This window comes from Pleurodeles waltl, chromosome 10 (assembly GCF_031143425.1).
Source record: "Pleurodeles waltl isolate 20211129_DDA chromosome 10, aPleWal1.hap1.20221129, whole genome shotgun sequence".
Lineage (NCBI taxonomy): Eukaryota > Metazoa > Chordata > Amphibia > Caudata > Salamandridae > Pleurodeles > Pleurodeles waltl.
The window spans coordinates 806,800,260-806,944,438 of NC_090449.1; positions in this window are offsets into that span (position 1 = coordinate 806,800,260).

Sequence of the window (144,179 nt, forward strand, 5' to 3'; positions counted from 1 at the left end):
AAAGATTGTCGCACCAGGCACAAAAAACACTAAAGCCAGCCCTGGTGGCTCCACTGACCAATCTGTTGAACAATATGTGCCCAATAAGGGAAAAGTATTCAGAGATAGACACTGGCCACTTTTCTTTAAATTTGTGAGATCAATCCAAAGTTACTGCACATAAATCCTCACTTTTCCTGTGGACTAAGAAACTGAACCATAAATATAGTGCCTCTATCTCCAAATCTGTTGCTTGTTTGTAGTACTTTATATAGCTCCTATACCACTAGCTGGACATTGCAGAGTGAGTGTGCAATATACAGTACATAAAAGATAAGTAAACAAATACAGAATTGAAATAAACTAATGATTAGGAAAGGAGCTGCAGATTGTTCTACTATCAATTTGTGCAGAGCTGGAGCTCTCGTGCATGTAATACGCAAAACGTTATAATAAAGTTGATTATCCCAGTGGAAAAACAATGTAACAAGAAACGTGACAATATAGGGTCAGATGTGTAAAGGTTTTTACCAGTCACAAAACCAGTAATTCACTAAATCAGAAGGTTTGCATCTGTTAAAAACCTTTTTCGAATGTACTAAACCCATTTAGTGATTTGGAAATGTTTTTCCAAATCGCTAAATGGATTTACAAATTATTACCAATTTCCAGTTTGTAAGGGGCATGTTTGTGTCATTGCTTTCAAACTGCAAATTGGTAACTTGTTGTTAATAGTTTGTGAATGCAATCTGTTTCCAACCATTTACCAGTTACGGACTTCCAAGTTGGAATGGTAACTGATTTGCAATTTGGATCCCTTTGAGATACATGGTGCAAGCTTCAGGGGTAGTAGACCACTGCCTGCTCTCAATTAAGTCTTTCAAATTGTAAATTGTGTATTTTAAAAAGCCCTGTTTCCTGTAAGAGACTTAGCTGCTTTAAATTTTGAAATACTTTTACACTGATGGTGGCCTACTGCCTATTGGAGGTCATCATTCCTGTGAAAGTAGCAAATCGGAGGGATTTGTGATTTCCAGCCTACCTAATGGATATTAATTATGTAGGTAGTTCTGTGACCCCCTCCAATTCATTATTTTGTCAACTGGACGATTGGTACATAAGTCGGGTTGCAAAATAAATTTCGCGTCGCAAAAGTTGGTGCTCAATTTGCGACCGCTTTTTGCAACCTGTACAATAGTATATCTGCCCCTTAGTTCTCAATAGATTATGCTGAATTTGCACTAAACCAGAATGATGTAGTTATTCTTGTTTAGTGCCATATGCTGAGGGAATATTAATGCATTGTGGCCAGGATATTTTTCTACCCTGTTAAACCACAAATGTACACAGAAAATACCAATTCCCCTGCTGTGGCAATCATTACATGCACTTGCTCATTGAATTCCTCTGGGAAACTACTTACATTGTAAAACAGAAGTGGTAAAATGCTGAGGCTAATCTGGCAGATGGTGGGAAATGATACAGTCCACTGAGAAATAGGGGACGGTGAAGGGAGACATTCCAGGCCAACATGGTGCCATATGCCTCAAGTGCGTGCTAAACATGTGATTAAATGGAGACAGTGGCATTAGCATCAATTCCAACTGAAGTACAGCTGTTCCAAGAAGTGTGACTTGTGCATGTTAACCTTTCGAGGCCTATCAGGTAAATTATCTAATAGAAATTGACATGCTATTTAAAGAAAATTTCAAAAGTGCTGCTTTTCGAAGTGATTAAAAGAATATACTTAATCGACGATGTAGAGTTTCATCTTGGACTAGAGCGCTTTGATAAAAAAAAATTGACACATTGCGTTTAACTTACAAATGTAGAGGACACCTCCAGTTTGCCTCACTTGAACAAAAATAATTAAATACTGACTGCAGCTCCAAGGTCCCCATTACAAGCTCAGGGCCCAATTCTAATCCATATGCAAATAGATGTTTGCATTGGGATCAGAATTAGGAGATGCGTGATAATTTTCACAATGCTGCACTCTTTCCCTGATAGATTCTAGCAAGTTAAATCTGCAGAATGTTGTTTTCAGGCTGTGGGGCGCGGATGGGAGAGGTGGAAAAAAAGGAGAACATGCGCAGTTTGGTTTGTTTAAACGGATCCTGCACGTTGTGCCTCATTTTCACGTTGAAAACACAGAATAGAAGGTCTTTACCACACATAGCAATTAGTTTTTCCTTGGGTAGTAGTATTAAATGGGCTTGGTACACACCAAAGTCAGTTTCACAGAACTTGTAATCATGATCAAAGTGGGTATATTTAGATCCCAGTAATATCTCACATATTCCGTAAAGGTATTTACTGATTGTGGTAAATTCCAAACTCAATTGCACATAACTTATAATGAGAGCCTAAATAGGTAAATTTAAATTTGGGTAGTAGTGTACAAATGGGAAATACATTTGTTTGTATGCTACTGAGACCATTACTTACCGGTAATGGCATTACTCCTAGTCCTACTTCCTCACCTTCCTTTAAAGACCAATGAGGCTCCTTGCCTCCCCTAGATCCCTCCCTTCCGCTTTAAAAAGTCCCCCCACCCCAACACCTCCTGTACAGAAACAAGCCCAAAACGGCAACTCAGTTGTCCCATACTGGGAGGGCGGGAGGGAACGGAAAGGAAGGCGATGGAGTAGGACTAGGAGTAATGCCATTACTGGTAAGTAATGGACTTATTACCTCCCGTCCCTCCCTCGCCTTCCTTTAAAGACCAATGAGATGTAGCAAGAGAAAAAACGGAAACAGACACTGAGTTCCAACATAAAACAAATTTAATCACAACAAATCAGGACACCAAAAAGGAACACCCCTATTACATCATAGAGGACAATACACGGTGACGCAACACCAACTCCAAACACCCCAATTCTGCAATTCTGTAATGACGAACAAAGGTGGAGGGAGAGGCCCAAGTAGCCACCCTACAAATTTCCACCACAGATGCGCCCTGCAATTCAGTCACCGTAGGAGCCATGCCCTGAGTAGAACACCCCTGAATGCCTGGAGGAGGCACAGCCCCCTTCAAAGAATAGGCCAGCAAAACCATAGAGCAGACCCAGCAACTCAAAGAAGCAGTGGACGGTTTCTCCGCCTTCCGGGCAGGCCCAAAATTAACAAACACTGAATCATCCTTCCGGAAAGGAGCAACCACCTTCAGGTGTTTCAACAAGGCCCGACGCACATCCAAGGAATGCAACTGGACCTCCTCATCCGAGGAAGGGTCATTACAAAAAGCAGGGAGAGTAACCTCCTGACGAGCATGAAAAACCAAATTCACCTTTGGAACAAAAGAGGGAACAGGCACAAGAACAATCCGATCCGGTACATCCTTGCAGAAAGGAACAATGCAGGTCAATGCCCCAACTCCCCCAAAAGCCGGGCCAAAGTGATAGCAACCAAAAAAAAGTCTTCAACGTCAGATGACACAAATCACAAGTCCCCAGAGGTTGAAAAGGAGGGCCAGACAAGACCTCCAACACCAATTAAAGATTCCAGGCAGGAAATGAATGCATCGGACGATGAAACAAGTTCAAAAGACCCTGAAAAATTGTAGGCATCAAATGTCCTTCATCAGACAGAATACGCCAGGGACCCCTAAAAGTCTGAATACTCGCAGAGTAGCAACAGACAAACCCAAGTGAGCCCCATCTTGCAAAAACTGCATCACCACAAACAGAGAGGCCACCGTAGGATCCACCTGGTGATGTAAACACAAAGCAGAGAATACCTTCTACTGAGGATCATAAGAAAGCAACGTGGAACTACCTCTGGAGGCAAGTAAAGTCGTAGTCAAAGGATCAGGAACCCCCAACCCCATCAATCCCAGCCGTTCAACTTCCAAGCCGTCAAGTGCAACCTCTTCAACGACCCCTGGGAGAGGCAAGGAAATGTTGGAGGAGAGGGATGGAGAGGAAGTGTCCACTCCTGACCGCAGGCCATCAACCGAAGCAACGGAAACCAATTCGCCCGTGGCCAATGAGGAGCGAACAAGATAACCCTTGCCCCCAGCGGACGCCCTCTCACCAGAAAGGCATGGATCAACTGAAAGGGGGGAAATGCATAAAGAAGCCCCCATAGCCAAGGACACGACATCCCATCCACCGCCAAAACCAGAGGGCACCGAAACCAGAAGGAGAAGCGCATCACCTTCGCATTCTTTAGGGAGGCAAACAAATCCAGCACAGGACGACCTCACAACCATACCAGATGACAGAACAGAGACAATCGGAGGGAAAAAACATGGGAGGAAGGAATGACCCTGCTCAACTGATCTGCCCGAACATTGACCACCCCTTGAATGTATGTGGCCTGAAGAGACACAACTCAGCCCTGAGCCCAAAGAAAATGTCCCTCACAATCCGAAACAGAGACCGAAACCTGGTCCCGCCCTACCTGTTGATGTAAGACTTGGTGACCAAGTTGTCTGTCCAGAGAAGCCCAGCCTTTCCCTGAAGGAGCACCTGAAAATGCACCAGAGTAAGAAGAACCGCCTTCCATTCCCTCCAATTCGAAGACCTGACTGACTCCAGGAGAGACCAAAACCCCTGCACCTGCTCTGACCCCAGCCACGTGCCCCATCCAGAGAGACTGGCATCGGTCGTCAACATAGCAGGCACCGCAGGGGCTAAAGGCACCCCCAACTGAAGATGAGGAGGCACCAGCCACCAACCCAAATCCCTGCAAATGAACCCTGACACAGGAATCCTCACCTGAAGATAGCAGGGAGCCGGAGACCAACGGGAGAGAAACAATTTGCCCAGGCAAAGAAGATGGAACCATGCCCAATGCACCAGAAAAATCACTGAAGACAAATGACCCTGCAGACGCAACCACTGAAGAGCCCTGGGAGCCCTCTGTGACAAGACCGCAATCACCTGTGCAGGGAGGCTCAGTAGCCGTCTCTCTGGCACAGTCACCAACCCCTGTAGAGTCAGAAACTGGGCCCGATGAACACCAGTTACTGGGAAGGAACCAAATCTCACTTCCCCCAATTTACCAAAAACCCATGACCCTGTAGGACCATCAAAACCCTTGACACATGAACACCCAACTGTTTTCTTCTGGGAGCCTGAATCAAAACATCCTCCTAATACGGATGGCCAAACACTCCCTCGGTATGGAGAAGAGCCACCAGGGGAGTCAGCACCTTGGTGAAAATGCTGGGCGAGGACTTGAGGTCAAATGGAAGAACACATAACTGAAAATGTTCCTGGCCTATTGCAAAGCGGAGGAACCTCTGAGAGGACAGGGCGACAGGGGCATACAGGTAAGCATCCTGTAGATCCAGAAACCCCAGAAAATCCCCTGGACTAATCAGAGGAAAAATCGTCTGAATGGACAACATCCGGAAATGCATAGTCTTGATCCAGGAATTCACCCACTATAGATTCAGGACTGGACGAAAAAACCCCAAGGAACAAGAGGGAATAAGTACCTAGTCCCCGTTCCCCTACAGGAACCCGGGAGATGGCCCCTTTCAACAGTAAGTCTCGGACACCCTCCAGCAAAGTCACCCTCCTGGTACCGGCCACAGGCAAGGGAGTTGGACAAACCCCCATATCTGGAGGAACCAGGTCCAAGTCGATGGCGTAGCGTTATCCAGCTCCCAGTGATCGGTGACATCCCCCTGCCAAACGGGAAGAAAGTGTCTCAGTTGACCCCCAGCCGGCCAACCTCCAGTCCCACAGTGATTGTCAGGAACCTTTCTTGAGGCCACCCTTAACAGAAGGATCAGGCTTCTTAGGAGAAAACCAGGGCTGAAAATGACGTTTCCCGGAAGAAACAAAGTTGGAATCAAATTTGGGAGAAGATCGAGAATGCTTCTGCCAACCTTTACCAGACAAGGAACCACCTTTATACAGCAAGGCATGCTTCCTCTCTTTAAAAGCGTTGAAAATCATGGAAGGCAATTGATCCCAAAACAATGTCTGACCTTCAAAAGGAAGCCGCAGGAGAGCAGCTTTCTCCCCCGGATCAGCCTTCCACAGCCGCAACCAGAGAGACCTTCGGGCCCCAGTCAAGGCCCCAGATGCCAGAGCCGAAGTGCGGACCACATCAGAAGACATGTCAGCCAGTAACCTGGCCTGATGCTCTATAACCACCAGCGGTTCTGAACATTCAGAGCCCTCTTGCACAGCCACCACAAGTTTTGTCAAATTCCTAAACCAAAGATTGTGCAGTATACGCAGAGAAAATCCCAGCTCTAAGAGCTAAATTTTCAGCAGAAAAGGCCCTCTTCAGACCCGAATCCACTTTCCTGTCTGTGGCCTCCGCAGGAACACAGTCCTCCGGATTGACCGCAGTTTTGCCAATCGAAGTAGCCAAAATGGAATCCAGATTAACGGAAGGAGGCAACACCTACTCCCCCTCCAGCAAGTACAACTTCCGAAAGAAACAAGGAACCTGGGCCTTGTCCACCTTCCACTCACGGAAAGACAAATCCTTAACCGGACCCTGGAAAGGCATGGCAAATCAAGAAGGAGTAACATGCTGTGGAAACAAGTGGGAGTCAGCCCCAGGCGGGCGAAAAACAGGAAACTCCAAATTGTCAGGAACATGAGCCAGAACATCCCGCATCTCCTCCCTGGAGACATACTTCCCACCAGAAGACGTAGAAGGAACGTCATCATCCGAGGAAGAGGACCCCTCTGCCACCACCAAGGGCCGAGAGGCAGACGGACGTCCAGGGTCCAGGGTGGGGCACCCCTGAAGAGCCTTGGACACAGCCACCTCATCATGTCCTGACCCTCCTCCCTTGACATGAGAGGGGCAGGAATCCCCAGCGTAACCTGGCGTCCACAAGGCGGCTAAACAGGAACCACAACAGACTATCCCTCCGAGAAGGAAAAAGAAACAATCCGGCGTCTTTTGCCACGTCCGTGCACCGACATGACCAAATAACAAATGCCAATGCCAAACAGCAGCCAGCTAAATAGGGGAGAGAAACCCCCCTCCATCAGCAAATAAAAAACGCTGCACTAATCAACGAAATTGAAATAAAAACGTGGGCTGAAACAACCCGCCCTACCTTAATCAGAGAAGAGGACTCAACCATGAAACTTGCCTAGCAACGTGAGGCGAGGATCCGGAAATGCAGCCCCTGCCACCAGAGAGCCGACTGACTCCGGTAGCTGACCCAGAAACAGCCTTCAACAAGGCTGCCCAGCACTCCCCCAGGAAGACGATCCAGCTGGGATCCCACCGCGAGGAGCATCGCACCCGACGAGAGTCAACACAATGCCCCTCCAGGCCCTGCTATGGAGGAGAAAGAGAAGGTAAGTCTAGTGGGTTAGACAAAAAAGAACAGGAGGTGTTGGGGTGGGAAGACTTTTTAAAGGGGAAGGGTGGGGTCTAGGGGAGGCAAGGAGCCTCACTGGTCTTTAAAGGAAGACGAGGGAGGGACGGGAGGTAATGCCAATTAACAGCTCAGCACAAATTAAACTCACTCATGATTCTGCACTTGATTTTACCACCAGGTTTTAGTGGGTGGTAAAAGAGAATGCAAAAATACTGAAATGATGCATTGCAAAATGGGTAAACATACAGGGTGCATGCACTAGACACTGTTTTCTCTTTTAATGGGGTACAAATTACACCTTATCTGTGGTACAAATGTAATTTACACTGTGGTGCATTTGCACTATGTTTTTACACCCCTAGTTCTAAGTGAGTCCCTTATATAGTCACCTAATGTACATCCAAAACCGAATGCAAGAAATCCTGAGAACAAAATACCTTTGCAGCAGGTATCCTCTGAATTTGTGCACCCAATTTGCACATCGGTGCAAAAAAAACCTCAGCATACTACATTTAAACATTGAACCAATTTTATCACTAGGATCTGAATTGTACAGCAAGAATAGAATGGAATGAAAAGTAAAATATGCACTAAAGGCCATGTATAATATACAGTGTTGAATAAATGTTGTGTGCTTTCCAGCAGGTTTTATCAGAGCAATTTGAGGCGCAAGTGCATCGTGGCTGGGATAAAGTACTGAAGGAAAACTTTGGATTCATCAGTAGACTCTATAAGACTGAACAACTCCGTGGGAAATCATCACAGCAAATGTCAATGGGCTAGCACACAATCAAAACACAGCAGTGAGCTCAAAAATCACCACTAGGTCTAGTTATAGTTAGGTCTGCTTTCCATGGAGGGAACATTTTTATGGTTTGCTAATAACTGGCCCGATGGATGAATCTTCAATAAACATTCCAAAAAATCCTCAGCTCCTTCCTGGAAAGTTTCAGAGTGATCTGTCAAGCAAGGACTGAAGAAAAAACAGGAGTCCCAAAAATCGACATGCATTTTCCATAGACTTCCTTAAGACTGGTTTTAGAGAAAACTGCTATCGGAATTACACCAAATTCATCAGGAAGCTAGATTCTGGTCTGCAGATTGTGTTTTCTGTGATTTCTTGGAAATCTTTTCAGTAGTTTTAGAAAAATTAAGGGTGAAAATAATTGTATATTTTGACAGTTGGGCTCACAAAAGTCCTGCAAGCCTCCTGTGAGACGCAAAAACAAGAATGTAGCCTTGTGATTGGTCAAGGGGCACATTTTTCCTGTGAACCTTCAAACAGTTGCCGGAGTGAGATGTTTCTGTGAACCTTGTGAGAGCGAGCACTCGGTTTGGCTGGCTATTGGAATCTTAGACATGAAATGGCCAAAATAACTGTTTACTGTGAATAATTGGTGGTGCTTTGAAAATGAAGTAAAAAAATATATATAAGGGGGAAGCAGGAAGGCATGCTGCCTCCCTAGATCTACAGAATAGGTGTCTACGGAATAACTACTTTGAAGGTAATAAATGTTAAATAATGTTTACTATATCATGGGACTCTCATGGGATGGTGAATAGTACCAATGAGGAGATGAGTTCTCAATGCACTCTATGAGTAGGAATGAATATTGGGGTCCTTGTTTTTGAGAAGAAGTGGATAAGAGATAAGTACTATGATGAGTACCTGGTTAATTCTTATTTTTTTTAAATGATACGATCCTGTGAGACTTTCGCGCGGTCATGAAAAGTAGAAAGAATTAGGTGCTAATTGAATACTGTTGGAAAATGGGTTATTGGTAGGGCAGGTAGGTACCTACACCTAGCAACAAGCCACTAACCTCCACATAGGTACAGTTAGGTCTCAGTAAATTAATCCCAGCTCTACCCTTGGTAGCTTGGCATCGAGCGTCAAGGCTTAACTTAGGAGACAAAGTGTAAAGCATTCAAATATCACAAAAGAGTAATTAAATAAAACACAGGAAACAGTTTAAAAATCCAAAACCAATTTATAAAAATAGCTTATATTTTTATCTTTAAAATGACACAAAAACGATTAAAATCGGTTCAGGGGAACCGGAGATATGAATTTTTAAAGAATTATTACTTTTCTAGCGCTTAGAAACAAAAAGCGCCAATCGGGTCATCTGGTTGCACCTCGACCGGGGCAAAGTCAAACTTTCAGGCCGACCGCGATGGACCCCTGCTCGGCTACAGGTCGCGGGAGGCCTCGGTTAAAAAGTTACCTTCTGACTTAGTCTTTATTTCGAAGTTTTTCTTCACCGGGACGTACCTGCCAGTTGAATCCGACCTCCTGGAGCCCTTGTCCGGATACGCGATGTGGGTTTCCTCGGTGGAGACTTTTACCTTCGGACTTAGTCGTTTTTTCGAGATGAAAATCCTTCGACCGGGGTAAATCTGGATCTTGATCCGACGTCCATGGAGCCCTTCTCGGATACGATGGCTGGGAGGTCCCGGTCAACTTTTTACGTTCGGACTTAGTCTCTTTTTTGGATGTTTTTCTTTACCGAGACGAACCACGAAGTCAGGCCGGGTCGCGGTTGAGGCAAGCCGGCTAGAATTTCCGCGGCGGGTCGGTCCCTCTCTGGAGCTTTTTTCCAAAAATTCTCAAATCTTTTCCAAACTTCTGGGGCTTCACCCAGATGTTCTTTTAAGGTTCTTTTGGGGTCCACAGCTCACCCCAAGGGTCCAGAAGTTCTGTGATGGTCCTTGGGGGGTGCGGACTTCAACTCCCAGAATGCACCTGGCGCAAACTCCTTTTTGGCCACTGGACAGTGGTCAGCTGGTCACTTTCTTCAGGAGTTGGTGCAGGGGACTCTGGTTTAGCAATTTTTCACCTGTAGCAAACAGGGAGTCCCTCCTTGAACCAGTTGAAGCCAGGCAAAGTCCTTCTTGTGGTGAAGCCCAAGTGTGCAGCTGGTGCAGTCCTTCTGAGTGCAGGGTCCAGGTGCAGGCCAGGGGTCCAGCAGGGCAGTCCTTCTTCTTCTTTAGTTCCTTTCTTGTTGAATTCTGGAGGGGATCTGAGGCGTGGGTGTAGGTCTGCCAGTTTTATCCTGGCTCCTGGGTGAAAAGCAGGGGGGCCCTGGTTCTCCAATCAGGGACAGGGTCGTCCCCCTGTGATGACCACTTACTGGGAAGTGTGGCAAAAATCCATCCCAGAAGGCAACAGTCTCTAAAAATCCAACATGGATGAATCTGATTTTTGGAGGTTACATCTGGCTGAGCCCACCCACTGGTGTGGCTAAAAATCATAAACACACCCCTCTCCTGCCCTCTCCTAATCTAATCAAGGGGGCACCTAATTGTCTGGGGTTGCAGGATGTGGGGGTGTTGCTGGGTGCTGCAAATGTCCTTCTCTGCCTTTGAAGACCAGTTTGGCAGCCCTCCCCCTTCCTGCCTCACCATCTGCTGAGGGGAGATTCTCTCCCCCAAGCACATTCCTTTGTGTGAAGTCTGGCCACTTCACACCTCATCAAGGCAGCCTGGCAGAAGCTGCTGCAGGCTGGCCAATCAGAGCACAGCAGCAAAAACAATGTAGAGCTGAATTTGGCAACTTTTTAGGTAAAGTCTAAACTTTTTACCTGGACAAGTTATATTAAATCCAACAACTGGAAGTTGTGGGATTTATTACAACAATCAATTTGATACCAAATTCTTGGTATGTAATATTTAAGGAGACTTTAAAATTTAAAATAAAGTCTGCCCATTCTAGCCTATGAAGGCCATTTACTTCAATGAGGGAAAAACAAATTTGGCTGTTTTTACCTCACCAGGGCTTATAAATCTATTTTTATAAAGTCCCTGCTTATAGTTACATGGCACCCAGCCCTAGGGGCACATAGGGCACACCTTAGGGGTGACTTATATGTAAAAATAAGGTAGTTTAAGACTTTGGAAGTACCTTTAATTCCAAAGTCGAATTTGCATATAACTTTAATTTAAAAGCAGCCAGCAAGGCAGGCTTGCTTTTAAAATGACACTGGGCACCTCAGCAATGCACCTAGGTGTGCACCACCTATGCTGTGGTCCCTAAACCTACATGCCCTACCATATACTAGGGACTTATAGGTAGGTTAACTTAGCCAATTATAATTAGCCTAATTTGCATATCCATTTTACACAGAGCACAGACCCTGGGACTGGTTAGCAGTACCCAGGGCACCATCAGAGTCAGGAAAACACCAGCATAAAGTGGAAAATGGGGGCAAAAAGTTATGGGGCCTCTGCAATCAGCCCTAGTTTCTCACACAACTCCCCCCCCCCAGCCCACACGCCCAGGAGACTCAGACCAACCCTGGGAGAGTCTTCCTGGCTTGTTAGGCGAGGAAGACAGTGAAGAAAACTGGCTGTCCCTTTGCAGGGCCTACTCTGCCTTATATCCTCCTGTCAGGGTCACTCCCTCTGGGTAGGGAAGCCATCCCAACAGTAAAAGGACCCAACTCAAACTGAAACTTCCCTCTAGGGGGGTCTTTCTCCTCTCTCTCTGCCAACTTGGGTAGTGAGGTGCCCACCTCCCCTACTCCTAACTTTGCTAGGGCAACACCTAGCTTACCCAAAGAGGTCACCCAACACTTGAGCAACCCCACCATGACCAATAGGGTCAGGGGGCCTACTTTGCTATTGGCCCTGGGGTCTGCCTCCCAGGCCAAGTACAGTGCTGCCAGGAAGGCTAGCACCCAGTAGAGGCTACTGACAGCTGTCAGTACCCAGAACCACACCCTAAGCTCTCCACTGACAGGTGGCTGAGCTGCTTTAGGGGCAATTGTGAGGTCCTGGCACCCCTCTTGCTGTCTAGAGTGGGGGGTTACCACTTCCTGTAGCAGACACCCTCCTTCCACTCTCCCTTCTGTCAGTGCAGGGGCAACACCCTGCATCTGGACAGCTGCCTGACTACTCAGGACTTCCTTGGGGTCAGGGGAGGCCTCACCAGTGCCAACTCTGGGCTCCCCCCCTACGGGGCAGAAGGCCTTTGGCACCATGGAACTCTCTTTAAGAGTGGCCTACCCTTCCTTTTCTTCTTTCCTTTTCTTGGGGACCCCTGTCTTCTAACTGTAGGGACTGACTCCCCAGGACTTTGGGTTGGGGGGGGCGCCCTGGGCGACCACCCCATCTGTGACCAGACTCACCTCTGGGAGGTCATTGCCCAGGATACAATCTAGGGGAAGGTCAGCACTGACTACCACCCTAATCCAGTCAAGGATACCCTCCCTCTCTAGGGGCACTATGGCTACAGGTTTGGAGGTGACCTCCCCTGTGGCTATCCTGACTTTCTTTGTCTTTCCTGGGACATACATGTCTGGGGTCACTAACCGGTCACTCACTATAGTGTGACTGGCACAGGTGTCTCTCAGGCCAGTGGTAGGGATCCCATTCACTTGAATGTGGTGGAAGTGCCTACTCCCACCCTTAGGGATCACCAGCTTACCATCTGGTCCTGTCTCCCAGCACAATGCTAGGAGGACTTCATCATCTGAGGAATCCTCCTCTATGGCTACACTGGACAGCCCAGTGCTAACCACCTTCCTTGGATAGGCTGCATCTCCTCTGAAGTGACCTGTCTGCTGACAGTCAAAGCAAGCCCTACTGTCCAAGAGTTTTTTTAACCCTGGGTCTCCCTGTCTCTGCTTGTCAGAGTGGGAGTGGGATTTACTCTCCTCCTTCTTAGGGTTCTGGGGTACAGAGGGAGTCTCTGTGGTGGGCTTACCACCTCCCTCCTTAGGTTTTTGGGGACCTGTCCCCCCCTTCTTGGAGTCTCCCCCCTGGGACTTGACAACCACCCTGGTTCTCAACCACTCATCAGCTGCCTCCCCTAGCTCTCTAGGGTTGGTCTGCTTAGAGTCCACTAGATGCTGGCGTAACCTTTCTTGGGTACAATTGGTCAAGATGTGCTCTCTCATGATCAGATTGTATAACCCCTCATAAGTATCTACTTTGTTACCAATAATCCAGCCCTCTAGTGCCTTTAGTGAAATGTCCACAAAGTCAACCCAAGACTGGGTACTGACCTTCTGGGTGTCCCTGAACTTCATTATATATTGCTCTGGGGTCAGACCAAACTTCTTGGCTAAGCACCTCTTCATACTAGGGTATGAATCTGCCTCCTCCCCCCTTAAGGTCAGAAGCCTATCCCTCCCTGAGTTGGGGACCAACTCCCACAAAAGGGAACCCCAGTATTGAGGCCTAACCCTTCTCATTTGGAGTGCCCTCTCAAAGGCCCCCAGCCACTTATCTATGTCATCCCCCTCTACATAAGCAGGAACTACCCCCTTGGGTAACCTGGGGCAAACTCCCCCACCCATGGACACCTCAGCTACTTTATCGCTGCTTCCATCTCTTTTCTCTTTGTATGCCCACTTTTTCTTTTCTAGGGCCAGCTTCTCTGCTTCCAAAGCTATGTATGCTAGCTGGGCCTCCAGCTCTCTTTCTCTGATGGATGGGTTCTCTCCTCCTGAAAGGACCCCCTTCCGCCCCTAGTGACTGTATCTACTGAGGACCATTCTTCCTCATCCTCACTTAGGCTCAGATGCCTTCCCTCCCCTGAGTGGTTAGAGCTTGCATCCTCCCTACTTTCTCCCTCCTCTGGAGCTTCTTCTGACTCTACCTCTTGGGCCTCAGCCCATGCTGTCAGGGATGTGATCAGGATTTGCTTCCTGAGATCAGTGGTTGCAGGCAACCCTCTTTCAATACACAACCCCCTAAGCTGGACTACTGTCAGTGTGGGTAGGCTAGCCAGATCAAGCTCCATGGTTCCCTAGTTTTGTGTCAACAAAAACTTTTTGCAAAAATTGGAAACAAGAATTTAGAAAAATTACAAAAATTCAATAATTGAAATTAATCCAAATTAAAAATTAAAAACAATTTTTGCACTAGGACAATTTAAAGGATTTTTAATTTGTTTTACCTAAAACTGTAACGTGATATTGAACACAAGTACAGGATCCCACCGCTGCCACCAATTATGTTGGAAAATGGGTTATTGGTAGGGCAGGTAGGTACCTACACCTAGCAACAAGCCACTAACCTCCACATAGGTACAGTTAGGTCTCAGTAAATTAATCCCAGCTCTACCCTTGGTAGCTTGGCATCGAGCGTCAAGGCTTAACTTAGGAGACAAAGTGTAAAGCATTCAAATATCACAAAACAGTAATTAAATAAAACACAGGAAACAGTTTAAAAATCCAAAACCAATTTATGAAAATAGCTTATATTTTTATCTTTAAAATGACACAAAAACGATTAAAATCGGTTCAGGGGAACCGGAGATATGAATTTTTAAAGTATTATTATTTTCTAGCGATTAGAAACAAAAAGCGCCAATCGGGTCATCTGGTTGCACCAGGACCGGGGCAAGGTCAAACTTTCAGGCCGACCGCGATGGAGCCCTGCTCGGCTACAAGTCGTGGGAGGCCTCGGTTAAAAAGTTACCTTCTGACTTAGTCTCTTTTTTGATGTTTTTCTTCCCCGGGACGAACCTGCCAGTTGAATCCGACCTCCTGGAGCCCTTGTCCGGATACGCGAAGTCGGTTTCCTCGGTGGTGATTTTTACCTTCGGACTTAGTCGTTTTTTCGAGATGAAAATCCTTCGACCGGGGTAAACCTGGATCTTGATCCGACGTCCATGGAGCCCTTCTCGGATACGATGGCTGGGAGGTCCTGGTCAACTTTTTACGTTCGGACTTAGTCTCTTTTTTGGATGTTTTTCTTTACCGGGACGAACCACGAAGTCAGGCCGGGTCGCGGTTGAGGCAAGCCGGCTAGAATTTCCGCGTCGGGTCGGTCACTTTATGGAGCTTTTTTTCAAAAATTCTCCAATCTTTTCCAAACTTCTGGGGCTTCACCCAGATGTTCTTTTAAGGTTCTTTTGGGGTCCACAGCTCACCCCAAGGGTCCAGAAGTTCTGTGATGGTCCTTGGGGGGTGCGGACTTCAACTCCCAGAATGCACCTGGCGCAAACTCCTTTTTGGCCACTGGACAGTGGTCAGCTGGTCGCTTTCTTCAGGAGTTGGTGCAGGGGACTCTGGTTTAGCAATTTTTCACCTGTAGCAAACAGGGAGTCCCTCCTTGAACCAGTTGAAGCCAGGCAAAGTCCTTCTTGTGGTGAAGCCCAAGTGTGCAGCTGGTGCAGTCCTTCTGAGTGCAGGGTCCAGGTGCAGGCCAGGGGTCCAGCAGGGCAGTCCTTCTTCTTCTTTAGTTCCTTTCTTGTTGAATTCTGGAGGGGATCTGAGGCGTGGGTGCAGGTCTGCCAGTTTTATCCTTGCTCCTGGGTGAAAAGCAGGGGGGCCCTGGTTCTCCAATCAGGGACAGGGTCGTCCCCCTGTGATGACCACTTCCTGGGAAGTGTGGCAAAAATCCATCCCAGAAGGCAACAGTCTCTAAAAATCCAACATGGATGAATCTGATTTTTGGAGGTTACATCTGGCTGAGCCCACCCACTGGTGTGGCTAAAAATCATAAACACACCCCTCTCCTGCCCTCTCCTAATCTAATCAAGGGGGCACCTAATTGTCTGGGGTTGCAGGATGTGGGGGTGTTGCTGGGTGCTGCAAATGTCCTTCTCTGCCTTTGAAGACCAGTTTGGCAGCCCTCCCCCTTCCTGCCTCACCATCTGCTGAGGGGAGATTCTCTCCCCCAAGCACATTCCTTTGTGTGAAGTCTGGCCACTTCACACCTCATCAAGGCAGCCTGGCAGAAGCTGCTGCAGGCTGGCCAATCAGAGCACAGCAGCAAAAACAATGCAGAGCTGAATTTGGCAACTTTTTAGGTAAAGTCTAAACTTTTTACCTGGACAAGTTATATTAAATCCAACAACTGGAAGTTGTGGGATTTATTACAACAATCAATTTGATACCAAATTCTTGGTATGTAATATTTAAGGAGACTTTAAAATTTAAAATAAAGTCTGCCCATTCTAGCCTATGAAGGCCATTTACTTCAATGAGGGAAAAACAAATTTGGCTGTTTTGACCTCACCAGGGCTTATAAATCTATTTTTATAAAGTCCCTGCTTATAGTTACATGGCACCCAGCCCTAGGGGCACATAGGGCACACCTTAGGGGTGACTTATATGTAAAAATAAGGTAGTTTAAGACTTTGGAAGTACCTTTAATTCCAAAGTCGAATTTGCATATAACTTTAATTTAAAAGCAGCCAGCAAGGCAGGCTTGCTTTTAAAATGACACTGGGCACCTCAGCAATGCACCTAGGTGTGCACCACCTATGCTGTGGTCCCTAAACCTACATGCCCTACCATATACTAGGGACTTATAGGTAGGTTAACTTAGCCAATTATAATTAGCCTAATTTGCATATCCATTTTACACAGAGCACAGACCCTGGGACTGGTTAGCAGTACCCAGGGCACCATCAGAGTCAGGAAAACACCAGCATAAAGTGGAAAATGGGGGCAAAAAGTTATGGGGCCTCTGCAATCAGCCCTAGTTTCTCACACAACTCCCCCCCCCAGCCCACACGCCCAGGAGACTCAGCCCAACCCTGGGAGAGTCTTCCTGGCTTGTTAGGCGAGGAAGACAGTGAAGAAAACTGGCTGTCCCTTTGCAGGGCCTACTCTGCCTTATATCCTCCTGTCAGGGTCACTCCCTCTGGGTAGGGAAGCCATCCCAACAGTAAAAGGACCCAACTCAAACTGAAACTTCCCTCTAGGGGGGTCTTCCTCCTCTCTCTCTGCCAACTTGGGTAGTGAGGTGCCCACCTCCCCTACTCCTAACTTTGCTAGGGCAACACCTAGCTTACCCAAAGAGGTCACCCAACACTTGAGCAACCCCACCATGACCAATAGGGTCAGGGGGCCTACTTTGCTATTGGCCCTGGGGTCTGCCTCCCAGGCCAAGTACAGTGCTGCCAGGAAGGCTAGCACCCAGTAGAGGCTACTGACAGCTGTCAGTACCCAGAACCACACCCTAAGCTCTCCACTGACAGGTGGCTGAGCTGCTTTAGGGGCAATTGTGAGGTCCTGGCACCCCTCTTGCTGTCTAGAGTGGGGGGTTACCACTTCCTGTAGCAGACACCCTCCTTCCACTCTCCCTTCTGTCAGTGCAGGGGCAACACCCTGCATCTGGACAGCTGCCTGACTACTCAGGACTTCCTTGGGGTCAGGGGAGGCCTCACCAGTGCCAACTCTGGGCTCCCCCCCTACTGGGGCAGAAGGCCTTTGGCACCATGGAACTCTCTTTAAGAGTGGCCTACCCTTCCTTTTCTTCTTTCCTTTTCTTGGGGACCCCTGTCTTCTAACTGTAGGGACTGACTCCCCAGGACTTTGGGTTGGGGGGCGCCCTGGGCGACCACCCCATCTGTGACCAGACTCACCTCTGGGAGGTCATTGCCCAGGATACAATCTAGGGGAAGGTCAGCACTGACTACCACCCTAATCCAGTCAAGGATACCCTCCCTCTCTAGGGGCACTATGGCTACAGGTTTGGAGGTGACCTCCCCTGTGGCTATCCTGACTTTCTTTGTCTTTCCTGGGACATACATGTCTGGGGTCACTAACCGGTCACTAACCGGTCACTCACTATAGTGTGACTGGCACAGGTGTCTCTCAGGCCAGTGGTAGGGATCCCATTCACTTGAATGTGGTGGAAGTGCCTACTCCCACCCTTAGGGATCACCAGCTTACCATCTGGTCCTGTCTCCCAGCACAATGCTAGGAGGACTTCATCATCTGAGGAATCCTCCTCTACGGCTACACTGGACAGCCCAGTGCTAACCACCTTCCTTGGATAGGCTGCATCTCCTCTGAAGTGACCTGTCTGCTGACAGTCAAAGCAAGCCCTACTGTCCAAGAGTTTTTTTAACCCTGGGTCTCCCTGTCTCTGCTTGTCAGAGTGGGAGTGGGATTTACTCTCCTCCTTCTTAGGGTTCTGGGGTACAGAGGGAGTCTCTGTGGTGGGCTTACCACCTCCCTCCTTAGGTTTTTGGGGACCTGTCCCCCCCTTCTTGGAGTCTCCCCCCTGGGACTTGACAACCACCCTGGTTCTCAACCACTCATCAGCTGCCTCCCCTAGCTCTCTAGGGTTGGTCTGCTTAGAGTCCACTAGATGCTGGCGTAACCTTTCTTGGGTACAATTGGTCAAGATGTGCTCTCTCATGATCAGATTGTATAACCCCTCATAAGTATCTACTTTGTTACCAATAATCCAGCCCTCTAGTGCCTTTAGTGAAATGTCCACAAAGTCAACCCAAGACTGGGTACTGACCTTCTGGGTGTCCCTGAACTTCATTATATATTGCTCTGGGGTCAGACCAAACTTCTTGGCTAAGCACCTCTTCATACTAGGGTATGAATCTGCCTCCTCCCCCCTTAAGGTCAGAAGCCTATCCCTCCCTGAGTTGGGGACCAACTCCCACAAAAGGGAACCCCAGTATTGAGGCCTAACCCTTCTCATTTGGAGTGCCCTCTCAAAGGCCCCCAGCCACTTATCTATGTCATCCCCCTCTACATAAGCAGGAACTACCCCCTTGGGTAACCTGGGGCAAACTCCCCCACCCATGGACACCTCAGCTTCTTTATCGCTGCTTCCATCTCTTTTCTCTTTGTATGCCCACTTTTTCTTTTCTAGGGCCAGCTTCTCTGCTTCCAAAGCTATGTATGCTAGCTGGGCCTCCAGCTCTCTTTCTCTGATGGATGGGTTCTCTCCTCCTGAAAGGACCCCCTTCTGCCCCTAGTGACTGTATCTACTGAGGACCATTCTTCCTCATCCTCACTTAGGCTCAGATGCCTTCCCTCCCCTGAGTGGTTCGAGCTTGCATCCTCCCTACTTTCTCCCTCCTCTGGAGCTTCTTCTGACTCTACCTCTTGGGCCTCAGCCCATGCTGTCAGGGATGTGATCAGGATTTGCTTCCTGAGATCAGTGGTTGCAGGCAACCCTCTTTCAATACACAACCCCCTAAGCTGGACTACTGTCAGTGTGGGTAGGCTAGCCAGATCAAGCTCCATGGTTCCCTAGTTTTGTGTCAACAAAAACTTTTTGCAAAAATTGGAAACAAGAATTTAGAAAAATTACAAAAATTCAATAATTGAAATTAATCCAAATTAAAAATTAAAAACAATTTTTGCACTAGGACAATTTAAAGGATTTTTAATTTGTTTTACCTAAAACTGTAACGTGATATTGAACACAAGTACAGGATCCCACCGCTGCCACCAATTATGTTGGAAAATGGGTTATTGGTAGGGCAGGTAGGTACCTACACCTAGCAACAAGCCACTAACCTCCACATAGGTACAGTTAGGTCTCAGTAAATTAATCCCAGCTCTACCCTTGGTAGCTTGGCATCGAGCGTCAAGGCTTAACTTAGGAGACAAAGTGTAAAGCATTCAAATATCACAAAACAGTAATTAAATAAAACACAGGAAACAGTTTAAAAATCCAAAACCAATTTATGAAAATAGCTTATATTTTTATCTTTAAAATGACACACAAACGATTAAAATCGGTTCAGGGGAACCGGAGATATGAATTTTTAAAGTATTATTATTTTCTAGCGATTAGAAACAAAAATCGCCAATCGGGTCATCTGGTTGCACCAGGACCGGGGCAAAGTCAAACTTTCAGGCCGAACGCGATGGAGCCCTGCTCGGCTACAAGTCGTGGGAGGCCTCGGTTAAAAAGTTACCTTCTGACTTAGTCTCTTTTTTGATGTTTTTCTTCCCCGGGAGAACCTGCCAGTTGAATCCGACCTCCTGGAGCCCTTGTCCGGATACGCAAAGTCGGTTTCCTCGGTGGTGATTTTTACCTTCGGACTTAGTCGTTTTTTCGAGATGAAAATCCTTCGACCGGGGTAAACCTGGATCTTGATCCGACGTCCATGGAGCCCTTCTCGGATACGATGGCTGGGAGGTCCTGGTCAACTTTTTACGTTCGGACTTAGTCTCTTTTTTGGATGTTTTTCTTTACCGGGACGAACCACGAAGTCAGGCCGGGTCGCGGTTGAGGCAAGCCGGCTAGAATTTCCGCGTCGGGTCGGTCACTTTATGGAGCTTTTTTTCAAAAATTCTCCAATCTTTTCCAAACTTCTGGGGCTTCACCCAGATGTTCTTTTAAGGTTCTTTTGGGGTCCACAGCTCACCCCAAGGGTCCAGAAGTTCTGTGATGGTCCTTGGGGGGTGCGGACTTCAACTCCCAGAATGCACCTGGCGCAAACTCCTTTTTGGCCACTGGACAGTGGTCAGCTGGTCGCTTTCTTCAGGAGTTGGTGCAGGGGACTCTGGTTTAGCAATTTTTCACCTGTAGCAAACAGGGAGTCCCTCCTTGAACCAGTTGAAGCCAGGCAAAGTCCTTCTTGTGGTGAAGCCCAAGTGTGCAGCTGGTGCAGTCCTTCTGAGTGCAGGGTCCAGGTGCAGGCCAGGGGTCCAGCAGGGCAGTCCTTCTTCTTCTTTAGTTCCTTTCTTGTTGAATTCTAGAGGGGATCTGAGGCGTGGGTGCAGGTCTGCCAGTTTTATCCTTGCTCCTGGGTGAAAAGCAGGGGGGCCCTGGTTCTCCAATCAGGGACAGGGTCGTCCCCCTGTGATGACCACTTCCTGGGAAGTGTGGCAAAAATCCATCCCAGAAGGCAACAGTCTCTAAAAATCCAACATGGATGAATCTGATTTTTGGAGGTTACATCTGGCTGAGCCCACCCACTGGTGTGGCTAAAAATCATAAACACACCCCTCTCCTGCCCTCTCCTAATCTAATCAAGGGGGCACCTAATTGTCTGGGGTTGCAGGATGTGGGGGTGTTGCTGGGTGCTGCAAATGTCCTTCTCTGCCTTTGAAGACCAGTTTGGCAGCCCTCCCCCTTCCTGCCTCACCATCTGCTGAGGGGAGATTCTCTCCCCCAAGCACATTCCTTTGTGTGAAGTCTGGCCACTTCACACCTCATCAAGGCAGCCTGGCAGAAGCTGCTGCAGGCTGGCCAATCAGAGCACAGCAGCAAAAACAATGCAGAGCTGAATTTGGCAACTTTTTAGGTAAAGTCTAAACTTTTTACCTGGACAAGTTATATTAAATCCAACAACTGGAAGTTGTGGGATTTATTACAACAATCAATTTGATACCAAATTCTTGGTATGTAATATTTAAGGAGACTTTAAAATTTAAAATAAAGTCTGCCCATTCTAGCCTATGAAGGCCATTTACTTCAATGAGGGAAAAACAAATTTGGCTGTTTTTACCTCACCAGGGCTTATAAATCTATTTTTATAAAGTCCCTGCTTATAGTTACATGGCACCCAGCCCTAGGGGCACATAGGGCACACCTTAGGGGTGACTTATATGTAAAAATAAGGTAGTTTAAGACTTTGGAAGTACCTTTAATTCCAAAGTCGAATTTGCATATAACTTTAATTTAAAAGCAGCCAGCAAGGCAGGCTTGCTTTTAAAATGACACTGGGCACCTCAGCAATGCACCTAGGTGTGCACCACCTATGCTGTGGTCCCTAAACCTACATGCCCTACCATATACTAGGGACTTATAGGTAGGTTAACTTAGCCAATTATAATTAGCCTAATTTGCATATCCATTTTACACAGAGCACAGACCCTGGGACTGGTTAGCAGTACCCAGGGCACCATCAGAGTCAGGAAAACACCAGCATAAAGTGGAAAATGGGGGCAAAAAGTTATGGGGCCTCTGCAATCAGCCCTAGTTTCTCACACAACTCCCCCCCCCCAGCCCACACGCCCAGGAGACTCAGCCCAACCCTGGGAGAGTCTTCCTGGCTTGTTAGGCGAGGAAGACAGTGAAGAAAACTGGCTGTCCCTTTGCAGGGCCTACTCTGCCTTATATCCTCCTGTCAGGGTCACTCCCTCTGGGTAGGGAAGCCATCCCAACAGTAAAAGGACCCAACTCAAACTGAAACTTCCCTCTAGGGGGGTCTTCCTCCTCTCTCTCTGCCAACTTGGGTAGTGAGGTGCCCACCTCCCCTACTCCTAACTTTGCTAGGGCAACACCTAGCTTACCCAAAGAGGTCACCCAACACTTGAGCAACCCCACCATGACCAATAGGGTCAGGGGGCCTACTTTGCTATTGGCCCTGGGGTCTGCCTCCCAGGCCAAGTACAGTGCTGCCAGGAAGGCTAGCACCCAGTAGAGGCTACTGACAGCTGTCAGTACCCAGAACCACACCCTAAGCTCTCCACTGACAGGTGGCTGAGCTGCTTTAGGGGCAATTGTGAGGTCCTGGCACCCCTCTTGCTGTCTAGAGTGGGGGGTTACCACTTCCTGTAGCAGACACCCTCCTTCCACTCTCCATTCTGTCAGTGCAGGGGCAACACCCTGCATCTGGACAGCTGCCTGACTACTCAGGACTTCCTTGGGGTCAGGGGAGGCCTCACCAGTGCCAACTCTGGGCTCCCCCCCTACTGGGGCAGAAGGCCTTTGGCACCATGGAACTCTCTTTAAGAGTGGCCTACCCTTCCTTTTCTTCTTTCCTTTTCTTGGGGACCCCTGTCTTCTAACTGTAGGGACTGACTCCCCAGGACTTTGGGTTGGGGGGGGCGCCCTGGGCGACCACCCCATCTGTGACCAGACTCACCTCTGGGAGGTCATTGCCCAGGATACAATCTAGGGGAAGGTCAGCACTGACTACCACCCTAATCCAGTCAAGGATACCCTCCCTCTCTAGGGGCACTATGGCTACAGGTTTGGAGGTGACCTCCCCTGTGGCTATCCTGACTTTCTTTGTCTTTCCTGGGACATACATGTCTGGGGTCACTAACCGGTCACTCACTATAGTGTGACTGGCACAGGTGTCTCTCAGGCCAGTGGTAGGGATCCCATTCACTTGAATGTGGTGGAAGTACCTACTCCCACCCTTAGGGATCACCAGCTTACCATCTGGTCCTGTCTCCCAGCACAATGCTAGGAGGACTTCATCATCTGAGGAATCCTCCTCTATGGCTACACTGGACAGCCCAGTGCTAACCACCTTCCTTGGATAGGCTGCATCTCCTCTGAAGTGACCTGTCTGCTGACAGTCAAAGCAAGCCCTACTGTCCAAGAGTTTTTTTAACCCTGGGTCTCCCTGTCTCTGCTTGTCAGAGTGGGAGTGGGATTTACTCTCCTCCTTCTTAGGGTTCTGGGGTACAGAGGGAGTCTCTGTGGTGGGCTTACCACCTCCCTCCTTAGGTTTTTGGGGACCTGTCCCCCCCTTCTTGGAGTCTCCCCCCTGGGACTTGACAACCACCCTGGTTCTCAACCACTCATCAGCTGCCTCCCCTAGCTCTCTAGGGTTGGTCTGCTTAGAGTCCACTAGATGCTGGCGTAACCTTTCTTGGGTACAATTGGTCAAGATGTGCTCTCTCATGATCAGATTGTATAACCCCTCATAAGTATCTACTTTGTTACCAATAATCCAGCCCTCTAGTGCCTTTAGTGAAATGTCCACAAAGTCAACCCAAGACTGGGTACTGACCTTCTGGGTGTCCCTGAACTTCATTATATATTGCTCTGGGGTCAGACCAAACTTCTTGGCTAAGCACCTCTTCATACTAGGGTATGAATCTGCCTCCTCCCCCCTTAAGGTCAGAAGCCTATCCCTCCCTGAGTTGGGGACCAACTCCCACAAAAGGGAACCCCAGTATTGAGGCCTAACCCTTCTCATTTGGAGTGCCCTCTCAAAGGCCCCCAGCCACTTATCTATGTCATCCCCCTCTACATAAGCAGGAACTACCCCCTTGGGTAACCTGGGGCAAACTCCCCCACCCATGGACACCTCAGCTTCTTTATCGCTGCTTCCATCTCTTTTCTCTTTGTATGCCCACTTTTTCTTTTCTAGGGCCAGCTTCTCTGCTTCCAAAGCTATGTATGCTAGCTGGGCCTCCAGCTCTCTTTCTCTGATGGATGGGTTCTCTCCTCCTGAAAGGACCCCCTTCTGCCCCTAGTGACTGTATCTACTGAGGACCATTCTTCCTCATCCTCACTTAGGCTCAGATGCCTTCCCTCCCCTGAGTGGTTAGAGCTTGCATCCTCCCTACTTTCTCCCTCCTCTGGAGCTTCTTCTGACTCTACCTCTTGGGCCTCAGCCCATGCTGTCAGGGATGTGATCAGGATTTGCTTCCTGAGATCAGTGGTTGCAGGCAACCCTCTTTCAATACACAACCCCCTAAGCTGGACTACTGTCAGTGTGGGTAGGCTAGCCAGATCAAGCTCCATGGTTCCCTAGTTTTGTGTCAACAAAAACTTTTTGCAAAAATTGGAAACAAGAATTTAGAAAAATTACAAAAATTCAATAATTGAAATTAATCCAAATTAAAAATTAAAAACAATTTTTGCACTAGGACAATTTAAAGGATTTTTAATTTGTTTTACCTAAAACTGTAACGTGATATTGAACACAAGTACAGGATCCCACCGCTGCCACCAATTATGTTGGAAAATGGGTTATTGGTAGGGCAGGTAGGTACCTACACCTAGCAACAAGCCACTAACCTCCACATAGGTACAGTTAGGTCTCAGTAAATTAATCCCAGCTCTACCCTTGGTAGCTTGGCATCGAGCGTCAAGGCTTAACTTAGGAGACAAAGTGTAAAGCATTCAAATATCACAAAACAGTAATTAAATAAAACACAGGAAACAGTTTAAAAATCCAAAACCAATTTATGAAAATAGCTTATATTTTTATCTTTAAAATGACACACAAACGATTAAAATCGGTTCAGGGGAACCGGAGATATGAATTTTTAAAGTATTATTATTTTCTAGCGATTAGAAACAAAAATCGCCAATCGGGTCATCTGGTTGCACCAGGACCGGGGCAAAGTCAAACTTTCAGGCCGAACGCGATGGAGCCCTGCTCGGCTACAAGTCGTGGGAGGCCTCGGTTAAAAAGTTACCTTCTGACTTAGTCTCTTTTTTGATGTTTTTCTTCCCCGGGAGAACCTGCCAGTTGAATCCGACCTCCTGGAGCCCTTGTCCGGATACGCAAAGTCGGTTTCCTCGGTGGTGATTTTTACCTTCGGACTTAGTCGTTTTTTCGAGATGAAAATCCTTCGACCGGGGTAAACCTGGATCTTGATCCGACGTCCATGGAGCCCTTCTCGGATACGATGGCTGGGAGGTCCTGGTCAACTTTTTACGTTCGGACTTAGTCTCTTTTTTGGATGTTTTTCTTTACCGGGACGAACCACGAAGTCAGGCCGGGTCGCGGTTGAGGCAAGCCGGCTAGAATTTCCGCGTCGGGTCGGTCACTTTATGGAGCTTTTTTTCAAAAATTCTCCAATCTTTTCCAAACTTCTGGGGCTTCACCCAGATGTTCTTTTAAGGTTCTTTTGGGGTCCACAGCTCACCCAAGGGTCCAGAAGTTCTGTGATGGTCCTTGGGGGGTGCGGACTTCAACTCCCAGAATGCACCTGGCGCAAACTCCTTTTTGGCCACTGGACAGTGGTCAGCTGGTCGCTTTCTTCAGGAGTTGGTGCAGGGGACTCTGGTTTAGCAATTTTTCACCTGTAGCAAACAGGGAGTCCCTCCTTGAACCAGTTGAAGCCAGGCAAAGTCCTTCTTGTGGTGAAGCCCAAGTGTGCAGCTGGTGCAGTCCTTCTGAGTGCAGGGTCCAGGTGCAGGCCAGGGGTCCAGCAGGGCAGTCCTTCTTCTTCTTTAGTTCCTTTCTTGTTGAATTCTGGAGGGGATCTGAGGCGTGGGTGCAGATCTGCCAGTTTTATCCTTGCTCCTGGGTGAAAAGCAGGGGGGCCCTGGTTCTCCAATCAGGGACAGGGTCGTCCCCCTGTGATGACCACTTCCTGGGAAGTGTGGCAAAAATCCATCCCAGAAGGCAACAGTCTCTAAAAATCCAACATGGATGAATCTGATTTTTGGAGGTTACATCTGGCTGAGCCCACCCACTGGTGTGGCTAAAAATCATAAACACACCCCTCTCCTGCCCTCTCCTAATCTAATCAAGGGGGCACCTAATTGTCTGGGGTTGCAGGATGTGGGGGTGTTGCTGGGTGCTGCAAATGTCCTTCTCTGCCTTTGAAGACCAGTTTGGCAGCCCTCCCCCTTCCTGCCTCACCATCTGCTGAGGGGAGATTCTCTCCCCCAAGCACATTCCTTTGTGTGAAGTCTGGCCACTTCACACCTCATCAAGGCAGCCTGGCAGAAGCTGCTGCAGGCTGGCCAATCAGAGCACAGCAGCAAAAACAATGCAGAGCTGAATTTGGCAACTTTTTAGGTAAAGTCTAAACTTTTTACCTGGACAAGTTATATTAAATCCAACAACTGGAAGTTGTGGGATTTATTACAACAATCAATTTGATACCAAATTCTTGGTATGTAATATTTAAGGAGACTTTAAAATTTAAAATAAAGTCTGCCCATTCTAGCCTATGAAGGCCATTTACTTCAATGAGGGAAAAACAAATTTGGCTGTTTTTACCTCACCAGGGCTTATAAATCTATTTTTATAAAGTCCCTGCTTATAGTTACATGGCACCCAGCCCTAGGGGCACATAGGGCACACCTTAGGGGTGACTTATATGTAAAAATAAGGTAGTTTAAGACTTTGGAAGTACCTTTAATTCCAAAGTCGAATTTGCATATAACTTTAATTTAAAAGCAGCCAGCAAGGCAGGCTTGCTTTTAAAATGACACTGGGCACCTCAGCAATGCACCTAGGTGTGCACCACCTATGCTGTGGTCCCTAAACCTACATGCCCTACCATATACTAGGGACTTATAGGTAGGTTAACTTAGCCAATTATAATTAGCCTAATTTGCATATCCATTTTACACAGAGCACAGACCCTGGGACTGGTTAGCAGTACCCAGGGCACCATCAGAGTCAGGAAAACACCAGCATAAAGTGGAAAATGGGGGCAAAAAGTTATGGGGCCTCTGCAATCAGCCCTAGTTTCTCACACAACTCCCCCCCCCCAGCCCACACGCCCAGGAGACTCAGCCCAACCCTGGGAGAGTCTTCCTGGCTTGTTAGGCGAGGAAGACAGTGAAGAAAACTGGCTGTCCCTTTGCAGGGCCTACTCTGCCTTATATCCTCCTGTCAGGGTCACTCCCTCTGGGTAGGGAAGCCATCCCAACAGTAAAAGGACCCAACTCAAACTGAAACTTCCCTCTAGGGGGGTCTTCCTCCTCTCTCTCTGCCAACTTGGGTAGTGAGGTGCCCACCTCCCCTACTCCTAACTTTGCTAGGGCAACACCTAGCTTACCCAAAGAGGTCACCCAACACTTGAGCAACCCCACCATGACCAATAGGGTCAGGGGGCCTACTTTGCTATTGGCCCTGGGGTCTGCCTCCCAGGCCAAGTACAGTGCTGCCAGGAAGGCTAGCACCCAGTAGAGGCTACTGACAGCTGTCAGTACCCAGAACCACACCCTAAGCTCTCCACTGACAGGTGGCTGAGCTGCTTTAGGGGCAATTGTGAGGTCCTGGCACCCCTCTTGCTGTCTAGAGTGGGGGGTTACCACTTCCTGTAGCAGACACCCTCCTTCCACTCTCCATTCTGTCAGTGCAGGGGCAACACCCTGCATCTGGACAGCTGCCTGACTACTCAGGACTTCCTTGGGGTCAGGGGAGGCCTCACCAGTGCCAACTCTGGGCTCCCCCCCTACTGGGGCAGAAGGCCTTTGGCACCATGGAACTCTCTTTAAGAGTGGCCTACCCTTCCTTTTCTTCTTTCCTTTTCTTGGGGACCCCTGTCTTCTAACTGTAGGGACTGACTCCCCAGGACTTTGGGTTGGGGGGGGCGCCCTGGGCGACCACCCCATCTGTGACCAGACTCACCTCTGGGAGGTCATTGCCCAGGATACAATCTAGGGGAAGGTCAGCACTGACTACCACCCTAATCCAGTCAAGGATACCCTCCCTCTCTAGGGGCACTATGGCTACAGGTTTGGAGGTGACCTCCCCTGTGGCTATCCTGACTTTCTTTGTCTTTCCTGGGACATACATGTCTGGGGTCACTAACCGGTCACTCACTATAGTGTGACTGGCACAGGTGTCTCTCAGGCCAGTGGTAGGGATCCCATTCACTTGAATGTGGTGGAAGTACCTACTCCCACCCTTAGGGATCACCAGCTTACCATCTGGTCCTGTCTCCCAGCACAATGCTAGGAGGACTTCATCATCTGAGGAATCCTCCTCTATGGCTACACTGGACAGCCCAGTGCTAACCACCTTCCTTGGATAGGCTGCATCTCCTCTGAAGTGACCTGTCTGCTGACAGTCAAAGCAAGCCCTACTGTCCAAGAGTTTTTTTAACCCTGGGTCTCCCTGTCTCTGCTTGTCAGAGTGGGAGTGGGATTTACTCTCCTCCTTCTTAGGGTTCTGGGGTACAGAGGGAGTCTCTGTGGTGGGCTTACCACCTCCCTCCTTAGGTTTTTGGGGACCTGTCCCCCCCTTCTTGGAGTCTCCCCCCTGGGACTTGACAACCACCCTGGTTCTCAACCACTCATCAGCTGCCTCCCCTAGCTCTCTAGGGTTGGTCTGCTTAGAGTCCACTAGATGCTGGCGTAACCTTTCTTGGGTACAATTGGTCAAGATGTGCTCTCTCATGATCAGATTGTATAACCCCTCATAAGTATCTACTTTGTTACCAATAATCCAGCCCTCTAGTGCCTTTAGTGAAATGTCCACAAAGTCAACCCAAGACTGGGTACTGACCTTCTGGGTGTCCCTGAACTTCATTATATATTGCTCTGGGGTCAGACCAAACTTCTTGGCTAAGCACCTCTTCATACTAGGGTATGAATCTGCCTCCTCCCCCCTTAAGGTCAGAAGCCTATCCCTCCCTGAGTTGGGGACCAACTCCCACAAAAGGGAACCCCAGTATTGAGGCCTAACCCTTCTCATTTGGAGTGCCCTCTCAAAGGCCCCCAGCCACTTATCTATGTCATCCCCCTCTACATAAGCAGGAACTACCCCCTTGGGTAACCTGGGGCAAACTCCCCCACCCATGGACACCTCAGCTTCTTTATCGCTGCTTCCATCTCTTTTCTCTTTGTATGCCCACTTTTTCTTTTCTAGGGCCAGCTTCTCTGCTTCCAAAGCTATGTATGCTAGCTGGGCCTCCAGCTCTCTTTCTCTGATGGATGGGTTCTCTCCTCCTGAAAGGACCCCCTTCTGCCCCTAGTGACTGTATCTACTGAGGACCATTCTTCCTCATCCTCACTTAGGCTCAGATGCCTTCCCTCCCCTGAGTGGTTAGAGCTTGCATCCTCCCTACTTTCTCCCTCCTCTGGAGCTTCTTCTGACTCTACCTCTTGGGCCTCAGCCCATGCTGTCAGGGATGTGATCAGGATTTGCTTCCTGAGATCAGTGGTTGCAGGCAACCCTCTTTCAATACACAACCCCCTAAGCTGGACTACTGTCAGTGTGGGTAGGCTAGCCAGATCAAGCTCCATGGTTCCCTAGTTTTGTGTCAACAAAAACTTTTTGCAAAAATTGGAAACAAGAATTTAGAAAAATTACAAAAATTCAATAATTGAAATTAATCCAAATTAAAAATTAAAAACAATTTTTGCACTAGGACAATTTAAAGGATTTTTAATTTGTTTTACCTAAAACTGTAACGTGATATTGAACACAAGTACAGGATCCCACCGCTGCCACCAATTATGTTGGAAAATGGGTTATTGGTAGGGCAGGTAGGTACCTACACCTAGCAACAAGCCACTAACCTCCACATAGGTACAGTTAGGTCTCAGTAAATTAATCCCAGCTCTACCCTTGGTAGCTTGGCATCGAGCGTCAAGGCTTAACTTAGGAGACAAAGTGTAAAGCATTCAAATATCACAAAACAGTAATTAAATAAAACACAGGAAACAGTTTAAAAATCCAAAACCAATTTATGAAAATAGCTTATATTTTTATCTTTAAAATGACACAAAAACGATTAAAATCGGTTCAGGGGAACCGGAGATATGAATTTTTAAAGTATTATTATTTTCTAGCGATTAGAAACAAAAAGCGCCAATCGGGTCATCTGGTTGCACCAGGACCGGGGCAAAGTCAAACTTTCAGGCCGACCGCGATGGAGCCCTGCTCGGCTACAAGTCGTGGGAGGCCTCGGTTAAAAAGTTACCTTCTGACTTAGTCTCTTTTTTGATGTTTTTCTTCCCCGGGACGAACCTGCCAGTTGAATCCGACCTCCTGGAGCCCTTGTCCGGATACGCGAAGTCGGTTTCCTCGGTGGTGATTTTTACCTTCGGACTTAGTCGTTTTTTCGAGATGAAAATCCGTCGACCGGGGTAAACCTGGATCTTGATCTGACGTCCATGGAGCCCTTCTCGGATACGATGGCTGGGAGGTCCTGGTCAACTTTTTACGTTCGGACTTAGTCTCTTTTTTGGATGTTTTTCTTTACCGGGACGAACCACGAAGTCAGGCCGGGTCGCGGTTGAGGCAAGCCGGCTAGAATTTCCGCGTCGGGTCGGTCACTTTATGGAGCTTTTTTTCAAAAATTCTCCAATCTTTTCCAAACTTCTGGGGCTTCACCCAGATGTTCTTTTAAGGTTCTTTTGGGGTCCACAGCTCACCCCAAGGGTCCAGAAGTTCTGTGATGGTCCTTGGGGGGTGCGGACTTCAACTCCCAGAATGCACCTGGCGCAAACTCCTTTTTGGCCACTGGACAGTGGTCAGCTGGTCGCTTTCTTCAGGAGTTGGTGCAGGGGACTCTGGTTTAGCAATTTTTCACCTGTAGCAAACAGGGAGTCCCTCCTTGAACCAGTTGAAGCCAGGCAAAGTCCTTCTTGTGGTGAAGCCCAAGTGTGCAGCTGGTGCAGTCCTTCTGAGTGCAGGGTCCAGGTGCAGGCCAGGGGTCCAGCAGGGCAGTCCTTCTTCTTCTTTAGTTCCTTTCTTGTTGAATTCTGGAGGGGATCTGAGGCGTGGGTGCAGGTCTGCCAGTTTTATCCTTGCTCCTGGGTGAAAAGCAGGGGGGCCCTGGTTCTCCAATCAGGGACAGGGTCATCCCCCTGTGATGACCACTTCCTGGGAAGTGTGGCAAAAATCCATCCCAGAAGGCAACAGTCTCTAAAAATCCAACATGGATTAATCTGATTTTTGGAGGTTACATCTGGCTGAGCCCACCCACTGGTGTGGCTAAAAATCATAAACACACCCCTCTCCTGCCCTCTCCTAATCTAATCAAGGGGGCACCTAATTGTCTGGGGTTGCAGGATGTGGGGGTGTTGCTGGGTGCTGCAAATGTCCTTCTCTGCCTTTGAAGACCAGTTTGGCAGCCCTCCCTCTTCCTGCCTCACCATCTGCTGAGGGGAGATTCTCTCCCCCAAGCACATTCCTTTGTGTGAAGTCTGGCGACTTCACACCTCATCAAGCAACCTGGCAGAAGCTGCTGCAGGCTGGCCAATCAGAGCACAGCAGCAAAAACAATGCAGAGCTGAATTTGGCAACTTTTTAGGTAAAGTCTAAACTTTTTACCTGGACAAGTTATATTAAATCCAACAACTGGAAGTTGTGGGATTTATTACAACAATCAATTTAATACCAAATTCTTGGTATGTAACATTTAAGGAGACTTTAAAATTTAAAATAAAGTCTGCCCATTCTAGCCTATGAAGGCCATTTACTTCAATGAGGGAAAAACAAATTTGGCTGTTTTTACCTCACCAGGGCTTATAAATCTATTTTTATAAAGTCCCTGCTTATAGTTACATGGCACCCAGCCCTAGGGGCACATAGGGCACACCTTAGGGGTGACTTATATGTAAAAATAAGGTAGTTTAAGACTTTGGAAGTACCTTTAATTCCAAAGTCGAATTTGCATATAACTTTAATTTAAATGCAGCCAGCAAGGCAGGCTTGCTTTTAAAATGACACTGGGCACCTCAGCAATGCACCTAGGTGTGCACCACCTATGCTGTGGTCCCTAAACGTACATGCCCTACCATATACTAGGGACTTATAGGTAGGTTAACTTAGCCAATTATAATTAGCCTAATTTGCATATCCATTTTACACAGAGCACAGGCCCTGGGACTGGTTAGCAGTACCCAGGGCACCATCAGAGTCAGGAAAACACCAGCATAAAGTGGAAAATGGGGGCAAAAAGTTATGGGGCCTCTGCAATCAGCCCTAGTTTCTCACAAATACATTCTGGTAATCACACTTGTCATTGTAGGAATGAGTCTTATTGGAGATGGTGTTTATCAGAGTCCAATATTTATATCCATTGCGCGTCTCGCGAGACCGAGGCGTCCAAAATACTTCCTTTATATCTTCTATAGAACAATACATAATTCATTTTTTTACCTTAGTCAACATGTCTGATGATCTACTTTGTTGAAATTTACAGTAAAACACTGTAATTAACTTAATTCTAAATGTATGATCTCACAAGTAGTTTGTGAGAGCCGAACAGGAAGTACAGCCCCCTCAAAGTCAAAGCAGAGGATTGTGCATTTGGATCCTGTGAGCATATTGCGAGAGCCATCTCTTTAAAAAAAAATGTCCAACCACCTTTTATTCACTACTCTATCATACTCTATTATATTGTGTTACATATTAAATGAAAACATGATAAAGAACTGTTTATAGTAGATTACAATGAAATTTCTAACTTTATGATTTCGCAGGTGCCCAGCGAGCATCTCTCAAAGCTCTCACACAAGTAATGATGTCTCAAAAAAAGTTTGCTGGTAACATTCGCTGAACAAACTAAAAGTTAAAATAACATTATTGTTGGGTGTAATAAAAGTATCTGTTTTTGTTTAAAAAGAAATTTAGAAATTCACTGAAAAAAAACCAAAGATTAAAGTAACGTTGTAGTTAGGTGAATTTCTCACTGGCAAAGGTAATGTTTTGAACTAAAAGAATCAAAGAAATTCAGTTATAGTTAGCAGCACTAGTTATACCTTGTGCCCCCGCCATGCACTGCTTATGACCCTATATAGGACAACACTCTTGACATGTTCTATGATATTATTTGTGACATCACTGATGACATCTCAAATTACATCATTGATGATATTCCCTGGAGACTAGTGGCCTGCGGCCCTGCAAGAGTTAGCCAGCCTACTTCATTCCTGCCCTGGCACTAGAGATGCAGGTTGTCCACCCCTGCTTGATGGCACTCAGAGGTGCCTAAGTGGCATAGGGAGAGGCCGCTGGTCAGGTTTGAGACACATCACAGGTGGCGACATCTGAGTGTGTGGTGCCTGCAAACTCAAAATGAACATGGGGCAGCTCCTGCCCAGGATTTTGGTATGACATTTATTGGCAATTTTGCCACGGTATTATTAATGATTTTAGGTAACATTACAGAGAAGGTAGCTTCCTTGGTAATATGCCAACGTTTTGTGTTGGTTCCTTGTGCTGATCAGGATTGCAAGATACCTAAAATTATTTCTGAAACGTATGTATCTATAGGTTGTGACAATTTGGGAACAAAGCCTGGTAAGTCACACCTTAAACACTATCTGACACAGATGCCACCAATCAGACACCTGAGTCTTCTAAAAAATGCTTGGTTGAAAATAAAAATAAATTAAAAATAAAGCACACAGTGGATCTCTGCAACTGGAGTCCACTGAGAAACGTTACAATTTACATAACCATGATACAATTAAACAACCTGACAGATATCAGCTTTCTGATCCACGTCATTCTTGTTCCTTTCAGGACTGGGTTGAGGCAAACATAGACAGGAAGAGTTTGGAAAACCATAAAACGACTCACAACGCTCCTCTGATCTAATCATAAAAAAGGAAAAGAAACTTCCATAACAAAAAACACAGTATAAAACAAAGAAATTGGCAGAATTTAATGCTAAATATGCCACAAATTCTCGGGATTCTTCTTCTGAACAAGGCACAGCAGAGGTCACGATAGTTCACCAGACTCTTGAAGAGTTTCTGGTGGTGAGACCCAGGGCCGGCTTTTGGCACAGTGTGACCTGTGCAGCGGCATTGGGCACTGACCTGGGGAGGGGGGCACAGACCTCGGGGGGAAGGGGCTGTGTTTAGCAGGTACTTAAAATTTTAAAAACACCTGCTGCAGAGTTCCTTGTGCATCCAACTTTCAGGTAACTATACAAATGTCAAGATAACTGTTGTGATTAATGTTCCTAATAGAGAGATATCGCGTTTTTTCTAGTGCTAGTTTTGGCTCTCCATAAAGTATTGCAGTGGGTTAATATGCCTGCTATAAAGAACAATTACTGCGCAGATCACAGATCTGTATTTTATGTGGCTAGCTGAGTTGATTACTGCCTTTATAATAGACATTGTTTTTGTTACTGCAGTTCATAAGCTACAAACCTAATATAGAACAGTGACTGTTATGAACTATCAACAAACAGCTGCATGCAAACTGCATAAAATAGGTCAGGGTGTGATATTTTTCCCCAGTCTCTCATTATCTATTCCTAATGTTGCTAAAAAAGGGTTTGACTGTTGCACTGGGCACCAGCAGCACTAAAGCCGGCCCTGGATAGGCCGGCTAATAACTTCAAGCAAGTTGCAACTAAAGATCAGCAGCTAAGCCCTCCTGACAGACTTTATGATTTGGATATCCATATTGAGGATTATATACTGCATATTATTAAAGTAATATTCTGGCAGAATTTATCTAATGCTTATGACATTCTTTTGGCTGAGGTAGGTTGGCCACCTGAGCTTGTTAGAAAAGATCCAGAGGGGGAGGATGTAATATTACCATCCTTTTTCTGTTCTTGTTTCTGAATAAATTAAACCGCTAAGTGAGCTGAAGCACAAGTCCCAGCATTATATCACAATCAAGCAGGCCGGGATAAAGGCTCACCTTATTATATTTTAACTATAAGGTTCAGCCCACAAATACAACCACAATAGCCTATGAAACATGAAACTAAACATCCTGTTAGGGAAATTCTTTCACAATTAGAATATCAAGGAGTCATTGAATCTTGTATCTCTCCTATGAAGGATCCTATGCATAATATGTCCTGTAGCTAAACTTGATCACTCCCATTGCATAGTTTAGACTATAGACATTTATACAGTCATACCTGGAATATTGCTAAACAAAATTCACACAGTACAGCTTTGATGAACGATATTGTTCATAAAAAATACAAAACTACATTGGACATTTCCAAGGGTTTTTTCTGTCCAAATATGGTGCCTAAAAACAGAGATTTGATGGTGTTTACCACTTTAGGGACCCAGAGAAGATTTTGAGGGTTCCCCCAAGGGTATAAGTATGCTATAAAGCAACATAATTCCCTAAAAAAAAAAAACAATAAATGGCAAATGACAATAGATCCCCAATGGAGTCTATTTATAATTCACAAAATTGAAAATGTCAAAATCAAAACATTTATTTACAAACTAAGGTGGTCCTTACAACCCTGGCGGACGGTGTTAAAGCAGCGGTAAGACCGCCAACAGGCCGGCGGTAAAAAAATTGGAATTATGACCGTGGCGGAAACCGCCAACAAAGACAGCCACTTTAACACTCCGACTGCCACGGCGGTAGAAACAAACAGCGCAGCGGTCACCGCCAACAGACAGGCGGAAGACAATGTACCGCTCACAGTATCACAACCTACCAATCCGCCACCTTTTCCAGGGCGGATTCACTGTGGATAAAAACAAGGCGGAAACAGCCATTTCTAAGGGAAAACGCTCACCTCTACACACTCCACGAGGAAGGAGGGCACCATGGAGCCCGAACTCCATATTCTGCCAGCGCTAGTCTTCCTGCTCCTCTACAAGGATCATCAACGCCGGCGGCGAAGACCACGGTGAGTACTGCACCTATGGCATAGGGGAGGGGGGAGGCAAAAACACAGGGACCCACACAACCAACATCCTAACCCCCACCCCGACCCTCACCCACTACAACACACACACCAATTCATATCTATACATAACAGTAAGACCCCCCAAGCCCCCGGAAGAATGCAAAGACAAAAGGAAATGAGTGGAACCATTGTAATATGTCAAAATACAGTAAGCAAATATATACATATATATATATATACACAATAAACAAAACATACACCAGGTATTGCACCATTCATAGTCCGTGGACCACTGGGCCCAAAATGCATGGGCGAGGCCCACACAAGATACCCGATCAAAATGGAGAGAACACTGCAGGGGCATCAGATCAAAATACAACAGGCACCTCAGGGGGAAGGGAAGGGGGGGCACCTCAGCCGGATGAGTGCACCACGCCAGATCCACGAGGGGGCTCCATGCCCATTGATGTATCCTGGGGAGTGCAAAGCCACAGTCTCTCAAGTCTCTCCAGTGGGTGGGTTGCCCACTGTTCAATCCTGGGGAGTGCAAAGCCACAGTCTCTCAAGTCTATACAGTGGGTGGGTTGCCCACTGTTCAATCCTGGGGAGTGCAAAGCCACAGTCTCTCAAGTCTCTACAGTGGGTGGGTTGCCCACTGTTCCATCCTGGGGAGTGCAAAGCCACAGTCTCTCAAGTCTCTACAGCGGGTGGGTTGCCCACTGTTCAATCCTGGGGAGTGAAAGCCACAGTCTCTCAAGTCTCTCCAGTGGGTGGGTTGCCCACTGTTCAATCCTGGGGAGTGCAAAGCCACAGTCTCTCAAGTCTCTACAGTGGGTGGGTTGCCCGCTGTTCCATCCTGGGGAGGGCAAAGCCACAGTCTCTCAAGTCTCTACAGTGGGTGGGTTGCCCACTGTTCCATCCTGGGGAGTGCAAAGCCACAGTCTCTCAAGTCTCTACAGCGGGTGGGTTGCCCACTGTTCAATCCTGGGGAGTGAAAGCCACAGTCTCTCAAGTCTCTCCAGTGGGTGGGTTGCCCACTGTTCAATCCTGGGGAGTGCAAAGCCACAGTCTCTCAAGTCTCTACAGTGGGTGGGTGGCCCACTGTGCAATCCTGGGGAGTGCAAAGCCACAGTCTCTCAAGTGGATGCTGTTCTCCACTGGTTCTGGAGGGGGACTGGTGCTCAGAGTAATTCATCCTGCCAAGGACAGACAGAGTGGATGCTGTTCTCCACTGGTTCTGGAGGGGGACTGGTGCCCAGAGTGCAGCACACCACACCCTGTGACGGTTCCAGTTGCGTCACTTCCCCTGCCGCAAATGGGCTAGCGGTGTATTCCATGGCGGTCTTTGCCCTGTTCAGCGGTCCTTGGCCTGTTCAGCGGTGCTTGAGTTGCCAGTGTCAGACCTGTTCAGCGGTCCTTGCCATGGCGGTCTTTGCCCTGTTCAGCGGTCCTTGGCCTGTTCAGCGGTGCTTGCGTTGCCAGTGTCAGACCTGTTCAGCGGTGCTTTCCATGGCGGTATTTGCCCTGTTCAGCGGTCCTTGCCAAGGCGGTCCTTCATTGCCCAGCAGGGCTGTGGCTGGCGGTCCTTCATGGGTCAGCTGGGCTGTGGCTTGTGGGGCCCTCCTGGCCAGCTGGGCTGTGGCTGACGGTGTCCTCTTGGGCAGTGACGATGGGGCTGGCCTCCTGGGCAGTGACTCTGGCGTTGGCCTCCTGGGCAGTGACTCTGGCGGTGGCCTCCTGGGTAGTGACTCTGGGGCTGGCGGTGGCCTCCTGGGCAGTGACGATGGGGCTGGTGGTGGCCTCCTGGGCAGTGACTCTGGCAGTGGCCTTCTGGGCAGTGACGATGGGGCTGACGGTGGCCTCCTGGCCAGTGACTCTGGCGGTGGCCTCCTGGGCAGTGACGATGGGGCTGATGGTGGCCCCCTGGCCAGTGACTCTGGGACTGGCAGTGGCCCCTGGGCAGTGACTCTGGGGCTGGTGGTGGCCTCTTGGGCAGTGACTCTGGGGCTGGCGGTGGCCTCCTGGTCAGTGACTCTGGGGCTGGCGGTGGCCTCCTGGGCAGTGACGATGGGGCTGGTGGTGGCCTCCTGGGCAGTGACTCTGGGGCTGGCAGTGGCCTCCTGGGCAGTGACGATGGGGCTGGCGGTGGCCTCCTGGGCAGTGCCTCTGGGGCTGGTGGTGGCCTCCTGGCCAGTGACGATGGGGCTGGCGGTGGCCTCCTGGGTAGTGACTCTGGGGCTGGTGGTGGCCTCCTGGCCAGTGACGATGGGGCTGGCGGTGGCCTCCTGGGCAGCGGGGATGATGGCGGTCTTCTCTGCCGTGCTGCTCCTCCAGACTTTGGAGATTTCTTCTGCCCCTTCCCCACCTTGGGAGGAGTCACAGCTGAGTCGACACTCTCCCCGGGACCCCTGTGAGCGGCTTTGCTGGCTGGAGTTTTCCCCCTCTTCCGTCGGGCACTGTCCAACTTCTGGTGCTTCACAGGGGGGGGACTGGCTGTGCTGTGGCTTCGTGCCACACTGGCTGGCCTGGTGGCCGGTGCTCTCCACATACCTGTAACAAGAGGCACCACTGGTCCCGGAGATTTTTTGGCTACGGTGCTAGTACAGGACCTATGAGTTGGACGGGGGTGGGGGGAAATAGGTTTAGGGTGGACAGGAAAAGTTTTTGGGAGACACTGGGATGGGTAGCTGGAGGGGGTTTGGGAGTGGAGAAAGAGGTGGTGGTTGTAGGAGGTGTAACTTTTGTGGATTTGGGTGCAGGTGCATGGGCTGGAGGCTGTCGTGAGGTGGATGGCTGTTGGGTGGGTGTGTGCCTGCGTTTGTGTATCTTCGGAGGGGGCGTCACAGACACACTGGGAGAGGACACAGGGGACATGGAAATGGTAGTGGGGGTGGTGACTGCACGTGAGCGGGGTGTGTTGGTGGGTGTGCTGGTGCGGGACGTAGTGGCTGTAGTGGTAGTGCATGCAGGTGTGAGTGTAGACGAGACTGGGAAGGAGGAGGGAGACGAGAAGGAGGGGGACACATTGGAGATAGTGGATGTTGGTGTGTCTGTATGTGTGTGATGCTTACGTGAGTGCCTGTGGGATGTGTGGTGCTTATGTTTGCCTGAGCTTCCCTTGTGTGGTGAGGTGTGTGCAGGCTGGTCTGATGGTGTGCTTGGGATAGGCTGGGGTACAGGGGATTGGGTCTGGGTGGAGGAAGTTGGAGGGGGGAGGCTAGACACATGGACAATGGCTGCCATCAGTGCTGAGGCCAGAGTTTGCAGGGTTCGATGAAGGGCAGCCTGACCAGAATGAATGCCCTCCAGGAATGCATTTGTGTGTTGCAACTCCCTTTCTACACCCTGGATGGCATTCAAAATGGTAGACTGCCCAACAGTGAGGGACCTGAGGAGGTCAATGGCCTCCGCACTGAGGGCAGCAGAGGTGACAGGGGCAGAGGCTGAGGTGCCTGGGGCGAAGGTGATGCCCATCCTCCTGGGTGAGCGGGCACGGGGCGAAGGCTGAGGGGCTGCTGGGAGGGTGGTGCTGGTAGGGGGGGTGGCGGCTGTACCTGTAGAAGTGGGGGGCACAGATGTTGCCACCACCACAAGTGATCTCCCATCGGAGGATGAGTCCGTGTCGCTGGTTGTAGATCCTGTGACCGCTGTGGTGCTCCCCTCGCCCTCCGTCCCACTGGTGTATTCTGAGTCCGTGGTGTGGCCCTCCATGGCCATGTGGGATGCAGCTCCCTCGTGCTCCGGTGCCACTGTACCTCTGCCTGATGATGCTAATGCACACAAGACCAGGGAGATCACAAAAAGGGGGACGACGACAGAAGAAAGACAGGTTGAGTGCATGGCTTACCGCTACCGTTGGCGGACAATACAGACACAGCAGCCCCCTGCACTACGTCGCGCTGTTGGGCTCTACAGATGCAATTCCTGGGAAATGGCCTACATGGCTATGGACGACATCTGCACACATAGATGACACAGGGGCATGAATACCTGTACTTGGCACTCTACAGAGGTGGGGTGGGGTGCCACATGGCCTGCATTACGGAGGGGCCTAGCCTACGGAACTCGCACTGGCCTAGGGAAACCCACAGCCCTCCTCCCCCACCCAGACACCTTCACTGCGTGCAAAGTCCGCTGAATGATAGTGTACTCACCCCCTTGTGTCTGCTGTGATGCCCTCAAGTGCCCATCCAACTCAGGGTAGGCCACCGCCAGGATCCTGAACATCAGGAGGGTCATGGTTCGACGGGCACCCCTCCCACGTTGGGAGGCCATCCCCAGCTGAGCCTCCACCGTCTTCTTGCTCCAGCGGCGAATGTCCTCCCATCTTTTACGGCAGTGGGTGCTCTGCCTGTGGTGTACCCCCAGGGTCTGGACGTCCTTGGCGATGGCACGCCAAATATCCTTCTTCTGGTGGGCGCTGACCCACATGGCATGTACAGGGGAAGAAGAGAAGTCATTACCAACTGCACCGTCTAAGTGAGTGGCCCCCATCCTTACCCTTGCCATGTGGCACATGCATTCACAGTCCTACATGCACGCAGAACTGTGCCCCCTTCCTTCTTACAACCAGCCCTCTCCACACAGGCATAGCCCATACAACATGCTCCCTGTGTACTTACCTGTTGGTCTGGAGGACCGTAGAGTAGCGTGTACTGGGGGAGGACCCCGTCGACGAGCTTCTCCAACTCCTCTGCAGTGAAGGCAGGGGCCCTTTCCCCAGACGCACGAGCCATTGTCTCTTCCAGACCGAGGTCACAGCAGCACTTGCAGTGTAGGTCCTCTCCTGTCAGGTATCGAGTGATTGAACAGATAGAAAATGGCGGTCACGTCCGCGGCGGTGCGTACCATCACCACCGGTGTACATCGTCATTGGCTCCTGGGACCCATATTGTCCAATGTTAACCAATGCAGCATTGCGCCGCGGTCTTCGACCGCCTACCGCGACGGTGTACAACGCCAGCGCAGTTACCTCACATCCCATAGTCCCAGTTTAGAGGTCAGGCAGCCGCCATTTCAGGGGCCCACATGGCCTAATTACCAACTGCGTCACACATACCTAGGCCTTGTCTCACAACACATATACAGGCCACATTTTGTGTATGAATGGTGTTCTGTGTAGACTGTGGGTACAAACCTCTGAGTTTTTTGACTCTGTGGTCGCTGTTGTCCTTCATAGGCACCGTCCTCTGTGACATGTGAGGAGATGGCGGAATCCTCCGGTGTACCGACCGCTGGTGGACCTGTCGACAATGGAGGAAAGAAGTTTGATCATCACCTACAGGTTTGACCGTGCCACAATCCAGGAACTGTGTACCCAGTTTGAGCCTGACCTGATGTCAGCAATCCGCTATCCCACAGGAATCCCCCCTCAAGTGCAGGTGCTATCAGTGCTCCATTTCCTGGCAAGTGGGTCATTTCAAACAACAGTGTCCATGGTATCAGGGATGTCCCAGCCTATGTTTTCCAACGTGTTGTCCAGAGTGTTGTCTGCCCTTCTGAAACACATGCAGAGCTATATCGTTTTCCCTCAGGTGGAGGACTTGCCTACAGTGAAAGGTGACTTCTATGCCCTTGGACATATCCCCAACATCATAGGTGCCATTGATGGGACCCATGTAGCTCTGGTCCCCCCCCACAGGAGTGAACAGGTGTACAGGAACCGGAAGAGTTATCATTCCATGAATGTATAGATGGTATGTTTGGCAGACCAGTACATCTCCCAGGTAAATGCTATGTTCCCTGGCTCTGTGCATGACGCCTACATCCTGCATAATAGCAGCATCCCTTATGTGATGGGTCAACTCCAGAGGCACCGGGTGTGGCTATTAGGGGACTCTGGTTACCCCAACCTGTCATGGCTACTGACCCCAGTGAGGAATCCCAGGACCAGGGCAGAGGAACGCTACAATGAGGCTCAAGGGCGGAGTAGGAGGGTGATCGAACGCACCTTTGGCCTCCTGAAGGCCAGGTTCAGGTGCCTCCATATGACAGGTGGTTCCCTATTCTACTCACCAAAGAAGGTGTGCCAGATCATCGTGGCCTGCTGTATGCTTCACAACTTGGCTTTGCGACGACAGGTGCCTTTTCTGCAGGAGGGTGGTCCAGATGGCGGTGTTGTGGCAGCTGTGGAGCCTGTGGATAGTGATGAGGAGGAAGCAGAGGAAGAAGACATTGACAACAGGGACTCAGTTATCCAGCATTATTTCCAGTGACACACAGGTGAGAAAACATTCCTGCCTACTACAAGTACTTTAACACTTCTATCTCTATCCTGTCTGTCGATTTCAACCAGTATATGGTCACTGAGTTGTACATTTCCCTTACGGTTTCACAGGTGTGGTTTCCAACGTGTGTCATCTGCTTAGATTCCTCATGGACTTGAGATGTGTGACATAGGTGTGTTGACATTACATTTGAAAAAGCATTTTGTTACTGTCATTGCTAATACACATTTTCGAAATCACAGACTGACTCCAGATTGTTTTGTGCTTCAAGGGTGTTTATTGAAGTGCTCAATATTGGAGGGGGTTGTAAAATGGGGAGGGGTGATGGTGGAGGAAAGTCCATGGCAGAGTCCAGTCTATTAATCTCACAGGTGCATTGCCCATATGGGCATAGGAAGTGGAGCTGGGGCAGTTCCAATATGGACAGGGTTACAAAGTGGGACAGTGATTTGACAATCAGGGTGGTCTCATTTCTTGGCGAGGGTCTTGGCATCGTGCTCTGTCTTGGTTCTCGATCTCAGGGACCGCTTGTGGGGTGGTTCTCCGTCTGCAGGGGGGGCAGGGTGCTGGTGTGGTGGTCCTGTGTCGGTGTCTCCTGTCTACCAGCGCCGGCAGAGATGGTGGGCAGTTCATCGTCCATGCTAGTGTCAGGGGCCCCTTATAGTGCCACAGTGTCCCTCCTGGTGTTAAGTATTTCCTTCAGCACCCCTACGATGGTGCCCAGGGCAGAGCTGATGGTTCTGAGTTCCTCCCTGAACCCCAAATACTGCTCTTCCTGCATGCGCTGGGTCTCCTGAAACTTGGCCAGGACCGTTGCCATCGTCTCCTGGGAGTGGTGGTATGCTCCCATGATGGAGGAGAGGGCCTCGTGGAGAGTGGCTTCCCTTGGCCTGTCCGCCCCCTGTCGCACGGCAGCCCTCCCAGTTCCCCTGTGTTCCTGTGTGTCCGTCCCCTGGACCGTGTGCCCACTGCCACTGCCCCCAGGTCCCTGTTGTTGTTGGGGTGGTGGGATATCCTGGGTTCCCGGTAGTGGTGGACACACAGCTGATTGACGTGTCCTGGGGACGGAGGTATGGGCCCGCTGGGTGGGTGCTGTGCTGGTGTTACCAGAGGGTGGAAGGTCTGTGGTGGGCTGTGCCTGTGTGAGGGGAACCGACTGTCCCGAGGCCCACGATGGTCCGGGCTGGTCATCTGGATCCAGTTGGACAGAGCTGCTGTCATCACTGTGGGCCTCTTCTGTAGGTGGGGTGGAGATGTCTGGACCCTCCTGTCTGGTGACGTTGGGTAGTGGTCCTGCAGGGGTGTAAAAGCATGATTATTGCATCTGTGTGTGTCATGGTGTGCATTGGGTGGGTAACTGTGTACCCCAGTGCTAGCATTCCTGTGTGGGGACTTGTGTGATGATGGTTGAGGGGGGTGTTATGGGTATGTGAAGTGGGCATGCTTTAGTGATGGGTGTCCATGCTTTATTGTGTCATGCAGGGCTTGGTGTTGGGATGTGTGGTTTGTGTTATTAGTACATTTGTGAGGAGTTGGAGTGATAGGGGATGGGGTGAGGGTGGGGGTCTGTGATAGCATGCAGGTGGGGTGGGGGATATAATAGTTAATGGTTTGGCTTACCAGAGTCCATTCCTCCACCGACTCCTGCGAGGCCCTCAGGATGCAGAATCGCCAAGACCTGCTCCTCCCATGTTGTTAGTTGTGGGGGAGGAGGTGGTGGTCCGCCGCCAGTCCGCTGTACCGCCTGGTGGTGTCTGGAGACCATGGAACGCACCTTCCCCGTAGGTCGTTCCACCTCTTCCTGATGTTGTCCCTATTTCTTGGGTGCTGTCCTACTGCGTTGACCCTGTCCACTATTCTTCACCATAGCTCCATCTTCCTAGCTATGGAGGTGTGCTGCACCTGTGCTCCAAATAGCTGTGGCTCTACCCGGACGATTTCCTCCACCATGACCCTGAGCTCCTCCTCCGAGAACCTGGGGTGTCTTTGCCGTGCCATGGGGTGGTGTGGGTGATGTGTGGGGTGGTGTGTGTAGTGATATGTGTGGTGATATATAGTGGTGTGTGGTGTTTTGTGCGTGGAAGTTGTGTGGGTGATGGTGTTGAGTGCCTGTGGCTGCTAGTTTGTGGATGGTGGTGTCTCTCTCTGGCCTTCTTTCGGAAATGTTTGGTAGTAGGGGTTTGTGGGTGATGTGGGTGTGTGTTTTATATTGTACTGGGTGTGTGGGAGTGGTGTGTGTATGTGTATCAGGTGTGTGTATTTGGAATTGTCCAATGTGGCGGTGTTTTGTAGAAGTGTGTGTATTTTGAGCGTGGCGGTGTGTACCGCCAATGGAATACCGCGGTTGAAAGACCGCTGCGTGCATTCATGGGTCGTAATAGCATGGGCGTATTTCTGTTGGCGTGATGGTGGAGGTTTTGTTTTCGCCAGTTTATCACTGACCTTTGGTGTGGTGGACTTGTGTGGGTGTCTGGATTTTGTTGGATTTCGAGATGTGGGTCATAATAGCTGTGGCGGAATTCCGCGGCCGCGGCGGTGTGTTGGCGGTCTTCTGCACGGCAGTAAGCGGCTTTTACCGCCAATGTTGTAATGACCCACTAAATAATGTAGTGGGGAGGCACACACATACAGGGAAAGAACATAAAATGCACAGAAAGGACACGACTCAGGCATTAAAAATGCCATACAAAGAAACCTAAGAATTGAGATCACATTCCAACAGCACTCATGCTCATCGCTACTGAATACAAATCAACAAAAGCTGAGTCAAAGTACTCTCATTGATGATGTTTCGATCCTTTAGTCCAATACCAGGATCATCATCAGGACAAAAGCAATGGGCTTGAGGAGAAAGGGTTTTCAATCCATAACCCCGGGCATGAATAATACAAAACGTTAAATGACCCTTATTACAATGCTGGGATCACATCCCAGAAAAAGAAGAAGGGGGTTATAGTTGCATACCCCAGTGCCTGTAAGTAGGAAAAAAGGGGGGCGGGAAAGGGGAACAGATCGGAGGGAGGACAACAATGAAAAAGGAAGAGAAAACAAGAGAGAAAGAGAAAAGATAGAACTATGGCCCTCATTAGGACCTTGGTGGTATATACCGCCTACCGCTGCGGCGACCGCAGCCAAAAGACCGTCACCTCCGCTACCAGCTGTCTGCCATATCATGACCACAGCCAGATTTCCACCAGAAGGATGGCGGAAATCCAGATGTGGCCATGACGGCGGGAGGCGGTAAGGTGGCGCTGCTGCCAGCAGCAGTGCCACGGCAGTAGACGCCGTCGGCCATATTATGAGAATAATAGGGCCTGGTAGTGCCTCGTCCCATCTCCTGCCGGAGGACCCCCTGGATCCAGGTAAGTGGGTGCTCCGACAGGGGAGGGGGTGTTGTGTGTGTGTAGGGGGTGTGAGTGTGTATGTGCGTGCATGTATGCGGGTGTGTGTTGCGTGTTGTATGTGTGCGCATGTTTGGGGGTGTGCATGCATGTATGTTGAGTTGTGTGAATGCGTGTCTGCGTGTATGTATGTAAGTATGTGTGGATGTGTGTGAATGTATGTATCCATGCATGGATGAATGTTGGAATGGGTGTGTGTATGTGTGTGTGTGTGTGTGTGTGAAGGGAGGGGCATGTATGAAGGGGTCTGGAGAGGAAGGGGGTGAGGGGAAACATGGGGAGGGGGAGCGGGGTGGGAAAGACCCCTATCAATGACAGGGAAGGTATTCCCTGTCACTGATAGTGCCTACCGCCATGGTTTTCATGGCGGTAAGGATGCCACAAAAACCATGGCGGTAGGTGGGGTCATAATCCCGCAGGCGGGCAAGTGACGGCCGCCGGGCTGGAGATTGAAGTCTCCAGCCCAGTGGTCATTATGGCCGTGGCGGTCAGTGTGGTACATTGGCGGTTTGGCTTCAGCCAAACCGCCAATGTCATAATATGGAGGAAAGTATTGCCAGCCTGTTGACACTACTTTCCTCCATATTAACGCCGACTGCCAGAGCCATAATGAACCCCTATGTGTTAATGCCATTCATAATGAAGGATGTCACCTAAGCCCAAGTGTGTGAATCACACCATGCTGAAAAGTATATAGTGAGTACTAATGGACAGTGTGATAGAGCTAAATAAAACAAATCCAAGGGAGTTCCACATACTAATTAAAACTGCATTTAATTTACCATGAATTCAATCGTTGATGATAGATGCATGAACAAAAATGCACATGCATGAGTGGAAACTACAAAAAAATCTCACAATCCTTAACCACCCAGACCAGGTAGTGACAATAAAAGCCATGCATTATACTGTAGCATCCAAGCCCTTCAGAACACCAACCTCAATATTTATGGTAAGAGAGGTCAAGGTGCCAAAACAGGACCATCCAAGGTGAAAGGCTACGAGGCCTAAAAACAACCAAGGGATACATTAAGGTACAAGACTAAAGACAGGCCTCCTTAATTATCCACAAGTCTCATGCGGACCTGTGACATCAACCAAGAAAACAAGACTTACCATGATATTGACTGGAGAATGTTCCAAATCCTGTAGCCCAGAAAACCATATAGCGTGAGCGAAGTATCGCTCAGAAAATCAAATAACTGCGGGGTGGCTGGTCCGTGAAGAAAAACTGTCCTGCAGAGCACCTTGGCCCAGGAATAGCAGCCCCGCACACAGGGGCAGGCAAGTAATATGGGGGCTGACTAAAGTGAGGCACATGTGTCAAGGCCGTGACTCGTCCCATAAAATTGTAGCAGCAATCTTGAAATAGGCATGAGCAAGTATGAAATAAAGGAGTGAGGCGCATGCGCCAAAGCCATGGCCTGCCCCAAAGAATTGTGACAGCCATCTTGTAATAGGCTGAGCAGGTACTTAATAAAGAAGAATAACCATGTGAGTGGACAAGAAGGCAACCTGATAAAAGAATGATTGTCAATTGTAGCTGGAACAAATATAGTGTGCGGTGCAGCAAACAAAATTTGTGCACTTGCAAAGACCGCGTAAGAAAAGAGGAAAAATCGAGGCAACTATCCTAAACAAATAAAAGAAGAACCAACCAAGTGTCATGCTTATAAAAGCCAGAGTATGACAGAAATAAAATGAGTGAAAGGGATCAGAACTGGAAATGAGATGAGGCCACGTACTGTATTTAAAAAGCCACAACACAACAGAAATAAAATGAAGGAAGGGGAGTGAAACTAGAAAATGGGTGCTACTATGATGGAGGTTGCTGTCCCTAGACAGTGCAAAACCAAAGCAGTCATAAAGAGATCACAGTAGCCATCTCAAATTAGATCAGAAATACAAGTAAGGAAAAGGGAAAGAGCTGAGATAAACAAAGAGGAATATATCTTGGGAACATAGTACTCTTGAATATACAAAAACCATATGCCATAAAGTACACTAAGAGCAAATTAAAGCCTGGAAGTCATGATAGTAGATTAGACTATTAACTTTGTCCAGCCCTCCATCCTATTCAGGCCAGTCTTAAAGCTGATTGTGTGTATTATTCACTTCAATTCCTCTTTATTGAGTAGGGCATAGATGTTGGCCCCTCTTCGAGGGGGCTTGACAACCGTGATGACTTGCCAAATGAGATCATTTTCACTATGCTGTTTCTCCAAGAAGTGGTCCACCAATGGAGCATTCAAAACTTTACACTGAAGGTGACTCCTAAGCTGGCAAATCCTTACGCGTACCTTCTGTGAAGTCTGACCAATGTAAATCATATTGCATGGACAAGTAATGGCATCAATAACATTTTCAGTATTACAATTAAAAAAACGGATCCAACATGATTTTAATATTGTTAAACACAAACTCTTTTGTCTCAATAGTAAACTGGTAATCACTGCTATTTCCACATCTGAAATGACCAACAACAGGAGAGAGACCCCAAAGAGTGGTTAACATGGTACTAGATCTAGTAATGGGAAAGTTAGCTTTGGCCAAATGATCCTTAATGTTTTTACTTCTACAAAATTCAAACAGAGGGTATTCAAAGTTCAATTTCCCTGCATTGAGAACCGACCAGTGTTTACAGATAGATTTCTTAAGCTGATTAGAAACAGGGGAAAAAGCAGTGACACAGACCAAGAGTTAATTGTTCTCTTTATTCTTAGGGGTAAGCAGCACATCTCTAGAACAGTCCCATGCCCGTTTGATCAATTGTCTGACCAATCTACCTGGATGCCCTCTGGCATATCAGTTATCAGCCAAGATATCTGCCTGTAACCGGGCCATTACGTCGCCGGTTACAACAGTAACCCCTGGGCCGCATCGGGAGTGCCCCAGGGGTACAACACAGAGCGGCGACCACCAGGAAGTAACTCTCAACCCGGATATCTGGGTTGGATCATTGTCGCGGGACACAAAAAGAAGGAAGATGGAGGAAGATGGGAGAGCGAGTCAAGAAAGCAGGAAGAGACGGGGAGTAAAATCGGGAGTGAGCGGAGTCACAGAGACAAAGAGGTGGGACGCGACGATAGAAGCGAAGAGAACAACAAACACAAGCGAGGCGAGGAGCAGAACAAGGGGCTGGGAAGAGAGAGCCCAATTCAACGGAGACCACTAGACAAACGGACCCGCCACGTCCCTGGAGGGGCGTGGCTTTCCCAGGTACGATCGGGTCTCCGATTCAGTTATTTTACTTTTTGGAGCAGGAACGGGAGTGAGGGGGTATAGCAGGGGAGGGACTCGAGGAAGGGGCCCGTGGAAACGAGTAATAAGATGTAGAGTGCATGTAACTCTAAACACACTCAGTTAGGGACTGTGCTATACAACAGTCCTACACAAAAACATCCTGATGGTTACTTAATTCTTGGTTACACACAGAGCACTGGTGGGTTCTTGGTTGTTTTGTCCTACCCCGACCCGGTCACCACCCGTCACCCACATTGCTATACACCAACCCCTTCCTGTCACACTACTTACTACTAACCTAACCCCAACGTAATCCCCAGGACTCTCACACTTACCTCTATCTTTATTCCCGGGGTCCACCACCGATGTCGGAAGCTGAGCCATCCTGACCGTCCCAACCACCACGCCCAGCGTGCAGATATCCCAGAAGTAGGACCTAGAAGAGAAAAGGAGAAATAGAGTTACTTCTCGGACTACCACCAAAAAAAAGACCCTACGCACTACAATAAAGGAATTGGAAGAATCGTTTAAACCACACCCTGAGGGATAAATAATGCCTTAAAACTATCAGGGTAATAGAGGAACCCACTACAGTGGTGTCAGCAGTGGGATTTCATTTAAGGCATTGAAACTGTATAATCAGCGATGGAGGAAAAACCTACCATAGTAGACATTATGCAGCAGGTGGCTGAGGGGCAACAACACCTCCAGCTTGTGTGGTAAGAACAACAAAAGGAAGCCAAAATGGAGCGAGAAGCTTTTCAAAGCGCATTGAAAATCCAAGCCACCATCATGGCCAACAACCAGTTAGTCCATGAAAAAGCGTTGAAGACTCTGAGCAATACTATCGCCGCTACCCGGGTTGACCCCAACGTTCCCAGTTCGGTAGTACAAATATACCAAGATGGCGATGATCCAGATGCCTTTTTTACAAATTTTGAAATGGTAGCCACTTCCGCCACATGGCCCCAAGAGAGGTGGGGACAGTATATCGCCCCATTGCTGACAGGTACCCTACAAGCAGCTTACCAAACGGTGAACCCTGCTGGAACCACCCCATACCAGGAGATCAAGAAAAGTATTTTAGAACGTGTGGGTTTTGACACCGAACACGAACGACTCCGATTCAGAAAAAACAAATGGGGTCCTTCGGAAAACCCTCAGGCCTTGTATTATAGGGTAAAGGACTTAGGCCTAAAGTGGTTAGGACCAATAGGAACCAACCAAGAAGACATAATCGAAACCCTTCTCTTAGAGCAATACATGGAGGCCCTACCACCCGCCACACGTAATTGGATTAAACAACACCCTAATCCTGATACCACAACTACTATTGATTTGGCTTGTGCCTACTATCGTTCTATAGAGTTCAGGAGTGGAGCCCACTGAGGTAGTCCTAGCACTAACCGCTCAATTATTGCTCCCTTCCATCCCCTGAGTCGAAAACCCCCCGAAGACAATGGAAACTCCCGGCTGGTGGAACGACCACCCCTCCAACAACCTCAAGATTATAGTTGCGGGGAGTCGGGCCATATTGCCCGTATGTGTCCCCACAAATTGGAAAGGCCTGAACCAATGGAAATTGGTATAGCCCGTGGACAGGTGTATTATGCAGGGAAGGAAGATAGACAATACAAGCGTGAACTAGTTGTTAATGGGCGTCAGGTCCAAGCATTAGTCGACTCTGGCTGTAGCCAGTCGGTCACTGCAGCCAGCCTGATAGATAAGAGTACACTGACCCCGGGATCAGTAGTCGCTATTTGCTGTATTCATGGAGACTCAAAGGAATATCCTATGACCTGGGTCACACTTACCTAGGGTGAACGGAAGGACGATATTAGAATGGGAGTCGTAGAACGACTGGTGGAAGAGGTTATCATCAGAACCGATTATGAACAGTTTTCGGCACTTCTTGACAGTCTCCGCAAGAACTGAGACATCGATCCATGGTGGAAGGAAGCCCCATTCGCTGGAGAACCAGTGCGCCAGGGTGAAACAAGATACAAACCAAGTAAAACTGAGAAAAGAGAGATGAAGAGACTATGGGGGTCATTACAACATTGGCGGTAAAAGCCTCTTACCGCCATGCAGAAGACCGCCAGCACATGGCCGCGGAATTCCGCCACAGCTATTATGACCCACTGCTCGGAATCCACCAAAATCTAGACACCCACACAAGACCGCCACACCAAAGGTCAGTGATAAACTGGTGATAACAAAACCGACAACGTCACGCTAACAGGAATACGCCCACACTATCACTACCCACGAATCCACGTGACGGTCTTTCAACTGCGGTATTCCATTGGCGGTACACACCGCCGCACTCAAAATACACACACATTTACAAAACACTACCACATTGGACAATTCCAAATACACACACCTGATACACATACACACCACTCCCACACACCCAATACAATATAAAACACACACCCACATCACCCACAAACCCCGACGACAACAATTGCAACAGAAGGCCAGAGAGAGAGACCACCAGAAACAACACTAGCATCCACAGGCACTCAACACCATCACTCACACAACATCCACGCACCTCACACAACACACCTCTAAATATCAGCCCGCACATCACAACACACACCATCCCACACATCACCCACACCACCCCATGGCACCGCGAAGACACCCCAGGTTTTCTGAGGAGGAGCTCAGGGTCATGGTGGAGGAAATCATCCGGGTAGGGTCACAGCTGTTCGGATCACAGGTGTAGCACACCACCATAGCTAGGAAGATGGAGCTATGGTGCAGAATCGTGGACAGGGTCAACGCAGTGGGACAGCACCCAAGAACTAGGGATGACATCAGGAAGAGGTGGAACGACCTACGGGGGAAGGTGTGTTCCGTGGCTCAAGACACCAGATTGCGGTTCAGAGGACTGGCGGCGGACCCCCACCTCCTCCCCCAGGTCTAACAACATGGGAGGAGCAGGTCTTGGCTATACTGCATCCTGAGGGCCTCGCAGGGGTAGCTGGAGGAATGGACTCTGGTAAGTCAAACCTTTAACTACCATATCCCCCACCCTACCTACATGCTATCACATACCCCCACCCTCGCCCTCAACCCCATCAGTCCAACTCCTCACACATGTCCCACTATCACAAACCACACATCCCAAACCCAAGCCCTGCATGCAACACCAAAGCATGGACACCCATCACCAAAGCATGTCCACTGCACATACCCATACACCCCCCTAAACCATTTTCACCGAAGGTCCCACACAAGAATGCAAGCACTGAGATACAGGGTCACCCACCCATTGCACACCATGGCACACACAGATGCAATAATCATGCCTTTACACCCCCCCCAGGACCCTTACCCAACGTCACCGGACAGGAGGATCCAGACGTGTCCACTCCACCCACAGAAGAGGCCCACAGTGATGACAGCAGCTCTGTCCAACAGGATCAAGATGACCAGCCCGGCCCATCTGGGACCTCGGGACAGTCGGTTCCCCTCACACTGGCACAGGCCACTACAGAGCTTCCCCCCTCTGGAAACACCAGCACAGCACCCACCCAGCTGGCCCATACCTCCGTCCCCAAGACACATTAAGCAGCAGTGTGTCCACCACTACAGGGAACCCAGGCTAACCCACCACCCCAACAACACCAGGGACCTGGGGGCAGTGGCAGTGGGCACACGGTTCAGGGGACAGAGGCACAGGAACACAGGGGAACTGGGAGGGCTGCTGTGTGACAGGGGGAGGACAGGCCTGGGGAACACACTCTCCACGAGGCCCTTTCCAACATAATGGGAGCCTACCACCATTCCCAGGAGACGATGGCAACGGTACTGGCCAAGTTTCAGAAGACCCAGCGGCTGCAGGAGGAACAGTATTTGGGGTTCAGGGAGGAACAACTCAAATCCATCAATTCGACCCTGGGCACCATTGTAGGGGTGCTGAAGGAACTCGTCAACACCAGGAGGGACACTGTGGCACAACAAGGGGCCCCTGACACTAGCCTGGATGATGAACTGCCCACCACCTCCGCCGCCGCTAGTGGACAGGAGGCACCGCCACAGGACCACGACACCAGCACCCCACCCCCTTCAGATGGAGAACCACCCCACAAGCGGTCCCTGAGATCCCGGACAAAGACAGAGAACAATGCCATGACCCCGCCAAGAAATGAAACCACCCTGATTGTCATCCTTCTGTCCCACTTTGTCACCCTGTCAATATTTAAACTTCCCTAGCTCCACTTCCTATGCCCCTTTGGACAATGCACCTGTGAGACTAATAGACTGGACTCTGCCATGGACATTCCTCCACCATTACCCCTGACCATTTTACAACCCCCTCCACTATTAAGCACTTAAATAAACATCCTTAAATCACAAAACAATCTGGAGTCAGTCTGTGCTTTCGAAAATGTGTATTTGCAATAACTTTGGAAAAATGCTGTATCCAATGTAATGTCAACATACCTATGTCACACAGCTCTAGTCCATGCGGAAACAAAGCAGAGGCCACACAGTGGGACCCACATCTGTGAAATCGAAAGGGAAAGTGACAACTCAGTGTCCATACACTGGGTGAAAATGACAGACAGATGAGAGGTAGAAGAATTAACTCAGATGAAGCAGGCAGTGTTGTCTTCTTACCTGTGTATCACTGGAAGTATTGCTGGTTCACCGTGTTCCTGTTGTCTATGTCCTCTTCTTCTGCTTCCTCGTCTTCACTGTCCACAGGCTCCACAGCTGCCACAACACCTCCATCTGGACCATCCTCCTGCAGAAAAGGCACCTGTCGTCGCAAAGCCAAGTTGTGAAGCATACAGCAGGCCACGATGATCTGGCACACCTTCTTTGGTGAGTAGAATAGGGAACCACCTGTCATTTGGAGGCACCTGAACCTGGCCTTTCGGAGGCTGAAGGTCCTCTCTATAATCCTCCTAGTTCGCCCATGGGCCTCATTGTAGCGTTCCTCTGCCCTTGTCCTGGGATTCCTCACTGGGGTCAGTAGCCATGACAGGTTGGGGTAACCAGAGTCACCTGCAAATGGCGAGGGACAACTGTTAGACACACGCTAATTCTTAGGGACATCCCCAGACCCAGGCACCTAGTCACACTGTATTGGGTCCATGTCCTCACCTAATAGCCACACACAGTGCCTCTGGAGTTGCCCCATCACATAAGGGATGCTGCTATTCCGCAGAATGTAAGCGTCATGCACTGAGCCAGGAAACTTGACATTTATATGGGAGATGTACTGGTCGGCCAAACACACCATCTGCACATTCATAGAATGGTAACTCTTCCGGTTTCTGTACACCTGTTCACTTCTGCGGGGGGGACCAAGGCCACATGTGTCCCATCAATGGCACCTATGATGTTGGGGATATGTCCCAGGGCATAGAAGTCACCTTTCACTGTAGGTAAATCCTCCACCTGAGGGAAAACGATGTAGCTACGCATGTGTTTCACCAGGGCAGACAACACTCTGGACAACACGTTGGAGAACATAGGCTGGGACATCCCTGATGCAATGGCCACTGTTGTTTGAAAAGACCCACTTGCTAGGAAATGGAGTACTGACAGGACCTGCACTAGAGGTGGGATTCCTGTGGGATGGCGGATAGCTGACATCAGGTCTGGCTCCAACTGGGCACACAGTTCCAGGATTGTGGTACGATCAAGTCTTTATGTGACAATTACATGTCGCTCCTCCATTGTCGACAGGTCAACCAGCGGTCTGAACACCGGAGGATGCCGTCATCTCCTCACCTGCCCCGGCGGACGTGCTCTATGGAGGAGAACAGCGAGCAGAGAGTCAACCAACACTGAGGTACGTAAACACAACTTTAAAGCAAAATGTTTGAAAATCGATATATGGCTGTATTAGTGTTTAAGCAAGGCCTAGATATGTGTGACGCAGTCAAAATTAATGCCATGTGGCCCCCTGAAATGGGGGCTGCCTGACCTGTAATGTGGGACAAGGGGATATGAGGTAACTGCGCTGGCGTTGTACACCGTCGCAGTAGGCGGTCGAAGACCGCGGCGCAATCCTGCATTGGTTAACATTGGACCCTATGGGTCCCACAATGACAATGTACGCCGGCGTTGATGGTACGCACTGCAGTGGAAGTGACCACCATTTTCTATCTGTTCAATCACTTGATACCTGATATTCGACAGGAGAGGACCTACACTGCAAGTGCTGCTGTGACCTCAGTCTGGAAGAGGACCTACACTGCAAATGCTGCTGTGACCTCAGTCTGGAGGAGACAATGGCTCATGTGTCTGGGGAAAGGGCCCCTGCCTTCAGCACGGAGGAGTTTGAGAAACTAGTAGATGAGGTCCTCCCCCAGTACACGCTACTCAACGGTCCTCCAGACAAACAGGTAAATACACTGTGAGCATGCTGAATGGGCAATGCCTGTGTGGAGTGGTGTTGATGAAAGATGGGGGGGGGGAGAATGAGGCGTGCATGATACGACGGTGAGTGCCTATGTGTCATTGCAAGGGTAGGGATGCAGGCCGATGACTGTGATGGTGCAGACGGTTATATCTTCTCCTTTTCCCCTGTACTATTTGTGTAGGTCAGCGCCCACCAGAAGAAGGATATTAGGCGTGCCATCGCCAAGGAAGTCCGGACCATGGGGGTCCACCACAGACGGAGCACCCACTGCCGGAAAAGATCGGAGGACATTCGCCGCTGGAGCAAGAAGACGGCGGAGGCCCAGCTGGGGCTGGCCTGCCAACATGGGAGGGGTGCCTGTCCCACCATGACCCCCCTGATGTTCCAGATCCTGGCGGTGGCGTGTCCGGAGTTGGATGGGCGCTTGAGGGCATCACAGCAGCCACAAGGGGGTGAGTACACTCTCATTCTGCTTATTCAGCACGCATTGTAGTTATCTGGGTGGGGGAGGTGGTCTGTGGGTTCCCCTAGGCCAGGGCAAGTTTAGTAGGCAAGGTCCCTTCTTAAGGCAGGCCCTGTGGCACCCCACCCCACCTGTGTTCAGAGGCAACTACACCTAGTCAGGCTCCTATGACTTCCATGTGTGCAGCAATCGGGCATAGGCCTTGTAACCCATGTCCCTGTGATTAATTAGGGAACTCAAAGTGCACAGCGTAGTGCAGGGGGCTTCAGTGTCTGTAGTGTCCGCCAATGGTACCGGTATTGGATGCACTCAGCATCTGTCTTCCCCCCCTTCTTGTGGTCTCCCTGTTCTTGTGTGCATTAGCATCATCAGGCGGAGGAGCAGTGCCAGCGGATCAGGATGGAGCTGCATCCCACATGGGCCTGGAGGGCGACACAACGGAGTCAGAAGCCACCAGTGGGACGGAGGGCGAAGGGAGCTCCACGGCGGGGACAGGAGCTGAGACCAGCAACACAGACTCCTCCTCTGATGGTAGCTCCCTAGCGGTGGCGGGCCCCTCTGTGCCCACCGCATCTACAGGTACAGCCGCCACCCCCCCTACCAGCACCGCCCTCCCAGCAGCCCCTCAGCGTGTGCCCCGTGGCCGCTCACCCAGGAGGGTGGGCATCTCCTTCGCCGGAGGCACCTCAGCCCCTGCCCCAGGCAGCCCTGCTGCCCTCAGTGAGAAGGCCATAGACGTCCTCAGGTCCCTCACTGTTGGGCAGTCTACCATTTTGAATGCCATCCAGGGTGTAGAGAGGCAGTTGCAACAGACCAATGCACACCTGGAGGGCATTCATTCTGGTCAGGCAGCCCAAAAGCAAGCTTTTCAGACTCTGGCCTCAGCCCTGATGGCAGCCATTGTCCCTGTCTCTAGCCTCCCCCCTCCAACTTCCTCCACCCAGACCCAAACCCCTGTACTTCAGCCTATCCCAAGCACACCATCAGGCCAGCATGCACACACGTCAACACACAAGGGAAGCTCTGGCAAACATAAGCACCACACATCCCACAGGCACTCACGCAAGCATCACACACATGCAGACACACCAACATCCACTGCCTCCACTGTGTCCCCCTCCTCCTCGTCTCCCTCCTCCCTCCCTGTCTCGTCTCCACTCACACCTGCATGCACTACATCTTCAGCCACTACGTCCATCACCAGCACACCCACCACCACACCCCGCTCACGTGCAGTCACCACCCCCACTACCATTCACACATCCCCTGTGTCCTCTCCCAGTGTGTCTGTGAGCCCACCTACCAAGGTACACAAACACAGCCACACACCCACCCAACAGCCATCCACCTCACGTCAACCTCCAGCCCATGCACCTTCACCCAAAGTCAGCAAACGTAGACCTCCTACAACCACTACCTCTTCCTCCACTCCCAAACCCCTTCCATCTACCCATCCCAGTGTGTCCCAAAAACTTTTCCTGTTCAACCTTGACCTCTTCCCCTCACCTCCCCCACCCCTTCAGTATCCTAGGGCCCGCCTTTCCAGGTCCCAACCCAGCACCTCAGCCACAACATCTGCGGGAACAGTGGTGCCAGTAGTAACCGGCTTCTGGAGTGCACCAAACAGCAGAGCAGCCAGTGTGCCAAGGAGCCAGACCACAGACAGTCCCCCACCTCAAAAGCACAAAAAGTTGGCCAGTGCCCGGCGGGAGAGAGGCAAAACATCTACCACCAAAGCCTCTCCTAGGGGTACAGTTGGGAGTGGGAAGACAGCTGTGCCACCATCCAAGCTGGGGAACGGGCACAGAAAAACAGGCAAGTCAGCGAAAACCTGCACGGCGTACAAGACCGCCACCAGCACTGCTGCCAAGGACACCGCCGCCACAAGCACCGCTGCCAAGGACACCGCCACCACAAGCACCGCTGCCAAGGACACCGACCACCACAAGAACGGCTGCCAAGGATATCGTCACCACCACCGCTGCCAAGGACACCGCCGCCACAAGCACCACTGCCAAGGACACCGCTGCCACCAGCACCGCTGAACAGGACACCGCCGCCACCAGCATCGCTGAACAGGACACCGCCGCCACCAGCACCGCAGGCCAATGAGCACTAAAGCTTCCGACGCTACTGAGGCTGCCACGAGCAGGGTGAATCACTTTGGGCACAAGGCCCCCTCCAGAACCAGTGGAGTATCCCATCCTCTACCTCAGTCCTTGGCAGGATGAAGCACTCTGGGCACAAAGCCCCCGCCAGAACCAGTGGAGTATCACATCCACTACCTCAGTCCTTTGCAGGATGAAGCACTCTGGGCACAAAGCCCCCTCCAGAACCAGTGGAGAAAGGCATCCACTACCTCAGTCCTTGGTAGGATGAAGCACTCTTGGCACAAAGCCCCCTCCAGAACCAGTGGAGAAAGGCATCCACTACCTCAGTCCTTGGGAGGATGAAGCACTCTGGGCACAAAGCCCCCTCCAGAACCAGTGGCGAAAGGCATCCACTGCCTCTGTCCTTGGCAGGATGAAGCACTCTGGGCACAAAGCCCCCTCCAGAACCAGTGGAGTATCACATCCACTACCTCAGTCCTTGGCAGGATGAAGCACTCTGGGCACAAAGCCCCCTCCAGAACCAGTGGAGAAAGGCATCCACTACCTCTGTCCTTGGCAGGATGAAGCACTCTGGGCACAAAGCCCCCTCCAGAACCAGTGAAGAAAGGCATCTACTACCTCTGTCCTTGGCAGGATGAAGCACTCTATGCACAAAGCCCCCTCCAGAACGAGTGGAGAAAGGCATCCACTACCTCTGTCCTTGGCAGGATGAAGCAATCTGGGCACAAAGCCCCCTCCAGAACCAGTGGAGTAAGGCATCCACTTGTGAGACTGTGGCTTTGCACTCCCCAGAATGCAGCAGTGGGCAAACCACCCACTGTAAAGACTTGTGAGACTGTGGCTTTGCAGTCCCCAGGATAAAGCAGTGGGCAACCCACCCAATGGAACGACTTGTGAGACTGTGGCTTTGCACTCCCCAGGATGCAGCAGTGGGCAACCCACCCACTGTAAAGACTTGTGAGACTGTGGCTTTGCACTCCCCAGGATAAAGCAGTGGGCAACCCACCCACTGTAAAGACTTGTGAGACGGTGGCTTTGCACTCCCCAGGATAAAGCAGTGGGCAACCCACCCACTGTAAAGACTTGTGAGACTGTGGCTTTGCACTCCCCAGGATAAAGCAGTGGGCAACCCACCCACTGGAAAGACTTGTGAGACTGTGGCTTTGCACTCCCCAGGATACAGCAGTGGGCATGGAGCCCCGTCGTGGATCTGGCGTCGTGCACTCATCCGGCTGAAGTGCCCCCCCTTCCCTTCCCCCTGATGTGCCTGTTGTATTTCTATCTGACGCCCCAGCAGTGTTCTCTCCGTTTTGATCAGGAATTGAGTGTGGGCCTCACCAATGCATTTTGGGCCCAGTGGTCCACGGACTATGATGGTGGAATACCTTGGACTTGTATTTTTGGTGTATATATTTGTTTATAGTGTAAATATTTATATATATATTTTTTTGATCACTGTGTTGAATATATTACAAACGTTCGACTCATTTCCTTTTGTCCTTGCATTCTTCCAGGGGGGTTTGGGGGTTTGAAATGTAATGTATCTACATGTACTTGTGTGTGTGTTGTAGTGGGTGAGGGTGGGGGTGGGAGTGTTGCATGTTGCGTGTGTATGTCACTCTTTTTTCCCTCACCCCTCCCCTGTTTCGTAGGTGCAGTACTCACCGTGGTCTTCACCACCGTCTTTGTTGTTCCTGGTAGAGGAGCAGGAAGATAAAGGCTGGGAGTATCTGGAGCTCGGGTTCCATGGCGTCCTGGTTCCTCGTGGGGTGTGTAGAGGTGAGCGTTTTCCCTTCCAAGTCCTGTTTCCACCGTGTTTTTGTTCGCGGTGAATCTGCCCCAGAAAAGGTGGCGGATTGGCCTGTTGTAATACCGTGGGCGGGACATTGTGTTCCGCCTGTCTGTTGGCGGTTACCGCCGCACAGTTTGTTTGTACTGCTGTGGCGGTCGGAGTGTTAAAGTGGCTGTCTATGTTGGCGGTTTCTGCCACGGTCGTGATTCCATTTTTTTGACCGCCGGCCTGTTGGCGGTTTTACCGCTGCTTTAACACCTACCGCCAGGGTTGTATTGACCACCTATATGCCTCTAAAGATCGAGAGGCTAGTCGGGTAACTATACAACATGTTGCTCTTATTAGCCTTCCCCCTTTCAGATATTGTCAACGAGAAGACCCCACACTTCAAAATGCCTGGAAGGCAGCCAGACCTATGAACCCTGGGGAAAAGGGGCTTTGTTTTTCCATACATAAGAACCTTTTATATAGAGTCACGAATCATAACAACAAAGAAAAGAAACAGTTATTAGTTCCCGAACCCTATCGGTTACAAGTCCTACATTTAGCCCATAGTCAGTCGGGGGGGTTACTATGGAAGGGAAAAAGACAAGGAATATCTCTTGCGTAGATTTTACTGGCCAGGCGTCTTTTCCCATATACGCTGGTTTTGTCAACAGTGTCCCAAATGTCAACTTGTCGATCCCAGACCTAGAAGAAGGTTTCCCCTACAACCTTTACCTATTATTGACAGACCCTTTTCCAGGGTGGGAATGGACATAGTGGGGCCACTTATTCCTTCCTCAAAAGGATATAGATACATCCTAGTACTTGTTGAATACGCCACCCAATATCCTGAGGCTGTTCCCCTTACAAGCATGAATACCAAAGTGTGGCACATTCCATGATTGTTTTTTTTCCCCGAGTTGGTTTCCCTAAGGAGATATTAACCGATCAGGGTACACAATTCATGTCACATCTAATTACACAAATCTGCCAGATCCTCTGGATAAAACACCTGAGGACCTCGGTATATCACCCCCAGATTGACAGACTAGTAGAGAGGTATAACCGCACCTTAAAGACCCACTTGAAAAAAAAGTCTGTGACTCTCGGTAGGACTGGGATAGACGGTTACCATTGGTTCTCTATACAATGAGAACCCATGAGCAGTCCTCTACGAGGCATAGTCCCTTTGAGTTAGTATTTGGGCGCAACCTCGAACCTTGCTGGATATGGCCGCAGAGATGTGGGAGGAGGATGAGGGGGAAGAAAAATCCCTGCTAGAGTATACCCATGACCTAAAATCCCAGGTCCAGTCCGTATGGGAAGATGTGAGAGAACACCTAGAGAAAGCCCTAGCCAAACAAAAACAATATTATGATTGAAACACCCAGATACGTACACTGAACGCCAGGGAGAAGGTTCTTATCCTAATACCCAGCTCAGAGAACAAATTATTAGCGAGATTGCAGGGACCCTATAAGGTTCTAGGGGCTGTGACTCCAGTCACGTATACTATTGAAATGTCCGAAAATCTGAGAAAAACCCAGATCTATCACATAAACCTACTAAAGAAATGGGAAGATCCCGATATTACCCCAACAGAATCCGCCGGGGTACTCCTGGTTAACACGGTAAAAGAACTCGACATAGGACGGTGTCCTACACGTTCAGAAGCAAAACCCGAAGAGCCACAAAGGAATAAATCCTTACCACCTCAACAACAGGAACAATTAAACCATCTCCTGTCTATACATAACAAGTTGTTCTACACTCAGCCAGGGAGAACCACAATAGCCCAACACCACATTAAAACTTTGCCGGGGAAGTTGATACGTGTTAGACCCTACCTGATACCTGAAGCCCGGAAAAAATCGTGGTCGAACAGGAGATAGAGAAGATGTTACAAATGGGGGTCATAATAGTCCGTGGTGTTCCCCTGTAGTATTGGTCCCCAAACCAGATGGGTCTGTCCACTTTTGCATTAATTTCCAACAAGTAAATGCCATTTCCCGATTCAACACCTATCCCCTTCCCAGAGTAGATCAGCTAATAGAGGGAGGGCCAAGTACATGGCTACTCTTGATCTTACAAAGGGATATTGGCAAATCCCTTTAGCTGCAGCAGTTAAGGAAAAAACAGCCTTTTCCACATCCTTAGGCCTTTATCACTTCATGGTTCTTCCGTTTGGTCTACATGGGGCCCCGGCTACATTTCAACGTCTCATGGACTCACTACTGCGGCGTCATACCAAGTATGCAGCAGCCTACTTGGATGATATCGTAATATATAGTGAAACCTGGGGGACCACTTAATACACCTGGATAACATATTTACAACCTTACACCAAGTCTGGATTGACAGCCAATCCCACGAAGAGTCGTTTGGCCTATACTGACATTTCATATTTGGGATACCACATAGGGGAGGCATAAGTAAACCCCAACTCAATAAAGTAGAAGCCATTACACGCATACCTCCACCTACCACAAAAAGGGAAGTGCGCTCCTTTTTGGGCTTAGTAGGATATTATCGAATGTTCATTCCCAATTATTCCACCTTAGCGGCTCCATTAACGGACTTGTTAAAAAAAGGTCAACCGACAAAGATAGCATCCTTAACACCATCCCAACATAGGAGTTACATAACCCTGCAGACATGTCTCACTACAAAGCCTATTCTGTGTTGTCCTAACTTCCTTAAGCCGTTCCACCTTCAGACAGACGCCTCAGATGTAGGTATAGGCGCAGTGTTATTTGAAAAGGGAGAAGAGGGTACTAACCATCCCATAGTCTTCATCAGTCGTAAGTTACTGCCCCGAGAGCAACGCTATCCTATTATTGAAAGAGAGTGTCTGGCCATCAAGTGGGCTATCGAAGGTTTACAGTACTAGTTGCTGGGACGTCCCTTTCTTCTGAACACCGATCATGCTCCCCCTATCTGGTTGTCTCGTCATAAAAACACCAACGCCTGTATACTATGGTGGTTCATGGAACTGCAACCTTTTACCTTTCAGGTGTGCCACCTTCCGGGAGAACTAATGTATCATGCCGATTATTTATCTTGCTATCCAGTGGAGCAAGGTCTGGAACAGCCCCAGTCATGGGGAGGGACATGTAACTGGGTCATTACGTCGCCGGTTACAACAGTAACCCCCGGGCCGCATCTGGAGTGCCCCGGGGGTACAACACAGAGCGGCGACCTCCTGGAAGTAACTCTCAACCCGGATATCTAGGTTGGATCATTGTCGCGGGACACAAAAAGAAGGAAGACGGAGGAAGAGGGGGAGAGCGAGTCAAGAAAGCAGGAAGAGACGCGGAGTGAAATCGGGAGTGAGCAGAGTCACAAAGACGTGGAGGCGGGACGTGACGATAGAAGCGAAGAGAACAACAAACACGAGCGAGGCGAGGAGCGGAACAAGGGGCTGGGAGGAAAGAGCCCAATTCAAAGGAGACCACTAGACGAATGGACATGCCGCTTCCCTGGAGGGGCGTGGCTTTCCCAGTTACGATCGGGTCTCTGATTCAGTTATTTTCCTTTTTAGAGCAGTAACGGGAGTGAGGGGAGTATAGCAGGGGAGGGACTCGAGGAAGGGGCCCGTGGAAACGAGTGATAAGATGTAGAGTGCATGTAACTCTAATCACACTCAGTTAGGGACTATGCTATACAACAGTCCTACACAAAAACATCCAGACGGTTACTTAATTCTTGGTTACACACATAGCACTGGTGGGTTCTTGGTTGTTTTGTCCTACCCCGACCCAGTCACCACCCGTCACCCACATTGCTATACACCAACCCCTTCCTATCACACTACTTACTACTAACCTAACCCCAACGTAATCCCCAGGACTCTCCCGCTTACCTCTTTCTGTATTCCCGGGGTCCACCACCGATGTCGGAAGCTGAGCCATCCTGACCGTCCCGACCACCACACCCAGCGCGCATATATCCCAGAAGTAGAACCTAGAAGAGAAAAGGAGAAATAGAGTTACTTCCCAGACTACCACTAAAAAAAAGACCCTATGCACTACAATAAAGGAATTGGAAGAATTGTTTAAACCACATCCTGAGGGATAAATAAAGAACACTTGATAAGGACATAGGGGGTCATTCTAACTCTGGCGGGCGGCGGAGGCCGCCCGCCAGAGTTCCCCCTCCAGAACACCGCTCCGCGGTCCGAAGACCGCCGCAGTGATTCTGTGTTTCCCGCTGGGCTGGCGGGCGACCGCCAGGAGGCCGCCCGCCAGCTCAGCGGGAAACCCCTTCCCACGAGGAAGCTGGCTCCGAATGGAGCCGGCGGAGTGGGAAGGGTGCGACGGGTGCAGTTGCACCCGTCGCGAATTTCAGTGTCTGCTAAGCAGACACTGAAATTCTTTGTGGGGCCCTCTTACGGGGGCCCCACGACACCCCATACCGCCATCCTGTTCCTGGCGGCCGAACCGCCAGGGACAGGATGGCGGTATGGGGTGTCGGAATCCCCATGGCGGCGCAGCAAGCTGCGCTGCCATGGAGGATTCCTAAGGGAAGCGGAAAACCGGCGGGAGACTGCCGGTTTTCCCTTTCTGACCGCGGCCAAACCGCCGCGGTCAGAATGCCCTTGAGAGCACTGCCAGCCTGTTGGCGGTGCTCTCGCGGTCGTTGACCCTGGCGGTCAATGACCGCCAGGGTCAGAATGACCCCCATAGTGTCTCATGTATCATTAATGCCTTAAAACTATCAGGGTCATAGAGGAACCCACTACACTGCCTCCCTAAAAAAAAAAATCCTTTGAATCCGGAGGATATATGAAGAAATCTTGTAAGACACATGGGTGATGACTATTGTTCATAAGGAGGGTGTTGCGTTCAGAGAGTTTATGGTACGGAGATGTGACAAGTTTGCTATCAAAATGTTGATTAGTAAATCCAGAAAAGCAATCTCTGATCTACTTTGTGTGAGCGTGAACTTAAGACCCATATTATTATTGTTTAGCCAACGGCAGAATGAAGTAAGGGTATCCTTAGGACCATGCCAATTCATAAAAATATCATCAATATACCCTTTCCAGATACCAGTATATTTTTTAAATGGGTTAAGTTCTGAGAGAATGTTGGTCATCCCTAAAAAGTATTCCAAAATTTGGGGCAAAAATGAACCCGATAGAAGTCCCCTTGATCTGCTGACAAAATTGGTCATCAATTTGAAATTTTTTACGACATAGACATTTTTCCAGTAGCTGGATAAGATGTAGGGACAGAGTGAGGATGAGTCCTGTAATCCAAAATATTCTCAATACCTTCAACCCTTTCCTGCTGCGGAATATTGACGTAAAGCGATTCAACATCTAACGTAAAAAGAATAAAGGTGCTAGGGTCAAAAGGTAAATGTTCTATCTGGCAAGTCATGTCTATGGTATCTTTTGCATAACAACGCGTGTTGAGTATAAATTCCTTGAGATAGAAGTTACATAACGGGCCAAAGGTTCCAGAATGTACCCACAGCCTGAAACGATTGGATGCCCTGGTGGTGCTGCTACATTCTTACGGACTTTAGGTAAGGCATAAATAACAGGTGCTCTGGGAGACTTCGTATTTATGTATAGAAACTCATTCTCTGATAAGAACCCTTTTTGCAGCCCCTTTTCTGTTACTACCACAATCAATCTCTAGATCTCACTTGTGGGATCAGACCCCAAAGATACGTAGTCGTCTGTGTTAGATAACTGTCTCAAAATTTTATATGAATCAATATCTGGGTTAAGTTCTGAGAGAATGCTTGTCATCTCTAAGTCATTCATAAAAAGTATAGCAAAATTTGGGGCAAAAACGCCCCCCCCTTAGAGGTCCTCTTGATCTGCTGATAAAATTGGCCATCAAACTGAAAAAACCTACGAGATAGACAAATTTCCAGTAGTTGGATAATGAAAGATGTAGAAGCAGAGTGAGGACGAGTCCTGGAATCCAAAATCTTCTCAATAACTTTAACCCTTTCCTGCTGTCGAATATTGGTGTAAATCATGTCCATAGTATCCCCTACATAATAATGTGTGTTGGGTATAAATTGCTTGATTAAAAAGTTACATAACGGCCCACAGGTTCCAGAATAGACCCACAGGCTGAAACGATTGGACGCCCTAATCGGGCTGCTACATTCTTATGGACTTTAGGTAAGGTATAAATAACAGGTGTTCTGGGAGACTTCGTATTTAGGTATAAAAACTCATTCTCTGATAAGAACCCTTCATGCAGTCCTTTTTCTGTTACTACTGCACTCAATCTTTAGATCTCACTTGTGGGATCAGACCTCAGACGTATGTAGTGGGCTGTGTTAAATAACTGTCTCAAAATGTCCATTTTATATTAATTAATATCGTGGATTACAATGCCACCACGTTTGTTGGCAGGTTTAATAATAACAGAGTAGTCCAACCTCAATCTTTCTAGTGCATGATTTTCATTGACTGGCAAATTGTAGGGAATAAATTGGTTCTTATGTTCCAAAATGGATAATTCCTGGAGAATTAATTTCTCAAAAGTGTGTATTTCTGATGGTAAGCAGGAGGTGAGAAAGTAGGATGGGGATGCAAGCTAGTATTAGTAATACATGGTCTCCCGGGGTTTTCTGCAAACAAGGCTTGAAGGTGAATCTTCCTGAAGAACCACAATATTTCAGTGTGGAGGTTGAGAAAATTAGTGCGTCTCAAGGGACAAAAGAATGACCCTTACTTAATAATAAAATAATAATGAGATAAGTGTGTAGACAAACTGAAAATGAGAATGGTCTTTGAGCCAATAGTGATGTTATCAATGGATATAGGGGGTCATTACGACCCTGGCGGACGACGGAGAAGCGGCAGTAAGACCACCAACAGGCTGGCGGTCTTTTTTTGGGAATTATGACCATGGCGGTTACCGCCATGGGCATTCGCCGCTTCTCCGTTCCGCCCGCCAGGGCGGAGATGACCGCTGGGCTGGAGACCAGGGTCTCCAGCCCAGCGGTCATCACTATACCGCCGGCGGTATTTGGACCCGGCTTACCACCATGGATTTCCTGCGGTTGAACCGCCATGAAATCCATGGCGGTAAGTACTATCAGTGCCAGGGAATTCCTTCCCTGGCACTGATAGGGGTCACCCCACCCTCCACCCCGACTCCCTCCCCTACACCCCCACCACCCCTTCCACCCCCCAAAGGTGGCAAGACCCCCCTCCCCACCCCGACCCCAACATCACATCACTCATGCACACACGACACGCACGCAGTCACCACCAACACACATACATGCACACACACCGACATATATGCAAACATCCACACACACAGTCAGACACGCACACCCACATTCAAACATACACGCACACAACCATGCAGACATATCTAGAGACTTACACGTACTCATTCCCATACTCACGCCACCCCTGCAAGCCTACAGGCACTCAGACATCCCCACTACATACACACACGCACACCCCCATGCATGCACACAACGCACAACACCCCCCACCCCTCTCCCCTCACGGACGATCAACTTACCTGGTCCGACGATCCTCCGGGAGGGGTCGGGAGCCATGAGGGCTGCTCCGCCAACACCACACCGTCAACAGAACACCGCCACGCCGAATCACAGGACATGATTCGGTGGGCGGTGTTCTGTTGACGTGGCAGTGGAGCAACCTCCACTTCCCCGCCACCCGCCAGTATGGCTGTTGGCGGCTCTCCGTCCGAAAAAGGACGGAGAGCTGCCAACAGTCATAATACGCCGAGCGGAAAACCGCCACCACTGGTGGTCTTCAGCACGGCGGTCCCTCTGCGGTCTTGACAAAAGACCGCCGAGGTCAAAAGGACCCCCATAGTGTCAGTTACCACTAGTAGTATTTCTGACGCATGTTTCATTCTCCTGGAGCGCTCAAGGATATAAGAACAGTTCAGGTCTGTTTGCTGCCCATGTAACAACAATTTTATAAGAACTTGACTCAGGAGGGTTGTCTTACATTGATGAAATTTACTTCACAGGTGGTGCTTTAAACACACATTTGGCCACAGTGGATCGTATAGTTCTAGAATTAGATGGTCATGGCTGTAAATGAAATTTTCCAAAATCTAAAATTGCCTTTCTCAGTGTCCTGTTTCTAGGATATGAGTTATCAAATGAAGGCCTAAGCTTTGCACCACACTTCTTAGAGAAGCATGCTCTTTTAAAGGAACCAAATCCATTAAAAAAGCTACTTTCACGTTTAGTCTTTCTAAACTTTGGTAGAAAATACATACCACAATAGATTAAACCAATGTACGATTTAATTTGCCCTAATCTTTCAGACAAGCATTGGACTACTGAGCACACTATATTCTCCAAACACTGCAAACAGACATACTTGCATCCAAACACTTACACATGTGTTAGCACTACTAATTTAGTAATCCACATAATTGTGGGTTTAACTGGTTAAACATGTGTCACTTTTAATCAAGGTGAAACTGTGCTCATTGCATATAAATCATATTTATAGTCTAATACAGATGTGCGTTTTTCACCAAGAGAAAATATTCTGACTGCAATTCAAGCAACTGTCCTGAAAGAACATCCACTGGCTCAGGGAAAACACATAATTGTGGTTTCTCCCATTCCAGTCTTAGAGGCTGTTACAAAGGCAAGCATTCCTAATGTGAAAGCCTTACATCCACATAGGATCGAGTGGGCTTCTTCATTGACAGCTACTGATGTAGGTTACGTTTTTGACTCCACACTAAGAACACAGGAATTTCTCCAGTATGAACAGGAATACCCCATGTCAAATGAAAATTTGCCTCTCGATCAGTATGATTACATAATATATACTGATGGGTCACTGTTGGTACTAAGCATAAGTACTCACCAGCATGTGCTGTAGTGAAAGATGTCATGAAAGATAGTGAATTTCAGGCACAAAAGACATATACAAAACCTTTGGGTTACTGCACCACTCAACTGGCTGAATTGAAAGCTTTAATTCTGGCACTTCAGAATATGGATCCAGAATTTCTGACACTTATAGTATGTGATTCCTATTATTGAGCCCAGCCCTATAATGAGAATTTACATTATTGGTGATTCGGTGGATTCAGAAATGCTATGAGCAACGCTATCAAGCAAGAACAGCCTTGGGGAAAGATGACAGCTCTTAAAGATGCGCTGCCACGGGCTCATGTCATTCACACATTAAGTCAGCAATGTGTTGGTGTACACATTGTAGGGAATTCAGTGGCTGATGAAGTTACTAAAGCAGCTGTTCATATTATTATGGTAGTTGCAATTACTCATTCACTGACCAGAATAGATGATGACATTATGGCTGTAGTCAGTGCTTCGGCTAGTGGCATGCCCCTACCATAAAAGTACCTAGCAAAACACTCCCATCTGTTGAGTACCCAACATATTCCTTTTGCCTGCCTTCTTGGTGTGGATTGAGTGATATTCATCCAGGACAGCAGGTTAGAATTATAAATGCTGCTCATGAAGGATTACAGTCTGCCCTTACTGATGTGGTGACTACAGTTTCATTAATGCAGAAATGCTACTGGTGGCAGGGTCTTTATAAACAGACTAGAAAATATGTCCTTTGTTCTGACATTTGGCAACAAATTAAAAATTCCACAATTGCCCGCCCACGGCAGACACCCCTTCTAGTCCCAAATAAGACACTACATTGTGTCTGTTTATATGATTGAGAACCACTCCATATGGATGTAGGATCATAATATTGTGGGCCAGTATGGCAATACAGCGACCTATTGCCTGCTGTGTCACACATTCATAGTTGCCAGAGAGAAGGACTTGAATATTCATCAGGAGCTTGTTATCGCTCACCAATGTCCTCCCCAACATCTGTAGTTTTGATTTTTCCCTCCTGTTCCTTCTCCTCATGTTTCCCCTCCACCTTGTTTTTGTTTAGTTGGTCCCATTGACTTGTTGTAAAAATCTAAAAAAGAAAAAACTGTTCTTTACAATTTCCCCAAATATTTCCAATAATAAAGAGCTTGTGTTGATAATAACCATTTTTTATACAGGTAACATTAAAATATTACTGCATGTTGTATACTAATAAAAAGTAAGTTGAAGGTAGGTCAAACATGTGGGTTGAGTTGAGTGGTGTGCGTTAAAGTAGCGTGGAGAATCATACTGACAACTCATATTCAGTTGAGTGTTATTTACTCGTCAGTCATTGAGTGAAGTCTTGTTCAGTTGAGTATGTTTGGGGATAGTGCTAAAAAGAGTAATACAGTAAGTACTGAGTTTGAGAGTACGGTGAAATATAGTGGAACCTCATGCAGTACAGTAGTGTTTTGTATGGTGTGTTACAGTGGAAAGGAGTATAGTGGAGTGGTGTAGAGTGGAGTGTGATGTCAGACAGTACAGTGGCATGTGTTAGAGATGAGTAACGTGCCAATCAATTGAGTCTAATATTGTATAGCGGAGTAAACTGGCAGCTCATAATGTGTGAGAAAGTTCAGCACAGTGGCATACAGTAGAGAGGTGTATGGGAAGCCCTTCATGTCAAAATTACAGCTCCCCATATTAGACAACTCCTGAAATGCATAGCATGCTGCAAAATGAACATGACACACACCAGAATGAATGTACTATGTGTCAAAATAATTATGATACCTGGCAGAGTGAATCTGAATTGAACCAAAACAAATAGGAAACCTGGCAGAATGAATATGCTACTTAGTGATTAATATGAATAACACACACACCAATTTGAATAAGAAATATACTGAAATATATATAAATCATACTGAAATTAATATGGCCCTCACTGTAAACAATAAAGCAATCACTGAAACGAATACAATATTCACCAAAAAGAATGGGACATTTCTTGAAATGATTGACTTATGCCAAGAGAAATATGACATACATTGAAATTAATATGGCCAAATTAAAATAATATAAAGTATTGAAATGAATATATTATATTCTGAAAGGAAACAAATACACCTTGAAACTAATACAATGTACATTGAAATGAACATTAAACATGTTGCAATGAATTTGAATTGTGTTGAAATGAATATTACCGAGATGGCAATGAATATGAGACACACAGAAATGAATAGGAGATGATTAAAAATGAATATGGCTTGTGTTGAAATTAATGCAACCCCATTGAATTGAAGTTGACATGTCTTCAAATAAGTATGACCACAGCTGAAATTCACATGAGATTTGTTAAAATGAATATGGCATGCCTTGAAATTAATATGACACATATTCAAACTAATATGATACATTTTCAAATTAATATGATATATGTTAAAATTGATAAATTGCATCTTAAAATTAATATGACAAGTGCTAATATGAATATGACATCCATTGAAATAAACTTATAATTGATTGAAAAGAATATAACACATGTTAAAATGAATTTGACCTACATTGAAATGAATATGACCCTCATTGAAATGAATTTGACATGTTTTAAAATTAATACGAGTAACGTTAAAATGATCATGACATTTATCACAATGAATATGGCTTGCATTGAAAGTGATATGATGTACATTGGCATGATTACGATATATGTGGCAATGGATATGATTCATGTTAAAATTAAGATGTGTTAATATGAATGAAGCATCCATTGAAAGAAATATGACACATGCTAAGACGAATATGACATGCATTGAAACAAATATGAGCTCCACCGAAATGAATTCAACATGTCTTAAACTGAATGTGACCAAGGCTGAAATTAAAATGAAACTTGTCAAAATGAATATGTTGTGCTTTGAAATTGATATGATACACAGCAAATTAAATACTGCATATATTGAAATTAATATGACCTATGTTGAAATGGACATGACCCGTGTTAAAATTATTATGACAGGTGTTAAGGTGAATATGACATCCATTGAAATGAATGACATTCATAGAAAGGAATATGACATATGTTAAGATGAATATGAGCTACTTTGAAATAAATATGACACCTGATGAAATTAATATGGCCCACATCAAAAGTTATATGACATTATGTAACATGAATATCACACTTTTTGAAAGGAAAATGAAACTGTGAGATAAATGTAACATGCTTTGAAATGAATTAGGCAAATATTGAAATGAACACGAGCCATGTTTAAATGAATATGACTCCTGTTGAAATAAATATGGCTTGCTCTGAACTTATGTGGATTTGCTTTAAAATTAATATTACATATTGAAATTAATGTTACATATTCTCAAAGGGTCGCATTACGAGTTTGGTGGTTTGTGCACCACCATGGCGGCGGTGTGACCGCCTTCGGCTTGGCAGTCAGACCACAGTATTACGATGCTGGCAGTCCCATAGGGAAAGACTGCTGCAATCCTGCCAGCACAACCAGGCAGCGCAGATGACCGCAGTGGCGAGGCAGGCCAAAAAGGCCGACGGAGCTGGTGTTTCGGATGGAAACATTATGATGTTGCCTACCGTCAGCATGACCGTGGCAGTCCAACCACCATATCCCAGCAGGTGGAAACGGAAAGCATAAAGGAAGCAACTCACCTGCAGGCAGTGTTACATGACCTGTGCCGCCATGGAGCCCATCACACACACACGTCCTGCCGCAGGTGCTGCTCATCGATGGACCCACACAGCACTCACATTGCAACACAAAGGAAAGTCAATGGGATGCACAATAGGTTGTGAAACGAATATCCAGAGCTCCCAATGCAAACAATACCTACATAATAGTGATGGCGACATCAGGAGCATTCATGGACCCATTTCACTTTGCACATACCCCTAAAACAGCATTTGCATAGGAACTGACCCTTCATGCATCTCAGGGACAAACAATATTTGAGCCAAGTGATATGCCTAGCTTCCAAATGAGTAAGTGCAAGTCAAGAAAGCACATACAATGGCAACAGCATGGTCCAGACATCTAGATGATGTAGCTGTAAGGTACACACATCAAAGTGGACACATGGTCAGTCCAATCCAAAGGAAGCTACCACAATTTAACACCCTCCATGTGTGGACAAACAAAACTCTAGCTCCCGCAAATGAGATGAAAGTACAATGTATATCAGGGGACAAATCTACACCATACATGCTGACATTGGCCAACACAAGATGAAATACTTACCCTAGCAAGCATAACACAAAGCAATGACACCCCAATTGGATCAACACCCACATATCCATACAGTGAACATCTACCCTTGTCTTGGGTGACCAACACTTCCCACAAAGTCAGATATTAAAAAACAACAGCAAATGTGGTGGATGTGTCTGTGGGTGTTGTGGTGGTGTCTGGGGGTATGGTGACTGAGGTGTGTGGGGCTGTGGGTTGTGAGCTGTTGTAGGAGGCTGGCCTGGCTTGTAGCGGGTACCTTAGGTACTTACACCTTATACCAGATCCAGTTATCCCTTATTAGTGAAATGTAGTAGTGTTCTAGCAGCTTAGGCTGATAGAGGTAGCTGTAGCAGAGAAGCTTAGGATGAACTAGGAGACATGCAAAGCTCCTGCCATACCACTTATAGTTACATAGTACTTATACAAAATAAAAGACAATACTCAGTGTTACCAAAAATAATAAGTACTTTATTTTAGTGACACAAGACCAAAATTATCTTAGAGGCAATACTCCTTCTGGAGGTAAGCATTATACACAATATATACACTGGACACCAACATCAGGTAAGTAAATAGTCATAGGATAGTGCAAACAATAGAAAATACCATAGAATGCAATAGGAAGAAATAGGCCTTGGGGCAAAAAAACCATATACTAAGAAAGTGGAATGCGAATCACGAATTCCCCACTAGGCAAGTGTAGTGTGAAGAGGGGCACTGGGAGTGTAAGAAAACCACAAAGGTTGGTAAAATACCCCATCCCAGAGCCCAGGAAATTAGGAGTAAAGTACTGCAAGTTTTTTTACAACACACTAAAAGTCGTGAATAAAGTTATTGCAAGAACCAAGCAAGACTGCAAGCAACAAATGGTGGATTCCTGGACCTGAAGACCTGTAAAGAGAGGAGACCAAGTCCAGAAGTCGCAGAAGATTCCAGGAAGGACAGGAGCCCCTGCCAAACTAGAAGATGGTGCAAAAGAGGATTCTCGGTTGGAAGAAGCCTGCAGAAGAGCACCAAAGAAGATGGCTGTGGGTTCCTGCATGATGCAAAGGATGTCCTACGTGGAGCTGTTGGATTCAGGTGAGTTGTAGCACTGGATTAGTCCAACTAGCCTTGGTTCAAGCAATGTCGCAGATTGTGTCAAAATGGCGCTGCCTGGACCCAGAAAGGACCTGGGGGCCTCAACTCAGACTGAGGAGGCAGAGGGAGCTCCCAACACTGGAGGGAACCCACAGATGACCAGGCAGCACCCATGGAGGTCCCAGGACATGGGGACAAAGAAGGTGCAAATTCCGGTTGCTGCAGCACTACAAAAAAAGGTCCCACGCCGCCGGAGAACAACTCAGTGAGTTGAACATCACAGGATAGAGTGCTGGGGACCTGGGCCAGGCTGTGCATGAAGGATTCTTGCAAATAGTGCACAGAGGCCTCAGGAGGTGAAGATGACGTGGTGCACAGGAGTACTGTCGCAAACGGGGAAGGCAAGCTCTTACCTCCTCCAAATTTGGACAGCTGGACCTTGGGACAGTCTGTGTCGAAGGGGTCCACCACCTGTGTTCCAAGGAGCACACTCATCAGCGGGAGAGGAGTACAAAAGAACCTATTGTCATCTTAGAAGGTGCCTGCTGGAGCAGGGAAGTGACTCTGTCACTGCACAGGAGAGTTCTTCGATCCTTCTGGTGCAGGATGAAGACGGGGTCCCCAGAGTGTGCACACCATAGAAACTGTTGCAGTTGCTGGCTGGAGCTTAAGTTGTAGAGTCGCAGTAGCCTTTCTGGATACTTTGTTGCAGTTACAGCAGTTCCTAGAGCGGTCTGCGGTTGATCAGAGGTCAGAGGGTGAAGCAGGAGTTACAGAGGATTCCTGGTGGAAACTTTCAAGCCAAATCTGAACAGGAACCCATAGGAGAGACCCTATGTAGCCCTGAGAGGGGGATTGGCTACCTACCAGGTGTGCACCTATGAGGAGGGGTCTCTGACGTCACCTGTTGGCACCGGCCACTCAGAGATCTCCAGAGTGTCCCCACACCTTGGAAAACAAGATGGCTAACGCAAGGGACACAATGCAGGAGCTCTGGGCACCACCCCTGGAGTGGTGATTGACAGGGGAGTGGTCACTCCCCTTCCCATTGTCCAGTTTCATGCCAGAGAAGGGACAGGGGTTCCCTGAACCGGTGTAGACTGGCATATGCAAGAAGGGCACCATCTGTGCCCTGTAAAGCATTTCCAGAGGCTCTGGAAGGCTACCCCTCCCAAACTTATAACATCTATTTCCAAAGGAAGAGGGCGTAACACCCTCCTCCCAAAGGAAATGCTCTGTTCTGCCTTCCTGGGACTGGGCTTCTCAGACCCCAGGAGGGCGGAACCCTGTCTGTGAGGTGGCAGCAGGTGTAGCTGCAGTGCAAGCCTCAGAAAGCTGGTTTGGCAGTACTAGGGGTCCATGATGGAGCCCACAGGATGCATGGGATTGGCCCCCCAATGCCAGATTTGGAGTGGGGGACAATTCCATGATCTTAGACACCTTACATGGCCATATTCGGAGTTACCATTGTGAAGCTACATATAGGTATTGACCTATATGTAGTGCACGTGTGTAATGGTGGCACCGCACTCACCAGGTCTGGGGATTTGGCCCTGGACTGCGTGGTTGCATCTTTGCTAGTGCAATGGTGCCCTCACACTTAGTAACTTTCCACCTAGCCTTCAGTAAATGAAGGTTAGACGTATAGGTGACTGATAAGTTACTTAAGGGCAGTGAAAATGGCTGTGAAATAGTGTGTGCACTATTTTATTCAGGCTGCAATGGCAGTCCTGTGAAATGGTTTGTCTGAGCTCCTTATGGGTGGCAAAATAAATGCTGCTGCCCATAAGGATCTCCTGGAACCCCAATGCCCTGGGTACCTAGGTATCATATACTAGGGACTTATAAGGGGGGTCCAGTGTGCCAACTGGAATTGGCGTATGAAGTCACTAAACTATAGTGACTAATTTGGAAGCAGAAAGAGCATAAGCACTGAAGTTCTGGTTAGCAGCACTTTAGTGACACAGTTAAGCACTAATGACAACACACACAGCAGGCCACAAACTATGAGCACTGGGGTCCTGGCTAGCAGGATCCCAGTGAGACAGTAAAAACACACTGACATAGACTCACAAACAAGCCAAAAGTGGGGGTAACCATGCTACAATGAAGCTACTTTCTCACAGGTGTTGTCTGGGTGTATGGTGGGTGTGATGGATGTGTCACTGGGTGATGTGGTGGTGTCTGTGGGAATGGTGGATGTGGTGTGTGGGTCGGTGGGAGTGTCTGTTGAAATGGTGGCTGATGTGGTGTCTGTGAGTGAATGTTAAGTGCCTGCATGCCGGTGTGCCTGGTAGAGTTTGTGTCGCTGTGTGCTGCTTGTGTGTGTTGAGGTTGGTGCATGTGGATGTGTCTGTGTGCTTAGGACAAGTGGGGGAATAGGGAATTTGGATAGGGAAGAGAGAGAGGATGTGGGAGGTAGGAATGGGGATAGATTGCTGTCATCATTGAGGATGCCAGAGCCTGAAAAGATTTCTGTAAGCCAGACACCATCAAAATCATGAACACCATCAACTCCGGCTCTCCATATGACCCCTGCACTCACCACATCCTCAACAAAGCAAGCTCCGTCATTGCACCCCAACTACGGAAGATCATCAACAGCTCCTTCGAGTCTGCCACCTTCCTGGAGAGCTGGAAACACGCCGAGATCAACGCCCTCCTCAAAAAATCCAAGGTGGACCGAAAGGACCTCAAGAACTTCCGGCCTATCGCCCTGCTCCCGGCAAAATTCATAGAGAGTGCTTTCAACAGACAACTTACCCGCTTCCTCGAGGAAAATTGCACCCTGGACCCTTCCCAATCCGGATTCCGCAGCAACCACAGTACCGAAATCGCCCTCATCGCCACCACCGATGACATCAGAACCATACTGGACAAAGGCGAAACCCCGGCCCTCATCCTCCTGGACCTCTCGGCCGCGTTCGACACCATCTTCCACCACACCCTACGCTCACGCCTCAGCAATGCAGGAATCAGTGACAGAGTCCTGGACTAGGTCACCTCCTTTCTTACCGGCAGAACCCAGACAGTCCGCCGACCCCCATTCTGCTTGAAGGCCACCAAAATCATCTGCGTCGTACCCCAGGGTTCGTCCCTCAGCCCGACCCTCATCAACATCTACATGGCCCTGCTTGGTAACATCACCCGATCCCACAACCTCAACATCATCTCATACGCCGCCGACACCCAGCTGATCCTATTCCTCACCAAGGACTCCGTCAAGACCAACCTCCACGAAGGAATGAAGGCCATCGCCGAATGGATGCCTCAAACTCAATTCCGACTAGACAGAAGTCCTCATCTTCGGCTCCACCCCCTCTGCATGGGATGACTCCAGGTGGCCTGTCACTCTCAGAGCCGCTCCGACTCCCACCGACAACGCAAGCAACCTAGGATTCATCTTGGACTCCCCATTATCCATGACCCAACAAGTCAACGCCATCTCCTCCTCCTGCTTCAACACCCGCCGCATGCTCCGAAAGATCTACAAATGGATACCCACTGAAACCAGACGAACAGCCACCGAAGCCCTCGTAAGCAGCAAACTGGACTACGGCAAGGACCTCTATACAGGAACCACGGCCAAACTCCAGAAGAGGCTGCACGCCTCATCTTGGACATCCCCCGCCACTGCCACATCACAGACCACCTGAGAACCTTGCACTGGCTCCCAGTCAACAAAAGAATCACCTTCAAACTTCTCACCCACGCTCACAAAGCACTGCACAACACCGGACCAGAATACCTCAACAGACGGCTCTCCTTCTACACCTCGACCCAGCATCTCCGCTCCGCCGACCTCGCCCTCGAAAGCAGCGTCCCACGCATCTGCAGAACTACAACCAGCGGTAGATCATTCTCGCACCTCGCCCCCAAAACCTGGAACACTCTTCCAACCCACCTGCACCAGACCAAAGACCTCCTTACCTTCAGGAAACTTCTCAAGACCTGGCTGTTTGAGCGGTAGGAATACTCCCCCTTTCTCCTCCCCCCTCCTCAGCGCCTTGAGACCCTCACGGTGAGTAGTGTGCTTTACAAATTCCTGATTGATTGATTGACATGTCACTATGAATGTCTTCCAGGAAACCATTTGTCTGAAGTTGGCTTACCAACCCCTGGATGGTATTCACAATGGCAGTCTGCCCCACAGAAGGCTATTGACCTCCTGATACTCCTCAGGAGGTCAATACCCTTCTCACTCAGGGCAGCAGGAGTAACAGGGGCTGGCACTGAGGTACCTAGGGCAAAGGAGACGCCCACCCTCTTAGGTGAGTGGGCATGGCCAACTGGGTGGGGAGCAAAGAGGAAGGGTGGTGCTATTACTGGGGGTGGCAGACAAGGATGGTACAGGAACAGGTCCTGATGGGTCCCCCACCACTAGGGAGTGGCCACTGGAGGTAGAATCTAAAGATGACGAGGTTGATCCTGTATTGTCGGTGGCACTCCCCTCACCTTCCAGGCCACTGGGTCCCTCCGTGTCGGTGGTGTCATGACTGGAGGTACCCTGTCTCCTTCACTTGCCTGGGATGATGCTCTAAATACAAAGGGGAAAACGGTCTCCACATGTTCCTGATCACACCTAAACAAAAGCTGTGATTTACAAACAGTACCCTGATGTCAAGTAGGGCCCAGCAATAAACTACTTCAAGGTGGCTCCTACATGAATCATACATATGCATGTATGTCATATGAACTGTCAACAGTTGCCCACAGAAAAATCAGGTCTCAGATCTCCAATTGCATGGGTGAAGTTGTGCAATCATAATAACCATTGAACAAGTAGAAGACCATATCACCTTCAATGCTTTGCCTCATGGAGCATACCTGTTCCCTGTTGTCTTACAATTGTAGGCCAACGCCAAGTTCATTCCAACAGATCCCACACAAGGTCATGCAAACATCTATTTGTCACATACTCAATAACACAACAATAAGAAATGATGCTCCAAATCCTGCCATGTTGCTGACAGCAGTACAGTATCCTGAAGAAGGTGACATGGAAATGCTTACGTCACACTGGAAACATGTCAACAATGCACACTTCATCATGTGTAAATTGTCCTAAATGAGTCATGGAGGTAGTACTAATGTTGCTCAGATATACTACATATTTGGCATGGAAATGTACACTGTAGTCAAAAAGTGCAAATTGACAGGGAGATATGTTGCTAAAATACATAACACAATGAAACAGCTAGCCCTCGGAATATCACCACTACTATATGGCACCCCTTGCAATGACAAACTCTGATTGCATCAGTAGAAGCCATTAGTTCTTTGCATATTGGAGAGGCCCAGTGATTTACAAGAACTTGTAGAAGGCCCTGGACATGTTGCCCAATGGGAAGCTACATCACTGTCTCCATTTTGGTGCTGCAAACCCAGATGTCCATGGATGAATGGTTCTACCCAACCACATGTGATTCCAACAAAACCGGAAGTCACTCCATGATGTGTGCCAACAGTGAGGCAACAAATCTTTCCCATTTAACATGTTCAGTGCACTTTGCCACTTGATGCCACATCAATGGCATGGAAATGGGCATTGTGTGTAAAAACTCTAGTCCTACATTTCATATCTCTCATTGCTACTGAAGTTGTACATGCCAAATGACATGCAATGACGGGTGAGATTATGTGTGAGCCAACAATCAATGGTGACACATTCCTGTCTGTGGCACCACATAAAATGTAGCCCCATTGCATATGTCCAATTCCAAAGACGGGTTGGCATGCAACTATATGTGAGGGAATACAGAAATCTTCCTGTGAACACAGGTAGACGAAGCATGAAACAGCAGTGTACACATTTTGTTAAAAGAGAATGGGACATATGCTAACATATCAGCACAAGGAATTTTGGCACCAGTGAAACAGGGACATAAATCATGTCAATGGACATTCCCCACTTACCAAGGAGAAGTTTTGATCTGTAGCTATACCCAAAGAACAATGTATGCACTGTCACATGTGTGATGCCACCTTCACATGTCAGACAGTGGTGAGGCACCAACACTCATCACACACTGAAAACAAGTGGCCTCTTGGGAGCAGATGCCAATTTACTCACTTAACCAGACACATGGCTGAGGACAGTGATCCATCACTTCTTTTTCTTTGGACTGTAACACTGAGGAGTAGTAGTCTGTTACGTAGAATTTAGACCAACTACAACAACAAACCTTCCTTGATTGATCACTGTACAAAGCAATGTGTTGTCCTCAGAGAGCAATTGTTTTGTGGATTGTACTCAGTTGTGATCTAGATCCCTGGGCTACTAGGCAAGGCACATCAATATGCACCAAATTACATATCTACACAAACAGTTACTCATCTTGGGTGTCACACATGGTCCATCCCCAGTCATCAGGAGGAGATGTCAGAACCTAACACATTAACTTGGCTGTGTGACAGGCAGTAATATGTCCTGTACTCATTGTGGCTGCTGTGCTCTCTACAAATGCCCATCAAGGTCCGGGTATGCTACTGCCAGAATGCGGGCTCCTAGGGGGATCATGCTTCGAGGTGTGCCTACCCACGTTGGGAGGACAGCCCTATCTGAATCTCTGAGATCTTCTGGCCCAGCACCTCAAGTCCTTCCACCTCTTGCAACAGTGGGCACTTTGCCGGCTATGGAACCCCAGGGTCTGCATCTCCTGGGTGATGGCTCTCCAAATCTCCTTCTTTTGATGGGTGTTTACCTATATGGATGCAAGAGACAAATCAAGCGATTACAAACAGAAGTTTTTGCTCAAATGGGTGTGTCACACATGTCAGAAACACCAAGCATAAAATGGGCAATTTGTCAACACACTGCAAGTGTGAAGCACATGCCAATAAGTACAGGGACATGACTACACACTTTTGGATTCATCTGCAGACTAACCCACTACCCTGCTCAAGGCCTACAATGACGAAGCAAGCCTAAAGACATCAGGTATTCGATGCCCCAGCAACATGTACTGTGATGTAAGCCACAATGAAACACCACACAGCAATGTGGTTTCTGAAGGGTAAACTCGTTAGGCCTGACTGGACAAACACATTTACACTCTGCAACACTAACTCAATGCATACAGTCCCTACAGGCAACTATCATAATACAGACTTCACCCTTACACTTGAGTGACAATGAAAGGGCTGGCATTGGGGGCACGGAACGTATCTTCCCTGTGCATGTGTGGACATGTGGCCTAGCAAATGCAGACTCATGTCACTTCAGAGTAGGTTTCGGTGGTATGTACCTGTACCACAAAACACTCCTTTAAACATATGTTTCTAACCTACGAAGAGAACAACTCAGCAAGATGAGCATCACAGGATGGAGTGCTGGGGACCTGGGCCAGGCTGTGCACGAAGGAATTCTGCAAAAAGTGCACAGAGGCCTTTGGAGATGAAGAAGACGCAGTACACAGGGGTACCGTCACTCTCAGGGAAGGCAAGGTCCTACCTCCTCAGGACAGCCTATGTTGATGGGGTCCACCCTCTGTGTCCTTAGGAGCACGCTCGTTGCTGTGAGAGGAGTCCAAGGGTACCGGTTGTCGTCTTGGAAGGTGCCTGCGTGAGCAGGGGAGTGACTCTGTCATCCCATGGGAGATTTCTTCGGTCCTTCTTGTGCAGGATGAAGACAGGAAGTTGCCCAGAGCGTGCATACCGTGGAAATTGTTGCAGTTGCTGGCTGGAGCTGACGTTGCAGAAGAAAAGTATCCCTTGTGGATACTTTGTTGCTGTTACAGCGGTTCCTGGAGTAGGCTGCGGTTGATCCGAGGTCAGAGGGTGAAGTAGTAGTTGCATAGGATTGCTGAAGAAAACTTGCAAGCAGAATCTGAAGAGAACCAAGAGGAGAGACCATAAATAGCCCTGAGAGGGGGATTGGCTACCTCATCAGGTAAGGACCTATCAGGAGGGGTCTCTGACGTCACCTGCTGCCACTGGATACTCAGAGCCTTCCAGAGTGCCCCCACACCTTGCAAAGCAAGATGGATGAAGTCTGGGAAACACTGGAGCAGCTCTGGGCACCACCCCTGGGGTGGTGATGGACAGGGTAGTGGTCACTCCTTTTCCTTTGTCCAGTTTCGTGCCAGAGCAGGGGACAAGGGCTCCCTGAACCGGTGTAGACTGGTTTATGCAACGAGGGCACCATCTGTGCCCTTCAAAGCTTTTCCAGAGGCTGGGGGAGGCTACCCCTCCCCAGCCTGTAACACCTATTTCAAAAGGGAGAGGGTGTAACACCATGCTCTCAGAGGAAATGCTTTGTTCTGCCTTCCTGGGACTGAGCTGCTCAGACCTCAGGAGGGCAGAACCCTGTCTGTGAGGGGGCAGCAGCTGTAGCTGCAGTGCAAGCCTCAGAGAGCTGGTTTGGCAGTAGTGGCGGTCCATAATGGAACCACCAAGATGCATGGAATTGGCTCCCCAATACCAGATTTGGAATGGGGGGACAATTCCATGATCTTAGACATGTTACATGGCCATATTTGGAGTTACCATTGTGAAGCTACATATAGGTATTGACCTATATGTAGTGCACCTGTGTAATGGCGTCCCCCCACTCACAAAGTCCCGGGAAATGGCCCTGAACTATGTGGGGGCATCTTTGCTAGTGCAAGGGTTCCCTCACACTTAATAACTTTGCACCTAACTGTCAGCAAGTGAGGGTTAGACATATTGGTGACTTATAAGTTACTTAAGTGCAGTGAAAATGACTATGAAATAGTGTGTGCACTATTTCACGCAGGCTGCAATGGCAGGCCTGTGCAAGAGTTTGTCTGAGCTCCCTATGGGTGGCAAAAGAAATGCTTCAGCCCATATGGATCTCCTGGAACCCCAATGCCCTGGGTACCTAGGTACCATATACTAGGGACTTATTAGGGGGGGTCCAGTGTGCCAAATTGAAATTGGTAAATGAAGTCACTAGCCTACAGTGACAAATTTAAAAGTAGAGAGAGCATGAGCACTGAGGTTCTGGTTAGCAGAGCCTCAGTGACACAGTCAAGCACTATGTAGACACACACATTAGGCCATAAACTATGAGCACTGGGGTCCTGACCAGCAGGATCCCAGTGAGACAGGCAAAAACATACTGACATACATGTAAAAATGGGGTAACATGCCAAGGAAGATGGTACTTTCCTACAGCAGTATTTCATTAGCAGGACATGTAAAATACCCCAGTATATGTCCTTCCTTTTAAATACACTGCACCTTGCCCATGGGGCTGCCTTGGGCCTACCTTAGGTGTACCTTACATGTAGTAAAAGGGAAGCTTTGGGCCTGGCAAGTGGGTGCACTTGCCAGGTTGAAATGACAGTTTAAAACTGCACACACAGACACTGCAGTAGCTGGTCTGAAACATGTTGACAGGGCTACTCATATGGGTGGCACAATCAGTGCTGCAGGCCCAATAGTAGCATTTGATTTACAGGTCCTGGGCACACATGTTGCAATATACTAGGGACTTACAGGTAAAACAACTATGCCAATCATGGATAAACCAGTCATCAGGTCAATTTAGACAGAGAGCACTTGCACTTTAGCACTGGTCAGCAGTGGTAAAGTGCTCAGGGTCCAAAATCCGGCAAAAACTAAATGCAGCACATAGTCGAAAACATATATTTATTTTAGTTAATTAATTTGTATTCATACCATATCCTTTGAGAATATGTAATATTAATTTCAATATGTATTGTTAATTTGAAAGCAAATCAATATCGATTCAAGGCAAGCCATATTTAAACAGTGAGCATTTTAATTTACACATGGCTTGTGTTTATTTCGATATGTGCTTTGTTCATTTCAAAGCATGCTATATTTATCTCATATAGTTTCATATCCATTTCAATACCTGTCACATTCATTTTAATGAATGTCATATTAATTTTGATGTGGGTCATATCAACTTCATCAGATATCATATTCATTTGAAAATGGTTCATATACATCTTAACATGTGTCATAGTGCTTTAAATGGATGGCATATTCGTGTCAATGGATGTCATATTCATCTTAACACCTGACATTATAATTTTAATATGGGTCATATACATTTCAACATAGGTCAAATACATTTCAATATATGCAATATTCATGTCGCTGTGTGTCATATTGATTTCAAAGCATAACATTCATTTTGACAAGTTTCATTTTAATATCAGCATCGGTCATATTCAGTTTAAGGCATGTTGAATTAATTTCAAAAGGGCTCATATTCATTTCATGTCATATTCATCTTAGCATGTGTCATATTCCTTTCAATAGATGTCTCATTCATATTAATGCATGATATTGATTTTAACATGACTCCAATTGCAACACATATTATAATCATGTCAATGTGTATCATATTACTTTCAATGCAACTCATATTCATTTTTTTAGAAATGTAAAGTTCCTTGCACATTATATTCCATACAGAATAATGCATTTTCATTTCAGTACCTTATATTCATTTCAAGCTGTCATATTCATTCCAATGTGTATCATATTCCTCTTGGCATATGTCAGTCATTTCAAGAAATGTCTCATTCTTTTTGACAAATATTGTATGTGTTTCAGTGATTGCTTTATTATTTACAGCGAGGGCCATATTTATTTCAGTATGATTGATATATATTTCAGTATATCTCTTATTCAGTTCTGAGTGTGAGTTATTCATAATAATCACTAAGTAGCATATTCACTTTCCTGGTTTCATATTTGTTTTGGTTCAAGTCAGATTCACTCTGCCAGGTATCATATCTATTTTGACACATACTACTTTAATTCTGGTGTATGTCATATTCATTTTGCAACACGCTATGCATTCCAGGAGGTGTCCTATATAGGGAGCTGTAATTTTGACATGAACGGCTTCCTAGAGGTGTACCTTATTTTTGGTTTATAAAAGTTAATTTGTTTGTAATTGTAAATTTGTAAAACGTTACTTCATGAGCTTAGAACTAATCAAACTGTACTAAACTGCATTTCTATACCCATTATATGCAAATAATGTACATTTTACAAGTATAAGGTAGGGTGCCTTGAAGTAAAAATATATTTGTTTCCTGAGCTGACCTTAAAACACACCTGCAATGCTCTAAAATGCTAAGTTTATAACACAGTACTATAATGATATCTGAATGTATGCCACTCTCGGAAGCACAAGTTCAGCCATTTTTGCATTTCCTTCTATGTGTTTCAAAGATATAAGTAACATTTTTGTTACAGAACTGTGTCATCATTTAGAACCTTTGCAAGTAAAGATGATCATATTGGAGAAGTTATCATGACACACTGGGTAAAACAAATCTATTGGTTTGTGAAAAAACATAGATGCTGTGCATGTCAAACTGTTCACATATCTATGTAAGTAATGTTATATATGGACGCATATTGAACAAACTAATACTTCCAATGCATTTCTTAAAATGCCATCTACCATGCAAGGCCACATAATGACTTGTCTGCTGAATTATATAAGTCTAACTTTAAATTGCCTTCCTAGGTTTCTTTCAATGGTAAAATTGTGACAGATATGTGTCTCATAATTTACCTAATTTATGTTGAAATATGTAGATGATGAGGTATAATTACTTTGGATTTTATTTGACGAACAAATCATCAAACAGCTAAAAGCAAACATACAAAAATAGATTAGACGAAAGTGAATACAGAGGTAAATTAAACAGTTTAAAAGTGCAATGATCCTAAAATTAATACAGCCCAGTAAAACATCTATTAAAATTGATAAAATTACAGAAAACTAAGGAAACGCTGCACACTGCATTACAGTGTCATTAAAATAGGCTAAAGCATTCTTTTCACTAAAACAAGTAGATGGATTGCCCCTTAAATGAGGTTGTCCTTGTAGGTCAAGTGGCTACTTTATGTCTAATAGACATGCTGCAAAAGGAAATTTAGCAACTGCAGTCACTACCACACTAGTAGAGTCACTTTTATATTTTCTAAAAGTGTTAGTACAGTGCAACATCTCTATTAGGTAACAGAAGGACACTATCTGCCTGGCTCTTGGTCAAGAATAATTTGGACAAAAGAATAAGAGATTGTTCCACATTTTCCTCTGAAAGCATACATAACTGACACAAGGTGGACCTTGTCTATTGAGAACCCCATATTGATGTAAAGACAGCTGTTGGTAAGATGCCGTACCTAAACTGAATATATAGCGAGCGCACATGTGGTGGGTAGATAAAGTTTAAAAATTCCCTGGCCTTAGGCACATTCTTATATAATTAAAAAAAGCCTTGTGCAACTACCTGTGGTATTAGACAATTCAATCTATGCTAAAACTCCCTCCAATATCTAGCTTTTAAATAAGCAACCATAGTGGATGTGATGGAGGAAGACTCTTCCTCGAGGTTAGCTAAACCTAGATTGATTAAAATTATAAAACTGAAATTCCTCGACAGCCCATTTGCTAACCCGATAAAGTAGACGCTCTAAGAAAGCCAAGGCAGACACAGGTTTGAGGTCAAGCTCTACTCTAAGCAGAACCGGGAGTGTGCCTCTCCCCGTGCCTGTGAGAGTTCTTACAAAATTGTTCTCACTGATCTTCAGAAAATCCGTGAGGCGATAGCCCCATAGCTCTGCTCCATACAAAGCTGCTCCCCTTGGATGAGCTTTATAAATTTCCATTGCTGGGAGAAATCAATACCAGGTAGCCCTTTTGGAAAATCTAAGAATGGCCGCCGCTCTATTGGTTATCAAAAGAGAACTTTTTGTTCTGCGGTGCCCATGATTCAGAGTCAGCCAAATGAATCCCCAAGTCTTCAAATTCCTTGCTCCTTTCCAACACTTCCTGTCCCAGACTAGTAATTCCCCATCTACTCTTTTCCTTTATGAATAAGTCATTAGTTTGGTTTTAGATGTGTTAATTAAAAGGTCATGTAACAAGAAAAACATGCTAAATCTGCCAACAAGAGTTTGCAAACTGGTACTAATTTTAGCAAGCAAAAGAGTGTCATTTACAAAAAAGAGGGTGGGACTTTTATGGCTTGCTAGTATGGGAGAATCATTAATGCAGTTAGTCAAGAACTTAACACAATTGTTAATGTACATAAAGAAGAGGGTCAGAGTCAAGATGAATCCCTGGTGCACACCCTTATCAATATCAATTTCCTGGGTTAAGTCAACATTCATGCCATAGCGAACCGTGGCTAAGCTCCCCTCATGCAAGGGCTCAATAGTGATAAGCAATTTACACGGTAGCCCAAGCTCTAAAATTACCTCTAAATGTTTTTCTCTGGTAACCAAATCAAAAGTGGCTCATAAATCGATGAACACAACAAAAAGGCTCTTTCACCAATGTCCACAGTCTTCCACTTGGTCATCAAGAAGTGGAAGACCTAGTTAATGGAGCTGATCTTGGACCAGCATTCAAAACGCTAAAGCATTACATCCACGTTGGATCCAATGGGCAACGTCTCTGACAGCCACTGATGTTGACTATATTTTTGACCCAAAGTTACAAACTCAAGAATGTTTTCAATAAGAACTGAAGGCACGCCCGCCCTTGCCAAGAGAATTTCCTGCTAAATATTCTTACCCGATGGCAGACTAGTTTTCCGCCATAACTACAAAACCAGGTGTGGGTTATCGTAAGATTTCCAAAAAAGATTGAAGACCAGAGTTGATCAAAGCAGCGCATGAGGGAGTTGCTTCTGCCCATGCAGGTGTGGCGGCTAAAATATAATTGTTCCATACTCGTTATTGGTGACCAGGTCTATACAAACAGACAAAGCAGTGTGTCCTTTACTGCGATATCTGCAAACAAATTAAGGAGTCCACCTTTAAACGCCCACCTCAGATACCCCTCCTAATTTCTAACAAACCATTGTAATGTGTGTACTTGCAAATCTTTAAGAACAGTTCGAGCTTCAGCCGAGTGTTGTGGTCACGGCCATAGAAATCTGGGGCAGGAGTCAACAGTGACTAAGATGTATTTGTATGCACTGTCAGGTGTCAGAGTACCGCAATGGTCCAAGGACACTCATTTATTTGGATTCTTTTGTTTCCCAGTTGGCTATAGAAGGCTATGAAAATTGTTTGAAGTCGATTGAATGAAAAAGTGTGTGGGGAACAAAAAATTGGCAAGTAAGGGGAAAGGAAGCTTTATTTAAAGCATGCCTACTATCTGTTCAAATGCTATTTTTAAATGAAACTGTACAACAGACAAGTTGTTTAGGCTTAGCACAAATTAAGGATTTGAATGCGCCCAGTATTCCTTCCCCTGCAAAACTTTACAAACGGCAAAAGCTTATCTGTGCAAAAGAAGATCAGCTCAATGAATGGGTCCAAAATGGCACTTTTAATGCTTCACTTTCGCATCCTGGTGAGTGGGTATAATGGTAAATACATATGAATGGGTGTCATAAATGTTTTTTAAACTCCACAGGAGGTTTTAGAACAAGTAGGCCTGACCCTCGCTATGTGCCATCCGAACATGGGGGTATAGTGAAGACATACAGTGTAGGGAAACTATTACAGCAATGGTTGAAGAGTTCCTCACTAGATGCTATTAAAGATCACCTCAGTCTTCTATCTAATAATACTGATTTACAGGATTTCCTGTTAGGCCCCAGGAAACAACGCAGAAAGTGCTTCTTATATGCAGTCTGTAATTAAATTTGGAAGCTTTCTCAACAAGAAGCTGCTGCCCGGTTAAGGCAAATAGACCAGGAAAACTTACAGAAGGCATTATCTGTTGTAGATAATGGGATTAATACCCTGTCCAACCAAATATACACCTTAAACTGCATTGTTTCCTCTGCAATAGACATAGTACAGAGCAACATATCTTCTTAACACCATGGACAGAGTAACTAAGAACCATTATGCAGTTAGGTTGGACATTACAAACACTGAAAGCAGGTCGCATTCCCTGGCAACACGTTAGCGCGAGGGACATATTTTCTGCATTTAATTTATTGTGACAACAACAACTAATGGCTAAGAAGGAAGGGACTTATGTCATGTTAAATATTGAAAAATTGGAAAAGTTGCCTTTTACTGTGGCTGAAATATCATCTGCTGAGTGGTTAATATACGGGGTTATCAATCTGCCTATTTCAACACTTCAATTCACATCCTGCTTAAAACACATTCCAGTGGGCATATATGAAAGGCTAGGAGATAGTTACATGCACGAGGTGTGGGAGCTACCCTTCTTGTACAAATGTCTCAGTGGCATGAAAGAGGTCTTTCTTAGTGGTAGTGAATGCGTGACTTCTGTCAGCCATTCGATGGTTTGTAAACAGCTGAACTTGCATGGGGTGTGCAACGCTTTGACAGCAAATTTGGCTTGCTATCTGAAGGGAGTCCCAGTCCCCTTGATTAGACATGCATTCCAGGTGCTCTCAAATGGCAGCTATGCGCTCCTTAATAGTGAGAGCTGTTGTGGGATGCGAGCCAGAATAGTTTATGTTGTTTCGGTCTCCAAAATTGCTACATGCTGCAGAAATGTACTTTTTCCTCCTACACGACAGAGGGAAGTAGCTGAGATTTGGCAGACTCAAGGCTTTATTGTTTCAAAAACATGTGGCGCTACTTCTGCACGCGAGACCTATGCGCTTCAAGTTGCAAGGTCATCCGCAGAGATACAGTCCCTTTTAAGTACTAACTTTCCGAGATACTTTGGTGAACTCGTGGGTCGGATTTCAACCAGTCCAGTACTACTGGAATAGCACATTTCTTTAAGGCTGTTGGTTCTGGTTTTGTTCACACCTTTTCCTCTAAATTTGGCTTCATACCTTCAGCCATCCATTTAATATTTTTCAGTATTTTCGGGGAATGTCTGATAACTTTGGCTATAATAGGTGGCATTTTGCTGTTGCTACTTTTTCAGCACAACGGCTGTCCTTTTACAGGAAGGAGCACTGAAAGCACTTCCACCAGCACAGCTGTGTCTTGAATGCATGATGCAGTACTTTGGAGCACCACTCCTGGAGCGACTGGAGTTTGACTGGTCTCTGTCATTCAGACCGGTTTTTCATTGTGTGCAACCTGTGTTTCAGTGCCTTTGGTGCCTTTTTGAATGTGCATTAAAAGTCTGTCTTTCCACGCAGTGCTTGCTTTCATTGAACGCTGATCTGTTGATGTTCTCACTGAGGGCTCATTACCAGACATGCACGTTGAGGGCGCATTTGTTATGGGAAGCTGTTTATGAGTTGCCCTTTGTGGATTATGCAGCTATAAACTCACTGTTGGGAACACCACGGAATGCTGCTGCCCTCGCTGGAGCTCAGGGTTTGGAATACGAATGCTCCTTGGTTTTCTTTGGTGAAGAACTTCCTACTTTACACCTGCCAAATTGGACAATTTCTTATCTTCAATTATCCCTGATTCAATTGGTGACTTTAAAAATGACTTTTGAAATGCAGCTTTTATTGACACAACAATTAACATTTTAAATTGTCCTTTTAATACATGCTCAAGTGTCTTTTGGCTTGTCTTCATTGGCATCATAGTTTCAGATGCATTTTAGTGGCTTATTTACATTAGGTTAGGTTTTGAACCACCTTTGAACCGGCACAGTGAGGGTATTGTGTAGCTATTTTAGCTATAGTTTTGTACACGTTATTTTAGCAAACTAGGCCTGCCATTGTGCACTTTAACCTAGATAAATTTTATTCAGCTTTGTTATAATATTTTAACATTAGCCACATTTGCGGTCTTCTTTTATTTTCTCTATATAGCTGTTCTTCACCTAGGTCAGCACTGCATTCTTTAACAAGACATTTCTTTCACTCTGTGCTTTTCTCAGGGCTGCAGTAAGATAGGTTTCCAGCAAAAGTGGTACACTTTGTCTCCATTGTTCACAGAAACATTCACACTCTTACATGGGTATCCTTTCTTGGAACATCAGAGGCTTTATTATAAAAACACTATTTTGACCCATGTATACTAGAGGGAGATTCCAGCCAGATGGCGACGACTGTGTGATGATTGCTTCACTACAGCTGCCTATGTAGACTACAGGCCTCTTGCTCAGGTATAAGGGATGATGTTTTCCCAGAGGGAATCTGAAAGGCAGAATGAGAGCTAAACATGCTATGCTCTAACATAGCTTAGGTAGGAACTATCTCTACAAACCTTAGTGAGAGTATTGTAGCATTAATCTTGTGTTTTACTCTCGTTGTCACAAATGTAATCTTATTGTGCTTCATTGTCCTAGTTACTGCGATACAAGCTTTATTATCTAAGATGCAGTTACTTCAATAAAACCTTATTGAACTATACTCTGCTTTTGATCGTCCTTGCATATGTGAGACTAATGTAACTGAGAGAAACGGATGAGATCTGAGTGACCACGATTCCCCTGAGGAGTCATGTATGTCATGCGCCCGGTTGCCCCAATCATCCCTGCTCTTGGGTGGAGATGAGGCACTGCTAGTTAGCTGGAACAAACCCAGATTAGGCCGACAGGTGTCACATGGTGCGGGATCAGACTCAGTCCCCTGCAATACAGGTGATTCTGCCGCTCGAATCCAGTAGTCTCATTAGGAAAATAAGAACCTACGCGACAAGGACACACTAAGAGACTGGTAACTAGACAGCAATTTATGAACAATGGTAGTGGGCTTAAAATTAAACATCACAAAATTGTGTGTCTAGCTCTTGTCCAAAGGCTATGGACCATCAAAATATCAGATGCTCCTGAATATGGAAGGTTAACAGAGGTGTCAAACCTGTGAAGCACCTTCTGTCTTAATTGAACACAGAATTCCACATTATGCGGTGCCAAACAAAGAACATTTGCCTCAGGAGGGAGATTGACTGTAGGGAGATTCACTTTCTGAGGAAATGGGCATGCCATATCCCCAACTGCTCTTTCCCCTCTTTTTCACCCTCTAGCACAAAGGCTATTCCGCTCTCCACCTGGGGTAAAAAAGTCAACCAGGTTCTGTGGCCTGGAGTTCGTCCCAGTGGCCTGGACTTCTTCCCAACATGGGGGCAGTTTAACACCTGCCCAGTATTTTCATCATCATTAGCCAAAAACTGGAGGGAGGTGTAGCACCTGCACCAGAGGGGTAGGTGGAGAATGATTAGGGATCTGCAGTGGTGTGGCTAGGTTTAGCTCACAAAGTTCTGCCTCAATGGCCCCCAAACATCCTAAATAGGCTTTAATCTGATCTCCAGGATGACAGATATTTTGCTACATAAAACCGTCACTTCCCTTGCAGTAAGTGTTTCACCATGGCCAACAGAGTCCCTTTTTTTTCTAGGAGTTGATGAGCCAATAGTTTTAGATTTGACACCTGACTGAGCTATCTTCCTTTTTGCTGGCTGGCCACTTGCTGTGCAACTGGATACATTTAGTAGTGGCTTGGAATGCACTGGGGAAAAAGAAAGGTGCTCCAGGTCTGTAGCAATAGTGGAAGAATCTGCAGGTGCAAGAGCCTCGGCTGTTTGACAGAGAGAGTGCACTTGAAGAATAGGAGTAAGAGACAGACGGCACTCAGCAACTTCATTTTTCTTACTGAGGACACCAACTACTCACTGGAGGAACCTATTGGGTGAAGAGCCTGTTTGAAGTTTAGGCAACTTTGAAGTGGACCGTTAAGCTAGGCAATTTCATAAATTGGTACTTACAAAGTAGCAAGTTAAAAAACAAGATAATTAATCATTACCGTAAAGGATCGCATGTGAAAGTGGAGGCTAAAGAGGGATAGGCAAGCCAAGTCTCTTCTGGGCCTATTCTGGGCTAGGGTTTTGCCTGGGTGCATACTGTGCACTTCCTACTGGGAAGAGAGTCTAATGCATAAAAAGCGCAAGTTCGTAGGAGCCTCGACTCCTTGAGGCCTCAGCTGGCTTGTGGGCAATGAGGTCCAACTCGGCCCCCAGCAAACAACTCAGGTGTCGTGTGCCATGGGTAGAAACCAGTGCTCAAAAACACAAATTCATCGGAGCCCCTCCTCCCCCTTAGGTGCTCAGCTCGATTATGGGCAATGAAGTCCCACTCAGCCTCCAACAAACAACACAGGTGTTCTGTACCACTGGTAGAAACCAGAACTTAAAAAGCACAAATTCATAGAGGCCCCTCCTCTCCCTTAGGGGCTCAGCTGGATTATGAGCAACGAAGTCCCACTCAGCCCCCAACAATCAAGACCGGCATACTGTACCTCAGGGAGGATCCAGTGCTTAAGAAGTGCCAATTCGTAGGAACATTTCCTCTCTCTCAGTGGCTTGCTGGATTATGGGCAATAAAGTCCCAATGAGCCACCAACAAACATCACAGGCATCCCACGCTGTCGAGCGAGTCCAGTGCCTACAAAGCACACACCTGTAGATGCCTCCTCCTTCTTAGGGGCTCAGCATGATTGTGAGCAATGAAGTCCAACTCAGCCCCCAACCAAAACTACTGGTGTCCTGCACTATGGGGAGAGTCCAACGCTTAAAAAACGTGAGTTCCAAGGGGCCTCTTGTCCTTCCTAAGGGGTCAGCTGAATTGTGGACAATGAAGTCCCATTCACCCCCCCAGCAAACAACACAGACATCACCGAGTTGTAGCAATTATTTAGTAGGATTAGGCTGTTTGTATAAGCCAGGTAGTATTACAAACCAATGAGAGTTTGCTTTACTTCTTCATTCTATTAGTTATCTACTTTTGAATTTCTTGTTATTATAATGCAACCAATTGTAAATATGTGTTTAGTCGTATTAGCATGTGTTTGTAGCCCTCTTTGTGTTAACAACTAATCACATAATGATTTATTTGGGTTCTGTATTTCTTATGTATTTCGTTATTGGTTTTTATTATCCTTTGATCATAAATGGGTGTTTCAATATTCTATCTACTACTTCTGAAACTTTATATCTGAGGTCTAGTTTTTTCATCATTGATAATTTTGGTAGTATTGTGAATGAATGTAAACCAATCATTATACACCTTTCAAAATGTGCCACTGTTAAATACTTCCCTATTGACCAATCATCGATCCCTGTATATATTTGTTTGTCTGGCTGTCTGTTTCTCATTGTTGTATGTGAGTGCAGGAGGAAGATTGTTTATGTTTGGCTTGTTGGACATAGTTTTATTTTTTGAACCAGACAGCATTCCAATAAAGCAGATTTTAAAGCTAATTTGGGGTTCAAAGGAGAAGAGAGTTTATACATTTGGGAAAAAGGTTTGAGATGTAATCAGTTACTCCCTCTATTTTTCTCTATTCTTGGATGTGACCATCCACACTTTATGGTTATCCACTCTGGTGGGAATAACTTAGGTCACTTAACTGGGATTAGACTAGAAATTGATATGATTGAATGATTTACTTAACATTTAGGCACGGCATGGCAGCACAAAAGTTGATGCATTTCATGAAAGGGAGAAGGCAGAAATGCTCCATATTTACAAAGATATTGAGCATTTCTACTCTTTCCTTGTGCTGGTGCACTTTATGCAGTCTAGTGCCATTGCAGACACCCTTGCACCATATTACAAGGGTGCCTGAATTAAAGGGAGGATGTTTTTGTGAAGGAAGGGACACCTTCCACCACAAAAACAATCCTTAGAGGCATGTTCCCTTTCCATGTGTGCTGCAGAGTGCAGCATGCGTAGAAAGAGAAAATAACAAGAAGAAATAAGGATATTTCTCCTTGTTATGCCTCACCTGAGAAGACAGAGCATTTTGACGCATTCCCAGGTTTACCATTCTTTGTAAATATGGGGATGCACCAAAATCAGTAGGCGATGCATAAAAAACACCAATGGTCCACCCATGGAATGTCTCCAAAGTTGAAAGGTAACATAACGGACCACAAGGAACGGCTTTGTCTTACATTTCTTTGTAAAGACATGCAAGGACACCCCAATCAGGAATTACGTTGCTTTGTATGTATTACTGAAGCATTTCCATTATCATTAGGTTACCTTGCGTGACACAAGGACAGGTCAAAGGCTTCACAAATATGGGCCTTGATGCCTATGTTTCCAAACACACATTTTGTCTTCCCTAACGTTTGTCAGATAGAGAAGTGGATGTTGTCTACTTTAAATGTTGCAAAGTTAGAAAAAACGTGAACACATTTTAACAAGACTACTGCAGCATTCATTAGAGATCATGGAATGTCTTCCATTTTTGCCTTGGATATCAAATAATCCAGTTGAGCACTTTATCATTGACATGGTGTACATGTTACAGGCTATGGTAACCCGATTTTCCTTTCCAACCTTAAGTATTGGCTTATCCAACATATTTAGGAGTGTTTTGGAAACAACCAAAGCTTCTTTTAAGAGCCACCCTATACTATATGTAGCTTAATATTTTAATTTCTAATGTTTTATTTTTATTTTTTGAAGTAATGCAGTACTTCCTTGATCCTTTTGCCATAGTACTGTGGTACTCTGTAATTATTTCTAAAAAGGTGTGAATCCTTAAAACTAACTTTCCCCACAACTACAAAGTTAGGTGTAGAGACTGATTACTTCTTCCATTATAGAACACCCCTTAAAGACCCGTTTTCTCAGAATGAAACACACAACACAGCACAAGTGTGTCAGAAACAACATGCCTGTCTTTTCATTTAAAAGCTCTTTTATTAGCAAATCATTTTGTGTTTTGTCATCTCCTTGTATCATGTTAGTACTGTGGTATTATTATGGTATACTGCTGCCAAAGATATCATTACACTTTGTACATATAACTTAACAGCCACTGTGCCAATACACTTCAAATACCAAAAATGATCACCTACACACCTATATATCTATATTCCTGCCAAATTTCATTAAAATCCGTTAAGCCGTTTTTGTGCTACATCCAATGCAAACATCAATGGAAAATGCATTGGTAGAAAAACCTGTTTTAGGATCCCCGTTTTTCCATGTACCCACCCCCTTAACATATCACCACAACATTTTCCATCATAAGCTAATGTAGAAAAAGAAGTAGGTCTTTGAAAGTTTACTGGAAATTTGCCAAATAGGGCAAAGTTATTAGGAAGCAAAAATCTAAGAAATATCTATTTCTAGGAATCCTAACTATAACCACACAGTGGCTACCACCATTCATTGACCCCTAGTAACATTCACAGTATTATTCCACCCACTAGAACAAGGAGCACATACACACACAAAATAGGACTTATTTGTTCCAGGTGAGTACTAAGTGAATGTGTGGTGTGTTTCTTGAAATCAAAGCTGGATTTTTGCTTCAGGTAATAAAATTGATACTGGCAATGGCCCGACAGCCTCTATAACAATAAAGTTTTGCAAAACGTGCGTTAGACCTGGTATCCTTGGCATAGTTTCCCCTGTCTTTCTTGACTCGACTTCTTATGTTTTGACTGTTTGCTGGACTTTGTTTTTGCAGTTTTTGGTACTCTAGGCACTTTACCACTGCTAACCAGTGCTAAAGTGCAAGTGCTCCCTGTGTAAATTGCATGTGTAATTGACTTTTCCATGAGTGGCATATTTGATTTACTAGGTGGTCCCTAGTAAAGTACACTAAAGGAGCCCAGGCTCTGTAAATCAAATGCTACTAGTGGGACTGCAGCACTGGTTGTGCCACCCACATGAACAGTTCTTCAAACCTGCTACTGCAGTGCCTGTGTATGGATTTTTAAACTGCCAATTCGACTTGGCAAATGCACTCACCTGCCAGGCCCAAACCTTCCCTTTTTGTACTGGGCCCTAGGTAGCCCCATGGGCAGGCTGCAGTGTATGTTAAAGGTGGGACATGCAGTGATGTGTTTTACATGTCCTAACAGTGAAATACTGCCACCTTTGGTTTTCACTGTTGCAAGGCCTAGCTCTCTCATAGGTTACCCTGGGGGCTGTCTTTAAATAACTTTTAAGTGAAGTTTCCCTTTGGGAGCAGATAGAGATATGGAGTTTGGGGTATCTGCACTCACAATTTAGAAATACATCTTTTGGCAAAGTTGTTTTTCAAATTGTCAGTTTGAAAATACCACTTTTAGAAAGGGGGCATTTTCTTGCTTAAACCATTCTATGACTCTGCCTGCTTGTGTATGCCCTTTCTAGGTCAGACTGACAGTTGGGCTGTTTGTGAATCTCCACTAGACAATGACACAAAGGGACCTGGAGTGTAGCCTGCATATCCTAATGGGCCATCTGGGCTAGAGTTTGTCCCTTTGCATGTGACTGTGCTTTGCTGGGTTGTCCTGCAGTTGCCGCTTCTGCCTGAAAGAGGACAAAGACTGGACTTTGTGGTATTTTCCTGCTTGTGAAGAATCTCCAAGGGCTTGGACTGAGCTTGCCTCCTGTTTTGAAGTCTCAGGGCCATCAAATACGTCCTCTGCCAGCACTCGGCCTCTCTGCGGAGACTCATGCCCTGCCAAGTGGTGCCCTATCCAGTCCCTAGGCCCTTGAAAGGTGAAGCTGGTAGAAAAAGGCTGAAATCCACACACAGGATGCCGTTTTTTCCATCACCGTGCGGACGAATTTCAAATGCATTGTCTCTGGGTGTCAAAATCATTGTGAACCTGTGCAGTTCCAAGGTGCCCCGTCCAGAAATCAATGCATTGCTCTCTTGTGGGAGAGAAAAACGAAGCAATGCCTACCTGACCGGAGAAGAAATGATGCATGTCCTCACTTGCAACGCATCGCTGACGTTTCCTTTGTACGCTCACCCGTGCAGCTTTATTTTTGACATAAACCAGGTACTTTGTGTAATACCAACATTTCCACTTTTTTCTATGGAGTAAGACACTTTTTACTTAAAAAAATCATAACTTGACTTGTTTATGTTGGGTTTTTGTCATTTTGGTCTTGTTTGATTTAGATAAATATTGGCTGTTTTTCTAAACTGGTGTGGTGTCCGTTTTGTAGTGATTTCACTGTATTACTGTGTGTATTGGTACAAATAATTTACACATTGCCTTTGAGATAAGCCTAACTGCTTGTGCCAAGCTACCAAGGGGGTGAGCAGGGGTTATCTAAGTGTGTGTCTCTATTGCCCTGACTAGAGTGAGGGTCCCTGCTTGGGCAGAGTGCAAACAGACTGCCAACCAGAGACCCCATTTCTAACAAGGCGTGACAAAATAAGCCAAAAGGCTAGCACTGAATGGCAAACCTATTGGCATTGCAAATGTATTTTTAGCTGATCAGAGTTATAAGCGGGAGACACTTTAGAGAAGTTCTTTGGACCGCAGGACCCAGAAGCGAAGTGCTTTTTAGCTAATTCACTTTGACATATCACGTAAAGACACCCACTGTATATTTCTGCCTTCTACCTTGGATATAGTGTTTCAGAAAGAAGATTTTACACATGTTTTAGATAGTTAACAGAGAGGGTGTCTTGGTGAATGATAGAAATGGGGTCTTTGGTTGGCAGTCAGGTTACCCCCTGTCCAAGCAAGGGCTCTCACTCTAATCAGGGTAAGTCACACACAATCTAAATTATCCTGTGCCCACCCGCTGGTAGCTTGGCATTAAGCAGTCAGGCTTAACTTTGAGGGCAATGTGTAAAGTATTTGTGCAATAAATCATGCAATAACACAGTATAGCACCACAAAAATACACCACACAGTGTTTAGAAAAATATATAATATAGATGCAGGTCAAACCGGGTAAAATTCAATAAGTATATGTTGAGCTATCACTGTAAAAGAGATATAAAGTGTCTTTAGTCTTTTAAAAGCAATAAGTGTCTCTTTCAAGCGCAAAGTACCTGGTTCATGTTCAAAATCTCCACAAAGAACCACAGAGGAGGAGATGTGTGGAAATCAGGGAGGTGTGCGTCGATTTCTCGGCCCGCATACGATGATGCGTTGTTTAGTTTTCACGCGGGAACGGATGTGCATCGATTTCTGGCACTCAGCCGTGGATCCTATTTGGGTTGCGGGTTTTTCAGATGCCCCAGGGACGATGCGTGGATTTCCGGCACTGACAGGAAAAAGTCACAGGGGCTGCATTGATCCGGTGGGCGTTGTGTGGAAATTTCTACCGCACGGCTGGCACTGCGTCGATCCCTCTCTGGAAATCGGGCTGCATCGTTCTGGTTCGGCTGTGCATCGATCCAGTGGGCCCTACGTCGAATTTCCAGTCGCTACTGCGTCGATCTTCTCATTGCGAAGTCGGGCTACATCGTTCCAGTTCAGCATGCAGTGAATTTTTGCGTCATTTCTGGCAGGCTTTGCATTGAGTTTCACTGTACGAGGAGTCCTTCTTGTAGAGATGAAGACTTTTTGGTCCTGAGACTTCAGGGAACAGGAAGCAAGCTCTATCCAAGCCCTTGGAGAGCACTTCTCACCACAGCCAGAGAGCGGCAAGGCAGCAGTCCTTCACAGAAAGCAGTCAGGTGAGTCCTTTGGGCAGCCAGACAGGTCTTCTTGGCAGGATGCAGGTTCTGGTTCAGGTTTTCTTCTCCAGGAAGTGTCTTGTCAGGTAGAGTGTCTACCACAGAAGTGTCTAAATTGGTAGGGTCCGAGACCCTACTTAAATACCCAAATGTGCCTTTGAAGTGGGGAAGACTTCAAAGAGTGGCTTAGAAGTGCAAAAGGTCCCCTTTCAGTTCCATCCTGTCTGCCAGGGTCCCAGAAGGGGTGTGGCAGTCCTTTGTGTGAGGGCAGTGAATGCACAAGGGAGCTGTCAACTAAACCTAGCCAGACGTGGATTGGAAGGCACAGAAGAATTTAAGTGTAGAGAAATGCTCACTTTCTAAAAGTAGCATTTCTAAAGTAGTAATATAAAATCCAACTTCACCAGTCAGCAGGATTTTGTATCACCATGCTGACCATACTAAATATGACCTCCCTACTCCTTTCAGATCAGCAGCTACCACTCAAACAGTATATGAGGGTAACCTCAATGTTAGCCTACGAAGGGAGCAGGCCTCACAGCAGTGTAAAAACGAATTTACGGGGCTAGTGGTGTCACTACCAGGACATGTAAACTATATAGGTACATGTCCTTCCTTTTGCCTACACCGCACCCTCCCCTATGGGTTACCTAGGGCATACCTTAGGGGTGTCTTATATGTAGAAAAACAGGAGTTGTAGACTTGCAAGTACTTTTAAATGCCAAGTCGAAGTGGCAGTGAAACTGCACATACAGGCACTGCAGAGGCAGGTGTGAGACATGGTTAGGGGGCTACTTATGTGGGTGGCACACCACTAGTAGCATTTAATTTACAGGCCCTGGGCACATGAAGTGCACTTGACTAGGGACCTACAAGTAAATTAAATATGCCAATTGGGAATGAGCCAATATCACCATGTTTTAAGGAGACAGCATATGTACTTCAGCACTGGTTAGCAGTCCTTAAGCCAGCAAAGAAGAGGTCAGAAAAAGAGAAGGAAGAAGGCAAAAAGTCTTGGGCTGACCCTGCAGAAAGGCCATTTCCAATGGTGGATGACTGCTGTCTAGGCCATAACCCGGCTAAAGGAGGACAGCTCTGAGGCAGGATCAGATGATGAGACAGCATCTGAGGGACAGGAAAATGGAGCAGGACCTGAAAGAAATTTTTCGGTTGGTGTAGTTTCTTCCATGACACATCTTCTAGGGACTCTGAGAAACATATGGCAGTCATGATGGCCCTTCACAAGCAGAATCTATATAGAAGAGAGACAGTAGCAGGGTAGACTAATCCAGATAGCAGGCATGTGGGACGGCAAACACAGACTGAGTGCTCTCTTGGGAGCTCCCTAATTTACTGCAGGCTGAAATTCCCCCATTCACTAAGATGCTGGATGTAAAGTCAATACAGCTAATCTTTTCCTGACTGAATACGTCCATCTTCTTTTGGATCTTGACTTGCTTAAAGAAACTGTGCACCAAACAAATTTGCATGCTGAATAGTTTCTGGGGGAGCATGGAGGCATTCTTGGTTGTCATTCTAGAGCTTATGAGTGTATTCCCACTTCACTTGGAAGGTGAAGAGATTTCTAGGCCTTAAATTCACAATAGGGATACTGCACAACCCAAGTATATAGTTCTACTGGTCTACTCACACAGTTTGGGTAGCCCTCAGCTGCAGGCTAATAATGAGCATTTTTTTCTTTTGCAGCCTATACTGCATTTCAATGTTAACTCTGCTACATTGCTCCGGGACCAACCAACCATGACAGGTTGTTCAGAATTCCACCTTTTGTGAATCATTTTTCTGATAGGTTTCCAGAGATTTATACTCCTGGAAAGAATCTAACCATTGATGAGTCATTCATCCTGTACAAAGCGCAGCTGCTGTTCAGGCAGTACGTACAGAGCAAAAAAGCTTGTTATCACATCAAGATGTGCATGCTGTGTGAGAGCTCTACTGGTTACGTATAAAGCCAAAGAGTGTATGCAGGAGGTTTTAAATAAACGCTAGGGAAGATTAATGGGAGCTTGTTCAATCACTCCTCTATAAAGTCTATAATCTTTATGTGGACAACTTCTATATTGGAGTAGAGCTGTTCAGCAAGATGTACAAAGCTGTCACTTTGCCATGCATTACAGTTTGATGCAGCTCCAAAGGATTCCTGCAGGAGCTTGTTTGTAAGAAGGTCAAAAAATCCCACAGTGCTGAATGTGTTCCAACAAATTGCTTACTGTCAAATTCTCCAATAGGTGGAGTATGTTTGTGCTCAGCACAATACACGATGAGAACACTTCTTAGGACGATTTGAGGTCAGTTGGCCAAAGTTCACAAGCCCACAAGTATATTTGATTACAACAAGTACATGAGTAGCCTAGATAGCTGGGTCTGGTGGCTTAGTGGACTAAGGCGTCGACTGTAGGCACCTGTGTTTGACCTCATGGTCACAAGTTCAAATCCCAGCAGGTCCACTCAGCATTTCATCCATGATTCTGAGGTTGATAAAATGAGTACCGTTAGGTAACAATAAACATCTGTTATTCAGTGCCTAGATACCTACGGCTTATGTGCACTTTACAAAGGCACATGTTATGTTATAGGAATGACCAGAAACATTAGCTATTCAACATGAGCCATAAAATTTGCACAGGGCATAAGAAGCTGTTAAAAAACTTAATCCAGCTGGCAACATAGAATATGAATGTCGCTTACTGCCAGACCAAAACAGAAATACCAATATCTTTCCCTGACCTTTAATTATCCATCATTGAAGGTCTTATTGCTGGCAGAAGCAGCAGGCTCCATTTCATCTGCTGTGGCGGTCATAGCAGGAATGCAGGATCAGCACTTTGTCCACCACATACCCAAAACAGTGAGGTAGACATAAGCATGTTGTCATTGCACAGCCTGCTTTAACCCCTTCACTGCCAGGCCTTTTTTGGCTATTTGGGGCAGTTTGCGCTTAGGCCCTCATAAAGTTTTGTCCACATAAGCTACCCATGCCAAATGTGCATACTTTTTTTCCAACAACCTAGGAATTCTAGAGGTACCCAGAGTTTGTGGGTTCCCCTGAAGGAGACCAAGAAATTAGCTAAAAAGTTTTTTTCAAAGAAAATGGGAAATAAGGGCTGCAGAAGAAGGCTTGTGGTTTTTCCCCCTGAAAATGGCATCAACAAAGGGTTTGCGGTGCTAAAGTCACCAGCTACCCAGCTTTCAGGAACAGGCAGACTTGAGAAAAACACATTTTTAACACAATTTTGGCATTTTACTGGGACATACAACATTTTTTTCAATTTTTTGTGCTTTTAGCCTCCTTCCAGTTAGTGACAGAAATGAGTGCGAAACCAATGCTATATCCCGGAAAGCTAAACATTTCTGAAACGTACACAAAATTCTGAAGTCAGCAACGGGTCATTTGTGTAGATCCTACAAGGGTTTCCTACAGAAAATAACAGCTGAAATAAAAAAATATTCAAACTGAGGTAAAAAAACAGCCATTTTCTTCACGTTTTACTCTGTAACTTTTTACTGCGATGTCAGATTTTTAAAAGCAATACACTGTTACGTCTGCTGGACTCTTCTGGTTGTGGGGATATATAGAGCTTGTAGGTTCATCAAGAACTCTAGGGCCCATATTTATACTTTTTGACGCAAAACTGTGACGACGCAGTTTTGCATCAAAAATATTACCGCCGGCTAACGCCATTTCTTTGTGCCGTGCGGGTGTCAAATTTATACTTTGACGCAGTGTGACGCAAACCACAGGTGTGAGTCATTTTCTCTGACGCACACCACAGCATCACGTCATAAAGGAAAACAACGTTACAGCTGCGGAAATGACGGTGAAAGAGGTGACGAAACACCAGCACCAACTGTTTGTCACCTCAAAGTTGCCAATCAGTAGGAGAGAGGCAATATGGCAATAAATTGTTGACAAGATTAACAGTGTGGCAGAAGTACGCAGAACAGTCATCGAGTGCAAGAAACACTGGCATGACTGCAAGCGCAGGACCAAGGAAAAGATGGCCAGGAACAGGAAGGCAGCACTGCAGACTGGAGGTGGGAGTCCAGCACACCAGGAGGCCCTGCACCACATGGAGGAGATGGTGGCAGCCGTCATCCCTGAGGAGATTGTCACAGGGATTCAAGGACAGGACAGCGCAGACTACCAGGATACAACACACATGCAGGGTAAGTTGCATGGGGAATTAAAATGCACTAATGTCATCTGCAACAGGGAGGGTGGACATGCCCACTACACAATGCATGTAAGTCATGATATTCAGGGAGTGGCATGGGTAAAGGGGCACGGCACGGGGCATGGCCCGTTCAGAGGAAACCTGGGGCACACCACTACACAACACCAACAACCTTTGCATGGGGGTATGCTGCCGTGCCAAGGATGTTGCAAAGGTAAAGCGAGGCCAGGGCACAACATCAAACTGGCATCCCGTCACACGACAACTACTATACTCCCTACATTAACTACGGCCCAATTAACAACCTCTGGCCATACCTGCAAGTAGAATTTAACATTGACAACAGTTGCCACTACCACCTCCGCTGTGTGTGCAGGTCAAGTAGCTAATGGCAGTAACGTCCCCATGGATCTAAAACACCCAAATTAGAGGGTTCAGGATGACAACGTTAACAATCCCCTGAAACAAGACAAATGTTCCAGTCCTGTCAAATGTGAATGTCCATAGTTGCCGCAAACATCAGCCAATGTCATCAACATTAGGAGGTACACAGCACTAATGTAATACCCATGCTGCATATGTCAGGGTCCACCCTGTGCCTGGGTCACAATGCAACATCCCTAATGTCATACTGCTCAGACAACAGCATTGAGGTGGAGGACACATGTAACTGGTCACTGAAATACACCTGCACAGTCAGAGGAGGAAATAGGACACTGCTACGACAGGCAATGTACCACACATTCCCCAACATCAGCAGTACACATTACCAATGCTGACATCCATTTTGTGCCATAACAATGCTCTACATAGTATATGCTACATTTCAACTACATATAGGTGGATGTGAAAGATCAGAGACTGGGGCAGGTCCAGATTGTTAAGTGTGGTGCTAGTGCCATCAGAGCACCCACAGCCAGTGAAAGGCCTCACCATGAGAATGGAAGTAGACAGAGGGGTGTGTAGGACAAGAAGGTGGCAATTCACAATTTGGCCAGAACCAACACCTAGAGGATATGATGCTGACAAGTCCACAAACTGACCACAATGCATGTGACATGCAGGTGGGGCACAGGCCTGGGAGAATACCAATCTGAAAGATGAACAGGCACCAAGATCACAATGTGAAAATAATCGCAAGGCAGGCATGTCACATTACAAAGCCCACAACACAGACACACTAATTGTACCGTATTTCATTGCAGAGGACGATGGATCTCCTGTGGATATGCCTGTCCAGGACTACCCTGATGACATGGATGACGAGATGACAAACATCAGCCAGCAGACCCTCCAAGAGGTCCTTGAAACCCTCCAGACCCCACCTTCAGTCACAAGGAGGAGCACAGAACTAGCAGCCATCACAGAGGACCCACCCACAACCCCAATTGTATGACCTGCCAGCTCCAACACAGCTGAGGACTCTGACGACACTGGCACCAGCTTTGAACAAACTGTAGTTGGAGTACAGTGGGAGCTGGCCAAGGAGTTGCGGGTGGGGATGCAAACTATGGCAGCCAGCCTAGAGGCGGTGTGTTTGGGCATTATGTCAACTGAAGAACAGGCAGCAGCTATGGAAGGGCGAACAACTATCTTGCAGGAAGTAGAAAAAAGGCTGAAGGAAATCAGCACAGCAGTAATACAGTTGACCCAACACCTATTACAGCAATCCTGTCAACGCGTGCACGAATGCAACATTGAACCCCTCAGGGCCGACCTGGCTGCCTACCATTGTGATGTGGCTGCTATTCTTAAGAACCAGCAGATCCTCCTTGCTGCAGTACTGCCCTTAAGACCCCCACAGTTAGCAGCTACCGGGATGTCTGACTCCACGTCTTCACACACTGAGGTGTGTGTTGCCCCTTCACAACCACCACCACCAAGGGCAGAGGAGACAACACACACATCAGAAGATGAATACCAGGAACAGATCACCTTCACACGTGAGAGTACCCGGTAGCACTAGTCCCTGCCACATGGCCACCTATTACCAAGGTCCTGTGCTTTGTAACATGCCAGTCTTGCAGCAACTGTACTCAGGCACTGTTTTGCAACCCACTGTTTATCTTGTCAACCTGCTCTGTGATTGTCTCTGACTAACTCATTGGCAAATCCTGTCCCTCTGCACTGTCTGACACTTCGCCCCAGCATGTCCAATGACATGTGCTTTTGCACTTGTGTAGGATCACAATGGAAGATGTCTCTATAATGGACTCACAATCATGGACAATATACATATAGCACTACATCACTGTTAAAATAAATAGCACTTACACAACCACTTTGTCTCTGTGGAATGTGACACATCAACCGTGGGGTAGATCAGTTAAGTTTGCCTCCTGTCAATTATTATAGACTGTCAATACAACTGTCCTGAAAATGGCTGGTCTGCATGGAGGTGCTCACAGGTGTGTGCAGCATCAGTCTCTCCCAAGTCCTGTATATGAGATTCAAGTTCAAAGGGCCAACAATACCGTTCACATGGGAATCACTGTACAGGTTATAACAGGTCTTATAAACTACAAGCCAGTGCATTATTTAACGTGACGTCCATGCAGACAGAAGTACAATGACTATGGCATACCATACTAAAGGGGGAAGCACACTGGATTAACATTGTGAGTCTGGGAGTGTGTAGAGGAGGGATTATCTGGGAACACATATTACCATTCCAGGGACCTCTGAAGACGGGTGAGGTGAGACCGGGAACATCGGTGTGTCAGGACTTAGGACATGGGCTGACATGTACATGGGATGTCATGTGTGCAATGCTTGTCATAGCTGTGGCACTTGTGCTATCTATTTGCTGCTTATGTGGAATTCTAGTCACACATTGTCCTTGCAAAGATAGGTGATGTAACAGTTACTGCTGTCAAGGGTCTGGTCATACATTCCTGTTACTAATGCAATAGCACATCCACTGCCTCATGTATGATGCTTTTTGTTCCATTATTGACTGATGGTGTCTTAGTTGTTTGCCATATGCTGCAATGAACCATGTTGCCAACATGTATGTGTGAAATAGGTGTGGTCCTCTGCTATTGCCCTTCAAATGTGAAATGTACAGGATATATGTCATTTACAGTGTGTGTGAATGTGACTGTAGATTCATACGCATCACAATAGCTTTGGAATTTTCTGTGTCCTGATCGGTATATCAGCAATGCTCCATGAGGCTACACTCTTATTCTGATAGTTAGAGATAATGTTATGCAAAAATGATTACCCAGACCATGATATGGTGATTATTATAGGTGTGTATTTACATATGTTAAAACTGTGGTGATGATGAGTTGAGTCAAAAGAAATTGTTGACAATATGTTGGCACCTACGCAATCCTGCAGCTGTGTTTGGTTGGTCCCCCTCATGTTGATGGCCAGCATCCTCCTCTTCCTCCTCTTCAGGCATTTGTGGCTCTGGTTCTAATAGGGGAATGTTCCTTCTTACACATATGTTGTGCAGGATGGCACAGGTCAAAATGATCTTGCAGACCATTTCTGGTGAGTATAAGAGGCTGCCTCCAGTGATGTCGAGGCACCTGAATCTTAACTTCAGGATGCCAAAGGTCCTCTCGACTATGGTGTGTGTCCTCCTATGTGCCTCATTATAGGCACGCTCTGCTGCAGTGCTTAGGTTGGCAAATGGGGTCATAATCCATGGCTGGATCACATACCCCTGATCAGCTGAAAGAGAAAATGATTGAGATCATGTTGATGTAGCTTGCCCCATTAATATCACCTTGCATGGCAGTAGTTCTCTTGTGTTGTCTGTGACTCATTGGTGTTTGTGTTATTGTGTAAATTCCTAGGCTTCTAGGATGTACCATCAGCATTGGGTTGTTTCCTTAGCTGAACGAGTGTTTGGCTGCTGACCGGATGTCAGCAGTATTTTTGAGAGTTGCAGTACAGTATGTACTCCCTTGCATTGTGACTTGTGATACAGGTGTCCCTGTGTCTTCACTGGGGGTGAAATGATAGTTCCATACACAGAATCAAATCAACAGTGGTGGTAACACGTTTGCATCTATGTACCCTGGGCATCCCATACATTTTGACATATGCAGTAGATTAATTTAACCATCAGTGAGACCCTTTGATTTTGCAAGGTGACAATTTGCCAAACTTCTCCGTACGTTGTGATCACTGACGTGTTAACATTTTACTGTACACTAATTTCACATGTGTGACAAGTTCACTGCAGACCAATTTCTATGCCCTTGCCAAGTTGACTCAGGTTGTAACGTGTACCTAGACTACTGCACATGGTCTAGTTCAGCTGGCTAACTTGGTTGTGAGGTTGTCATTTTGAGTTTCAGAAGTTCCGTATGGCAGTACAAATGTTGTGTGTGTGTTAATTTGGCACAATGCGTATGTGTAGGAATGTGAACTTTCCATATTGTCCCATCAAGATGTGTTCTTCGCACAGTCCACTTGCCTCTTGGTAGTGGGCAATGTGAGAGCAGGAGTGATGTGAGATATTGGAATGGCCTCAATGATTGCATGTGACCTGTATTGTAGTCATCATAATGCTATGTGTGTCATGGTGTTTGACCTGCAGCAACAAACATTCCACACCCCTTACACAGTACGTATTGATTTGAAGGGTGTTTGATTGAGTGTTATTGATGTGTTATTGAAGTTTAATCTTCGCAGATGTAATGCAAGTTGGGGCCATGTTTTTGTCATTGTGTTGTTTTACATTTTCCCCTTGTGTCTGTGGAGTGGCATCAGTTGTTATTTGGAACAGTAATTTGTCCCTAGATTAGTCTCACATTGGGTGAAGATATGAAACATGCCTAGCGGTGTCACAACCTCAGTATGTTCCTGTCCACATGTCGATGTTGTGGTGTATGTGTTGTGTGTCCTACAGGGTTGCTGTGCAGTGTGTACATAAGTAGGTTTCTGTACTTACTAACAAGTAGTCCATTTCCATATCGTCCATACTGGAAGTGTTGATTGATGGTGCAGTGACAGAAGATGAATGAATCATGTACACTCCCAGGATACTTTGCCACGATGTTGGTGATCAATCCCTGGTGATCCACAATGGCCTGCACATTGATGGAGTGTGTGTGCTTCCTGTTGCGGTATAGATGTTCAGTTGCAGCAGGTGGCACAATGCGTACATGTGTGCAGTCAATGGCACCAAGGACGTGTGGGAATCCATTAATTAGGTAAAACCCCTGTTTTGTCTCCTGCTGCTTCTGCTGTGTGTTGGGGAAGCAGATGTGGCGGGGTTTGAGTGAGACGATGGCATCCAGTACCTTGGGCAGGAAGGCGGAGAATGATGGCTGTGAGATCCCAGCAACCAGGGCGCCAGTGGTTTGAAAGGAGCCACTTGCCAACATGCATAGTACAGCTAGCAGCTTGGTTTCTGGTGGGATGGTGCGGGGTGTCTGCAATGTGGGTGCCAACTCTGGCTCAATGTTGCACAGCAGCTGCTGAATGGTTTGCCAGTTCAGCCTGTACCTCTGGATGATGTCATGTTTCCTGAGGCCATGAAGTGTTGTTCTGGTGCGGAATATCCTCTTCTGCCTTCTGCGTTGCCTTTGGGGTCCCTGCTGGTGTTGTGGAAGCTGCTGTTGCTAGTCCTGTGCTCTGCGTCAGCGAGCACGCTGGATGAGAAGCACCTCCATGTCTTCCTTTTGGAGCTCTGCTGTTGCTTCTTTGTGTTTTCATTAAATACAGGTGTGTTTGCCCCATTTTAACGCCTGCCCTGATGCAGGCTTTAATTTTTGACGCAAATCGGGATGTGTGTCATTTTCTGACTCTGCCTCCCGCCCGTGCTGGATTTTTGCCCAGTAGCATAAATAAGGCGCACAGGTGTTTGCGTCATTTTTTGGACGGGAACGCCTACCTTGCATGTCATTAACACAAGGTGGTTTCCCGCATCCAGAAAATGACGCACACGGCGGGATTTTGGCGTTTGCGGGCTCGTGCGTCTAAGTTTAAATATGGTGCACGGTTTGCGCTGAATGTGCGTCAAATATTTTGACGCACATTCGGCACAAACAGAGTATAAATATGCCCCTAGGTATCCAGAGCCAATAAATGAGCAGCACCTTGCAATGGGTTTTCATTCTATACCGGGTATACAGCAATTCATTTGGTAAAATATAAAGAGTGAAAAATAGGTATCAAGAAAACCTTTGTATTTCCAAAAAGGGCACAATATAAGATTTTGAGAAGCAGTGGTTATTTGCACATCTCTGAATTCTGGGGTTCCCATACTAGCATGTGAATTACAGGGCATTTCTCAAATAGATGTCTTTTTTACACACTGTCTTACATTTGGAAGGAAAAAATGTAGGGAAACACAAGGGACAATAACACTTGTTCTGATATTCTGTGTTCCCCCCCAGGTCTCCCGATAAAAATGGTACCTCACTTGCATAGTTAAGCCTAATGCCCGCAACAGGAATCGCAACATGGACACATCACATTTTCCCAAAGAAAACTGACGTGTTTTTTGGAAAGTGCACAGCTGTGGATTTTGGCCTTTAGCTCAGCCAGTACCCAGGAAAACCTACCAAAACTGTGCATTTTTTAAAACTATACATCTAGGGGAATCAAAGTGGGATGGCTTGTGGGGTTCTCACCAGGTTCTGTTACCCAGAATCCTTTACAAACCTCAAAAAACACTTTTTCCTCAAATTTCGGTGACAGAAAGTTCTGGAATCTGAGAGGACCCACAAATTTCCTTCCACCCAGCGTTCCCCCAAGTCTCCTGATAAAATTGGTGGGTAAGCCTAGCACCCGTGACACGAAATGCCCCAAATCACAACACGGACACATCACATTTTAACAAAGAAAACAGCTATTTTTTGCAAAGTGCCAAGTTGTGGATTTTGGCCTCTAGCTCAGTCGGCACCTAGGGAAACCTACAGACTCTATGTCTTTTTGAAAACTAGAAACCTGGGGGAATCCAGGATGGTGTGATTTGTGGGGCTCTCACCAAGTTCTGTTTCCCAGAATCCTTTGCAAACCTCGAAATGTGGCCCAAAAACCACTTTTTCCTCACATTTTGGTGAAAGAAAGTTCTGGAATCTGAGAGGAGCCACAAATTTCCTTCCACCCAATATCCCCCCAAGTTTCCAGATAAAAATGGTACCTCACTTGTGTGGGTAGGCCTAGTGCCTGCAAAAGAAAATGCCTCAAAACACTATGTGGACACATCACATTTTCCCACAGAAAACAGACCTGTTTTTTGCAAAGTGCCTAGCTGTGGATTTTGGCTTCTAGCTCATCCAGAACCCAAGGAAACCTACCAACCTGTGCATTTTTGAAAACTAGACACCGAGGGGAATCTAAGATGGGGTGACTTGTTTGGGGGTCTCACCAAGTTCTGTTACCCAGAATCCTTTGCAAACCTCAAAATTTGGCCAAAAAACACTCTCTCACATTTTGGTGAGAGAAAGTTCTGGAATCTGAGAGGAGCCACAAATTTCCTTCCACCCAGCACTCCCCCAAATATCTTGATAAAAATGGTACCCCACATGTGTGGGTAGGCCTAGCGCCCGTGACAGAAAATGCCCCAAAACACAACATGGACGAATCTAATTTTCCCAAAGAAAACAGCTGTATTTTGCAAAGTGCCAAGCTGGGGATTTTGGCCTCTAGCTCAGCCAGCACCTAGGGAAACCTACCAAATCTGTGCATTTGTTTAAAGCTAGACACCCAGGGGAATCCAGGATGGGGTGACTTGTGGGGCTCTCACCAGGTTCTGTTACCCAGAATCCTTTCCAAACGTCAAAAGTTGGCCAAAAAACACTTTTTCCACTCATTTCGGTGACAGCAAGTTCTGGAAACTGAGAGGAGCCACAAATTTCCTTACACCCAGCGTTCCCACAAGTCTCCCGATAAAAAAGGTACCACACTTGTGTGAGTAGGCCTAGTGCCCGCAACAGGAAATGCCCCAAAACACTATGTGGACACATCAAAATGATCAAATACTGAATGATTTGTTATTGCGGTTGGGGACCTGTGTTTTTGTCCTGGGCTCAGCAGCCATGGGAAACCTACTAAACCCAAACATTTCTGAAAACTAGACACCCGAGGGAATCCAGGGAGGTGTGACTTGCGTGGATCCCCCAATGTTTTCTTACCCAGAATCCTCAGCAAACCTCAAACTTAGCTAAAAAAAACACATTTTCCCCACATTTCTGTGTGAGATCACCACACTGGCAAGAATGTCCTACCACCCAACGTTCCCCTCAGTCTCCCGGTAAAAATTATACCTCACTTGTGTAGGTGGGCCTAGTGCCTGTGACAGGGAAGAGCCAAAAACATGTTGAAATTGAGGGGGAACCAAAGCGGGTCCAAAAGGACAGTTTGAAAAAAAACATTTTTAGGCTGACAAGTGGGGCAGACGTTTTATTGGGATAGATGAGACACTGCAGGGTGGTAGAAATGTTGTGGATTCCTGCACATTCCCGGAAGGTTCCATCACAAAAATGTTGGAAAATTGTGTGATTTCCAGCAAAGCTGGAGGTTTGCAGGGCATAGTGGGTAAGACAATGGTGCAGGGTGCATGTGAAGCACACCACCCTGGAATCACCCAGATGTTTCGTTTTCAGATGTGTCTAGGTCTTTTAGATTTTTCTACATGGCAGCATCCCAAAGTCTAAAAAGTGCAGCCATCACCATTAGAAGTGGGACGATTTTGAGAGATAGCCAAGCTCTCATCGCCCAAATGTAAAAGGAAAACCCAAAATAATCAAATGTCCTCTTGCTTGCCATGGGATAAGATGTTTTAGTGTGCGGGGGGAGCTGAAAGACTGTTACCCCCTTCAGTTGGGGTGGGAGCATAACCAGGCCCATACTGGTTGGTAGCCACCACCACACTATTTTTTTTTTATTCCCTGGCATCTAGTAGACTTTCTCCCCCCCGGGGTGTGGGTTGGGGGTAATTGCCCCATGAACAACTTTGGCCCCATTTATTTGGGGTGGAGGTATGGCCATACCCCCAGCCTCTTATTTTGAAAAGAAAATCTTCCCTAATCTCTGGTGGGCTTTCTTCCCCCCCCCCCCTTGGGGGCAGATGGGCCTTCCAAAATAGGCCAATCTACCCACCGGGGACAGATATGGCCAACAGTAATGTACCCCCATGGGGAGCGACCATTGCCCAAGGGCCAGCCCCCCCAAACAAAACACATACACACACACACACCAATCCCTGGTGCCCAAGTGGTTTCTGCGCCCCCTCCGGGGCAGATTGGCCTAATAGAAATAGGCCGATCTGCCCCCAAGGGGAGCAGAAATAGCCTAAAACAAATTTGCCCCCCCAGGGGAGCGATCCTTGCCTAAGGGGTCGCTCACCATGCGTGAAATTGGCGCAAAACAAATCCCCAGGGCCTGGTGGTATCAACCCCCTTGGGGGCAGATGGCCCTAATAAAAATAGGCTGATCTGACCCCAAGAGGGGCAGAAATGGCCTAAAATAAATTTTCCCCCAGGGGAATGACCTTGCCTAAGGGGTCGCTCCCCTTGCATGAAATTGGTGCAAAATAAATCCCTGGTGTCTAATAAAAATAGGCCGATCTGTCCCCATGGGTGGCAGAAATGGCCTAAATACAATGTGCCTCCCCCCCAGGGGAGTGACCCTTGTCTAAGGGGTCGCTCCCCATATATAAAAGTTAACAAAAAAAAATCCCTGGTGTCTAGGGGTTTCTGAGGGGAAGAATAGGCCTAAAAACATTTTGACCCCCTCGGAAGTGGTCCTTGCCCAAGGGGCCACTCCCCTTATGTATAAATATAAATTTAAAAAAAATCCTTGGTGTGAATTGGTTTCTGCCCCCCTTGGCTAATAAAAATAGGCAGATGGGGCAGAAATGGCCTAAAAGTAATTTAGCCTCAAAGGGAGCAACCCTTGCCTATGGGGTCGCTCCCCACATAAAAAAAAAAAATTATTCTGCCCCCCCCCCCCCCAGGGGCAGATCGGCCTAATTATAATAGGCTGATCTGCCTCCTGGGAATAATAAAAAACAAAAACAAATTCCCTGGAGTCTAGTGGCAATTGTGCTGCCCGATCGCATCGCACTAGAACAGTAGAAATGCAGAGAGAGACATCAAAGGAAAGGAAAGGCCTTTCCTTTTCTTCGATACCCCTGTAAAGAAATGGCTCCCTGTTGCAGTTACCCCCCACTTTTTGCCTGATACTGATGCTGACTTGACTGAGAAGAGTGCTGGGACCCTGCTAACCAGGCCCCAGCACCAGTGTTCCTTCACCTAAAATGTACCATTGTATCCACAATTGGCACACCCTGGCATTCAGATAAGTCCCTTGTAACTGGTACTTCTAGTACCAAGGGCCCTGATGCCAAGGAAGGTCTCTAAGGGCTGCAGCATGTCTTATGCCACCCTAGAGACCCCTCACTCAGCACAGACACACTGCTTACAAGCCTGTGTGTGCTAGTGAGAACAAAATGAGTAAGTCGACATGGCACTCCCCTCAGGGTGCCATGCCAGCCTCTCACTGCCTATGCAGTATAGGTAAGACACCCCTCTAGCAGGCCTTACAGCCCTAAGGCAGGGTGCACTATACCATAGGTGAGGGTACCAGTGCATGAGCATGGTACCCCTACAGTGTCTAAACAAAACCTTAGACATTGTAAGTGCAGGGTAGCCATAAGAGTATATGGTCTGGGAGTCTGTCAAACACGAACTCCACAGCACCATAATGGCTACACTGAAAACTGGGAAGTTTGGTATCAAACTTCTCAGCACAATAAATGCACACTGATGCCAGTGTACATTTTATTGTAAAATACACCCCAGAGGGCACCTTAGAGGTGCCCCCTGAAACTTAACCGACTATCTGTGTAGGCTGACTAGTTTTAGCAGCCTGCCACAAACCGAGACATGTTGCTGGCCCCATGGGGAGAGTGCCTTTGTCACTCTGAGGCCAGTAACAAAGCCTGCACTGGGTGGAGATGCTAACACCTCCCCCAGGCAGGAATTGTCACACCTGGCGGTGAGCCTCAAAGGCTCACCTCCTTTGTGCCAACCCAGCAGGACACTCCAGCTAGTGGAGTTGCCCGCCCCCTCCGGCCAGGCCCCACTTTTGGCGGCAAGGCCGGAGAAAATAATGAGAAAAACAAGGAGGAGTCACTGGCCAGTCAGGACAGCCCCTAAGGTGTCCTGAGCTGAAGTGACTCTAACTTTTAGAAATCCTCCATCTTGCAGATGGAGGATTCCCCCAATAGGGTTAGGATTGTGACCCCCTCCCCTTGGGAGGAGGCACAAAGAGGGTGTACCCACCCTCAGGGCTAGTAGCCATTGGCTACTAACCCCCCAGACCTAAACACGCCCTTAAATTTAGTATTTAAGGGCTACCCTGAACCCTAGAAAATTAGATTCCTGCAACTACAAGAAGAAGGACTGCCTAGCTGAAAACCCCTGCAGCGGAAGACCAGAAGACGACAACTGCCTTGGCTCCAGAAACTCACCGGCCTGTCTCCTGCCTTCCAAAGATCCTGCTCCAGCGACGCCTTCCAAAGGGACCAGCGACCTCGACATCCTCTGAGGACTGCCCCTACTTCGAAAAGACAAGAAACTCCCGAGGACAGCGGACCTGCTCCAAGAAAAGCTGCAACTTTGTGTCCAGCAGCTTTAAAGATCCCTGCAAGCTCCCCGCAAGAAGCGTGAGACTTGCAACACTGCACCCGGCGACCCCGACTCGGCTGGTGGCGATCCAACACCTCAGGAGGGACCCCAGGACTACTCTAAGACTGTGAGTACAAAAACCTGTCCCCCCTGAGCCCCCACAGCGCCGCCTGCAGAGGGAATCCCGAGGCTTCCCCTGACCGCGACTCTTTGAACCTACAGTCCCGACGCCTGGGAGAGACCCTGCACCCGCAGCCCCCAGGACCTGAAGGACCGGACTTTCACTGGAGAAGTGACCCCCAGGAGTCCCTCTCCCTTGCCCAAGTGGAGGTTTCCCCGAGGAATCCCCCCCTTGCCTGCCTGCAGCGCTGAAGAGATCCCGAGATCTCTCATAGACTAACATTGCGAACCCGACGCTTGTTTCTACACTGCACCCGGCCGCCCCCGCGCCGCTGACGGTGAAATTTCTGTGTGGGCTTGTGTCCCCCCCCGGTGCCCTACAAAACCCCCCTGGTCTGCCCTCCGAAGACGCGGGTACTTACCTGCAAGCAGACCGGAACCGGGCACCCCCTTCTCTCCATTCTAGCCTATGTGTTTTGGGCACCACTTTGAACTCTGCACCTGACCGGCCCTGAGCTGCTGGTGTGGTGACTTTGGGGTTGCTCTGAACCCCCAACGGTGGGCTACCTTGGACCAAGAACTGAACCCTGTAAGTGTCGTACTTACCTGGTAAAACTAACAAAAACTTACCTCCCCCAGGAACTGTGAAAATTGCACTAAGTGTCCACTTTTAAAACAGCTATTTGTCAATAACTTGAAAAGTATACATGCAATTTTGATGATTTGAAGTTCCTAAAGTACTTACCTGCAATACCTTTCGAATGAGATATTACATGTAGAATTTGAACCTGTGGTTCTTAAAATAAACTAAGAAAAGATATTTTTCTATATAAAAACCTATTGGCTGGATTTGTCTCTGAGTGTGTGTACCTCATTTATTGTCTATGTGTATGTACAACAAATGCTTAACACTACTCCTTTGATAAGCCTACTGCTCGACCACACTACCACAAAATAGAGCATTAGTATTATCTCTTTTTGCCACTATCTTACCTCTAAGGGGAACCCTTGGACTCTGTGCATGCTATTCCTTACCTTGAAATAGCACATACAGAGCCAACTTCCTACTTTGGTGGATCAGCGGTGGGGTACAAGACTTTGCATTTGCTGGACTACTCAGCCAATACCTGATCACACGACAAATTCCAAAATTGTCATTAGAAATTCATTTTTGCAATTTGAAATTTTTCTAAATTCTTAAAAGTCCTGCTAGGGCCTTGTGTGTTAAGTCCCTGTTTAGCATTGTCTTTTAGAGTTTAAAAGTTTGTTAAAAGTTTGAAATTAGATTCTAGAAACAGTTTTAGATTCTTTAAAAAGTCTTCCAACTCTTAGCAAAATAATGTCTGATACAGAGATGAATGTGGTGGAACTCGACACCACACCTTACCTCCATCTTAAGATGAGGGAGCTAAGGTCTCTCTGTAATATCAAAAAAATAACCATTGGCTCCAGACCTACCAAAATTCAGCTCCAGGAGCTGTTGGCAGAGTTTGAAAAAGCCAACCCCTCTGATGATGACCTCACAGAGGAAGAAATTAGTGACTTGGAGGCCAATGTCCCTCCTCCAGTCCTAAATAGGGAGAACAGGACCCCTCAAGTCCTGTCTCCAACTGTGTTAGTCAGAAATAGTGAGTCCCTCACAGGAGGGTCCCACATTTCTGAAATCACTGAGGATGCTCTCAGTGAAGATGACCTCCTGTTAGCCAGGATGGCCAAAAGATTGGCTTTAGAGAGACAGCTCCTAGCCATAGAAAGGGAAAGACAAGAGATGGGCCTAGGACCCATCAATGGTGGCAGCAACATAAATAGGGTCAGAGATTCTCCTGACATGTTGAAAATCCCCAAAGGGATTGTAACAAAATATGAAGATGGTGATGACATCACCAAATGGTTCACAGCTTTTGAGAGGGCTTGTGTAACCAGAAAAGTGAACAAATCTCACTGGGGTGCTCTCCTTTGGGAAATGTTCACAGGAAAGTGTAGGGATAGACTCCTCACACTCTCTGGAAAAGATGCAGAATCTTATGACCTCATGAAGGGTACCCTGATTGAGGGCTTTGGATTCTCCACTGAGGAGTATAGAATTAGATTCAGGGGGGCTCAAAAATCCTCGAGCCAGACCTGGGTTGATTATGTTGACTACTCAGTGAAAACACTGGATGGTTGGGTAACTGGAAATGAAGTGTATGACTATGTTGGGCTTTATAATTTGTTTATGAAAGAACACATTTTAAGTAACTGCTTCAATGAAAAGTTGCATCAGTATCTGGTAGACCTAGGTCCAATTTCTCCCCAAGAATTGGGAAAGAAGGCAGACCACTGGGTCAAGACTAGGGTAACCAAAACTTCCACTGGGGGTGACCAAAAGAAAGGGGTTACAAAGCCTCCCCAGGAGAAAGTGGGTGACACTAGAAACAAAGAAAAAGAGTCCCCTGTAGGCCCCCAAAAACCAGACCAGGTGGGTGGGCCCAGAGACACAACCCAAAACAAAGGTGGGTACCAGGGTAAGAGCAGGGATGCCACTAAGGCATGGTGCCACAACTGTAAACAGTCTGGGCACCACACCAAGGACACTTCTTGTCCCAAAAACAAACCCCAGAACAAAATTCCAGGGGTAACCAGTGTAGCCATGGGAAATGACTCCTCAGATGAGGAGGTCTTCATAGCCTTCAACTGGAAACAGGGCCCAACAGGTGAGTTGGAGATTCCAGAGGGAAGTAGACACTTCCACCACCTACTGGTGAATGGAATCCCAACCACTGCCCTGAGAGACACTTGTGCCAGTCACACTATTGTGCATGACAGGCTGGTGCTCTCAAACCAGTACATCCCAGGTGAGACTGCCAGGGTAAGAGTTAGCCTAGACAGGGTCACTAAGAGGCCTGTGGCTTTAGTGCCCATCGAAGTGGGTGGCACTCTTAGCTGGAGAAGGGTAGTAGTCAGTACAGACCTCCCCCTTGATTGTCTCCTTGGAAATGACTACCCAGAGGTTAGTCAGAGCCCAAGAGAGGAACTGGTCCAGTGCCAGTCCTCTCCCAAGGATTCTGGAAGTCCTGCCTCTGCAGTAAATGCAAGCAGGCCCCAGAAGAAGAAGAAAAGAAAACAGAGTAGGAAGGGTGGACAACCTTTAGCCAAGGTTACAGCAAGCCAAGGAGATTCTGCTCCAGTAGGGGAGAACTCCAAAAATGGCCCTGATAAAGTCCAACCTGACCCACAAGAAGTCCTGGCTAGTCAGGCAACTGTTAAGCCTGAGTGGGTGGCTCCTCAGCTAACAGAAGAAAGAGTGGAAGAAGGGTGTTTACTACAAGATGTGGTAACCCCCCACTCTAATACAGCAGACAGGCAACCTGAACCCAAAGAAGCCTGTAACTTAGCCCCTTCCCTTTTAGGTGAAGAGCTAAAGGTGTGGTTCTGGGCACTGACAGCTGTCAGTGGCCTCTGCTGGGTGTTAGCCTTTATGGCTGCACTATCCTTAGCATGGTGGTCTGACCCCATGCCAAATAGCAAGTTAGGCCCCCTGACCCTATTGGTCATGGTGGGGTTACTCCAGCTCTGGGTAACCTCTCTGGGTAAGCTAGGGGTAACCCTGGCCAAGATAAAGTTAGCAGAGGTGGATACCTCTAAGACCAAAATAGAAAGAATGGGTGGAGACATTGAAGAGGCAGACAAGAGGCAATTCAGACTAGGTCCTATCACTGTGGAAGTAGGTCAGTTCCCCAAAGGGAATGACCTGAACAGAAGGATGTAAGGCAGAGTAGGCCCTGCAACTAACCAGCCTATTTCTCCTACTCTTCCTCGCCTGACAGACTAGGAAGACTCTCCCAGCTTGGGCTGAGTCTCCTGGCCTGTGGGCTGGGGGGGGGCTTGTGTAAAGAAATGGCTCCCTGTTGCAGTTACCCCCCACTTTTTGCCTGATACTGATGCTGACTTGACTGAGAAGAGTGCTGGGACCCTGCTAACCAGGCCCCAGCACAAGTGTTCCTTCACCTAAAATGTACCATTGTATCCACAATTGGCACACCCTGGCATTCAGATAAGTCCCTTGTAACTGGTACTTCTAGTACCAAGGGCCCTGATGCCAAGGAAGGTCTCTAAGGGCTGCAGCATGTCTTATGCCACCCTAGAGACCCCTCACTCAGCACAGACACACTGCTTACAAGCCTGTGTGTGCTAGTGAGAACAAAATGAGTAAGTCGACATGGCACTCCCCTCAGGGTGCCATGCCAGCCTCTCACTGCCTATGCAGTATAGGTAAGACACCCCTCTAGCAGGCCTTACAGCCCTAAGGCAGGGTGCACTATACCATAGGTGAGGGTACCAGTGCATGAGCATGGTACCCCTACAGTGTCTAAACAAAACCTTAGACATTGTAAGTGCAGGGTAGCCATAAGAGTATATGGTCTGGGAGTCTGTCAAACACGAACTCCACAGCACCATAATGGCTACACTGAAAACTGGGAAGTTTGGTATCAAACTTCTCAGCACAATAAATGCACACTGATGCCAGTGTACATTTTATTGTAAAATACACCCCAGAGGGCACCTTAGAGGTGCCCCCTGAAACTTAACCGACTATCTGTGTAGGCTGACTAGTTTTAGCAGCCTGCCACAAACCGAGACATGTTGCTGGCCCCATGGGGAGAGTGCCTTTGTCACTCTGAGGCCAGTAACAAAGCCTGCACTGGGTGGAGATGCTAACACCTCCCCCAGGCAGGAATTGTCACACCTGGCGGTGAGCCTCAAAGGCTCACCTCCTTTGTGCCAACCCAGCAGGACACTCCAGCTAGTGGAGTTGCCCGCCCCCTCCGGCCAGGCCCCACTTTTGGCGGCAAGGCCGGAGAAAATAATGAGAAAAACAAGGAGGAGTCACTGGCCAGTCAGGACAGCCCCTAAGGTGTCCTGAGCTGAAGTGACTATAACTTTTAGAAATCCTCCATCTTGCAGATGGAGGATTCCCCCAATAGGGTTAGGATTGTGACCCCCTCCCCTTGGGAGGAGGCACAAAGAGGGTGTACCCACCCTCAGGGCTAGTAGCCATTGGCTACTAACCCCCCAGACCTAAACACGCCCTTAAATTTAGTATTTAAGGGCTACCCTGAACCCTAGAAAATTAGATTCCTGCAACTACAAGAAGAAGGACTGCCTAGCTGAAAACCCCTGCAGCGGAAGACCAGAAGACGACAACTGCCTTGGCTCCAGAAACTCACCGGCCTGTCTCCTGCCTTCCAAAGATCCTGCTCCAGCGACGCCTTCCAAAGGGACCAGCGACCTCGACATCCTCTGAGGACTGCCCCTACTTCGAAAAGACAAGAAACTCCCGAGGACAGCGGACCTGCTCCAAGAAAAGCTGCAACTTTGTGTCCAGCAGCTTTAAAGATCCCTGCAAGCTCCCCGCAAGAAGCGTGAGACTTGCAACACTGCACCCGGCGACCCCGACTCGGCTGGTGGCGATCCAACACCTCAGGAGGGACCCCAGGACTACTCTAAGACTGTGAGTACAAAAACCTGTCCCCCCTGAGCCCCCACAGCGCCGCCTGCAGAGGGAATCCCGAGGCTTCCCCTGACCGCGACTCTTTGAACCTACAGTCCCGACGCCAGGGAGAGACCCTGCACCCGCAGCCCCCAGGACCTGAAGGACCGGACTTTCACTGGAGAAGTGACCCCCAGGAGTCCCTCTCCCTTGCCCAAGTGGAGGTTTCCCCGAGGAATCCCCCCCTTGCCTGCCTGCAGCGCTGAAGAGATCCCGAGATCTCTCATAGACTAACATTGCGAACCCGACGCTTGTTTCTACACTGCACCCGGCCGCCCCCGCGCCGCTGAGGGTGAAATTTCTGTGTGGGCTTGTGTCCCCCCCCGGTGCCCTACAAAACCCCCCTGGTCTGCCCTCCGAAGACGCGGGTACTTACCTGCAAGCAGACCGGAACCGGGGCACCCCCTTCTCTTCATTCTAGCCTATGTGTTTTGGGCACCACTTTGAACTCTGCACCTGACCGGCCCTGAGCTGCTGGTGTGGTGACTTTGGGGTTGCTCTGAACCCCCAACGGTGGGCTACCTTGGACCAAGAACTGAACCCTGTAAGTGTCGTACTTACCTGGTAAAACTAACAAAAACTTACCTCCCCCAGGAACTGTGAAAATTGCACTGTGTCCACTTTTAAAACAGCTATTTGTCAATAACTTGAAAAGTATACATGCAATTTTGATGATTTGAAGTTCCTAAAGTACTTACCTGCAATACCTTTTGAATGAGATATTACATGTAGAATTTGAACCTGTGGTTCTTAAAATAAACTAAGAAAAGATATTTTTCTATATAAAAACCTATTGGCTGGATTTGTCTCTGAGTGTGTGTACCTCATTTATTGTCTATGTGTATGTACAACAAATGCTTAACACTACTCCTTGGATAAGCCTACTGCTCGACCACACTACCACAAAATAGAGCATTAGTATTATCTCTTTTTGCCACTATCTTACCTCTAAGGGGAACCCTTGGACTCTGTGCATGCTATTCCTTACCTTGAAATAGCACATACAGAGCCAACTTCCTACAACCCCTCTCTGCCCCTCCATGTGATCGGATGGGAAATGCTTTTGTATTTCTCCTCCGATCGACGCTGGAAGGTGTGGGCCTCTGATGAGGTCAGCGCGCGATTGGGTGCTGACTTCATCAGACACCATAGGGGAGTCGGAGGTGGAAGTGGAAGCGATTCCCTTTCCATCCCTGCCCAGCGGAGGGGGTTCGAGGCCCCCAGGGGGAGCGCTAGCGCTTCACCCGAGGGCTCCGACTTGGACGTAATGGTTCCGTCCTGTGCACCCGAGTGGTGCTGCCCAAGACGTAACCAATACATCCAGGGCACCTGAGGGGTTAAGCAAAGGAAGAGGCAGGAGATTTGTTATTACTGTCCCCTATGGATATCTCAGCTGGGCCTATATTTTCCAACTTACTTTATGATGTACCATACAAAAGTGAAGTATTGGGAAATTGACTGAGGTTTCATAACATATACCTTTTAATGGCTGTGAATGGATAAATATCTTCTATGGGCCACTACTTCACTAGACAAGTAGTCTCTGATTGAGAACATCTTGGACTTGCTTATGACCTGTGTGGCACCTTTATGCACAGTCAGCAGTAGAAGTTCTGTATGCCGTATTGCAAGTGCATTGCAGTCACTGTACTGCAGATAATTGTGGATGGAACATAGCTCACATCACAGAGTACCTTGTACGCTGAAACCTAAAGCCTTTAGTAGTTTTTGAAGTGTTCTTTAAGGAATATAAGAAAGTCTTACCCTGCATGTTTATTATATTTTCAAAGTTTGATATGCTCACACAGTTGAAGGGCACACCTTGAGCCTCAAGTGAATGCCACTGTAGGCACTAGGAAAGGTTCACTTAGTAAGTATACGTGGTTAGTCAGGACTTTGAAGGAGACAGAGACAGGAACATGAAGGAAACGCTTAGGCTAGGTGTGCTTTCATGGGAATATCCCATAGATAGATGACAGACAGTCAGAATAGTAGAGATACACATGCTGTCACTTCTTCACCAAAGGCCTCAACCATATCAGTGCTACACTCATATTCAATTACTCCCTCACTAAACTAACCAGATCACTCCAAACCATAGAGACAGCAGCATTGAGGCTCACTCTCAATGTATGGAAGATCTTCAGCAGTGGGCACACAGTGAACTGTAACTATTAGTAGGAAACTTATGAGAGGATAGACTTTAGATATTATGGAACAGCCGGACACTTTCCTGCCTCGGTGGGTCTTTATTTGACCTACTTTAGTATCTCTGTAAGATTTACAAAGCTCTGTCAGCATCTGATTCTTCTTACCGTTACACCAATAACCCAACATTTTCTCTACATATTTTCACTATCCTTTGATCTCTCTTTCCAGGATGTTTCAGTCTCTCTCTCACTGTTTGTTAAGAGTGGAACAGAGGCCAGAACATGTAAAGACCAGGATGTCACAAATAGTCCCAAGTGCACTAGAAAGGCCAGGGTCCAGCAAAATCCATGAAACCTTTGAATGTCATCTAAAAAATTTATAATGCTGTGTTTTACATAGTGATTGCTACAGCAAATGTTGTCAAAAGCAGAAAAAGTGCTGTGTGGAATCTTTGAATTAATCCCAACCAGTGGCAATTAAGCAGGACCACATTCCAGTGCATACTTGTTTTTCCCACTATAACACACCCAGAAAAAAACAAGCAAATCAGCCTCAGCAATGTTCCAGGAGGAATAGTTCAGCTCATACTGAAAGGCCAGGACCTCTCTGATCATGAGCACATGCAACCCTACTGGTTTTGGACCATATGACCTGGTCAATCAGGTGCTTGAGTCCTAAAATATGGTGAGCACAGGACCCAGGTCTGGGCTCCTAGAGTGTGGCACTGAAGAAAGCAAAAAAGTAATGGGTGGCAACTTCGAATTTTTCTCTGCCACTGGTAACTGCCTGAAGCTGCATTTCAGGACATAATTTTTTGTCCACCATGCCACCTTTGACAGAAAACAGCCATATGCAAATGTTGCATCACTATAAATGACATGTTCTATCCTTAACTCAGTGATATCCATTTTGTCAGCCTCGAAAAGATGAAAGGTTGGACACCCCTGTATGAACTCAAAATCTCTTCAGATCATGCACAGATGACTATAGATGACACATAGATGGCACATATAACTACGTACATACACCCATCCCCATTAATGGGTAGGAACCGGTTTTTAGATGTAAGGCTCTTTTGTTTTATTCTAAGTCAATACATAATCTTTTTTTTGAACATTTTACACTGGCTTCACAGCATAAAGAAATAAACAAAATTCTATTACTCTGCATATTTCAATACAATGGGCTCATTTTATAGATTTTTTCTTTGCCAGGTAAAATTCTTCTGGAATAGCATTGCCTTTTAACTGCCATATGATGACTATTGTGGTGCACATGTTGAAGTGGAAGTATTGCTGGATACACCTGCTATTTACTTGTTGGTGCGTGTGGGATGTGATAATGCAATTTTTGACCCCATCAACGTCCACCTGTTCACATTAAAGAGTGTAGGCATTGCTTTTCGTTATGGCATTGAAACTATCATATTATATAACATGATACAGGAAGGTAGCAAAGAATACAGAAAGCAATAAAAATACCCACTGGCTTTCCTCGAAGGGAATATTTTTAGATGTGGCTGAAGGTCAAGCCAGTAACATCAGCCCAGCCAGCCCACGTCAGGGAACGTGATTTGGGTAGGTGGATGGGATTGGTGCTAAATCCCTATCAGTGCAATGGTCGTTGCATGCCTCACCCCAGGACACATTTCTAAGACCAAAACCTTTTAATGTTACACAATCTCCCTTACTTCTTTGAGGCTTTCAGATCATTTCCTACTTTGATGATTCTCAGATAATTTTATCTACCTGAGAATTTTGAATCAACAAAGGGAAACTTCACAGCCTGCGTTTCCCCTGCTGCCAAATGTGGCACGCTAACCACCTGAAGTTCCATAACAAAAAGACAAAGATGTTCCTCTTGCTTGCACAGGTGTTTTAATAAAACAATTATTAATGAGTGTTCATGTATTCTGAGTAATGGATTTGTGTAGAAAATATAATAACGTAGAAAAATAATGCACGCATTTGAAAAGGTAATCACAATAAGTGGCCACCAATGCTCACTAAGTGTACTTACTAGTAGTTATTAACATGAAATGTTGAGCAAATGTTTGATTAGTGTAGTAATATGTCATATTAAGGATTATGCATTATGTATTAGCTTTATCAATTGCAGGCCTTAACTTATCCAAGGTCTTGGCCTAGTTGCCTGGCCTCATGTCAAGCTGTATTTCTTAACGTTTAATAAATGGCTGTCCTAGAGAGTTAACTGTGGTTTTCCATTGTAATGTGTAAATGTGCTCATAGCTGAGAATCTTTTCTCATGAGAACTGACTGCTAGAAGATGCTGTTCTTGTTAAATGTAACAATATGAATGTAATATGTGTAAGACTGACTTTCTCAGGAGGAGAACAACGGAGACACTGACTGGAGTAGAAGCTGCAACAATATTGTTACCTGACGAGCCGGATGATGAGGACATTGCAGGAAGGTTCATCAAGAACTCTAGGTACAAGCGGGCTCGTGCGTCTAAGTTTAAATATGGTGCACGGTTTGCGCTGAATGTGTGTCAAATATTTTGACGCACATTCGGCGCAAACAGAGTATAAATATGTCCCTAGGTATCCAGAGCCAATAAATGAGTTGCACCTTGCAATAGGTTTTTATTCTATACTGGGTATACAGCAATTCATTTGCTGAAATATAAAAAGTGAAAAATAGGTATCAAGAAAACCTTTGTATTTCCAAAATGGCCACAAGATAAGGTGTTGAGAAGCAGTGGTTATTTGCACATCTCTGAATTCCGGGGTGCCCATACTAGCATGTGAATTACAGGGCATTTCTCAAATAGACGTCTTTTTTACACACTGCCTTACATTTGGAAGGAAAAAATGTAGAGAAAGACAAGGGGCAATAACACTTGTTTTGCTATTCAGTGTTCCCCCAAGTCTTCCGATAAAAATGGTACCTCACTTGTGTGGGTAGGCCTAGCGCCCACGAAAGGAAATGGCTCAAAACACAACATGGACACATCACATTTTTTCACAGAAAACAGAGGTGTTTTTTTGCAAAGTGCCTACCTGTGGATTCTGGCCTCTAGCTCAGTCGGCACCTGGGAAAACCTAGCAAACCAGCGCATTTCTGAAAACTAGACACCTAGGGGAATCTATGACGGGGTGACTTGTGGGGCTCTGACCAGGTTCTGTTACCCAGAATCCTTTGCAAACCTCAAAATCTGACCAAAAAAACACTTTTCCCTCTCATTTCAGTGACAGAGAGTTCTGGAATCTGGGAGGAGCCACAAATTTCCTTCCACCCAGCGTTCCGCCAAGTCACCCGATAAAAATGGTACCTCACTTGTGTGGGTAGGCCTAGTGCCCACGAAAGGAAATGGCCCAAAACATAACGTGGACACATCACATTTTTTCACAGAAAACAGAGGTGTTTTTTACAAAGTGCCTACCTGTGGATTTTGGCCTCTAGCTCAGCCGGAATCTGGGGAAACCTAGCAAACCAGCACATTTTGAAAAACTAGACACCTAGGGGAATCTAAGACAGGGTGACTTGTGGGGCTCTGACCACGTTCTGTTACCCAGAATCCTTTGCAAACCTCAAAATTTGGCCCAAAAACACTTTTTCCTCTCATTTCAGTGACAGAAAGTTCTGGAATCTAAGAGGAGCCACAAATTTCCTTCCACTCAGCGTTCCCCAAAGTCTCCCGATAAAAATGGTACCTCACTTGTGTGGGTAGGCCTAGCGCCTACGAAAGGAAATGGCCCAAAACACAATGTGGACTCGTCACATTTTTTCACAGAAAATAGAGGTGTTTTTTTACAAAGTGTCTACCTGTGGATTTTGGCCTCTAGCTCAGCCGACACCTGGGGAAGCCAAGCAAACCAGTGCATTTTTTAAAACTAGACACGTAGGGGAATCCAGGATGGGGTGACTTATGGGGCTCTGACCAGGTTCTGTTACCCAGAATCCTTTGCAAACCTCCAAATTTGACCAAAAAACACTTTTTCCACTAATTTCGGTGACAGAAAGTTCTGGAATCTGAGAGGAGCCACAAATTTCCTTCCACCCAGCATTCCCCCAAGTCTCCCGATACAAATGGTACCTCACTTGTGTGGGTAGGCCTAGCGCCCACAAAAGGAAATGCCCCAAGACACTATCTGGACACATCAAAATTATCAAGTACAAAACTACCTGTTTTTGCAGGGGGGCACCAGTGTTTTTGGTCCTGGGCTCAGCAGCCTTCTAGGGATACCTACTAAACCCAGACATTTCTGAAACCTAGACACCTGAGGGAGTCCAGTGAGGTGTGACTTGCATGGATCCCCCAATGTTTTCTTACCCAGAATCCTCAGCAAACCTCAAATTTAGCTTAAAATTCTAATTTTTCCCACATTTCTGTGTGGGATCACCGCACTGGGACACATTTCATACCACCCAATGTTCCCCTCAGTCTCCCGGTAAAAATGATACCTCATTTGTGTAGGTGGGCCAAGTGCTTGTGAAAGGGAAGAGCCAAAAACATGTAGATATTGAGGGGGAACAAAGGGGGTCCAAAAGGGCAGTTTGCAAAAAACATTTTTAGGCTGACAAGTGCAGCAAAATTTTTATCGGTATAGATGAGACAATGCTGGGTGGTAGGAATTTTTTGGATTCCTGCTGATTCCGGAAGGTTCCATCACAAAAACGTGGGAAAAATGTGTGATTTCCAGCAAAGTTGGAGGTTTGCACAGGATTGGGGGTACAAAAATGGTGGGGGTGCATGTGAAACACATCACCCTGGAATCACCCAGATGTTTAGTTTTCAGATGTGTCTAGGTCTTGTGGATTTTCTACATGGCAGCGTCCCAAAGTCCATAAAGTGCAGCCCTCACCATTCTGAGTGGGACGATTTTGAGAGTAAGCCAAGTTCTCATGGCCCAAATGTAAAACTAAAACCCAGAATAATCAAATGTCTTCTTGCTTGCTGTGTGGATAAGATGTTTTAGAGTGCGGGGGAGAGCTGAAAGACTGTTACCCCCTTCAGTTGAGGTGGGGGCGTAACCAGACCCATACTGGTCGGTAGCCACCACCCCAATATTTTTTGTTTTTTTAAAAATCCCCCGGCATCTAGTAGACTTTCTGTCCCCCCCCGGGGTGTGGATCAGGGGTAATTGCCCCATCTGCCCACTGGTGGGCAGAACAACTTTGGCCCCATTTATTTCAGGTGGGGGTATGGCCATACCCCCACCCTCCTATTTTTTGGAAAAAAAACTTCCCTGGCCTCTGGTGGGCTTTCTGCCCCCCCCCCACCCCCTTGGGGGCAGATGGACCTTCCAAAAATAGGCCCATCTGCCCCCAGTGGGGGGCAGTTATGGCGAACAGTAATGTGCCCCCATGGGGGGCGACCCTTACCCAAGGGGCTGCCCCCCTAAAGAGGCACATATAAATACGTACATACAGATTGACCTAAAATCGGCTGCTCTGCCCCCAAGGGGGGCAGAAATGGTCTAAATACAATTTGCCCCCCAGGGGAGCGACCCTTGCCTAATGGGTCGCTCCCATCTCTAAAAAAAAAACACAACAAAAAAATTTGCCCTGGTGCCTATAGGTTTCTACCCCTCCTGTGGGCAGTTTGGCCTAATAACAATAGGCCGATCTGCCCCCAGGGGGGCAGAAACGGCCTAAAATAAATTTGCCCCCCCTGCCCTCCCCCACCCCCCAGGGGAGCGACCCTTGCCTACGGGGTCGCTCCCCTTGTGTGACATTTGGCGCAAAAAAAAAGATCCCCGGACCTAAAATCGGCCAATCTGCCCCCAAAGGGGGCAGAAATGGCCTAAATACAATTTGACCCTCCAGGGGAGCGACACTTGCCTGAGGGGTCACTCCCCATCTGTAAAACAACAACAACAAAAATCCCCGGCGCCTAGTGGTTTCTGCCCTCCTTGGGGGCAGATCGGCCTTATTAAAATAAGCAGGGGGCAGAAATGGCCTAAAATAAATCTGCCCCTCAGGGGAGCGACCCTTGCCTAAGGGGTCGCTCCCCACCTCTTAAAAAAAAAAAATGATCCCTGAGTGCCTAGAGGTTTCTGCCCCCCAAGGCCTTAAAAAAAATGCCCCCCTTGGGAGCAACCCTTGCCCAAGGGGTCGCTCACTCATGCCAATTTCCTAAAATTCCTGGTGTCTAGTGGGCGTTTTAGCAGCCGGATTGCTTGCAATCCGGCTGCTAAAACGCTCAGAGAGACTTCAAAGGGAAGGAAATTCATTTCCTTCCCTTTGAAGCCTCTCCGGCCTCCTCCACGTGATCGGAAGAGAAATGCTTTGCATTTCTCTTCCGCTCGCGCTGGAAGCTGAGCTTCCAGTGCGATGGGAGGAGGCATCTGTGATAGTCAGCGCGCGATCGTGCACTGACGTCACAGGGGGGGGGTGGGGTCGGCGGTGGGAGGGGAAGGGCTTCCCCTTCCATCCATGCCTTGGGGGGGTGGGGGGAAACCCCACAGAGGGAGCGCTAGCGCTCCCTCTGGGCCCTGTGCCCAGGACGTAATGGTTACGTCCTGGGCACACAAGCACTGTGCCTCAGGACGTAACCATTACGTCATGGGCACAGAAGGGGTTAAGTATGTATTTGTTTAACCAGGTTCAAACATTGCAATTCAACTGTACAGTAAAGTTCACATAGGAAAGACCTGTAGTTGGCTGCAGTGATCACACCAGGAGCGATAGTGGGGCACCAACATCTGCAAAATGAGTTGCCAAAGGGTACAGCGAGTGGGCATAGAAGTGAGAAATAACAGCATGCCAGTGCCAAAGATAATCTACAGTAAATATTGACAATGAAATGTGAAGTAACACTGTCTTACCTGTGTGTCACTGGATGTATTGTTGAATCACTGCTGTTTTGCAGTCTTTATCCTCATCCTCTGCCTCCTCATCCTCACTGTCCAAAAGGTCCACTGCTGCCACACGGCCATCTCCAGCCTCCTCCTCCTGCAGAAAAGGCACATGGCATCTCAAGGCAAGGTTGTGCAGCATGCCACGATTATCTGGCAGACCTTCTTGGGTGAGTAGCACAGGGATCCCCCTGTTAGATGGAGGCACCTGAGCCTGGCCTTCATGAGGCCAAAGGTCCATTTGATTATCCTTCTTGTTCGCCCATGTGCCTCATTGTAATGTTCTTCTGCACTTGTCCTGGCATTCCTTATGGGGGTTAGTAGCCATGATAGGTTGGGGTAACCAGAGTCATGTGCAAATATTGAGAGACAACATTTAGCCACACACTATGCTACATGGCCCACACCACACCCATACACCAACATCTACTGGGTGGGAACCAGGGCTCACCTATTAGCCACACCCGGTGCCTCTGTAGTTGGGCCATCACATTAGGGATGCTGCTATTACTCAGGATAAAGGCATTATGCACCCACCCAGGATACTTAGCACTGACATGGGAGATGTACTGGTCCGCCAAGCACACCATCTGGACATTCATGGAGTGGAAACTCTTACGATTTCTGAACACCTGTTAATTTTGCTGGGGGGGACAAATGCAATATGAGTTCCATCAATCACCTCAATTATGTTTGGGATATGTCCCATTACATAGAAGTCAGCCTTCACTGTGGCCAAATCCTCCACCTGTGGGAAAGCAATGTAGCTGCACATGTGTTTAATCAAGGCAGTCAACACTCTTGTCAGCACTATTGAGAACATTGGCTGTGACATTCCTGCTGCCAAGCCCACTGTCATGTGGAAAAAAACAGTTGTCAAGAAATGGAGCACAGATAGGGCTTGCACAAAAGGGGGAATCCTAATGGGGTGATGGATAGGAGATATCAGGTCAGGCTCCAGTTGGGCACATAGCTCTGTGATTGTAGCCCTGTCAAGTCTATAGGTGAGGATAATGTGCCTGTCCTCCATTGTTGCCAAGTCCACCAGGGGTCTGTACATGGGGTATGTCTCCATCTCCTATTCATCCGCATCGGTTGGAGCCTAAGGGACAAAAGAGTGAGGAGTTGGTCACAAAATGAACATCAGAGCCACAACAGTACAATGCATGATGTTAATTTGTAATGTTTAACAGGTATTTGTCCTGTATGTCCTATTTTTTACTGTGACGCATTTATTATCCAGGGCCTGCCCCCACTGAAATGACATCCACCTGTCCTGTGTGGAGGGACAGGTGGAAGTGAGTTAATTCCACTGACGTTGTGTGCCATTGCGGTAGGCGGTCAGGAACCGATGTGCAACTCCTCATTGGTTAACATTGGGCCCTATGGGGTACAATGAACAATGGTGATCTACGCCGGCGGTGATGATATGCACCGTCATGGACGTGACCGCCATTTTCTATCTGATCATTCACTTGCTACCTGACCTTCAGCAGGAGAGGACCTACACTGCATGTGCTGCTGTGACTTGGGTCTGGAACCTACCATGGCTTGTGTGACTGGGGAAAGGGCCCCTGCCGTCACCGCAACGGAGTTGGTATGAATGGTGGATGGGGTCCTACTTCAGTACGGACTGCTGTATGGGCCTCCAGACCAACAGGTGAGTACACTGTGAGCACGATGCATGTGGCATGAATGCATGGAGTGGTGAGTGTGAAGGCCTCGTGTAGAGGGGTGGGTGTCCCCTGGTCGGCGTATAGCTTGTGAGCTGGGCCATATGTATGCAAATGGTGATGTGAAGGGGTATGGTGGGCCATAAGTGTAACAGGTAGGACGGTCTGACTGATACCATGTCCTGTGTGTATTTCTCTGGAGATCAGCGCCCATCAAAAGGAGGGTACATGGCGTGCCATCGCCAAGGACGTGCAGACCCCGGGGGTCTATGGCAGGCAGAGCACCCACTGTCGGAAACGGTGGGAGGACCTGACACCCTGGGCATGGAAGACAGCGGAGGCCCATCTGGGGAAGGCCTCCCAACGAGGAAGGGGTGCCTGTCATAATCTGACTCCCCTGATGGCCCGCATACTGGCGGTGGCCTATCCTGAGCTAGATGGGCACTTGAGGGCATCACAACAGCCACAAGGGGGTGAGTACAATGCCCATCATTACAACTTATGCATGGTAGGGGGGACACGGGTGGGGGATGTGTGTCAGTGGGTGCCCCATGGCCAGGCCTAACATTACAGAGTAGGTCCCATGTTGGCCAGGGTTCTGAAGTGATAATCCTGCTACCTAGCTTGTAGGCATCCACAACTTGTCAGGGCTGTGTGGGTCCCATGTGTACTGCATTGGCAGTATGTGCCCCTCCCCATGCCTTTGTGGCTAGCATTATAACTGGCAGTGTAATGCATACTGCGTAGGGCTGTTCCCTGTGTGTGACGGTGGTGTGTACGCCAACGGTGGTGTTGGTGCTGCCATTGGCCCAGTGTATCCTTTGTCTCTGCCCCCCCTTTTGGTTTTGTCACCCTGTCCTTATGTGCATTAGCATCATCTGGTGGAGGAGAAGAGGCACCGGCGACGGAGGGAGCTGTATCCCACAGGACCCAGGAGGCAGAGTCCACCGATGCTGAGGGCACCAGTGGGACAGAGGGCAAGGGGAGCACCTCCGCAGAGACAGGAGGCGACAGTTCAGACACAGATACCTCCTCTTATGGAAGCTCCCTGGTGGTGGCGGACACCTCTGTGCCCACCCCCCATACCAGCACCGCCCTCCCAGCAGCCCCTCAGCAAGATGTCCGTGCCCGCTCACCCAAGAGGGGGGGCATCTCCTTCACCCCAGGCACCTCAAGCCCTGCCCCAGATAGCCCTGCTGCCCTGACTGAGGAGGCTATTGACCTCCTGAGATCCATCTCTGTAGTGCAGTCAACCATTGTGAATGCCATCAAGGGGCTGGCAGCCCAGCCCAGATGCAACAGACTAATGCATTCCTGGAGGGCATTCACACTGGCTTGGCAGCCCAACAGAGATCAATCCAGGCTCTGGCCTCCTCTCTGATGGTAGCCATTGTCCCTGTTTCCCCCCTCCCCCTCCAACTTCCTCTTCCCAATCCCATTCCCCTCAGCCCCAACCTATCCCAAGCATACAGGCCGACAAGCACCACACATCATCCCATAGCCACTCACACAAACACCATCCAGATGCAGACATACCAACATCCACAATTTCCACTGTCTCTCCCGCCTCCTCTTCCTTCACCTCCCTCCCAGTTGCGGTTACACTCACACCCGCATGCACTACATCTTCATCCACTACCAGCATCACCACCACATCTAGCAGAATACACACTTCACTGGCAGACACCTCCACAACAGCCATGCACACGTCCCCTGTGTCATCTCCCATTGTGTCCGCCACCCCCCTGCCAAGGTACACAAACGCAAGCACTCAGACACCCAACAGCCATTCACCTCATAACAGCATCAAGCCCATGCGCCTGCACCCAAACACAGCAGACAGACACCTCCTACAACCACTCCCTCTTCCACCACTCCCAAACCTTCTCCCTCTTCCCGCCCCAATGTCCCTAAGAAGTTTTTCCTCTCCGCCATTGACCTCTTCTCTACCCCTCCCCCTGTCCTTCACGTCTGGCCAGGGTGGAAAAAAAACCCAGGCAATCACCTTAGCCACCCAGTCCACGGGCCCAGTAGTCTCCACACCCACTTGTGGTAGGAAAGGATCCAGGCCACCAGGCAGCCTCAAGGAATGGGTGCCTGCCCCAGCTGCTGCCAGGAAGGGCAATGAGCCAGCCCCAGCTGCTGCCAGGAAGGGCAAGGATCCAGTCCCAGTTGCTGCCAGGAAGGGCAAGGAGCCTGCCCCAGCTGCTGCCAGGAAGGGCAAGGAGCCTGTCCAACCTGCTGCCAGGAAGGGCAAGGAGCCAGCACCAGCAGGCAGGAAGGACAAGGGGCCTGGTGCAGGGACTCAGACGGAGACCCCACCACCAACCAAGGTTGTGCAGCAGGGAATGGGCAGGAGCTTCCCCCCCCCCACCAGCAGCACCACCACCACACCAGTGGGCAGCCATCCGAGGTTGCAGGGGATGGGCAGGAGTTTCCCCCCACCACCACCAGTGGGCAGCCATCAGAGGCTGCAGGGGATGGGTGCAACAGCAGCACCACCACCACCACCAGTGGGCAGCCGTCCTTGGCTGCAGGGGATGGGCTGGTGTCTCCTCCCACCAGCAGCAGCAGCACCACCACAGCCAGTGGGCAGCCATCTGAGGCTGCAGGGGATGGGCTGGAGCCTCCTCCCATTAGCGGCTGCAGCTGCACCACCACCACCACTGAGCAGCGTCACCACCAGTGGACGGTATGTAGTCCTGCCTCCATGGGCTGCTGTGTGGCTTGCCCCCAGCAAATCTAGTGGGTATGATACCCACCTGAGAGACGGTGACCTTGCACTCCCAGGATCAAGAGCACAGAGCACGAAGCACACTCCGGAACAAGTGTGTAAGACACCCACCAATCCCAGCCTCACCAGGATCAAGAGCACAGGGCACGATGTCCCCTCCAGAACCAGTGGATAAGACACCCACCAACCCCAGCCTCCCCAGGAACAAAAGCACAGGGCATGATGCCCCCTCCAGAACCAGTAGGGTATTCACCCACTCGAGGGACTGTGGTCTTGCACTCCCCAGGACCAAGCACAGGGCATGTTGCCCCCTCCAGAGCATGTGGTCAAGTCACCCACTTGAGAGACTGTGGCCTTGCACTCCCCAGGACCAAGTATGGGACATGTTGCCCCCTCCAGATCCAGTGGTGTTGTTCCATCTGCTGGCTGAGGTGCCCCCCGTTCCTCGTACCCCTGAGGTGCCGGCCTATTTTCCAACTGATGCTCCTGCAGTGTTCTCTCTCTGTGTTGGTGCAGGTGACAAGTGGGGCCTTGGACTTTAGCCTGTGGCCCTGTGGCCCATGCACAATGAGTACTGGGCAGTGTCCCTTGCACTGTACATATGAATACATTCCATTTTCGTATTGCTACTGTGTTGTTATTATTACTCTCACTTTTGCACATCCCTGTTGTCCTTAAATTATTCCTCAGGGGTGCGGAGTAAATATGTTTTATTACTACAGCTGTATGTGTGTATGGTGTTGGGGGTGGGATTGTGTTGCGTGTGTGTGTGTGTCACTCTCTTTTTCCTCCCCCCAACCTCCCCATCCCCTGTGTGCTAGGCGGCTGTACTCACCGTGCTTGTCTTCGCCGTCGTTGGTGTTCGTAGGACGTAGAAAATCATTGGAAATATTTAAAGTTTGGGCTCCATGGCGGCGTGGTTCTTCCCTGTGTCTCCAAAGGTGAGTCCTTTCCCTTCTGTGCAGTGTTTCCACCAGGATTTTGATGTTGTTGGTATCGCCCCAGAAAAGGTGGGGGTCTCCTGTCTCATAATACGGTGGGCGGAACATTGACTTTCGCCTGGCTGTTGCCGGCTCTGCCATGGTGGCTGTTATTTTCGCCCTGCCGGTCCGTGTGGTAAAGTGACTGTCTATCTGAGTTCTCACAGCAATGGTCATACTTTGACTGTAGTTACCGCCAGCCTGTTGGCGGTATTACCACCACTTTATCACCAACTGCCAGGGTTGTAATGAGGGCCTTTCTGTTTTCTGAACTTTGATGATGAATCCTGATGCCTTGCTGATCGACCGATGTCTTGATGACGAAGAATATCTTAACTTGCCGATCCACTTTATGAGCGGTATTATTGTACCTGTGTGTTTGTTATGCCTATTTGCTTTTCTTTCTAGGTACCAGCCACAGTGTTTTGATAGAGTCAAAGTTAGATGTTTTCCAAATTTGTGTTACTAAAATGTTTTGCATGAAACCCAACATGCCAATGCTAATCTGGTGTTAGTTAGGGATTCTTACTCTGCAATATGGAATAACGTTTGATGAATTTCTTTGCTGAATCTAAATGTATGTGATCTCGTTTGCACAACTGTTCTTGTTATTAATTTGTACTGTGACCTTAGAATGTGTGATAGTTCAAGCTTTGATTAGATTACGTTTCTTTCGTCACTTTGGACAGACAGTGTTGTTTCTGTATGTGTATCATTTGATTTTGCAACTATCTTATGTGACTTTAGCATTGTTAATACAGGGGAAAAAATATTCTAACTTTTACTAAAAGGTGTGGTTATTCATGACAGAAAGGTCATGGTGTGTGACAATTACTGACTATTGATTATTAATGTCATTAATTATAGTTGATTATTGATATTGTTTATTGATTATTGATCTGCATGTATGGGATTTATGATAGGATCATCTTAATTGTGAGTCCAAAGGTTCATCCACCTATTTGCGTCCCCTTATAATTTTATTTATTAAGGTCAGATGAGCTAACAGAGATGGTAGCAGAGGTGATGGTTTGTCTCCTTAAGAGCTCACTATAGACATCCGGTACAGAGTAAGAGCAGAGAGGTAATGGTTTGTCTCCTTAAGAGCTCACCATAGACATCCGGTACACAGAAGATAGCAGAGACGAATAGTTTGTCTCCCTAAGAGCCCATTGTAGGTGTTCCCAGAGATGGTGGTAGCTTGACGATTTGGACTTTTGAGAGTTCATTATTACGGAGATTTTGATTTTGTTTTTCAATGATGCTAATTGGAGAGAAAATGTCCCCTTAAGTCCAGAAATGACTTTCCCGGAATCTCGGATCTTGCTAATGGTTGTTTGAAGATGTTCTCGGCGTTCTAGTGACAGTGTGAATGAAGTAGGTTGCGCTTGCACAGCTTATGCAAATCACAGGTGAATTGTGAGGTTTGTGAGTGTTTAGGGAGTTTGTGTACTCCAAATAAAGTTGTAGAAGGAGTGTGCGTATTCCGCAGTATGAGAGTAGGGAAGTCGTTGGACTTCACATGTGTGTGACCCTTTGTGCTAAAAAATTGTCCACGTAGTTATTGATGTACGGACCCTGGGTGTTCTAAGACTCTGGAGTATATTGAAAAGTGTATGAGACACTTGGGTTTTATGTTGTAATTTGTCTGGTTTAATAGGCTGATCGGGCGTGGTCGACAAGTCAGAGTGTGACTCAAAGTGAGTGAAATAAAATTTTGACTGAGATCTGGCGAGTCCTATGTGCACCAGGACAGACCCACTGATCAGTTAAGAGTAAAATTTGTGGGTCAAATTTTGTTTGCAAATCTGGGAGACTGAGAAGGAAGGAGTAGCTGTAAGTACGGGACGAGCTGTCAGTGAAAAATCCATAAAGTTTCTGAAGCGATTGTCTTACCTTTCCCGTAGCAAACCAGCAGATCTGGTTTTTGGGTTTTGATTACTGCTCGCAATTTTTGCATTAGCTTTGTAGGAATCAAAGTTTGAGAGGACAAGCCGCAAGACTTTGTCAGCCACAGTACGTGTGAGTGTGATGTCATTGGAGCCATGCTGGTATAGGTCGGTTAGTGAGAAGGGTTGTGCACGGATTAGCAGCCGTCCGTGAGAGGCAATTGTTTGAAAAAGTAGGTGAAGGGAATTGTGGAATTAAAAGTCACTTCCTGATATGATTTTGAATAACAGAAGGTTGAAAAGATTACATTTTTCAAAGATTTAAAGAGTTCTTTAAGGGGAGATACAGATATTACAACAAGCATTGGCGAAACTACACCACCAAAAGGTACACCAGCTTACATTGTAATGTAAAAGATGGGTGTTGCGCCATTTCTTTGGCTAAAGCAATGGTGCAAAGTGACAGAGAAGGATGGGAACTTAGCATTTCCTACAAATGGGATGTTCAATTTGAGGGTTTTGGAGCATTTTTAGGATTGTGCTATATGAATCGAAGCCCCTTCCGAGACTAGCACAGTTTGAGGCATTAGCGATTTGGGAGCTAGTAGCCAGATAGCAACAACAACAGAAATTCGAGAGGAGAATGAGAAAAGAAGTAAAGACTTTAACAGAGGCTAGGTGGGACAGTGACCATAGAATTTTGGAGGATGGAGACTTTGCATTGAATTAAGCTGTTTCTGGCGATCACGCACGACAATGAGAAGGAAGTAAGGAAAGCTACTAGAAAAACTAACAGAAGCCCATCTGAAAATAGAGAGGCTAGAAAGTCTTCAACAGTGGAGGAAGAATCAGATGATGATGAGTTTATTTTGCAGTTATTGAGAAATCGCCCACCACCATATGTAGCACATGAGAGTGGACCGAGCGCCAGTGCTGATCCTACAGCTCTGACACAGGTTAATGGGTCATTGAGTCTGATGCAAGTTAATGCTAGCCTGATACAGAATACGATGCAGAGTGGTTTTAACGTACCTACTACGCCTGTAGTACAAAGCCAGGTACAACCGCCACAGGTTCAGAGAATTTACCTTGATGTGCCCGTTATGGAACCGATATCGAACTTAATCGTGCCTATTGAAATTGAATAGGTTTACCCAAGACTGATGTTGGTTGAGACTGAACCAAGTCCACTTTAACTGCCCCAGGTACAGCCACAAGTCATGCCGAGATTCACTCCAGTAGCAGGGACACAGTCAGATATGTCCTCAATGATGACTCAGAACATGGGAGTTACTCTCCCACAGAGCGTAAGTGCCAGACCAACCCCAGATGCTATAACACCACCTATTACTGATGGTCCAGCTGCACTCCTATTTGCACAGAAGAAACCTACTGTAGGTGAACAGGGTGCCATGTCACAGAACATAATGAGGGGAGGACATAATGAAAATGCTCATGTAGTCTCTCCTGTGGGACAGACTTTTGATGGATCAAGATCATTGTTAGACCTCAGTCCATTTGTAGCACTTCAGATACTATGGTAAGGTCAAATATTTACCAGAATTTGAAATTGTTGACACCACAGACCCCGAATGCAGTTGCACAGCAGGTGCCACCTGTCCAAGCCAGTAACATTTCATTGCAAGGTTTGACAGCTCAGCAGTTGACTGAATGGTTAGAAAAGCTGAATACCCCGGAGAGTGCTCCTAAGAGAGAGGAGTGTTTGAATTATGCTAGGCTAAGCATGGAAGCGGGTGAACTCATTGAAGGAACTATGGGCGTGAACAGGTTAGAATCTTACACAGAAGCCGAGTTGAGATATTTGTGTCTGAAGATTACGAGGAAAGTGAGCAATGAGCATCAGAAGCTAGCAGACCTGGCAGAGAAGTACATCATAAAAATAAAGAAAATGAAGCATTTGAAAAGGAGTTATGGATTAGATTTTGAGACTAAAGACTTTGAACATATTAGATCATCCTGAATGAAGGCACACCTTAAGGAATTGTTTCAAAGTGCCCAGACTTGGGGAGCATTAGACAAATGAGAAGGCAGATGGGTAAAGAAAAGAGACAAGAGGAAAAGGGATTCTGAGGAGCTGACTGCAAATATGCAGCAGGATAAAGATCCAGTGAAGATTTTACCGATGAGAGAGGTTCCAGAAGGGAATTTTATTCATGTCCCTTGGAACAGAAGTGACATTCTATCATTTACAAATGATTATCTAAAATTGAGAGAGAAGCCAGTAAAGTAGTACCAGCAGATAGACAAGTTTGTAAAACTTGCAAAGTGCCTGTGGGAGGACTTGAACACATTACTAAAGATAGTGGTTCCAGCTGATCTTTGGATAGAGTGTAAGAGCAGTGTAGATTGGCCAACAGGGGAACCAGAGAGAGACAAGAATACAGGTGCACCATCTCCCAAAATAAAGAAATATTACTACAAGGTGATTGAGTTTTTGAAAATGAGAATTTCACACAAGAATTTTGATTGACAGAGGATTGACAGGACAGCTCAGGAAGCAAAGGAGTCAATACATGCGTATTACCAGAGATTGTTACAGGCGTTCAAGCATTACAGTGGTACAGAGACAATTGAGGTTAAAGACATGATTCATTTTGTGTTCAGATTTGTGGAAGGGTTGAGACCTGAAATTAGCCAGATGATTAAAAGTCATTTGATTTGCTGGCAAGCAAAGCCAATTGATGAGGTGTTGCAGTATGCAAAGTACTGTAGTGATGAGATTGAGTTGAAGCAGAGAAAGCTAAAAGAGAAGGTGATGTTAATGCAGATTAAAGTTGCTCAGACAGGCATGCAAGGGAATTGCCCACAACAGCTACCGCAGCAGCAGCAGGGAAATATAATGTTTCAGCCCAAGATGAGAGGTAGAGGTTGCGGAGGTAATATGAATTGTGGTCCAGACTTGGGTACTGGAGGGGTTGAGAATGATGTGTAGGAAATGAAGAAATTATTGCCTTGTCACATTTGCAGAGCCGTTGGACATTGGAAACAGGAGTGTCCGATGATGGTGCAGGAAGGTGTTGTTCAGCAAAGTAATGACATTGATTCGTTCCAGAACATGAGAAGGATGAGAGTGAGAGGTCCTAATCCAAATTTTCAAAATAATGTGAATCAACTGTAGAACTTTAAACCCATGCAGCAGATGCAAATGCCACATGTACAAATGACACAGTTGCAGCCAGTGCAGAAAAAGGTTCCCATGGTACCTAGACAGATAATTTAAATACCTCAAGCCCCAATGGAACAGCAACAGATGATGCTTTCTCAACAGGTCACGGGTCAGAGGTTTAATCAAAGTAATAGCACAGTACACCAATTCCCGTTACACAGTGAGAATGGAATAAATGATGATTGGATGAGCGACAGTTCAGATGAGGAGCCATGTCTGCATGCAACTTCCTTAGAAGTAGATCAGAGAGGTCCTTATGTAAAGGGAAAGGTTATGGGTCACAGAGTTTCCTTCTTGATTAACACAGGAGCTACATGTTGTACAGTGAAAAGTTCCAAACTTGCCCCTTTCAGGTAAAACAGTTCAGATTGTAGGAGTGGCGAATCAGTATTTGACCAACCCGATTACAGAACCAGTTCAGGTTAAAATTGGCAAGTTTCAGGGATTGCACAAATTTGTAGTCTGTGATTCAAGTCCGGTATCCTTACTGGAAAGAGACTTGCTGTGTAAGACCAAAGGCTCAATTACTTGTTCAATTGACGGAATTGAGATTCAGATGAATAGTGATGGTGAAGATGACCATGCCCCAGAGATAGAAGGTTAAACTACAAATGAGGAGTACCCTCTGATTTAATTGTTCACAATGTTCACAGTGAAGGAGCTTCATCCTGATTTGCAGGGAACGGTTAAGGAGAAAGAGTGGGATTTGACAGGCAAAGAAGTAGGTCTGATAAAGGGAGTTGAGCCAGTTAAAGTCATTGTAAAGCCGAATGCAGACTTCCCTCAACTTCTGCAGTACCACATGCTGCAAGATGTCCCTATGAAGGGCACCCAAATAATTGCAGACTTTGTAAAGCAAGGGGTTTTGAATGAAGTATTCAGCAGCCCATTTAATTCACCGATAATGGGTTTGGAAAAGCCATGTGAGAAAGTTCGAATTGTCCAGGATTTTAGAAAAATAAATGAAATTGTGGTCAAATGTTGTCCCATGGTGCCAAATCCAGCTGTGATAATGTTTCAGATTCCATGTCATGCTGAGTGGTTCACTGGCATTGATTTGTCATAAGCCTTCTTTTCTGTGCCTCTTCATGAGAACAGCCAATTTCTCTTTTGTTTCAAGTTTTTGGACCAAGTCTATTGTTGGTGCAGAATTCCTCAAGGGTTTTCAGAGTCACCTCCCATATGGAATCAGATCTCGAAAAACAATTTGGAGTAGTTGCAAATGCCTTTACAATCGACCTTGATACAGTACATTGATGACTTGCTGATCGTGTCCAAGACAAGGGACGAGTGCAAGTATGATATGATTGCCATGTTTACCCATTTGGGAAAGAATGGTCATAAAGTGTCTCCGCTTAAATTACAATACTGTCAGAAAGTAGTGAACTACTTGGGTCACCAGATTGAGAAAGATATCCAGAGAAAGGGTTACGACCATATTGAAAATGAATCCCCAGACCACACAGAGAGATGTCAGGATGTTTTTAGGGATGGTAGGCTACTGTCGTCAATGGATTCCAACTCTTTTAGTCATTTCGAGACCACTGCAGAAGCTGACTCATAGGGAAATCACTAATCCCATAGTGGTAGACCAGGCTGGAATGAAAGCGTTCACTGAATTGAGAGAGAGTCTGTGCAAGGCTCCAGCTTTGGGTATGACTGACTACACAAAACCTTTCTCATTGCTTTGTCATGAGCGTGATGCATGTTCTTTGTCTGACTTGACACAGGTCCATGGATGTGTAAACCGCCCAGTAGCATATTTTTCAACTACTTTGGACCCAGTTGCAGCAGCCTTACCAGATTGTTTGCACGCAGTTGCAGTGGTTGGTCAAAGCCTTACAGGGTGTGAGGGCATTGTGATGGGACACCCCCTGACTGTAATGGCCCCTCCCTCTATTGAGATTCTACTTACAAGGACAAAAACCCAATATTTGACTGGTGTGAGTTTGACCAGATATGAAACAAGTATTCTAGGGTCACCAACAGTGTCATTAAAAAGGTGTAAGGTGCTGAATCCGGCAACCTTGCTTCCTAATGAAAATGTTGAAATTGAAAAGATGGAAGACGCTGAGCATGATTGTATTGAAGTAACTGACTTGTGCACAAAGCTGAGACCTGACATTAGAAATACCTGATTGGAAGAGAATGACCAAATTATCTTTGTTGATTGTTCTTGCCTAAGAGACAATGCAGGGACACTGAGAGCAGGGTATGCTGTGTGCACAATTACTGGTATTTTTGAAGCTTCTTGGCTTTGAGGAGTGTATTCTGCCCAAGTAGCGGAACTGGTAGCCCTTACTAGAGAGTGCTATGTTTCTGCTCAGCTGAAAGTCACAATCTATACGGATAGCCAGTATGGATTTGGAATAGTCCATGATTTTGGCCAGTTGTGGTTACAGAGAGGTTTCAGGACCTCTTCTGGTTCACCTGTGAGAAATGGTGAAAGGATTAAAGAACTGTTACATGCTATTCAAATGTCTGAAAAGATTGCCGTGGTGAAATGCAGTGCATATCTGAAGTTGCAGGACTTTGTATCATTGGGAAATGGACATGCGGATCAAGTCGCAAGGTTTTGTGCATTGAACTGTATATCGTTCAAAGATAAGTGGAAAATGTTACCCGAAGAAGACAAAACATGTCCAAGTTTTACGTTAAAAGTAATTGACACGTTGGAGGAATTGAAAATGTTGCAGAATAATGCTGACAGAGACGTTCATGGAGTAAAATTAAATGTGTGCAAAGACAAGATGAATTGTGGGTTTCAGAAGAGGGTCAATTGGTTTTGCCAAATAGTCTCAAATGGCTAGGTATTATCATGGTCAAGCACACGTTGGGAGGGATGCCATGATTTGGTTGTTCAAACATGATTGGTTCAACCCAAGGTTTAGATAGGTTGCTGAAGCAGTTTGCCATCATTGTTTTATTTGCCAACAACTGAACGTGGGGAAAGGGACAGTGGTTAATTTGAGCAACATTGGAAGAGCAGGAGGTCCATTCAGCAGAATACAGATGGATTTTATTGAGATGCCTGTGTGTGGAGGTTTGAGATATGTGTTGGTGATTGTGTGCACTTTTAGTCACTGGATTGAAGCTCACCCTACACAAAGAAATGGCAGATCCACAGTAGCAAAACTACTGCTTATGGAACTGATACCCCGTTTCGGGTTTCCGATCTCTTTAGAATCAGATAGGGGAATTCACTTCAACAATGAAGTAATTTAATTTCTGTGTGCCGCATTGAACATTGAGCAGAAGTTACATTGTAGGTACCGCCCTGAAGCATCAGGACTATTGGAGCAGATGAATGGTACCTTGAAGTCAAGAGTTGCAAAGATGTGTGCGTTCATGAATATGAAATGGCTTGATGCATTGCCTTTAGTTTTGATGACAATGAGAAACACACCTGACAGGAAGACAGGATTGTCGCTGCATGAGATCCTTATGGGCCGAGCCATGAGGTTGCCAGCAGTGTCTGCAAATGAACTTGTCAACATTACGGATGACATGGTGTTGGACTACTGCTAAGGTCTGGCTGATGTGGTTTGCTCTTTCTCTCAGCAGGTGGAGACTACCACACTGCCACTGGTCCATGACCCAGGGCACAATCTGAGAGCCGGAGACTGGGTTGTGGTCTGAAAATACATGAGGAAAACGTGTTTGGAGCCTCGTTGAAAAGGACCATTTCAGGTAGTTTTGACAACTACCACAGCTGTGAAGTGCGCTGGAATTCTGAATTGGATCCATGCCAGTCACACAAAGAAAGTGGCATGTCCACTGGATCATGAAGAAGAGTTGCTGAAAGTACCAACAACAGAGGACAACTCAGGGCCGGAAAGAGAACAAAGAGGAACTGAGACCGGATCTGAGCCCTTTGAGGACGATTGTCACTCCTGTGAGAGACAAAGGAGAAGACCTCCAAGAGGGTGAGGAGAGCCTATCTCATTTGAGGCAGCAGGAGAGGCTAGTCAGAGGAGAGCTTTCCCAGAAACAGGTGATCTTGAGAGACAAATAGAGCAATTGCCAGATGCAGAGGGGAAAGGAATTGAGGTGGATCAAAGTCACTGTGATCTGACTCCTACTGAACCTGCTGCAGGTCCGTCAAGAGAAAACACCGCAGAACAAGGGGAAGTTTGAAGTTCGACTCTGAAGAGAACAGTGAAGTGGCCGGAGTTGCAAGGAAAAGGAAAGGAAGTGGTTGTTGATACAACAATTGAGGAGGAAGTAAATACAACAAGGAGAGAAGATCTAAGTGACGGAGAATTGAA